This window comes from Adiantum capillus-veneris, chromosome 20 (assembly GCF_014529385.1).
Source record: "Adiantum capillus-veneris isolate H3 chromosome 20, ASM1452938v2, whole genome shotgun sequence".
Lineage (NCBI taxonomy): Eukaryota > Viridiplantae > Streptophyta > Polypodiopsida > Polypodiales > Pteridaceae > Adiantum > Adiantum capillus-veneris.
In genome coordinates this window covers 143612927-143757105 of record NC_140950.1, presented here as the reverse complement: position 1 = coordinate 143757105, position 144179 = coordinate 143612927, and the positions used below count along the sequence as shown (strand labels likewise).

The following is a 144179-nucleotide window of genomic DNA, read 5'->3' as shown; positions in this document are numbered from 1 at the left end:
GAGGATATCTACAATGGCCTAGTCATTAGAGGTATCACCACTTGGGAAGCAGTCACCACCAATGCGATCCAATTGGAGGATAATTTAATGATTCAAGGAGAAAGAGTGTCTGTTGAGCCTAAATACTAGCTCGCAAGCATCGGGGCATCAGCCAATGAACCTAAATCCTTTTGCTAAGGAGCCAAAGATACCTAAGATGACTTTAGAAGATCTCACCAAGGCCATTCAAGAGAGTCTTTGAGACAATCGTGCTCCGCAAAACACTCATATGTATCCAAGAAAGGAGCAACAATGGTGCTCAATATGCTATGATCCACATAGTATCAATGAATGCCCTACTTTTAGAGTAAAATTCAATGAGAATTGCAATGCCTATGGGAGGTATGTTCATCAAGCTAAGGATTTCATAGTATTTAAGCACGTGATGGACAATAGACCAACCTTAGCATGGACATACACATCTCAAGTGCTTGCATTGATGCCGGCCCCACCACTTGGACATACGTCACAACACATGGTCCCTAGGGCCCAAAATGTTGTTCAAACATCACCCTTACCACCTCCAATGCTAGGACTACAACCACCACATCCGAGAATCACTTCTGTGAATCAAGTGGGTTTTGAGTCATCTATTGCTTGTTTGGAAGGTTGTGAGGAAGATATAGACCCTAATATTGCCTATGGGGTTGATGCGCTTGAAGAAAGTCCACAATACTACATGGAGGACTGTTGGGGACAAGTCAAACATGTCTATCAAGTAGCTGCTCTTGCTGTAAGAGGCCAATATATCAATTACACTTCCAAGAGACCACCTCTTCAATGCTATGAGTGTGGAGGTTCACATCGTGTGGCCAAGTGTCCTATTAGGCTACAAAAGAATGCCGCACTAATGCAAACCAATCCAGTGAGCAGGTCTACAATTCCAATACTCATGTGTAATCGATATATAGATCATTTGATTGCACAATGTCCGAATAATCCAAATGCGCCGAAGATCACGCCATTAAACTTGATTGAGGTTACTGAGGAGCCATCACAAAGTACACCTATGGTACCAGTAAATGTACTCACACGATCGATGCTCCAAAAACAAAATTATATTCTTGAAGAAAGAGACACAGCATCAATTGCCCAATCTCAAAAGAAGAAGAAAACACGAAGAAAGAGATCGCAAAAAGCAACGAATTCAGATCCTAGTTCAAAGACCAACATAGGGACTGGTGACGACCCGTATATATATGAACGATTCTGAAGAGGATTCTGATTCAGGTGAAACCATGGAGACCAAAACGACCATTAAGAAAGAAACCAACAAGGAATATCGTCATGAGCCACAATGGCCAGGATCCAAGAAGAAGATAGAAACTTATCCAAACCCTACAGAGGAGATCGAGCGAGTTAAGCAACTAAGGAGTTTGATAGAAGATACCCAAAGGGATCTAGAACTAGCACCTACACAGATCCAGATTACAGACACGTTCTTTCCTACGCAACAACAACCTCGCAAACTCCATAGACCCCTAGCCATACCTAGTGTCATCCAAGAAGAAAGTGACTTAAAGTCATCAGAAAGTGAGCGTACTCACTTCTTGTTGGAAAGAATGTTTTACAGAGGGACTACTTGACCCTATCGAAGAAATGGAGATCCCATCTTCCCCACGTCAAGGGACTGAAGCCAAAAAGGTGCCTTCAAATATTGCCAACCTGATGGATTTTTGGCTTCAAAAATCAGAACCACCATCATGTCCAAACTATATGGAGACCCTGAGCTATTCTTAGCTCTTCGAGCTTTCCTCAATGGAGAATAGAAGGTTGGGATACCACAATTTGCACAGATGTATGGAGCTAGGGAGATGCCAATAGAGGAGGAACACTTAGATCCACAACCCAACCTAGATGAGAACACTCTTGTAGAAATACTTGTTAACAAGTTGGGACAATACTTTGAGGGCGATGAATCCAATGCAACCATACCAATCACTACCAAGAAGGGAATCCTTGATGGTGGCACTGGGGTTAGCATTGTGACTAAGAAATTCTGGGAAACTATGGGAAGACCTCACCTTGGGACCACAACCATATAGTAAAGATGGCCAATGGGTCTATTGTTAAACCTATTGGGATGTTAGAAGATCTCAAGATCAAGATCGCATTATTGGATACAAGAGCTCAACATAATTTGTTATCCTATGGAGTTTGGTGTCAGCTAAGAAAACCACCCCTGTCCACAAGCACCATCCAAGTCAAGGGTGTCAATAAGAAGAAGACCTTTGTTTGGAATCCTACACACTCCCATTATTTATGACAATGGAACCGTGGTTCAAAGCTTTTGGTCATGCCTAACACCTGAAATCTCACCTCTTCATAAAACAAAAAACAATAAAATATTGCCAATCCAAAAAGTCACAAAATCCTTGCTAATAGCACAACCCTCTAAAGCGTCAACTTTCATGGCTATGACAGACAGTGCTACATCAAAGGCTCCATGTGAACTGACCAAGGGTACATATCAATGGGTCTCCAAGATATTGTTATCGGACCCCCCTATGGTTCAAGTTAATTCACAAAGGAAACCTCGAAGGAAGGCATCCACTCAGGTTAAGAAGGTGAAAACCAAATCATGTTGGATTCTCAAACAACTATTAGAATCCCAAGGCTACTATGACGAAAATGATCGAATTTGGGTATTTCCTAAACGTAAATTGTGTCCTTCCCTATCCACTACAAAACCATGTGAGTCAAACCTTGTGATTCAAAATCCGATGGAAGACTATGGAAAGGGAAAGATCACAGAATGCTACACACCTATTCCAGAGCTAGTTTGGGTTCTAAGGAAAAACCAATCTATTCGGCTATTAGCTCATAAAAGGGGGAGTTCCATGAAGCTTCTAGCTCCTCATGTAATGCATCCATAGATGTAAAATCTTCTACACAACCTCCACCTACCATAGGCAGCCTCCATGAAGCTACAAAAGATTCGACACCTCCCATTGTTCAATTATTACATGATGCACTACTTCAAGTTCGTTCATGGGAGAGTACCTTACCACCCTTGCAACTCGATGAGGCACCCAGGATAATAGAGAACTATTGGCTAAAATCCTCACCTATTACCAATTGGAATAACTGTCCAAAAGGTGATAACATCCTTTTAAAGTATAATCTATCCAAGGAAGGGGGAGTCTTCATTCACGTCCGTCTATTGAATTATTTCCCTCTTACCCTTCTTTCCTGACCCTTGATCTTTCCAATTTTAGGGATTGTATATATATAGATATATAGTAACTAACCACCCTAGTTTTTTTTTTAAAAGTAAAGAGCAAGAGCAATTAGCAAACGAGTGTTGGATAGATGAGACACACGGCCTTACCGAAGAGGATTACACCTACCTTGATGAGGATGGTGGTTTACCCTTAGAGCTACCGATCGAGCTCTCCAACCTCCACTTACTTTGATCCTCATCACTCGAGTGATGGAGGGTAGGTAGGATTAGAATGATAGGAGTGTTCTGTTTTAGAGTTTAGTGATTAGCAAAGTTCTTTTTTCCCACTGATGTGCCTCTAGAAGGTGGATGTTTGGTGGTGGCTATTGTGCAGCTTGTGACTACATAAGGATGCCTTTGAAGGACAACGACAATGGATGTTTACATGTTACAATGGATGTTCTCCATTATATCAGGTATACTACTGTTGGGGTATAAAGCCCAATGTGGTCTCCCAGGTAAGTGGGGCGGGCCGCCAGGTATGTACACATATTCTTTTGTAAAAACCTAATAAGAACTCACTATGCTCTACACATTATAGTAGAGCGAGTTCACCATATCGTCGTGCTCTTCTTCCCGCACTCTCTCTTGCGTCCCACTTCCGCTCGTACTCCTTCAACTAGTATCAAAGCTCAGATCGAGGCTCGAGGCAGCATTTGCAGGTAGCCAGATTCACCTGCTCAGATTGGAGTGAGATTCGACAGGCAAAGACACGGCCCCAATTCCATTTCATTCTGAGGTCGTCTCGGCCGCCGTTCGGCTTCGACAAAGATCTGCGCAGGCCATTTTCGACTACGTTGTCTTAGCGGGTGCAGATCCGACTCTACAAATTTGGGGTTTCGGCCTACGACTGCAAGTGCTGAGGATATCTGCACTTCCAGAGTGCTGATTTGTGGCTATCTACACAATGAAGGACGGCTTACAGTTCTTGGAGGCGTGTCACATACGACACGGGCGCACCTACACACAGACTGTAGGCAACATCCACCAGTTCATCAGGTATCTTGTGTTTGATGCTTGATATTCCAGATTTCATCCTGACATTGGAGTTACTTCCACATGGGATGTATTGTCAGAGATGATGTATGTCTGTTGAGGGTTTGCTAGCAGTGAGTCACGCAGCAAACAACCGCCGCAGCGGTTACAACATACAGTGGGAAATTTGTGGATGTATGACTTTGTGGGAAGTCTATGTACTGTCAGATTTACTGCAGCCTTTGTTGAGGGTCAAGTGACGTTTTATTGAGCTGGGGGATTCTCGAATGTTGAGATCCTTTCGGTGATACAGGTCTTGGAGCGATCCCTCGAGCACCCTTAGATAGGCAGCTAGGATGTATTGACTGTGAGTTAGACAGTTGGGACTGCATCTTTGCTTTACTTCCGTTGAAGCATTGTCGCAGTCTATGCTTACAGGACAATGAGAGACAGTACAGGTGCAGGACAGGTTTACCCACAGCTTACAGTGTTAGAGAGACAATGGTTTTTTGAGCTGTTTTTGGTCTGTTTTTTAGTACACCAGAGCCATTTTACAAAGGAGACTCCGCCGAAATTTCTGCAGAATCTGAAGTTTTCTTGGTTCATTTGACAGGTTGATATTGGTTCAGAGGTCAGTTTACAGGGGAAACTATGCCGAATTTTTCCCAGGAAAGGTAACTACTGTGAAGCGTAGCTATGGCTGGATCACAGGAAACTGCTCTTTACAATATCAAGAAGCTGGATGGAACCAATTTCCCATTGTGGAAGAAGCCGATTTGGCACGTGTTGGTACAAAAGAAGTAGATAAAACCTATAAAGCTCAAGGGGATAAAACCAGAAGATATGGACGAAGATGAATGGAGCAAAATGGATGAATTGGCACTTTCTAGCATTATGCTGACTTTGGCAGAAAGCATTTACTTCAATGTAGCAGACGAGATGTCGGCCTATCAAGCATGGACAAAGCTGAGTGATCTTTATGAGAAACAAAGTGCAGCTTCACAGGTATACTAGCTTAAGAAGCTTGTTGACTTGAAGATGAAAGAAGGGATCCATATGTCCAATCATCTGAATGAATTCAACACCATCTACAGTCAGTTGTCAGCTCAAGGTGCAAGTTTGATGAACCTGTTAGAGCTATGTTCCTGTTGATCACATTGCCGGAAAGTTGGGACACTTTTCGCACAGCTTTGAGTAATTCTGCACCTCCAGATGGTTTGACCATAGAAGGTGTAGAAGGCAGTCTGCTTACTGAAGAAACCAACAGAAAGAAAATGGACAAAGGCAAAGGAACATCCTTAGTTGTCAGAGGAAGGACCAAAGAAAAGTACAAAGGTGTAAAGAGGGATCAGTCTCGTAGCAAGTCCCGCAGTGCTAAAGGCAAAAGTGACATAGAATGCTACCATTGTGGCAAGAAGGGTCACATGAAAAGAGACTGCAGAGAATGGAAAGTAGAAAAAGGCAAAGAGAAAGCTGAAGACCATGGTGAGAAGAACAAGTCCTCAGTACAGATTCAAGAAATAAATGTAACAAACATGTTGCAAAGGATGACAGTCTAGTGTCAGGAGACATCTACTTCTTGAAAAATACAATGGACTCAGCTCTTCTTACAGCATCTGATGGAAATGCACTGAGTGACTGGATTATAGACTCAGGGGCATCACTTCATGTGTCTCCAAACAAGGAGTGGTTTACCTCTTATGTGACCACTAAAGATCATATTCGGCTAGGCAATGGGCAGACATGTGAGATCTTAGGTGTTGGAGATGTTCAATTGAAGTTTCAGAATGGCTCTTCTTTCACGCTAAAGAATGTGAGACATGTTCCCGCAATTACAAAGAGCTTGATCAACACAGGTTTACTTGATGATGCTGGCTAGGTCACCACTTTTGGACAGAACATGTGGAAGATATCCAAGGGCTCTATGACAGTAGCACATGGAGTAAAGTCTGGAGGACTTTACATGATTTATGTATCAAATGTCTCTAAAAATGTAATCAATGTAACCGAGCAGCCGAACGTTTCTTTGTGGCATAGCCGGTTAGGACATATATCCAAGAAGGGAATGGAAATCTTGTCTCGTTCTGGTTATTTGCCTGGCTTGTCATTTAATGATTTTGAATTCTATGAAAATTGTCTGTATGGTAAGCAAACACAGCATCCACATAAGCATAGAAGTAGTAGAAGAGATACACAGTTGGCACTTGTTCATAGTGATTTGTGTGGACCTATGCCTAACCTATCTCTAGGGGGAGCTTCTTACTTTATGACATTTATAGATGATTACTCGAGGAAAGTATGGGTTTACTTTCTCAAGCACAAGGATAAAGCATTTAGTGTTTTCAAAACGTTTGTGACACTTGTGGAGAATCAAAGTGGCAAGAAGCTTAAATGCTTACGCACTGAATGGTGGAGAGTATGTTTCAAAGGCCTTTAATCAGGACTTTTGTGAGTCAAAAGGTATAAAACGTGAACTTACCGCTCCTTACAATCCTCCTCAAAATGGTGTTGCTGAGAGGATGAATAGGACCACACAAGAGAAGGTCATAAGTATGTTGTCTAATGCACAACTGCCAAATGGGTTTTGGGCTGAAGTTGTATCAACAGCTGTTCATCTTATAAATAGATCTCCTAGCAAGGTTTTGCAGAAGGATTCAATGGCAGAGATTGTATGGTCAGGCAAAATGCCCTCATACAAGCATCTTAGAGTCTTTGGCTGTGAGGCATATACTCATGTTCCGAAGGAATTTAGGAACAAACTTGAGCCAAAGAGTAGAAAGTGCATCTTTCTAGGCTATGGTAATTCTGGTGATATGGGGTACAGACTTTGGGATCCCGAATCCAGAAAGGTTATCCGCAGCAATGATGTTCACTTCAATGAATCCAAATATCATTCTACACCAGAGAGGGTTGAGGAGATTAGAAGAGTTGTCTTCCAAGAAAATGGACCTGCACGTGCAAGACAAAATGTCAGGGCTCAAGAGGAGCAAGGACAAGATAGAGTGGAACCACAGGTTGTGGCTGAGCCTGAGCCACCTATTGTGCGTAGATCTGGACGTATCACACGACCTCTTGATAGGTTTGTTCCATCTATGAACTATGTCATGTTGACTGATTGCAATGAGCAGTGCAAATGAAGGACTCCGGGAATTAGCAATTGGCCATGCAGTCAGAGACGACAGCTCTGCATAAAAACCAGACATGGAAGCTAGTTAAATTACCACAGGGCAAAAAGGCTCTACCTTGTAAATGGGTTTACAGGTATAAGATCACCGCTCATGATAGTCAGCCAAAGTACAAAGCAAGGCTTTTTGCCAAGGGCTTTAAGCAAGAACAAGGCATTGACTTTGATGAAGTCTTCTCTCCGGTGGTCAAGATGACTACATTGAGATGCTTTCTTGCATTGGTTGCCATATTACATTTGGTGTTGCACCAAATGGACATCAAGACAGCGTTCTTGCATGGTGATTTAGATGTGGAAATTTACATGCAGCAGCCAGAAGGGTTTGTTGAGAAAGGCAAGGAAGATTTGGTATGCCAGTTGTTAAAGAGTCTTTATGGCTTAAAACAATCACCGAGGGCATGGTACCATAAGTTCCACAAGTTTATGCTTTCTCAAGGCTACAAACGTAGCGAGTTCTATCACTGTCTATATACAAAGAAGGCTAAGGATGGCAGTTGGCTGATCCTTATTTTGTATGTGGATGACATGTTGATTGCTGGCAAGCACCTGGAAGAAATTTCAGCTTTGAAGTCAAAGATGGCAAAATCCTTTGACATGAAAGACATGGGTGAGGCAAGTCATATACTTGGTATGCGCATTGAGAGAGACAGATCAAAGAAGTTGATTTGGTTATCTCAAACAGAGTATATTGACAAGGTTTTGCAACGTTTCAATATGGAGAAGGGAAAGGCATTGAGTGTTCCATTGCCACCATATGTGAAACTTAGCAAACAAGATTGTCCTGTGTCTGAGGAAGAACAGGCTGAAATGGATAAGATTCCATATGCGTCTGCAGTGGGTAGTTTGATGTATGCAATGATTGCTACTCGCCCAGACATTGCATTTGCAGTGGGAGTAATAAGTCGATACATGTCAAACCCAGGCAAGAAACATTGGGAGGCAGTGAAAGGAATATTGAGATACCTGAAAGCTACAAAGAGTATGCGTATATGCTATGGGAGTCAGGAGCTAAGTGTAAAGGGTTTTACAGACTCAGATTATGCAGGTGACTTAGACAACCGAAGGTCTACATCAGGGTATGTCTTTACATTGGCTGGTGGAGCAGTATCATGGCGTTCCAAATTACAAGATTGTGTTACTCAGTCTACTACAGAGGCTGAATATGTTGCAGCATCAGAGGCATGCAAAGAATCAATTTGGTTGAATCGACTAGTAACAAATTTGGGAATCAAAGAAGAGATGCCTGTGTTATATTGTGATAGTCAAAGTGCTATACAATTGGCTCGCAATCCAGTTTATCACTCAAAGACAAAGCATGTGGATGTGAAGTATCATTTCATCAGGTAAATGCTCGAGGATAAGAAACTTCAGCTTGTCAAAGTTCACACCACAGAAAATCCTGCTGATCTACTTACAAAAGGACTTCCCTCAGAGAGCTTTGCGCATTTTTGCAAGCAGTTAGGTGTAGGGTAGTACATCACTTCTCTACATCTCTTGTATATTAGCTTCTCTCACACTTAAAGTACCACATTGGACTTTAAGTGGGAGGTTGTTGGGGTATAAATCCCAATGTGGTCGCCCAGCTAAGTGGGCGGGCCGCCAGGTATGTACACATATTCTTTTGTAAAAACCTAATAAGAACTCACTATGCTCTACACATTACAGTAGAGCGGGTTCACCATATCGTCGTGCTCTTCTTCCCGCAGTCTATCTTGTGTCCCACTTCCGCTCGTACTCCTTCAACTACTTCCTTTTATTTATGCTTTCCACAATTACGTGTTGTATCTTGTCATTTGAGTTTCTAACAATGCATAAAATTTATGAATTTGTGACATTGCCAATTTAGATGCTATAATTTTTTCAAACTTCTAGTACCTTGTTCTTGTCTTTGAGTTTGGTCTATTAGTTGGCTTTAAGTAGGTATCAGGACCTTAGTCTAAACTAAGCCACTTAATTGCTGACTTTAGTTTCTAAATATTCTATTAATTTCAGTAACTTTAGTCATGTTTTAGGCTATGAGGATATAATTCTCTCTAGCTTATTCCACCTAAGTGTGATTTCTGTTGTGGAAGTCCATGTGTTAAGCTGGTTTTTGAGACCTCGAGTCTCCAGGCTAGATTATGCTCAAACTGGTATTTGAGACCTCAAGTCTCCCAGCTCTACTGGTATTTGAGACCTCGAGTCCCCCAGCTACTTGTAGCAACTATGACAACAACAACAACAACAACAAAGCAAATAGCACAAACTTTCTTGTATTTTATGTTGATCACACTTAAGTGGTATAAAGTGACAGATCACTAGTTTTTAGACCCCGACGAGCATTCCTAGGGTTAACTACTCTTTAGTCGATATTTTTTAATTAACGTTGGTCAATCTAGTACTTACTTTAGCCCTAGCTCTTGTGTACTTATCTTAGAGTCAAGCTAATAGACCTTAACTCAATGGCATTTTATTCAGGTACTATGCTTATTCTAGTTGGCAATGTTACAATTCATGAGTTTATTTTGCATTTCTTAGAATATTGTGTATGCATCTCACTTATTGCACGCCTGCACATGCTACCTTTGAGCTTTCACAATGTTGTTTTTCTTCTGCCTAACAGGTACTCCTATCGTGGATCCCGATGTTGCACTGTTATATTTCAAGGGCGGAATCTACTTCAGGAAGGGGGGCATGTTAACCACCGGCATCCACTTCTAGTAGTCATGGGCCAGGCTTATCGGTCCAATAGAAAAAGGGTAAGAGTGATCGCCAATGGGAGGCGAACTCTAGCTGGAACATTCAAGGGTTAGTTAGCTAAGCATGGGCGCCCAAGTGTGAATGGGCGAGCTTATATAAAAGTCAAACCTAAAAATCACTTATTCTCTCATTTGTGCAATTGAAGAGTGCTCTTGCTCCATCTCCATCTTCTTCTTCATTTCCTTGCATGTGTGTGTGTGTGTGTACGTGAAAGAGAGAGAGAGTACGTGTGTGTGTCTGTGATCGAGCATTGCGACGGCACGACAGTGGCGAGGCGGTTGAGCACGGCACTGCGGTAGCTCCCTCTTCTTTGTGGCAAGGAATCCTCCACGAAGGTGAGCGTAGGGCGGTGAGTGACACACCCTTTCTCTTCGAGCTTGCTACATTAGTTCGGTTGTGTGTTTGTAGCCATTTGTGGCTCGCACACAGTGTACGGAAAGTCCCTTACTTTGACACGTGTGACAGACACGTACACAAAGGCTACATCAAACCCTACCAAAGCTGAAGGACTTGTTTCACAAAGTAATGTGAACATACGACAAGAAACTCAAGAGGAACCAAAATATGCCAACCTACTTGACAATATGGTGGCATCCAATGACCAACACAATGGAAGAGGCCTAAATTTCCAGAACTTATGGAATTGGGTTTCTGGCCTTGAACAAGTAACTCCAAGTCGCCATTAAAAATACATGGCATAAAAGTCAGAGTCGAGCAGCTAAGCCACTAAATGAGCGAGGCGTTAGTCCAAAACTTCATGTAATATCCTCTGTGGTCTAATTGTCTTAGTTATTCTAGGTACTACTCAAGCTGGAAGAGTTGAGCATAATTACGTTGTGTCTCTCATGCTGGTATAGGTGAGCATAAGAGTCAAAGTCATTGTAGTATAGTGGTAAGTGAAGGAGGAAATCCAAAAGACACTGACGCACTCATCAAAGTGAGGTATGAGTAGACAAGCTTCTACATCAAAAACCCTCTTGGAAACGTGGAAGTTATCGAGACGTCCTTTGATGTCACATGTGCTACATTTGTTCCTTGAAGCACCCATCAACTCCATCTCTTACACTACATGCTTTTATTTGACAAATTTCTCGTATGCATATAGAGTGTCCCATAATTGACATTTGCATTAGACACTCTTCCTTTGTTTCTCCCAAGCACTCACCTTGCATGACAGATACTTCAAGTCCAAATGCTCAACTCCAATAAAAGCGTATACCAAAGGCACTTTTTTCCCACCAAGTTTTTCCCTTTTGTCATCCAGGTTTTAGACCCTAATCAAGAATCACATCATCTTCTTATATATATTCCTTCTTCATCAACAATAAAGAAATGGCTACCCAAATCAATCATCAACGACTTGGAGCAAAAATTGCAGGTCTCCATCAAGAGAATCTTTTATCTCCAAGGTCGACAACAAAGCTCCATCAAACAATGGCAAGTCAAAGAATGACCTACAACGACAAGCAATGACAAATTCTGCAAGAGATTCATCAACAACAATCAAAAGTAGCTCACGTAATGCTTCAATGTTGGTGACCAACTCAAATTGAAGTGCACCTTAAAATAAAATCCATCATAAATTCCACGCCACAAAGAGGCTCAATTCTAAAAACTCAAAAACATGCTCTGCACAGTGGCCAAGACTAGCAACAAAGAGAAGACTGCACAATGAGAAGAAAAGTTTCCTTGATAATCAAAGATCAAGTCACATATCAACAACATGGCAAATATGAATCACTCTAGGAATGGGGGAGCATCATCAACGACAAAGCACTTCCTAATCTAGACCAACCTTGAAGACAAAGCTGAAGACAACCCTATGACAAGACTGCACATATGCAACGAAACTTTAGGAGGTCTAGGACACCTAGGGGCACTATCCTACCAAGTCTGGTCGCAATCCAACAAGGTATCAAAATCACGATCCATCATGAAAAAGGTCCTAAAAATTGCAATAGATCAGTCCAAAAATGTCTCCCTATGGTCTAGGAACACTCTCCTATGGTCAAAACTCAAATCTGAAGATTAAGCTCACAGACGTGTAGTCGCGAACCACAACAAAACTGACAATGCTTACACTTGAATGAAAGAGCAAAGAGAGAGGAACACAATGCACATTTTGGAATTGAAAATGGATTACCCAATCATTAGTTGTTGTGATGATTACAAATTGGAGCTGCTTCGTAGGTTGAGCATTCGTACAACAGAGCACTTTCTTCTCTATAGATAAGCCTCCTTTTACATTAAGGTTATTGACATTTATACCTAGGGCTTTCTAAATGGTCAGTGGCCGGTTCACATGGACCTTTACAATTGTCATGACATAATCACAACTCAGGGAATTGACCTGCTACTCTGGAGTCAAGATTTACACTGAGTATTACTACACTAGCTTGGCAAAATAATAGACTACAAATGTGGTGTCCGGCTATATGTCCAACCAGGTGGGTGTCCGTTTGATCACTCCTCAAACAATTGGGCAATGATAGTTGTAAGATCCTCAATTTTGGGTCTCTTTTAAAAATAAAAAAAATATATATTCCAATGTTCACTATGTGAAATTTTAACTTAGAATGCTTGTTTGGCAGTGTTGTAAGGTTTTAAAGTGAAAAGCAAGGTCATTTTCATATTTCGGTAGGTCAGACGAACGTTTGGTTTAACTTGGAAATTCTTTTTTTTAGCTTTTTGATGCTTTTTATGCTTTTTTGTAAAAAAATAGTTAATCTACTAGTTTCGGGGAAGCTATGGTTTAGTTTGTAAAAATATACTTTTCGAGCGCTTTTCACGCTATTTTTTAGCTTTTCATGATTTTTAGTGCTTTTTAGTGAAAATCGAGCCCGCATTCTTATTTCGGTGGACAAGGGGAACCCGTATTTCAATTTTAGAAATAAAATCTCTTTTTTTCTTTTTCACAAACAAATCAGTGGGCCTCATGGTTAGAAGGTCGATCGCATATTTGGGGGACAATTGTGTGGGTTCAACTCCTATTTCTAGGAGCAGCAATGCGAGCAGACATGAATCGGTGCTCAAATACACCTAAATGGAGTTACAAGTCCATTGGGCTTCATTCACATGGGCGGGATTTTGTTCGGCCACATCCAAATACCAAAGGCAATGCACTGCATCCTAAATCTCTTTTGGGTCCGCAAGGGACCATTCCACGGACAAGCAGACATGAATCGACGTGCCAGATTACCTTTGTCATCCACAAGGGAAACATTCTAGAGGTATTTGGAGCTTCATGCTCTTTGACAAAAACTGTTTCTCACATCTATCTTCTCTGGCTCACAAAAGTATTCATAAGAGCAGTTCCCACACGATATAGCCATCGAAATCCCTTCTTACCTCTCACACAAGAAATCATCACCAATTCTTGCAAATTTGAAAATGCTTGTAATATTTGTGTACAAAGGCACTCAGCACATAAGCACAAGGATTAGACACTGCCCGATTTTGGGCTCGTGAACATTATTTGCATGAGCTTCAAATCTCTACGTGGAATGTGTATTTTGCCTTTCAAGGCATTTTGCACAAAGCTACACATACACAACTACTTTGAGCTTGTTTACACTTCAAGAAAGGACATGCACCGTCAAAAAGCATCAACCAACATCACAACAAAAATACTTATAAAAGAAGATGACAAAAAAAAATCCTTTGGAAAACATGAAGACAACATTGACAAAATAACTTTACAAATTTGAAGATCGCATCAACAACACGTTCGGCCTTCTGACATCAAAGCCCCGTGCACAAAATCATTTGAAAGCACCACATTTGTTTTGAGCCTATACACCTTGACTAGCTTCTATCAAGGATAGGCACATTGTTTTGGTTTACTCTCCTACTATTAAATTCTCTAAGAGAGGCGTTCAATCATACACCCTACTGTTAAATCCTCTAGGGGAGAACACTTAGTATTTGGCTGCCACATATGACACTAATGGGGAGGCTTGTTAGTGTGTGTGGCATATTCCGCACCACTTATGGAGCCCTTCCCTAACAAGTTATGCATTCCTAAACATCCCAAATGATACCCGCATATGTATACATTGATTCAAGAGAGTCTAACATGCACTAGAGGAAAGAAGCAAGGTCAAAAGTGGCCATACAAAGGTGCATACAAGTTTTACACTTGATTCTCTCCTTTTGGGCTGATTTGAAGAGCCCCTCATAGCTCACAAATGATGTAAGAAAGATACCTCTTCCTTATCCTATATAAGGAGATCATTTGCAGTCATTTTATGATGATTTAAGAAGCTACATTTTGCCCTTTTCAATCATGAATGTCCCACTTGTGTTTTTGCCGTGAACTTTCAATGGCTTCATAATGTCTTAGTATAGCTACTTTGCCAATAGTTGTTGACTTTTGCACATCCTTGGCCTTTGAATGCGCTCTCTGAGACTTCACTACATCTTATTTATGGCTTGATGGTCTATTGCCCCTATGAGCCCCAAACTTAATATCTTGGTTCCCCATGGTCCACTGAACCTCTCCATAGGTTTTGGTAGGATGTGGTCAAGTGTTTCTCGCCTTGGTGCCAAATGACACTTTGTATCTATCCTACCAAATATGCGGATTGGCGGTCATTTTGAACCCACATTGGTGATCCACTTCAATTGTTTCCACAAGCATTTTGGAGCTCCTAGTGAAGACAGAATTTAAATATGCTGAGCAACGGTCACCACAAAAATATTTTTAACATAGCCATCATTGCACTTGGTTCAAACTAACTTTTTTCATCATGGATTTTTCTTAAACTAGGCCCTAAATCTATATTTTAAATATGGTACCAAACAAGGCCACGACGTGCACCGTATGGCCATTTTGTGAGCCCTGGGTTGGGGTTCACTATTGAGAACCCCCTACATAGTGTGCGTTTGAGACGCATTTAAAAAAACTCTTCTTTAATATGTTTGAATGAATAAAATGACCCCTTATTTTAGGATTTTTTTCCAAAATAGAATATAAAAACCATTTTTGTTAATGTATCTTCGTTAATTTGACTAAATTTGCATTAAAAACCCCCTTTTGTTGAAATTATGTGATACATTAACTTGATTACATAGTGCAACCCCCAAGTGTGGGCCTAATTTAATTGTTTTTTATATGTTGTTTTGCTATCTTGTGGCAACTGGCATGACCAAAGCATGAATAGGAATGTTCACTAATATAATACAAGTGTACCTTTCATGGCTTCTCTTAGTAAGAGTGACCATCAGTGGCATAGGAAAGCATGGAAGTATGCAATAAACAATCTCTCTCTCTCTCTCTCTCTCTCTCTCTCTCTCTCTCTCTCTCTCTCTCTCTCAAAACAAAGGAAGAAGTGGCGACCACCCTTACAAAGGCGGTCAAAAATCAAGTACAAGAATCCATCACCCACAAGGTTGATGACCATGTGGGATCCATGCTACGGAAACGACAACGGTGAGAGGAGATCACCCTCGATGTTCGCATTGGTGGTCTGCCAAGTGTCTGGAGGGAGACCTCAACCACGAATCCATTGCCCGCATCCAAACCACGACCCACATGATAGAGTGGGATCCAGCAACAATCGACTCCATTGCACATGAGCATCACACCAATCATGCGATCCTCACTTTCAAGACCAAAGTGGACCAAATTAAATTCCTTGAGCAATCAAGGCTTCTCAAGGGCACTAAAATCTGGTTTGCAAAAGATCTCACCCCCGACCAACTCAGGCAGAAGAAGGTAGAACTACAAAAGGTGCGAGCAGCACGCACGACAAGAAAATGGGCAGTTTATTGAGAAGGTAAAGCCATTATTAAGGATTTCCACACTCGCAAAATGGTTCCCCTCTCAGCCACCCCCCCTTAGGTTTTTAGAGTTTTGTCTTTTGTTCACCCCTCACTGGACCCTCAGTCCTTAACTGAGATGTATCTGACAATCCCCTCACTTAGAAGGAACCTTTTTGTAATGTGTTGTCTTCTGGTCCCCTAGGTCATATCTGACCTCCATGGACGATAATTCTATCTATCTATCTATCTCTCTCTCTCTCTCTCTCTCTCTCTCTCTCTCTCTCTCTCTCTCTCTCTCTCTCTCTCTCTCTCTCTCTCTCTCTCTCTCTCAGGAGAAAGACCTATTGTATGTACCATGGCTGATGAGGTAAAGAGAAAGATCATCCTTGACAATGGTTGGATCTACCTCAAAGGAACGGGTTGTAATGTATATGAGGATCGCACTCTTATGCAACAAAATGTACGTCGCAAAGCATACAAGGAAAGAAGCAAGAAGGTTAAGGTATCATCTCAAGAAGAAAAGGCACTTGAGGAGGATGCAAGTCCACCCAACAAATAGGGACACATGATCTATGAGACCAACTCACGCTTGCGAATAAGCTTTTGGAATTGTAACGGGTATCCATGGAATGCGGGAATTGGCATTGATGAGCTTACCAACGACTCCGATGTGATACTTCTTTTCAAAACATGGGAGCATGATGCGCAACGAATTCTTGGATTTGACAAATACGATGTACATTCTTTGATGTGGGCCAAAAATGCAAAGCAACGAAGAGGCCAAGGAGGCATAGCATGTATGACCAAAAAGGGTTTGAAAGATGTTTCCATTGTCAAAGAAGATAAGTATAAACGCTACTTATGGCTGAAAATCAGCCCACCAAATGGTCAAGTCATGTTTGTGGCCGGCTGCTACATTCCTCACTATGACTCCAACTTTTATGCTCGCTTGAATATGGATAGAGATCAGCCCTTTGTTGAACTAGAGGAAGACATTGCTTATTACAAGGATCAAGGTGAAGTCATTGTTTTTGGAGACATGAATGCTCGCACAAATATGTTACAACACGACACACAACAAGTCGACATGCCGCATGTATCAAGAAGAGTGGATGACTCATACATGTATAATCTAAGTTCTAATGATGCAAAAGAAGTGGATCACTATGGAAAGTCACTTCTACATATGTGCAATAGTACCGGAATGCTCATTGCAAATGGTGTATCTCTATGGCAAGGCACCAATGACTTTACATGTAGAAAGCACAATGGTGCTAGCGTGATTGACTATATGTTGTTCTCAGAAGCCACTCTAGAATGCATACAAAGCTTTACACTTGGTGAATGGAATCCGGAATCGGATCATAGGATGTTATGTATTGACCTCAAGTGTGGTAAACGGCCCGAGCATGTAGCCTCCAATCATGATGTGAATCATTTGTACTTACGTCTAGACTTCAAACGAGCACTTATATATGCTGATATGGTGGACCAAATGTTAAGCATGATAGAGCATCAAGGGAGCCCAACATTAGAATGCAAGTGGAAAGTTTTCAAAGAAGTAATTTTCTCTTGTGCGAAGGAATGCTTTTCGGCGAAACACATGTCTTGCAAAAGGTCTAAGAAGGGTAGCACCAAGAAGAAATGGTTTGACATGGAATGTAGTCAAGCCCGAAAACACTTGCTAAGATTGGATGCAATCAAAGACAAGGAAGTTTACTTGGAATGTTCACACACATACAAAGCACTTGTTCAAAAGAAGAGGAGAAGGTGGGAAGTCGAAAAACAACTTCTTTTAGCACAAGAGAAAGCACATGCATGTGGCAAGTTTTGGCAAAATCTAAAAGGCAAGCGCGTTGAGAGCTTTGGTGACTTGACTCTTGAGGATATGTATATGCATTGTAAGAACCTCTATGAGCAACCCAATGTTGATAAGATGGAGGGTTGTAGCTCCCTTCCATTTATGTCTCCCTTCTTTACCATTGAAGATGTATGCCGCGCGCTTGAGAAACTTGCTACTCGCAAGGCAGGTGACCTTCAAGGTGTCAAGGCTGAAATGATTAAATGGACAAGCAAGAAAACACGATATTGGATATGCGATATGTTTAACCTTGCACTTCAGTATGGCATGCCTCATGATTGGAGTGCAAATTGGATCAAACCTTTGCACAAAGGAGGAGATGTAAACAATGTGAACAACTATCGCACTATAATGGTTGGTTCTTTGATGGCAAAGTTATTTGGATGTATCATGGAGATGAAGATAAGTGAATGGGCTGAAAAGAATGGCAAACGTGCGCTTGGCCAAGCAGGTTTTCGAAAGCATCATAGCACTATTGATCACCTTGTCACTCTTCGAGTTCTTATGGAAGCGTCTCGATTGAAAGGAAAAAAGTTGTATTGTTGCTTTGTGGATTTCAAGAAAGCTTTTGACATGGTACCGCGAGGAAATCTTTGGAGACGTATGCAAAGCCTTCAAGTGCCGAGAGAATTTATGCATGCAGTCTTTCGCATCTACCAAAAAGTGATATGTCGATTACGTATGGGAGATGGAATTTCAGAATTTTTTGCAAGCACTATTGGTGTCAAACAAGGATGCCCACTTTCCCCAACCCTCTTTGGGCTACTCATTGATGAATTGGAATACATGGTTCTTGATTTTATGCAGCAAGAAGGCATAGAAGAGGTTAAGATTGGAAATGCGGTGATCATGCTTTTGCTTTATGCCGATGATGTAGTGCTCTTGGCACATACCTTAGAAGATGCACAAAAGCTTATGAGTGTCTTGGAACGCTTTTGCCTACATAGCGGGCTGATCGTGAATGGATCCAAAACCAAGGTTATGCTTGTAAAGACCCTCAATGACGAAAATCCATGCATTGTATACAACAATGAGAAACTTGAAGTGGTAGATCACTTCAAGTACCTTGGCCTTGAGGTTCCATCCAATCATAAATGGAAGGATTGTGCAATGCGTCGCTTGGAAGCCGGAAAGAGGGCTTATTATGCATTTGAGAACATGTGCAATGCAGGAGAGATCAAGTGTTGGGCTCTCAAAAAGTACCTCTTTGACACATTGGTGACACCGGTGCTTCTTTATGGAGTGGAGGTGTGGGGTGGAAGCATCGGGAAGTCTACTTGGAAAGAGTTTGAGAATGTCCAAAAGCGTTTTCTCACCAACTTTCTCCAAGTCAAGACACAAACACCCTACATGCTCTTACTTCTTGAGTCCGGATCGCTTCCCATTGAGGTCTTGGGCATGGAAAGGGTTGTGGAGTACATGCGTAAGACACAACGTAGCCCTTTGCATCGACTTCCTAGAATCGCATATGAAGCAAGTCAAAAGGTTCAAAAGACATGCAAGAGCAAAATACTAAGTTCGGGGTGGATGCTTGATATCAAGAAATGGTTTGGAAGATGGGATGCATGTCACTTGGTCAAGGATGCGTCGATCGACTCCCAAGTTAATGAGGCCTTCTTACAACGCCAATGTATCATGGCTTGGGAGAAATCTGGAGGTTCTCGCTTCAGCCATTACACCACACACGTTGCCCCAAACTACAAATCTCTCTTCTTCTCGGAACGAGGTAACCGAACCCATTCCTACATCCTTGAGCCCATCCCGTTGAGTGCGATCCGCACCATTGCCTCCATTCGTCTTAGCTCCCATTCTCTACGCTGCGAGACAGGACGTTGGGGCACTGGCGAGGAGTGGCATCGACTTTGCACCTTATGCCCTCGTCAAGTGCGAGAGAGTGAGTACCACACACTACTTGAGTGCTCAGCTTTTGACCACATTAGGTCCTCTTTTCCCCATATATTCAGCCATGAGCTCTCCCTACATACCTTCCTCTCCCAACCACGATGTGGACTCTCTATTGCGACGCTCATTTCAGCCATTTTTGAGCATCGAGAGTCACTTATGAACTCCACTCACACCACGTGACATGTTCATTTGGTCCCATAGGTCATATTTGACCTCCCAGGACGATAATAGAACTATCTATCTATCTATCTATCTATCTATCTATCTCTCTCTCTCTCTCTCTCTCTCTCTCTCTCTCTCCCCCCCCCCCCCCCCCCCCCTGGCTCAATGCACAAATGAGCTAGAATTTTGGTTTCTAGGATAGATGAGCTAGGCTTCCCCAAACACAATCTTCACAAGCCTATCCATTGGTCATATAAATTTGTGCTATATGTAATTGGCTCAAAAGTTGCTTCATTTGGACATCTCTAGACCTACTTACCTTACTTCTGACATTGTTCTTCTATGGCCAATTAGGCTTTCTGTTGACATGCTCCAAAAGCTTCTAGATTTTGATCTCATGTTCATCTCATTGGTGTGATTAGCTATTGATTTTGAATTCTCCATTGAGCATTCATGACTAATTATTATTATTTTGACTTGTTTACTCAAAAAAATTAAAAAAAATAGCAAACACATATCAAAAGTTCACAAACTAACCTAAAAACAATATGCAATCATGGTTATAGCGGATTGCTCCACTTTTTCCTACTATTTTGGCTAAAAAATAGCAACAAGCAAGTATACAATCACCATTATATACATATTTATACACACCAAAGGCTCACATTTGTTGTTTGTGTTGGAATTAGGGTTGCAGAGAAACACACACAACTTGGAGAAGACGAAGGAAGCTCAAGGCACACAATAGAGAGTGTATAACTTAGTGTGCAATGGAAAGATAGTTAGCCCTAGAGTGATGGGAGTATATACAATGCTCGGGGGAAAAAACCTCCTAAAGAGGGAAAAAATTCCCCGGCGGTCCTAGTGTGTTCACACACATCACTACCACATGTATATGGTAACAAATCCCCCCTGGAGTGATGCGGTGAACGAGAGCTGGCACATGAGTAAAGGGAGTGCCATGCCCTAAGGACATGATCAGTCCACAAAGGGGAGTAATCCCAAAGCTTTGAGGAAAGCTTCAAGCTTCTCACGAGACAATGCCTTTGTGAAAAGATCTGCAAGGTTGTCCTGTGTTGGCACATAAGCCAAGCTAATCTCTCCTGCTCATAACCTCTCCCTGACATAGTGGTAATGCACCTCAATGTGCTTTGTGCAAGCATGAAAAACTGGGTTCCTCGCAACTACCAATGCTCTCTGACTGTCAGTGTAGATAGTGTTGGCAGTGTTCTGTCGAACACCCAAATCAGCCATAAGGCGTCTGAGCCATACACACTCAACCGTAGCTGTGAAGACCGCCCTGTACTCAGCCTCACAACTCGAAGTGGCCACAGTAGGTTGCTTCTTGCTCAACCATGATATACATGAATTGCCAAGCATGAAACAAAAACCAATTGTGGACACTCTCGTGTCAAAACAACCAGCCCAATCAGAGTCCGAAAAAGCATGTAAGTCTGGCGGCAATGATCCCCCCTTGGGATAAAACAAGCCCAGATGTAAAGTGCCACTAAGGTAGCGGAAAATCCTCTTGACAGCCTGCCAATGCTTAGACCCTGGGCAATGCATAAATCTGCTGACCTGTGACACTGCAAACTGAATATCCGGCCTCGTGTTACATACATAAATGAGGTAGCCAACAACAGTGTGATAAAGAGTGACATCAACAGGATCGCCAGCATCATGTAGACTCAACTTCAAACCTGTTTCCATGGGAGTGGCAATAGGTTTGCAATCATCAAGTCCAAACTTACGTAGCAATGTCTCTATGTAACTTTTCTGACACAAGGAAATACCACCATCACACTGCTTAAACTGTATACCCAAGTAATGATGCAACATCCCCAAATCTTTCATCTTGAAAGTAGCATTCAAATCAGCCTTAAATTCAGCAACATGTCTCTCATTTGGTCCAGTGATCAGCAAATCATCAACATAAAGAACCACAGTGAGAAGTACATCACCCTCATGCTTTACATACAATGTGCTTTCCGTTGGACTGTTACGAAAGCCTTGTTTGACCAAATGAGTGTCAGCTTTCTCATACCAAGCACGAGGAGATTGCTTCAACCCATACAAAGTCTTGTTACATTTACACACTTTGTCCTCTTGTCCTTTTATGACAAAACCGCGAGGCTGCGTTACATAAACTTCCTCAAATATGTCACCATTCAAGAAAGCAGTAACAATGTCTGATTGATGTACATCCCAACCAAAATGAGCTGCCAATGCACATAGAAAACGCACAGTAGTCATACAAAAAGTGGGAGCAAAAGTCTCTTCATAATCTATGCCTTTTTGCTGTGCATAACCCTTTGCAACAAGTCGAGCCTTATGGCGATCGATCTCACCATCCGGCTTGCGTTTCAACTTGTAAACCCACTTTGTACCAATGGCCTTTTTGCCAGGAGGCAAATCACATAAAGTCCATGTGTCATTTTCTATGAGTGCATCGTATTCTGATTGCATGGCAGCCATCCAATTTTCTGAATTTTGTGCTTCATCAAAAGACAGAGGCTCCTCAACATCATGTAAGCTAGACACAGCCAAAGCATAACAATCTAATGCATAAGATGCATGGCGAGAGCCTGAATGAGTACGACTAGACAAAGGTGCATCCAATTTACTGTCACGCAAAGTGTGCACCAGCCATTTTGGCATACCTCTAGCCTGCTCATTTTCAGCCCTTTCCTCATCAAGTACATCATGTACATCTGGATCAGTAATAGGCTGATCTAGAATATTTTCAGAAACCCCCATAGGTTGTACATTTGCCTCGTTGGAACTTACATTCATATTTCCACCACTGAAAAGAGGCAACAAAGTGTCATAAATGTCATGTGAGCTTACATTATTGTCTCTAGTACATAACAGTAAGGGCTGAACAGAATCTTTCACAAACACTACATCCCGAGAAACCAGAATACGTTTTGTTTGTGGATGATACAACCTGTAACCTTTGCTTTCAGCACTATAACCAACAAAAATACATTTGACAGCCTTATCATCCAATTTTCTGCGTTGCACTTGTGGCACCAAAGCATATGCCAAACAGCCAAAAACACGCATATACTCAATAAAAGGCTTTCTATCATGCCATGCTTCATATAGAGTAATAGACTGCAAAGCTTTCGTAGGACACCTGTTAAGTACACAAGTGGCACACATGATGTCCTCAAGCCAAAAAGAATGCTCAAAGCTTGACTTTTGACCATACATCATGCCATTTCCGTAAGTGACCCGTTTTTCCTCTCAGCAACACCATTTTGCTGAGGTGTATAAAGCACTATACATTCTTGTTTTATCCCACGACTAGCCAGAAATGCATTAAATTCATGAGACATATACTCCCCCGCTCGATAGGAACGGAGGGTGTCCATAGTACATTTCGAGACATTTTCAGCCATATCCAGAAATTGTTTGAAGCACATAAAAACTTCGGACTTCGCTTTAAGCAGAAATACCCATGCATGCCTGGAGTAATCATCAATGAAAGTCACGAGGTACAGGTAATTGCCCAAAGACGGAGTTTGCATGGGCCCACAAACATCGCTATGCACAAGGTGCAACCTGCATGTGGCCCGAACTCAACCATCCTTTGGAAATTTAGAGTGCTGCATCTTACCCAAAATACAGCCTTCACAAACATTTTTGACAGGTGCTTCAAGAGGCGGAAAGAAGCAACCATATCAGATTTCTGCAAACGCAACAAACTAGCAAAATTCAGATGATCAAAACGTGCATGCCAAAGTTTTGCATCTGAAATAGCCCTTGAATCTGTCACAGCATTTGCAAAATTTTGTCCACACTTGTCATACAAAGTGAGCTTATACAGCCCACAGCACAAAAGGCCAGATGCAACAATTTCATCACCAAAACTAAGATCATGAACTATACATCTGTCATCCACAAATTTGACTACAAGTCCAGGTCTATCAAGTGCGGATACAGACAAGAGATTCTTCTTGATCCCAGGTACATAAAGTGCATCAACAAGTGTGAAAGAACTGCCATTTGTAGCAGTAAGCACAATCTTTCCAAATCCCTGAACTGGATAAGTGGCATTGTTGGCACAAGTGACTGAATTCCCATGAGGGACAGACTCCAGAGAGATAAACAATTCACGATGTGAGGTAATGTGCTTTGTAGCACCACTGTCGAAATACCACACATGTGAATCTGCAGCAACTGACAAGTGTGCATCATGGACAACAAGATTGTAAGTGCACTCTACGCTAAAAGCCCATTCTGCATCAACATCAGCATTACAGTCTCCTTTCACAGAAGACTCAACAATGGCTGCATTTGTAGTGGAACCAGCATTTGGAGTGGAACCACCCTCTTTCTTCTTAGCCTCTTTGGCGTTCAACTTTGGACACGACTTGATCAAGTGATCATTAGCTTTACAATAATGGCAACTCATCTTCTTTTTGCCCTTATCACCAGAATTTCCAGACGAATTTCTTCCAGCAAAAGCATTAGGAACAGAATTTTTGCCACTCGCAGCAGAACCATAAGAATTGCCTACATTGTTGTTACCACCCTTTCTTTGAGAAGCAATAAAAGCTTGTTCAACTGCACGCTACCTAGTCCTGTTTTTTCTGGAAAGTGACTCTTGCAACAGCAATGTGCATAATGCATCAAACTTGACAACTTCTGGATTTCCTTGAGCATCAGTCTCCAAGTACTAGCAAAAGTCTGGTAGGAATCTGGTAAGGCATCAAGAACAGTCTGCACAAGGGAACTGTCTGAAATGACTTCACCTGCAGAAATAAGTTGCTCATTGATATCCTTGACACTAGCAAGGAAAGTGTCCATATCATCTTCCTCATGCATAATCTTCCACTCCAGCTCTTTACGCAGCAAAGCAATTTTAGCCTCATTGCGGCTTGCATAAAGACCTGCTAGAATATCCCAAGCCTGTTTTGCAGATTGTGCTGAACGGATGTGAGGAACAATGGTGCGCTTCACAGACAACGTAATCAATGCATGAGCCTGCGTATCCTTAACATCCCAACGAGCTTGTTCTGCCGTAGGCAAAACAACTCTAACAGCAGCAATCCTTGCAGCAAGACCTGCAACATCCTCAACATCGCCTACATCCTCAGAACCAGGACGTACATCAATGCCCTGCACAATGTTCCAGACGCCCTTTGACACAAGAACATGTTGCATCATATAAGCCCACATAGGGTAGTTGTCCCCATCCAACCTGTCCTCAGCAGCAAACATCTTGAACACATCTGTGTTGTTGTTGTCAGCCATGGTAAATGCTGCACCTGATGTGAAAACTGCCCGAAAATAGGAGAAACGGAGCGGGAACAACACGTGCTATATAAGACAAATCGTAGAAGACTATAAGGAACCTGTTATGCAAAAAACGACAATGACAGAAATTCTGCACAAAATGACGAAATAGCCTGTGCAGTACTGCCTGTAGTGGAAACGGAGGCCGAAATGAGCCCAAATCAAAAATCTGAGCAGACCGAGCTTTATGAGCATCCCCGAAGTATTTGTTGACCTGCGAACGCTCGCCAAAGCTCACAGAAATCGGAGAAAGTGAGCAGGCGTGTACTGGAGCAGCTAACGACTAAGCCCGAGAGGACGCAACCTGCTCTGATACCAATTGTTCGAATTAGGGTTGCAGAGAAACACACACAGCTTGGTGAAGACAAAGGAAGCTCAAGGCACACAATAGAGAGTGTATAACTTAGTGTGCAATGGAAAGATAGATAGCCCTAGAGTGATGGGCGTATATACAATGCTCGGGGGAAAAAACCTCCTAAAGAGGGAAAAAATGCACCGGCGGTCCTAGTGTGTTCACAGTTTGTTGTCCCCATATTCTTGTATTCAAATTAATTTATGGGCACAAATGAAAGAATTGGAAAAATTTACAATCAAACATAAGAGTTTTACAACTTAATTAAAAAAACAATGCCCATATCTCTCTTTTCTTTACCTTACTTGGGTCTACATTTAGAATGCCTCCCCCCCTCCTAGTTGGAGTGCTTTTGGGTGAGAGTGAACCACCAGGGTCGTGTAGTGCATGGGCCAAAGCTTTGTGTTTATGCATGGCCGTGATTGGATTGACCATGCAACTAATGTCAACATAGTTCAAAGCACTATGTTGTGCAAGAGGAGGATCTTGAGCCGATTGCTCAAGGGTTTTTGAAGTCCAATTGTTCTTTTCAATTTTGAGTTTGTGTTGGTTTTCAAAAGAGCAAGTTTTGAAAAAGGATTCTAAAGTAGGTACTGTATTTCATGGCATTAGCCCATGCCTCAGTATCAACTAAGACATTTGATGATCTCACTACAATCTTGACATTAATATCATCTTGTGGCCCCTTAAACAGGTTGAATCTGATGCATACTTGCAAGTAGTAAAGCTTATTTTTGTTGCGTTCCTTGTGCTTCGAGATCCTTATGTGAGCTTCTTGTTGGGATTGTTTGATTACTTCTTGTTTCTTTAGTTTTTTCTCTTTTGCTACATGTAATCTGTGATGGTAAATGATACATAACCCACACCCAAAAATATGATTGACCATCATATTTTTCGTCCAATGTGGCTAGCTTTACAGCCCCACTCAATGAGAGATTCTCTTTAACAAATAGTCCATGATTTTTCTTCTTGAACTTCGGGATATACTACATTAAGGAGTACACTAGGACTAAGTCTTCTTTTTTGAACTCCTCTCTTAACAAGTGAGAGTCTCTTTTGCTTTCATTTTTTAGCATAGATATGAGAAATGGTTGCAAGTCTTTGCTCATCCAATTTTTCTAATTCCTCTAGCTTCTCAAATAGTTAATGCATTTTCCATTCAAGTTGCTTTGCCTCTCTCAAGGTAGGAAATAAAATTTCCATTGGCAAAATAGCATCTAATCCATAAACTGAATTGAACGGTGTCATGTTCAAAGAAATTTCGTAGGCTACTCATCGATAAGCCCACAATGTTGATTGCAACTACATCTCTTAGTTTGCCCTTTTTGAACCATCTATTTCTATTAGAACCGGGCTTAAAATTTTGTTGGTATGTCCAGCTTGGCCATTGAGTTATAGGTGATAAGATGCTGACTTATTGTGAATGATCATGAAACCATTTAATAAGTGTTCAATGATTTCATTCAGATTATGAGTAGTGTGATCACTTACTATCTCAATTGGTAATCCATATCTACTGAATACATGATTATACACAAAGCATCACATTGTTTAACGTAATTTTTTGTAGACCACCAAATTTCATCCATCATGATGGATCTAGTTGTAATCATTTAAAAATTGCCAAATTGCTAATCTAAATAACCTTACTCTATTGTAAGAATAAACTCGTTTTCATTAGCATGCTAAGCCTTGATATTGTTAATCTGGTATATTCGTTTTCACTAGCACACAAGAGAAGTTGTTGGTCTTTACCTCGTCTATACAATTGTTCTCCAATTATAGCATAATGATAATCCTCGATCTTAGTAGCGCTTTGTCTTTGTTTCCTCATCCTTTCAAGAAAGGTTGTGCTCGCAAGGTATTCAACCAAATATTATCGTTGATTCATGGCCAATACATGCCCGGTCATTTGAGCCTATTGATACATTTGTTGTCATTTTATGAGTTTGCATCAAGTAGAAGTTTTGTTTTTGAGTTTCTATTCATAATTGCAATATTCCATCATGATTATTTTTCTACAGTCTATCTGCTACCAAATTGTTTGATGATTCAAGTGTTTAATGGAATTGGAATAATGGTATCAAAATAAACTATGGTCATTAGAATCACTATGTTTTCTTATCATTTTGGTATCAGAATAAGTAAGCATCTAATAGATCATCATCTACTTCTTGAGCTGATTCACCCCATGTAATTTGTGGTTCATGGCCAGCTCTATCTAATATATGTTTTATCCTTCTTTACCACTATCGTGAAGTGAAATCCAATAATATTATAAACCATCAGACTATCCTTCTAGTATTAGATAATTTTTTTTACCAAGTGGAGTAAGGTTTGGGAATCCATCCACAAACAATTTTCCAATAGATAATACCAAAATATCTTTACATTGTATATCATACCTACCCACTTGGTTTTTTTAACCAAGTGGAGTAAGGTTTGGTGATCCATCCACAAAAAAAATTCCAATAGATAATACAAAAATATCTTTATAGCGTATATCAACCTACCCTCCTCTTTCAGTAGTTGTATAGTTTTTCTCTGTGATATTTAGCTTTCTACTAGCAGCATAGTAGATTAAAAAATCCATTGTACCTTTACAAGGTTGAGCCAATACACATCCACCACTGGTAAAGTTTGATGTATCTACATGCACATAAAAGATCTCGTACCAATCTAGCATCGTTAACATATATTATGATACCAATGTGTCTTTAGGTTTTGAAAAGGCTCTACACACTCATCAATCCATTTTAAGTTAGTAATTAAGCCATAAATATGCTTAGCTACAATAAAATACATGTAAATAAATCTACAACAACATCCACAATGTCCCATGAATTTTTGTACTTCATGAACTTTTGTTGGTCTAGCCAACTTCACAATGGCTTTTATCTTTTCTAGATCCATTGAAATTTCATTTCTGAACATTATATGTCCCTTATCTAACCATAAATACAAAGTTCTCAAAATTTGAACAAATAATATATAAGCGACATTTCTCAAAGAGATTTTGTAAATGATCTCTTTGAAAAGAAGAATGTACACAAAGGTCATCTATATGATCCTTAAGGAAATTATTAGCTATTTCTTAAAAGCATGACTCAAAAGTCTATGAAAGTATTTCGAACATTTGTTAACCCTAATGGCATCACTTTATGTAGTGAGAAAAGGATAGTTGTCTCTTATATGGTTGCTAGGTTCACCTTTTTGAGATTAACACAAACTCTTAAGTTTTCAATTTTTCTCAGGCATTACCACAATTTGTGAAACCCATTTTGTGTGTTTTATCTTCTAGATGAACTCTACATCTTTGACCTTTTCAATTTCTTCTTTTATCTATGGCTTTTGTCTTGACGGTTTTGCATTGTTTTGCATAGAAATTGTGTGATGACATATCTTTAGATCCACTTCCTTCAAGTTTTTGTAAGATTGTTCAAATACATCTCCATACTCTTTAAGGAGCTTGATCAAAATTTCTTCCTTCTTGGTTTCATTCTCTTGTTGTTTGGAATCCTCGTCTTTTGGATCTTCATCATCACCCCCCACTATGGACATCATCCTTTTTCGATGAAAATCTTGTAGGAGTTAACTTATTGACACATATGTCTAGCATTGCCAAGATCTAAATCAATGCAAATGGCCCAAAAAAATGCTTAACATATAGCTCTTGAATATATGCTTCATTTTCAACCTCTAAACTACAATTTTTTGAAGTTCCACACATCCGAAGATGTGTTCTTTTTTTCTGAGAAAAATATCTGGGGCTACAACCACCTCTGCTAGAGAGGGCTACAACAAGCAAAAGGGGGAGACTCTCCCAATAAAAACAACATATGTGCAATGAGGCTAAATCAAGAGATGGGAGGAGGGAAAAGCCACACAAGTGGGCGGTAGTGTCATCTCAGCACACCGTGGACCGTGGTGAAGAAAGGCCCAGGGCACCAGAGTCGAAGGAAAGCCTCTCTATGCTCACGCATGCGGTCAGATCTTCCCTGGAGTCTCTCAAACTGTCCTCTGAGACTATGGATCAGCTCTAGCCAAAGATCTCGAACAATCTCTGCAGGTGGTACAAGGCAAGCCTCAGATATGCGGAATTAGCGGGCCCGCCAGATAAACCAGAGTGTCAGGCCGCCGATGAGCTCCCAACACTCCTCTCTCTTACTGCACCAATCCTGTGGAGTAAGCTCTATAGCCGAATGGAGTGAAGGTCGACCCCCCTGCATCACTATCATCCTGCTGGTGGAGGATAGCTCAAACTAAAGTGCCGGGCCCGTGAGAGTGGACCAAGCAACTCCCCCCAAGTGTACTGTCATGCCGTCGAAAGAAGAGGCATCATCAGACACGAAGCCAGACCTGTTGTGTTAAAGGACAGTCCCAAAGAGAATGGTGTTGACTCTCCACAGGATGGTCACAAGCTGTGCATGCTACCGAGAGACCACTATGTACAAGCCAGCTCCCAAACAACTGATGTAGCTCGATGTGCAACCAACCCAATGGAACAAAGTGACTCGCTGTGGTTGTCTGAAGTCCCACAACCTCTCCCAAAAAATTGCCAAGAACTCACCTGTGAGACCCTCCTCTTGCCAATGAGGTGCTACAACAGGACGAGCCTCTCTCCGCGCTACCAGTATGTGACATCCCAGTCGAATAGTGTATTGAAAGAAAGGGACACCTGGATGGGCGATTGGGGAGAAAGGGTCCCTCCAGAACCACTCTCCAGGATCCCACTACACTCGTGCCAATGGACAGCACTCCCAAGTCCATAGCCTCCAAGTGGCCAATCTCAAGTGTTGTAGGGTCAGGATGGATGACGCAAGTCCTCCCACAGATGCCCACAACTCAGATCCTCTGAAAGCAGCACTCGGTCACCTATGGGTCCTCTACTAAAACTCGGTGTAAGCGGCCCTCACCCTATAGCTCGAAAAACAAGGAGGATATAGCAAGCCCGAACTACGATGATAACCTCCATTCGCGTGAAGACCCCCATCCATCTGGGCACTGCTGACTTGAGAGGTGTGAGCCACTCACCTGGTACTACCTCTTTGATGTCCTGACACATGCTCTGCACCCCTCTCATGCCCTGTAGTAGCTAGATGCTCTGAAAAACGTAGCCAATCACCAAAAGTGCGTGTTGGACCTCTTTGATGTCCTGACACATGCTCTGCACCCCTCTCATGCCCTATAGTAGCTAGATGCTTTGAAAAACGTAGCCAATCACCAAAAGTGCGTGTTGGACCCTCTGCCATGGGATCCCAAGAAACATGAGGCCTACTACCAACCAAGTGGCCTCTCTGAGTGCTAACCATTGGATTCCAAACAAGGGGCTGTCTCAGGCGCTCCTTCGTGCAAGTAGGTTGATGCTGCTCCAGGCCTCTTCGCAACTACTCCCAGGAACGAAGCAGAAGATGTGTTTTTGCGTTTAACCATGATAAAAATTTCAGTATATGTAGTAGATACATAGTCAAAATCCGCAAATGTATACATAGGCATGCGTATATACTAGACTAGTCAAGTACGTAATATGTATGCATATTGATTGTGTCCAGTGGACGTCAAAACATGTGTACAACATACGATGATCATTGAGTACCATGGCACTTCTTTTGTCATTGTGTTTGTGTGTGTGTGTGTGTGTGTGTGTGTGTGTGTGTGTGTGTGTGTGTGTGTGTGTGTGTGTGTGTGTGTGTGTGTAGCAGTTTTAAATCTATATATATATGCAAACGAACACTAACTGTTCACAGACCAACAATTCTAGAAAAGTACAATGGATTTGTACAATAATCTCTTTGCTGTTGAAATATATTATGTACAAGGTAATGAAGATAACAGAATATAGCTCAGGAATCCTCAAACCCAAAGTCTGGGAAATTTTGCTTCCCAATAAGAGATCCACCATTTGTTAAGAACAAAACGTTTTAATCAAGGAAGGTAGCCCTCACCTGCACCCATAGCCACAAGAAAACAATTCGTTAGCACGTGACTGTACGCAGGTGATGTTGGGCATCCCAGTTGTTATCCATGTCACCATTAAAAAAATATAGTTCTTAACTTGTTATTTGTGTTTTTTTTAGATTAAAAAGTTTCTTTTTGGAAAAAACAAAGTTTCATGGCTTTTCTGCCAATCTGAAACGGAAAGTGATCATCCTCATAGAGTAGCCATAAATCTGATTCTACTGTTTTTTATACATAGCTTTTTTTAATCAATTTTTAAGATTTAAGGAGTTAAGTAAAATATCCAAAAAAAAAATAGAACTTCGTTCCTAACCAGATAGGAGCGACCTTAAAATCTATTGATTTATATACAAGCAATCTTAAGCCAGACCTAATCTTACCACTTCTTTTGTAAATACAACTTTTTAGACCTGATCCTATATTTGGAACCAGATTTATAACCAATCTGGGATCACACCCAAAAAAACAACTCCGGATTTACCTCTTTACATTCCTGAGATACCCCTATCTTAGATAAATTCATAACTTTATTCAACAAATACCCTTGCTATTATGTTATGTCAAACATATTGCTGCCATATGTTAGCTAATCTAATGTATACCACAGTACACTGGCCGACTCAGTCATAAAAGAGCCAGCTCAAACATCGTCTGAGAAATGTCTCAAAAGTCTCCAGCCAGGCTCAGATAAATGGAAAATTTATGACAACCTCATCGAATCAAGCACCCCCCTTTTTTTATTTTTTATAAAAAACCAACCTACAAGCAACTTATTGTTTCATACACCACAAGCTGTTTAGAAAAAAGACCAGTTAATATCCATTTGAGAGAAAAAAACCAACAGTCAACGGCCAGGACCTATTATTGAATATTCAAGGTTCCAAATGGCTAGTAAAAATCAGTGTGTATGCTAACTAGGTGAACAGTAATAGGAAACTCTCATTAATAATCTCCGTTAGTGAAGAAAAAAATCCAGATACATTTGAAACCTTGAATATCATCCACTTTCCTGTATATGTTGCCATTCATTTACTTCCAAAATATCCGAAAATATGGCAATACACCAGCAGTATTCAGTAAATTCCGAAATTCAGTAGTTTCAACGTCTGTTCTAACAAATTTAGTCCAAGATCAGTACCATTATCTAGAGTACACTTTGTTTTTTAACTTACCAAGGTACCCGAACTTTCAGGCTCACTGTTTTTTGTTTATTTTTAAGTTTAACTTAATTTAAGAAATTCCAGCATTCAATCCGAGCCATGAAGTACACCCTACAACAGTGTTAACCTCCTTATAGAAATCCCAATTTCCATTTAGACATCATGCCCTAGTAGTTAGTACAGTCATCATGAGCATACCATCAAAACCTGGCAGTAATCCCAACTAAACAACGGTTTTCCAAACTCAACCATTATTCGCCACTCACCTTATTTTACGGAAATTTATAAGCGAATCACAACTTCCCTTTTGTTCTTTAAGTAAACCATCGTGAAATTCCCAATGCTTCATAGCAATGTGAGAAAACATATCATAAACAAGAACGAAACAGCTATACAGTGCCTGGTATTTTTTTTTCAAAAAAAACAATTTTTTAGCAAGTTTCAAGAATTCCATTTACCAAAAAAATACGCTACAGCCAAATCATCCGGATATACAACAGTTCAAAGAGCAGAACAGATTTAAGTTAACCTCTAGATTAGGAGCCGAGGGAACCTCCACGATCGTTTTTTTAGATTTTTTCGGCATGATGCGACCACAGCCTCAACAAATATTCTCTCACACAGTAATGAACTCACACACACACAGAGGTGAAACGAAAAAAATGCTGCTAAGTGAGTATGAGTACTCACCTTTATTTATACAAGTTGATGCCATCTGCAGAAGACGCGACCCACAGTAGTACCAGGCCCTCCAATCGAGGTCACATTATGCGGGAAAATCCTTAGGGATTACACCAAGCAAGAGATCCGGCAGAATCAGGCACCTTACGCGCTTATTCTGCTTACCCTAATCGTCTGCAGATACCCCCCCACAGTACAGGCGGTAGCGTGCAGGAGGAGGCACGCTCACTCAATGCAAGGAGTAAAAGCCACCCACACAGTATTTCTAAATTTATTCTAAAAAAGGTAAAGATAACATTAAGTTACATGCAAGGACAAGTATTGCCTGCCACCTTATGGCCCCCCAAAATAACTAAGCATTCCCATAGTCTACACCCAGTCGGAGTTATTGCAACCGGTCTCGAATCTATTATCATATAATTCCCCAAACCTTATGATAAGCTATTGGCATATTAAAAGGTGAGAGATTTACCACCATTTGGGTAGTTTTATTTAATTTTCCATTTTGGTCTCGGAGTCGTACAGTGTGTTTACAAAAGAGAAAGTGATATTATTTCAAAAAACCGAGTCCAGAGTCAATTTTCCGGAGCAACTCTAGCTACATTGCACACTTGGTGAAACAAACCATGCTACATAGCATTTTCTGAACAATGAACAGATAGTATAAAGTTAAATGCACGGACAGCTCATACTGTACACCACATACTTAATTTGTAATGGATAACAAACTATTCCATAGTCGATACCTGGTCTATAAATTAGTTAAGAATTTTATTGTATTAAGCCTCGGATGATCATACATAGTAGTTTTACACCTACTTCCCAACCCATAGTAAGCTTTATGTCATTCAGCTATCACTAGGGTAAAAAATCCACCAATCATAAAGGTGAGAGTATAACCAGTTTTGGGTTTAAAAAATTCTCTCTGGTCTAGGAGTCAAAAACCAGTGGGTCTATATAAGATGGGTGATATATTTACAAAAAACAAAGTCAAGAGTAACCTTTCCGGAGTTTAGCGTCTTCACCTAATCTCCTTACCAAGCGTATTTAATAAATTATGGCATACAATCAAGAACAGGTTTTTTCCATAGCAATTGCACATCTTTATCTGTCCAGTACATCTACTCGGAGAGCAACCTTACTCCGTTATGAACTTCATTTATTTCCGCAGTTAGGAACCTTAGTTTCTCAAACCAAGTGGTGGACCTATCAGGACCGAGTGACTCGAGTGACTCTTTGGGGTCGAGAGCATTTCAAAAACAATATCTGATTGGCGATGGTTGCTGAGGTACTGGGCCTAGGGCCAGAGTATTATTACATAGAATATTCAATAAAGCCAGGTTTTTCAGATCGGTTATACCTGCTAGCCCAGTTTCTACCTTCTCATAAGATTTTCTTGTACCGTAGTTATGGTCATCAATTAAGAGGATATTTTAACATTACTCTCCGCACTCGGGAGTATGGGATAGTCTTGGTGACTCGTATCCTACCTTTGGTCGATCGTCCAAACACGTGCTTCTACTGTGATAGTTGTTTGTGTGATCATGTAATGGGCGGTATAATAGAGATGTAGATAAAGGGCTCCTGAAATAATCATCAGCTAAGCTTTTTTGTTCAGTGAAAGATTGTGTGTGTGTGTGTGTGCGCGCGCGCGCACGCATGTGTGCGCGTGTATGTGTGTCGGGCGCTCGAGGGACTCCACATGGGCTATTATTGGGCCATCCCACTTTTACCCCTCCAAACAACTTTCCACTAGGATTACCCCCCTCCCTCTCAAATTGACAATAGCCACGCGCAAGCAAGTCAAAAATTTAAAACTTTAAAATATTTGGTTTGCATGTGTGTGTGTGTGTGTGTGTGTGTGTGTGTGTGTGTGTGTGTGTGTGTGTGTGAGTGAGAGAGAGAGAGAGAGAGAGAGAGAGAGAGAGAAATCCCTCTAGTAAATTTTACACATTCCTAAATGAACGGTCTTTCAAATTGATCCTCATTATTGATCCTACTTGCACAATTTATGTATAGTCATATCCCCATTCTTGAAGCATCTATAGTTGTGGCATAAAAGGTCTCCACAATATGATATCATAGTTTGATTTCTTTCCAAAATCCACTATGGAAAAGGTGTTGATAGTCAATATCATAAGAATTGATCACAACTCCCTTAAATGATCCCATAGGCTTTCCAGGCATTTTAACATGCTCATGTGCATGTAGAGGTTTCATTCCGATCTTCCTAATGATTGATTTTTTGCAAGATAACAATAGCTATGGGAATACCTACTCCTATGTATAGCCATGGATTTAACCTCCACATACTCTAAGTAAAGTGTTGTTTCCCTCTTCGCCTTGACAATATTTTCCACCCTTGTTCACTAAAACAATTTTTCCAAGAGTGTTATTGCCTCGGTTTATTTATTTATTGAGTTAAACACTTTATACCTATCTTTTCTAAACTCTTGTACAAGTCACTCCATAAGTTTGGTCCAAGTTGTTGGGGTATAAAGCCCAATGTGGTCACCCAGGTAAGTGGGCGGGCCGCCAGGTATGTACACATATTCTTTTGTAAAAACCTAATAAGAACTCACTATGCTCTACACATTACAGTAGAGCGACTTCACCATATCGACGTGCTCTTCTTCTCGCACTCTCTCTCGCATCGCGCTTCCGCTCCTACTCCTTCAACTGGTATCAAAGCTCAAATCGAGGATCGGGACAGCATTTGCAGGTAGCCAGAGTCAACTGCTCAGATTGGAGTGAGATTCGACAGGTGAAGACACGGCCCCAAATCTTGTGGGGAAGCTCGAAGGGCTTTGTGTTCTCAGAATTTCATTCTGGGGTCATCTCCGTCACCGTTCGGCTTCGACAAAGTTCTGCACAGGCCATTTTCGACTACGTGGTCTTAGCGAGTGCAAATCCGACTTTGCAAATTTGGGGTTTTGGCCTACGACTGCAGGTGCTGAGGATATCGGCACTCCCAGAGTGTTGATTTGTGGCTATCTACACATCGAAGGACGGCTCACAGTTCTTGGAGGCGTGTCACATACAACACGGGCGCATCTACACACAGACTGTAGGCGACATTCACTAGTTCATCAGGTAGCTTGTGTTTGTTGCTTGATATTCTAGATTTCATCATGACATTGCAGGTACTTCCACATGGGATGTATTGTCAGAGATGATGTATGTATGTTGAGGGTTTGCTAGTTGTGAGTCACGCAGCAAACAACCGCCGCAGCAGTTACATCATATAGTGGAAAATTTGTGGATGTATGACTTTGTGGAAAGTCTATGTACTGTCAGATTTACTGTAGCCTTTTTTGAGGGTCGAGTGAGGTTTTATTGAGCTAGGGGATTCTTGAATGTTGAGATCCTTTCGGTGATACAGGTCTTGGAGCGATCCCTCGAGCACCCTTAGATAGGCAGCTAGGATGTATTGACTGTGAGTTAGACAGTTGGGACTGCATCTTTGCTTTACTTCCGTTGAAGCATTGTCGCAGTCTATGCTTACAGGACAATGAGAGACAGTACAGGTGCAGGACAGGTTTACCCACAGCTTACAGTGTTAGAGAGACAATGGTTTTTTGAGCTGTTTTTGGTCTGTTTTTTGAGTACACCAGAGCCATTTTACAAAGAAGACTCTACCGAAATTTCTGCAGAATCTGAAGCTTTATTGGTTCATTTGACAGGTTGATATTGGTTCAGAGGACAGTTTACAGGGGAAACTCTGGCGAATTTTTCCCAGGAAAGTAAACTACTGTGAAGCGTAGTTATGGCTGGATCACAGAACACTGCTCTTTACAATATCAAAAAGCTGGATGGAACTAATTTCCCATTGTGGAATAAGCAGATTTGGCACGTGTTGGTACAAAAGAAGCAGATAAAACCCATAAAGCTCAAGGGGATAAAACCAGAAGATATGATGAAGATGAATGGAGCGAAATGGATGAATTGGCACTTTCTACCATTATGCTAACTTTGGCAAAAAGCGTTTACTTCAATGTAGCAGACGAGATGTCGGCTTATCAAGCATGGTTAAAGCTGAGTGATCTTTATGAGAAGCAGAGTGCAGCTTCACAGGTATACTGGCTTAAGAAGCTTGTTGACTTGAAGATGAAAGAAGGGACACCTATGTCCAATCATCTGAATGAATTCAACACAATCTACAGCCAATTGTCAGCTCAAGGTGTCAAGTTTGATGAACCTGTTAGAGCTATGTTCCTGTTGATCACATTGCCGGAAATTTGGGACACTTTTCGCACAGCTTTGAGTAATTCTGCACCTCCAGATGGTTTGAACATAGCAGGTGTAGAAGGAAGTCTGCTTACTGAAGAAACCAATAGAAAGACAATCGAAAAAGGCAAAGGAACAGCCTTAATTGTCAGAGGAAGGACCAAAGAAAAGTACAAAGGTGGAAAGAGGGATCAGTCTCATAGAAGGTCCCGCAGAGCTAAAGGCAAGAGTGACATCGAATGCTACCATTGTGGCAAGAAGGGTCACATGAAAAGAGACTGCAAAGAATGGAAAGCAGAAAAAGGTAAAGAGAAAGCAGAAGACCATGGTGAGAAGAACAAGTCCTCAGTGAAGATTCAAGAAATAAACGTGACAAACACTGTTGCAGAGGATGACAGTCTAGTGTCAGGAGACATCTACTTCTTGAAGAATACAATGGACTCAGCTCTTCTTACAGTATCTGATGAACATGCACTGAGTGCCTGGATTATAGACTCAGGGGCATCACTTCATGTGTCTCCAAACAAGGAGTGGTTTACCTCTTATGTGACCACTAAAGATTATGTTCGGCTAGGAAATGGGCAGACATGTGAGATCTTAGGTGTTGGAGATGTTCAATTGAAGTTTCAGAATGGCTCTCCTTTCACGCTGAAGAATGTGAGACATATTCCCGCAATTACAAAGAGCTTGATCAGCACAGGTTTACTTGATGATGCTGGCTACGTCACCACTTTTGGATAGAACATGTGGAAGATATCCAAGGGTTCTATGACAGTAGCACATGGAGTAAAGTCTGGAGGACTTTACGTGATTTATGTATCAATTGTCTCTAAAAATGTAATCAATGTAATCGAGCAGCCGAACGTTTCTTTGTGGCATAGCCGGTTAGGACATATGTCCAAGAAGGGAATGGAAATATTGTCTCGTTATGGTTATTTGCCTGGCTTTTCATTTAATGATTTTGAATTCTGTGAACATTGTCTGTATGGTAAGCAAACACAGCAGCCACATAAGCATAGAAGCAGTAGAAGAGATACGCAGTTGGCACTTGTTCATAGTGATTTGTGTGGACCTATGCCTAACCTATCTCTAGGGGGAGCTTCTTACTTTATGACATTTATAGATGATTACTCGAGGAAAGTATGGGTTTACTTTCTCAATCACAAGGATGAAGCGTTTAGTGTTTTCAAAACGTTTGTGACACTTGTGGAGAATCAGAGTGGCAAGAAGCTTAAATGCTTACGCACTGACAATGGTGGAGAGTATGTTTCAAAGGCCTTTCAGGACTTTTGTGAGTCAAAAGGTATAAAACGTGAACTTACTGCTCCTTACAATCCTCCTCAAAATGGTGTTGCTGAGAGGATGAATAGGACCATACAAGAGAAGGTCAGAAGTATGTTGCCTAACGCACAGCTGCCAAATGGCTTTTGGGCTGAAGCTGTATCAACAACTGTTCATCTTGTAAATAGATCTCCTAGCAAGGTTTTGCAGAAGGATTCAGTGCCACAGATGGTATGGTCAGGCAAAATGCCCTCATACAAGCATCTCAGAGTCTTTGGCTGTGAGGCATATACTCACGTTCCAAAGGAATTTAGGAACAAACTTGAGTCAAAGAGTAGAAAGTGCATCTTTCTAGGCTATGGTAATTCTGGTGAGATGGGGTACAGACTTTGGGATCCCGAATCCAGAAAGGTTGTCCGCAGCAATGATGTTCACTTTAATGAATCAAAATATCATTCTAAACCAGAGAGGGTTGAGGAGATTAGAAGAGTTGTCTTCCAAGAAGATGGACTTGCACCTGCAAGACAAAATGTCAGGGCTCAAGAGGAGCAATGACAAGATAGATTGGAACCACAGGTTGTGGTTGAGCCTTAGCCACCTATTGTGCGTAGATCTGGACGTATCATGCGACCTCCTGATAGGTTTGTTCCATCTATGAACTATGTCATGTTGACTGATTGCAATGAGCCTTCATGTTACAAGGAAGCAGTGCAAATGAAGGACTCCGGGAATTGGCAATTGGCCATGCAGTCAGAGATGACAGCTTTGCATAAAAACCAGACATGGAAGCTAGTTAAATTACCACAGGGCAAAAAGCCTCTACCTTGTAAATGGGTTTACAGGTATAAGATCACCGCTCATGATAGTCAGCCAAAGTACAAAGCAAGGCTTTTTGCCAAGGGCTTTAAGCAAGAACAAGGCATTGACTTTGATGAAGTCTTCTCTCCGGTGGTCAAGATGACTACATTGAGATGCTTTCTTGCATTATCTTGACTACATTGAAATGCTTTCTTGCATTGGTTGCCATATTAGATTTGGTGTTGCACCAAATGGACATCAAGACAGCATTCTTACATGGTGATTTAGATGTGGAAATTTACATGCAGCAGCCAGAAGGGTTTGTTGAGAAAGGCAAGGAAGATTTGGTATGCCAGTTGTTAAAGAGTCTTTATGGCTTAAAACAATCACCGAGGGCATGGTACCATAAGTTCCACAAGTTTATGCTTTCTCAAGGCTACAAACGTAGCGAGTTCGATCACTGTCTATACACAAAGAAGGCTAAGGATGGCAATTGGCTGATCCTTATTTTGTATGTGGATGACATGTTGATTGCTAGCAAGCACCTGGAAGAAATTTCAGCTTTGAAGTCAAAGATGGCAAAATCGTTTGACATGAAAGACATGGGTGAGGCAAGTCATATACTTGGTATGCGCATTGAGAGAGACAGATCAAAGAAGTTGATTTGGTTATCTCAAACAGAGTATATTGACAAGGTTTTGCAACGTTTCAATATGGAGAAGGGAAAGGCACTGAGTGTTCCATTGCCACCATATGTGAAACTTAGCAAACAAGATTGTCCTGTGTCTGAGGAAGAACAGGCTGAAATGGATAATATTCCATATGCGTCTGCAGTGGGTAGTTTAATGTATGCAATGATTGCTACTCGCCCAGACATTACATTTGCAATGGGAGTAGTAAGTCGATACATGTCAAACCGAGGCAAGAAACATTGGGAGGCAGTGAAAGGAATATTGAGATACCTGAAAGCTACAAAGAGTATGTGTATATGCTATGGGAGTCAGGAGCTAAGTGTAAAGGGTTTTACAGACTCAGATTATGCAGGTGACTTAGACAACCGAAGGTCTACGTCAGGGTATGTCTTTACATTGGCTGGTGGAGTAGTATCATGGCGTTCTAGATTACAAGATTGTGTTACTCAGTCTACTACAAAGGCTGAATATGTTGCAGCATCAGAGGCATGCAAAGAATCAATTTGGCTTAATCGACTAGTAACAGATTTGGGAATCAAAGAAGAGATGCATGTGTTATATTGTAATAGTCAAAGTGCTATACAATTGGCTCGCAATCCAGTTTATCACTCAAAGACAAAGCATGTGCATGTGAAGTATCATTTCATCAGGGAAATGCTTGAGGATACGCAACTTCAGCTTGTCAAAGTTCACACCATAGAAAATCCTGTTGATCTACTTACAAAAGGACTTCCCTCAGAGAGCTTTGCGCATTTTCGCAAGCAGTTAGGTGTAGGGTAGTACATCACTTCTCTACATCTCTTGTATATTAGCTTGTATAGTAGCTTCTCTCACACTTAAAGTACCACATTGGACTTTAAGTGGGAGGTTGTTGAGGTATAAAGCCCAATGTGGTCGCCCAGGTAAGTGGGCGGGCCGCCAGGTATGTACACATATTCTTTTATAAAAACCTAATAAGAACTCACTACGCTCTACACATTACAGGAGAGCGAGTTCACCATATCGTCGTGCTCTTCTTCTCGCACTCTCTCTCGCGTCGCACTTCCGCTCGTACTCCTTCACAAGTCTGAACACGGCATAGCATAGACTCCCATGCGCAAGTACAAGAGCTTGTAAACACTAGCTGGGTAAGAGCTATCCACATTGATTATTTAGAGGATTTGTTGCACAAGAATATAGTGGTTTTTCTATGAAAACTTAGAGCTTTCTCTTTTGGACCATAATCTATGCTATAGCCCTTAGTCTAAACAAGTTTTCTAGTTAATAATTACCATCGAGTCTTCTCTACCTCCCCTAGGCCACATGGTACGCAATTGCAAGGTTAATTTGCACTAGGCGCAACCAATTTTATATATTACCACTTCCTTCTCTTGTCTGTTGTTGACTGCTAGTGACAATGGCTCACAAAAATTCTAAACAAACGCAAAGGGACAATGTGTTGTTGAAAGAGGCTAGATAATGTGTGGCATCCTATCTCTGGTGGAAAATCTTGTATGTGGCACACTAGAACCCATTGGTTGTCTTTTGATAATATACTTGAGTCCTAGAACATGAACTTCAAGAGAGCCCATCCAAAAAGATGAGATCAATCAAAAATAAGCTTGTGAAACTTGTGGCATGTACTTGTCTTGGCCCACGTACTAGCATCATCTAGAGTAGAGGGATAAGTCCCATGCACACTTCTTGAAGACAGCTAGGACCGCTAAAAATTGCACCATAAAATCATACCTTGCAATCATAGCAACTCTAAGTCTTTAATGACCTAGGTGTGTGGTGTACTCAGTTTAAAACCTAACAATGTACCAATGCCTACAAGATTTAATCCTTGAAAGATAAATCACACACTTCAAACACATAATAATATTAACTATAACACAAAATCGCACAACAAGCATTCCGTGGAAGCTGCCACATGTGTCTTAGTCTTGCAAGTATCACTCCGTTCTTATAATATGGTGTGCTTTTTAATCTTGCATTCACACAGGAAAGAAAAAAGAAAAAATCCTCCTCTAAACACCTCCGTTGAAAGTTGCAAGTGTCACACACTCTGGTCATGTGGCATTTAAATGAACCACAAGTATTGAAACAATTATTACAGTGAAGGGAACCTTGTAGGCTTGGGAAAGTGGATTCCTCTTGTATCACATGCTTAAGCCAAAGTACTTATCACTTGTGGTAATCAAATTTTTTTAAAAAAAGAATAGCTACCTCAATACTCTGCTATCTCGATGCTTTCTAGCTGCACTGGTATTAACAAAAGCATGAAGAACACAAAAACTTGAACAGAGTTCTACTGCACATCCTATCCGTCATTGTGACTATCAATTATTTTGAAAAAAGGAGTACATGCTGCCCCAACCACACCCATTGTGTGTGTGTGTGTGTGTGTGTGTTTGTGTGTGTGTGCAGAGAGAGAGAGAGAGAGAGAGAGAGAGAGAGAGAGAGAGAGCTTACTTCGACAGTAAAAAACAGGCAGGGTAAATTTATTTTGAATCACACAAACAACGTTGGTTCGCATTGTAGCTTGTCTCCCCTGAGCAGGTGCCATACTCTCATTAAAGGACGCCTTTCAGTGCAATACATAATAGAGAGCTCGATAAACATGAGCTTTTCTTGCCTGTAGACCAAAATTACCTGTGAAGCCTCCATCAACGCCACTAAGCAAGCAAGCTAAATAGTACCTAGCAACAAGCCATTATCCTTGAGGAGTACCTTTTCTCCAAGTCCGCACACACCACAAGTAGAAATTAATGCCCAAATGTAACTAGTGCATCACATGGGTTGATATAATGGCACCCTCCAAACATACGAGCGGTGTGGAGAAAGCATAAAAGTACACGTTTTGTGCCATATCAACCGCCACAGCGGCTTTGCCTCCAAAGCAAATGCACAATTATTTTGTACCATTCAAGTATCTCATCATCCCTTTCACTGCCTCCCAATGGTTCTTACCAGGATTTTCCACAAACCTCATAACAACTCCCACTGCAAATGCAAAGCCTGCATGAGTCCCAATCATGGCGTACATCAAAGATTTAATAAGGACTTTGCCATCTCCTCATGAGATTTGCCACAATCCACTTGGCAATTTTCACTTATGGAGGCAATGCAGTAGAAATCAGATTTGAACCCTCCATATTGAATTGAATCAGTACACGACAAATGTACTCTTTTGTGCTATGAGCAAAGAACCTTCTTTAACCTGTCGCATGCCGAGAATGTGGTTTGCTTCTCCCAAAACATTCATGTCAAAGAGATTTTTCTACAAAAGAAATAAAGTCCCAGAGTAACAACATATAAGCAGACTTTTGAGAAACATAAACAAAAAAGGTAAGTTTGATACTGCACGTCAGAGCACCAACATAGAACTTGGAGAGCAAAGCCTTGAACATACAGCACTTTTCAAATTATACACTGTTTTTGAACATTTTCTTGGATTTCACAAGACCTGCAATCTGTTAAATCTTATACCTACTTCCAGGAAAACAACATTGATAATCTGAAAGCCTAAATAACTGTTCTGCAATGTACAAACTAATCTGACTGCGAGAGGCATACCTTCAGGGATTGATAAATTGACATCTTTAAATTAATACACAAGCATACACCCTATGGATGTTTCTCATTAAGGCCACTTTGAGCAGCCTTTCCTATTTTTTCGTTGTGCCAAAACCACCAAAGCCCATCAATGCTGCCACCTCAGCATCATCTGGTGTTTCCTCCTCCATGGCCTTCTCTCTCTGCCCATACAAAGATTAAAAGTCCAATTGAGCTGATTGAAAATCACACAAAGTCCAGAAGTAACAAAGTAGTAACTTCAGGCAAGTTCCTCCAGGTCACTCAGCCAGCCTAAGCCCCATAAAATTCAGACACTGTAAATCTAAACCCAATATTGAAAGTGAACTTCCTTCACATCAACCTCATCGAAGCGAGTCAAGAGCTGTTGACAGAACCACTTAAGGACACTCGTACTCAACTCGACCTATAAATCAATCTAGTTTCCTCCAACTCATAGACTTCAATACCAATTAGACAAAAACTCTTAGTGAGATAAAAATAAGCGCTAAGAAATTTTACCTTTTTTTCCTTTTTCCTTTCTTTTCGTTGCCTTTTTCTTTCTTCCTCCTCCTCTTGCTGCTTCAAAATCCGACTTTCAAAGTCTGTAAAATTTAAATGCATTCAATGATAGAGTACCATTGGAAGGTTAGATCTCTCTCTCCCTCTCTCAAACCATCGGACCTTATGTATTTGGTCTTACATGTGGAGAAACAACTAAGCATGAAAATCTCAACCAAAGTGAAGAATTTTTTTTTTTTAATTTCAAACCGGCACCAATGTATATTTAAATGGTTGAGCAAAATTTATGGATAACAAAGCTCCAATATGATACACCATTAGAAACTAAATGGGAAGCTTTCAAGAAAGTAATTTGTTCTTGTGCCAAAGAATGCTTTGCCATAAAGCATGTCTAAGGTATCAACAAAGGTAGATCACGCAAATAGTGGTTTGATAAAGAGTGTCAGAATGCCCGAAAGTCCTTGATAAAGTTAAATGAAACTATGGACAAAGATAACTATCAAAGTCATTTGCGTGCATACAAAGCATTGATTCAAAAGAAGAGAAGAACATGGGAAGTAAAGCGTCAATTTTTCTAAGTCCAAGAAAAAGTACGTGCATTGGAAGATTTTGGAGAAACTTGGACAAGCGAACTGAGAGTTTTGGTAACTCGAGTCTTATGGATGTGTACACGCATTGTAGGCAACTATATGAGCAACCAAATGTCGGAAAGGTACCATTCTATGGTTCACCTTCATGTATGCCCTCTTTTTTAGTATTGAGGATGTGTGTAGCGGGCTTGAAAAATTGGCCACTCGAAAAGCCGTATATTTTCAAGGTATCAAGCCGGAAATGATTAAATGGACGGGAGATTTATCACATGATTGGATGTGTGATATGGTCAACCTTGCACTTCCCCATGGTATGCCTTGTGATTGGAGCACTAATTTTTCTAAGTCCAAGAAAAAGTACGTGCATCATAACAACTAAAGTACGTGTATTTTTATTTAGAATACACGACGTCCCGTATTGAAACGTACAATACGTCTCATAACGTTTTCTATTCTAACGTTTTTTGGCTCAAAACATATGTCTTTTTCTAGTTGATCAATTGTGTTTTAGAGCTTCATGGTGCTTGTTTATGTATGCTATGGTTAAATATTGAAGAATCATTGAGGAGGTCCATGAACCACTTTATTTGTTCTTATTAAAGTATCATATCTAAAAAGGTTGACGTATTTTATTTTTTATTCTCAAAAATACGTTTAGTACGACACCGCGTATTAAACGTCCCGTACCGTACCATAGCTGCTATGACGTGCATGTGGAAGATTTTGGAGAAACTTGAGGACAAGCGAACTGAGAGTTTTGGTAACTCAAGTCACGCATTGTAGGCAACTATATGAGCAACCAAATGCCGGAAAGATGCCATTTTATGGTTCACTTTCATATATGCCCTAGTATTGAGGATGTGTGTAGCAGGCTTGAAAAGTTGGCCACTCGCAAAGCCGTATATTTTCAAGGTATCAAGCCGGAAATGATTGAATGGACAGGAGATTTATCACATGATTGGATGTGTGATATGGTCAACCTTGCACTTCCCCATCCTATGCCTTGTGATTGGGGCACTAATTGGGTCAAACCTTTGCATGGAGGGGATGTGAAGCATGTAAACAACTATCTGACTATAATGCTTGGATCTCTTATGGAAAAGTTGTTTGGGTGCATAATGGAGATAAAATTGAGTGATTGGGCTAAAAGAATGGTAAACGTGCAAAAGGACAAGCGAGCTTTTGTCAACATCATAGCACCATTGACCATCTTGTCACTCTTTGTGTTCTCATATAGGAAAGTCGGTTGAGAGACAAACAATCGTATTGTTGCTTTGTGGACTTCAAGAAAGCCTTTGATATGATTCCACTTAATAATTTGTAAACAAGGATGGAAGAATTTCAAATGCCAAGTGAGGCTATACTTGCGGTTTCTCAAATCTATGCGAAGGTGATATGTCAATTGCGCATTGGAAGAGAAATTTCAAAAAAATTTGTAAGCATTTTTTGCGCTAAACAAGGATGTCCATTGTCACTAACTCTCTTTGGTCTATGCATTGATCAATTGGAACAAATGGTACTTGACTTTATGCAACAAGAAGGCATTGAAGAGGTTACTATTTGCAATGTAGTAAACAAACTTTGTTGTATGCGGATGATTAAGTGCTTCTATCACACACTTAGAGGATGCACAAAAGCTTATGGTTGTCCTTGAGAACTTTTGCTTCCACAGTGGGCTGATTGTGAATGAATCCAAAACAAAGGTCATGCTTGTGAAAACCAACCATAAGGAGAAGCCATGCATTGCGTACAACAATGAGACACTTCAGTTGTTGAGAGCTTTAAGTACCCTAGCCTTGAGGTTCTGGCCAATCACAAGTGGCATGAATGACAAATGTGCTAGGCATCGTTTGGAAGCTGGGAAAAAGAGCATACTATGCATTTAAGGACATGTGCAATGTGGGAGATGTCAAATGTTGGGTTCTCAAGAAGTACCTCTTTTGACACATCGGTGACACCAGTTCTTCTTTATGGAGTTAAAGTGTGGAGCATGAGCATCTCAAAGTCCAAAAGCATTTTCTTACAAACTTTCTCTTAAGTTACTTCACAAACACCATATATGCTTCTTCTTCTTGAGTCCGGATCTCTTCCGATTGAGGTGATGGCCATGGAAAGGTTTGTGGAGTACAAGATAAGTGCCCTAAGAAGGCACAGAAAGAACAGAACGACAAAGACGAAGAAAGGCCTGAGAGTTCGAAAGCAGCCGAGGAACGTGGACGAAAAGGTAAGATGAAAATAGGACTGGTTCCAGATTGCGTGGGTACTGACCCAAGCACGATGGACGAGTACAGAACTTTGCCGAGCATGGGGCAAAGTGAAAGACCAAGAAGCCATGATCTTCTTTGATGGAGGAGCCAAGGCCAACTTTATTTCACCTGAATTGGTGGTGCAGCTCGAGATCACACCCGATCGGATGGGACCACTAGCAGAGGCAGTTCTAGCGGCACCCGGTAGGGACCTAGCCATTACACCTGTTATTGGCAAACTTCGGTTGCATTGTCTAGGGTATTTGGGGCATGAAGACTTCTACATAATGCCTTTGGAAGGTTGTGATGTCCTCTTAGGAATTCCCTGGTACCACAAGAACAACGCCATGGTCGACTATCGGCGAGAAAAGCGACTTTGACTATAGAGAAGGGCAAAACCATTGTACTTGATGTAAAACGTAAGGGCGAGTCTGTCCCTATTGTATCGGCTTCGGCCATTTCAAAATTAATGAAATCCAGTCTGTTTGTTTACTCGATCTTCTTGAAGAGATGAATGATGAGAATAGGACAAATATGTATGAACTTCATAAAGAACGCCAAGATTTTCTCCACACTCATGCTGATTGATTTTCAGAGGGCCTGCCAGGCGAGTTACCACCTGCTTGTCTTGAGGATCATACCATTGATCTGATACCTGGAAGCACAACACCAAACTATCCACCTTACTGTCTGAGCCGGGCCTAGAACGAAGATATTATGAACCAAGTGAAAGACCTCTTGGAAAAAGATCTTGTCCAACCTAGTACTTCACCGTACTGCTCTCCTGTGCTGTTGGTTTTGAAGAAAGACGGATCTTGGAGAATATGCATCGATTATAGAGCTCTCAACAAAATCATCATCAAGAACAGATTTTCGATTCCTAGGATCGATGATATACTTGACCGACTACAGGGATCCTTGTGCTTTAGCACGATCGACTTAAAAAGTGGATATCATCAGATCCGAATCGCGTCGGAAGACGTCTACAAGACAGCTTTTTGGACGACTTTTGGGTTATTTGAGTTTTTGATAAAGCCTTTTGGCCTAACCAATGCTTTTGCGACATTTAACCGGATGATGGACAGGATTTTTCGAGAGTACAGACTATTTGTTGGCACTTTCTTTGACGACATCATTGTTTTCTCCAAGAATGAGGCAGAACATAGAGAATATCTGCTTCACGTCTTTCAGGCATTACAAGATCACAAGTCGGTGATTAATGCGAAGACAAGAGAATTTTTCCTACCAGAGATGCACTTTTTGGGACACATTGTCTCAGCAGGAGTGCAGATGGACCCGGCCAAGATAAAGACTATCCGTGATTGGCCCGATTTGAAGAATGTCCATGGAGTTAGAAGCTTCTTGGGCTTGTGTTCGTACTATAGGCGGTTCATTAAAAAGTTTGCAGAGGTTGCTTCCCCTTTGCATATCTTGACACAGAAAGGAGTCCCTTTCTCGGGGGACCCACAGAGGTGACTGCATTTCAGACATTGAAAGAGAAATTGACTACAAGACCAGTTCTAACTTTGCCGGACTTGCAGAAGTCATTTGAAGTATATTGTGATGCTTGTGGTCGTAGTCTGGGTGCATTCTTAATGCAAGAAGGCCATGTCATTGCCTACGAGAGCCGATTGTTGTCAAGGCCGGAACTGACAGCACAGATTTATGAGAAAGAGCTTTTGGCGGTTATCCATGCTCTTACTCGGTGGCGGCATTACCTACTCGGAGCGGATTTTACTGTCTTCACAGACCATCCGAGTTTACGCTACTTCTTGTCACAGAAGCAGCTATCGGAAAAGCAGATGCCGTGGGTGAACATCTTGTTGCAGTTTCACTTCCAGATTGTCCATGTGCAAGGACATAACAATTTGGTGGCGGATGCTTTGTCTCTCGGAAGACGTTGGTTCTGGCTATTTCCACGATACATCATAGGAGCTTCGAGAACATCCGTATGCCACAGATACAGATTTTACAGTATTTTTGCCAAAATATGGAATGGGAAGATGGTAGCGGGATATTCCATTAGGGATGGCTACTTCATGAGGAAAACCATGTTATGCGTTACACAGCCGTTGAGGGAAAACGTTATGATCGAATGCCATTGTCCACCTTTACAGGTCACTGCGGCATTGCTACCACCTTGAAAGGGGTAGAGAGATACTTCTTTTGGCCGAGACTCAAGAAGGATATGGACGAGTTTGTGCGCAGCTGCTTGGTATGCCAGAAGGTCAAGTTTGACAGGCATAAAGCACAAGGATTGTTACAACCTTTGCCCACCCCTAAGAAAGTATTCCAATGGATTTTATTTTTGATCTCCCAAGAACACAGAGTGGTCACGATGTTATCTGGACTGTTATTGACAGATTTGGCAAGCAAGCTCATTTCATAAAGATCGTGTGGTACTTGAACTTCATAAAGGCCTGCAACGCTTGCTTCTTTGGGCCGCAACGAAAGCGACACAAAGTCTTTTGTGGCTCCTTCCTTGCTTCAACTTCTTCGAGAGTCGTGCTTCTTTCTTCTTCAAGAATCTCCATGGCTGAAAATTCCTGACACCATTTCCAACACAAAACCATGAACATACCCATGCCATGTAAAGTGAAGGAAAAAAATCTTGTCTTCTCTAAAGACTGTGTATGCAATGTAGATGAACATAAAGACGGAGTGACAACCCGTTCATCAAACACATGCAAACAATGAGATCGAATCGTCCTCTTATGATCTAGAGCAATCAATTGTGGCAAAAACACAATGGAAATGCCCACGCTTGGTGCTCATACTTTCATGTGCTCGTTCGGAGACGGTCATGCCAAGGAAGAGACAAGAAATGTGACTTCCTTGAATGCATACTTTTCAGCTTTTCATGAACAATCCGCATACATTCGTGCTCATCCATGAGAGAAACGTTCTCAACATACAATATGTCATGCCTAGGAAAAGGGATCACATAACGATGTTGACTAAAATACAAGAAACCGTTACGAATGAAACACTCGAACAATGCGTGCGTATCAATCATGCGAACACATAATACTTCCTGTGAGGGTTTTGTGATCCTAAGCTCGAGAGCCAAGATCAATCCTTCGTGATTGACCGAATCTGCAACGAGGTTAGCTTCGCTAGTAAAAGCATCCACTACACATCATCCTTGTGAACAATCACATCATCTTCATGCAACTCATCATGCTTGTGAGAAATCACATCTTGATCATGCAACTCGTCATGCTTGTCATTGTCATCCAAATCATCATGCAAATCATTATCCTTCAAATCATCATGCTTCTCATAATCATGCAAATCCTGTGTATCATGCTGTGCTGCAAATTTCATGAGAGCGTCATTATCACGAAACCATCGAATGCCCAAAATCATATCACATCCTGAGAGAGGAGAAACAACAAATCTTCTAGTGAAGGCAATCTGTTGAATTGCAAACAACACATCAAGACACTTCTCCGTGATCAGAGCGTCCATACAAGGACGAAAGCCAGAGACCTCGATAGGAGATCTCGGACTAACTTCGAGGCAAGCTCTGTCAACAAGAGAGGAACTGATCACATCATGCATACTACCTGGGTCAAACAATATGACAAAACGGTGCCCCGACGTACGACCATAACATTTAATGAGAGAATCATCAATGGGAGGGTCCTGAGAAACTTGGGGCACACTCGTGTTATCATTAATTGCATTGACAGAGGAAGTGGGTTCTGTGGATTCTTTAGATTCATTCGATTCAAGCTTAGGACATGTTCTTTTTATGTGACCCTTAATGTGACAATGAAAACAACGACCTTCCTTAGAATAAGTGCTTTGCTCTTCCGACGTGATATATCCTCCTACAATTCCTTGTGCTACCTTTTCATCTGGAGTAAGCACTCACTTAAAGGAAAACCTTTGGCTTATTTTAATAAACCACTTGGCTCTTGTATTCCAGCCTTGGCTTATTAATAGAGCAGCGTAAAAACTCTACGCAAAGGCACGCGCAAAGGGCAGCCAGCAAAAGGGTAACTTGAAGGGGCAGCGCTAGGAAAAACTGTAACATTCTGGCAACCGAAGAGGTGCGCACAGGGGTGAATAGAGGTACAGCGCTGGACTTTATACGCTGCTGGCTGAATTAAGCTGTCCACACAGTGGGTAAATTTGGGGCAGGCCAACCAAGTTTGACCGGTCACTGTTTTTTTTTTTTTTTTTTAAATTTAAATGCCTTTATTATGTCATGTTGTGCTGCTGGTTTTGCATGAGTTCGCAGTGCAGTCATTCAGCAAAGGGTGAGATTTCAGCATGCAGCGACTGGGAAAAAATGTGCACAAAGGGGATGTCCCTTGGGGGTAGAGGTGCGAACGCTGCAGCCCTTCCGGGTTGGTGCCCTTCCGCGTTTGGTGCCCTTTCACGTGAAGGGATGCGAACTTATGCACAAAAGGGCACAATCCGATGAAGAGGCACACAAAGGGTCACCAGCAGAGGGTTTCCAGAAATTCACCGGGTACTCCACACAAATCTGTGTTTGTTTGTGTGTGTGTACCACCTTTCTGCTTCCATGCAACTCCGGGAAAGGGAGTAGGGTGTAGCGGCGAGGGTGAGAGGTTCACAACCTCCGGGTCCCGGGAAAAAAATTTCTATGATACCACTGTAAGGATTCTAGGTGCTAATCCTTAATTAAGTACTTAAACTCATGATTAAGACTTAAGAAACTTAAACTAAACTCAGAAACAAGACTTAGAAGACTCTGCTCTGTGTTGATTGATTGAATGCTTGTTAGAAACTGAGTACGATAGGCTCCTTATATAGGAGACGAAGAGACATAAATGAAAAGACACGTCTCTTGGTGAAGAGACATGACTTTAGATGTAAAGACACATCCTTTCGGCGAAGAGCTGCAACCGTTGGGCGAAGAGTCGCACCCGTAGAGCGAAGGGGTGTGACTAGTCGTCGGAGGAGTGTGTCTTTTGGCGAAGAGGCACGTCTGTTGAGCGAAGGGGTGTGACCATCCAAGCACAGGGGTCCTCCTTGGAATGGCACTTCAGGTAGATGTATTGCTGTTAACATAGTCACAATCGTGACAAGTAGCTTCTGTGACCTTCAACATTTGTGTTGGTTGAGGTGGCCTATTATGTTTAGTTACTGTGGAAACATTGGAAGAGGGTGTACCTCCAAGCAAAGAGTGAATAGAGACTCCATAACAAGGCATAGATTTGGTAGCGTCCAACCACTCTAGCAGATCTTCGTCTGACCCTTCAGGTGTAGTAGGTTGTTCTTGTTCAGGGTTGGTTTCCATTGACAAAGAAACATGCTACACAACGGGATCCATACCTCCTTCTCAAGGGAAATCCGCCCTCAACCTGGGGAAGACGAACCACAACAAAATCCAAGCTAAAAGTAAAGTCTTGTACCTGCACAGACACATTGTCTACTATGCCCACTGGGTAGACTGTCTGTTGGTCGGCCAATGTAACTGTGAAGGGAGCAGGGCAAGTAGGTTGTAGACCTAGAGCTAACATAGTGAACTCGGGCATCGGGTTGATACCAGATCCACCATCCACTATCACTCCTGAGAATTGTCGACCCAAAACGGACACTATCAGGCGAGGGCTTCTATAATCAATGAAGGGAACGGGATTGGATATCATATAGGACTCTGATGGTCGCACAAGTGAGGTGCCCGCCACTAGGACCTGCTTCGGGGTAAAGAGATTGGATAACTGCAAGGGTGTTACTTCTGAAATTCGCATCTAGCCGCAGCATGTCATAGAGGGACACTTGTTGGAAGGTGTTCTTCAAGACTGTCTCTGCTGTAAGCTTTTCTTTGTTCTACCAGTGGTTTCTCTGGTACCTGATCTTCTGTAGATCGGAAAATGCTTCCAAGAAAGCTTCATCGATATTGGAGAGCAAAGATTTGGATTCTTTCTTGGCACTGGGGATTGCTTGAACTTGCTGGAATGCTAAGACCAAGAGCGGCTCTCTGGGCCCAAGTGAGGACACCCGATAGCTCCTCTACCAACTGCAGCTTATTTTGAGGGGTAACCACGTGGGTAGAAGGGGGCGGCTGAAGAACGGTGCTAACTGCTATCAGATTGAGCTTGGGAAAGGTAAACTCATCCTGGCTTTTGACTTGGGTTCAAAGCCGTGGATGCACGAATTTTAGGGCAATCCTTACTGTAGTGATCCTTCATTTCAGAGCAATAACGACAGGGAGGGGACCCTTCGGGCAGAGGGCATTTGCTTTGGTAATGACCATATTCCCCGCATCTGTAGCACAAAATGGGCCGATTCAATGGGTGAGTCGAAGGGCGAGGCGATCCTTGCTCCTAGTGCACGGGATTGGAGGTGGAGGCATAGAAGCTTTGAGGTGATGAGGGAGCATGGGTATGATAAAAGCTCTGAGAGGGAAAAGTGCTCTGCATACCTTGCATAGGAAGGGCTGTCAGCAAAGGTGGCATATGGTGTGGATGGCCACAGGGAGAAACCATGTTGGATGCAGGTGCTAGCCCTTGTTGAAGAGTAGACTTTGTTGTATTTGTCGCAATCCCTTGAAGTAGTAGCAGTCCTTGTCCTCATGTCCAGACTTTTCACAAAAGTGGCAGTAAACCCGCAGGGGGCAGTCCTAAGAAAGATGCCCTGGCGAGCGACAGGAGGAACACCACACCATCGGCGGCTTAGTGTCTTGCTGTGCCCGGAGCTCTTCTAGCTCGTGCTTGATTTGTTCTAAAGCCTCTTGCTGTGGAGATTTTTCCAGTCTAAGAGAGAAGGACCTCTCCTCTTGAAGTGCTCTTTGTCACTTCAGTGCTTCTAACTCCTTGCATAAAGACAGCAAGGGGTATGAGGGATTTTCCGTGAGTGTTGAGGCAGTCTCCACCTACAGGGGGTCCTTGAATAGCCTCCTTGCTCCTTCTATCCCGGTAGCGGCCGCTATAAACTCCTCCAGAGATGCATTAGGTCGAAGACTTTTCCGTAGTTTCTACTGAGACGTCTTTGGAAGAGCTTTCTCTACCCACTTCTTGACCATAAATTCCCATGGTTGTTGAGGAAGCTTGGCAACCAGAGACTTGGTTTTAGTCATGAGTTCTGCAAAAGTCTCCACTGGCTGGAGCACCATGTTGGCCAACTCATCCAAAACCTTTGCATGGAAGTCATCTGGCCTGAATGTTGCACAGAACTGTTGTCTTAAAGCTGCCCAAGTTGCAAAATGGTTCTCTGCAAACTGACTGTACCACTTGTCTGCTAAGCCATCCAAGGTAGATGGCAAGAGTACCAAATAAGCATCTTCTCTATTAAGACCACGACCTCTACAAAGAGATTCAAACCTCCTTGCATGGTCGTCTGCATCTTCCGAGGAGAGTCCCTTGAAAGTAGGAAACTTGATGTTTACCTTGGCCAAAACACTGGTCAACGCCTCTATGGCCTCTTGATCAGGAGCCCGTTGCTGAATAGCTTGCTTTTAACAAAATTGGAGAGAGCTTTACTAGGAAAGGTGACCTGGAAGATGTAGAACCGGATGGAGGTATGGGTGATGAGGTTGGTGGACTTCTACTAGGTACCAAGGGTTGACGTCTTCTATTGTAGTACTTCAGAGGACTCAGTAGTGCGCTTTGACGCTCTAATGACTGCCTTGTATGTGTCATGCACTAACCACAAACCCAACCAAGCTTTGGGCAAGAAGACTAGTAGCTGGTTGAACATAGGTCTAGACTCTACTAGACCAGGCAAGTGACTAGACCACCTGGCTGGACCAGGGACGAGGAAGGACTAGACAAGGACGAGAGCTTGGTTGGACCCGGGCGAGAGAGGACCAGACCAACAGGGCGAGAGACTAGGTCAGCTAGAGTAAGCTGTCTAGGGTGAAACTGGACCAGACCAGCAGGCTGCACTCAGCAAGGCGAAGTACGCACGCTAGGTAAAACCCAGCTAGCTCCTCGATTTGCACCTCAACAGAGAGTGAGACTTCAGTTGAGGTCCCACCGGGCGTGCCAAAAATGAGAGCACCTGTAGCGCGGATAGTGTGTCGTGCTCTCTACAGTGGGTGCTCCTCAATGCAATGTGCGTGACATCTCACTCAAAAAAGAATGAAAACAAAGGAAACAATAGATAACAGCTGATCAACAGAGAGACACAACAGCAGCCAGAACATATGGACTCGACTATCTCAAAGAATTGATACAGACTCTGGTGTGGCAGCACACTCAGCTCCAGCCCAGAACTCACTGATACAATGGGGGTGTCGAGGCTCAGATGTGTAGAGATGGTGCAGACGTGCTGTGTGTATAGACTCGCTCTCTAGACGACAACGCTATCTTCAAACTGAGTAGTGATGGTGACCTGGCCACGATGTCCACTAGACCACCATCCATATCCCTGCCACGTGTCACTGCCCAGCCCAGAGAGTCCGTCCAATGTGAAGACCAACTGTACTAATTGTGTGTCCTGTGAAAGTGACATTGTAGCCTGCTACACTTTGTTGGACGTTCTTAAGAAGGCTCCTCAAGTGCCTGGGGGAACTCTTCAGAAAAAACCAACAAAAGAGACTTGCAACTTGATGGTTCTTTAAATCTACTGGAAACAATTTTCTTTTTTTAGGGTTTACGTCCATTTTCTCGCAATACTGTGACCCTACCTTAGGGGGTAGCCCTCTAAGACATCCTAAAAATTAGGTCCCTTCCATTGAATATTTTCATAAAACATAGATGTTCTGTGTTTTAAAAGTTCTCACAGGTAGCAGTGTAGTAAATTGACTCGACAGGTGCACCAACCTTGTTCTGTGAAATCTGTCTTTCTTCTCTTGAGACTATCAAACCGTTCTTGTACCTATTTGCAGAATTTAAAATGGTTGAGAGAGAAAACCCTGCAGCTTAAATGTCTTTCTGCAATGAGACAGGATTGACCACTCAACTTACTTGCTTCAGAGTGGCTCGTTCAACCCGCATAGACATTCCAAGTGCTCGCTGATCTGCACTAAACAAAGAAAATCCATTACAACAATGTTGCTAGATTACAGGCCAGCTCTCAAACGTTCCAGGTTTCTTACGCTTTTTGCCATTAATATGATCCAAATAATTGGCTGAATCTTTAACAACGCATTCGCAAACACTGCAATAGTATCCTGCCTACAACACGATATAGGGAGACCTTCCTTTAGCCACAGCACTTGTAAAGACATTTATTATGACCTGAACAAGCAGCACTGACCTGTTGACTCAAGGGAGCAACTTGTGTAACGACCTAAAAACAAACATCAGCAGTTAGCAAGTCATGCCCTCTATAAGAAATAATAAAATTCCTCCTTACGCTTTAAATGTATGAACTATGTGTGTGTATATATGTGGAGAGAGAGAAATAAAAAGAAATGAAATGTTATATTTATGTCTTCTAAAGGGCCAAAACGATCTAAGAAACCAGAGAGTTACATCATGGTGAATTTGAAAAGAAAGAGAGAGAGAGAGAGAGAGAGAGAGAGAGAGAGAGAGATGAAATGAAATGTTATATTAACTGTTGGGGTATAAAGCCCAATGTGGTCGCTCAGGTAAGTGGGCGGGCCGCCAGGTATGTACACATATTCTTTTGTAAAAACCTAATAAGAACTCACTATGCTCTACACATTACAGTAGAGCGAGTTCACCATATCGTCGTGCTCTTCTTCTCGCACTCTCTCTCGCGTCGCACTTCCGCTCGTACTCCTTCAACTGGTATCAGAGCTCAGATCGAGGCTCGGAGCAGCATTTGCAGATAGCCAGAGTCACCTGCTTAGATTGGAGTGTGATTCGACAGGCGAAGACACGGCCCCAAATCTTGTGGGAGAACCCGAAGGGCTTGGTGTTCTCAGAATTTCATTCTGAGGTCATCTAAGCAGGCCATTTTCGACTACGTGGTCTCGGCGGGTGCAGATCCGACTCTGCAAATTTGGGGTTTCGGCCTACGACTGCAAGTGCTGAGGATATCTACACTTCCAGAGTGCTGATTTGTGGCTGTCTACACAACAAAGGACTGCTCAAAGTTCTTGGAGGCGTGTCACATACGACACGGGCGCACCTACACACAGACTGTAGGCGACATCCACTAGTTCATCAGGTACCTTGTGTTTGCTGCTTGATATTCCAAATTTCATCCTGACATTGCAGGTACTTCCACATGGGATGTATTGTCAGAGATGATGTATGTCTGTTGAGGGTTTGCTGGCTGTGAGTCACGCAGCAAACAACCGCCGCAGCGGTTATAGCATACAGTGGGAAATTTGTGGATGTATGACTTTGTGGGAAGTCTATGAACTGTCAAATTTACTGTAGCCTTTGTTGAGGGTCGAGTGAGGTTTTATTGAGCTGGGGGATTCTCGAATGTTGAGATCCTTTCGGTGATACAGGTCTTGGAGCGATCCCTCGAGCACCCTTAGATAGGCAGCTAGGATGTATTGACTGTGAGTTAGACATTTGGGATTGCATCTTTGCTTTACTGCCGTTGAGGCATTGTCGCAGTCTATGCTTACAGGACAATGCAGGACAGTGAGAGACAGTACAGGTGCAGAACACGTTTACCCACAACTTATAGTGTTAGAGAGAGAGTGGTTTTTTGAGCTGTTTTTGGTCTGTTTTTGAGTACACCAGAGCCATTTTACAAAGGAGACTCTGCCAAAATTTCTGCAGAATCTGAAGTTTTCTTGGTTCATTTAACAGGTTGATATTGGTTCAGAGGTCAGTTTACAGGGGAAACTATGCCGAATTTTTCCCAGGAAAGTAAACTACTGTGAAGCATAGCTATGGCTGGATCACAGGACACTGCTCTTTACAATATCAAGAAGCTGGATGGAACCAATTTCCCATTGTAGAAGAAGCAGATTTGGCATGTGTTGGTACAAAAGAAGCAGATAAAACCTATAAAGCTCAAGGGGATAAAACCAGAAGATATGGACGAAGATGAATGGAGCAAAATGGATGAATTCGCACTTTCTACCATTATGTTGACTTTGGCAGAAAACGTTTACTTCAATGTAGCACACGAGATGTCGGCTTATCAAGCATGGTTAAAGCTGAGTGATCTTTATGAGAAGCAGAGTGCAGCTTCACAGGTATACTGGCTTAAGAAGCTTGTTGACTTGAAGATGAAAGAAGGGACACCTATGTCCAATCATCTGAATGAATTCAACACAATCTACAGTCAATTGTCAGCTCAAGGTGTCAAGTTTGATGAACCTGTTAGAGCTATGTTCCTGTTGATCACATTGCCGGAAATTTGGGACACTTTTCGCACAGCTTTGAGTAATTCTGCACCTCCAGATGGTTTGAACATAGCAGGTGTAGAAGGAAGTCTGCTTACTGAAGAAACCAACAGAAAGACAATCGAAAAAGGCAAAGGAACAGCCTTAGTTGTCAGAGGAAGGACCAAAGAAAAGTACAAAGGTGGAAAGAGGGATCAGTCTCATAGAAGGTCCCGCAGAGCTAAAGGCAAGAGTGACATCGAATGCTACCATTGTGGCAAGAAGGGTCACATGAAAAGAGACTGCAAAGAATGGAAAGCAGAAAAAGGTAAAGAGAAAGCAGAAGACCATGGTGAGAAGAACAAGTCCTCAGTGAAGATTCAAGAAATAAATGTGACAAACACTGTTGTAGAGGATGACAGTCTAGTGTCAGGAGACATCTACTTCTTGAAGAATACAATGGACTCAGCTCTTCTTACAGTATCTGATGGACATGCACTGAGTGCCTGGATTATAGACTCAGGGGCATCACTTCATGTGTCTCCAAACAAGGAGTGGTTTACCTGTTATGTGACCACTAAAGATCATGTTCAGCTAGGCAATGGGCAGACATGTGAGATCTTAGGTGTTGGAGATGTTCAATTGAAGTTTCAGAATGGCTCTTCTTTCACGCTGAAGAATGTGAGACATGTTCCCGCAATTACAAAGAGCTTGATCAGCAAAGGTTTACTTGATGATGCTGGCTATGTCACCACTTTTGGACAGAACATGTGGAAGATATCCAAGGGTTCTATGACAGTAGCACATGGAGTAAAGTCTGGAGGACTTTACATGATTTATGTATCAAATGTCTCTAAAAATGTAATCAATGTAACCGACCAGCCGAACGTTTCTTTGTGGCATAGCCGGTTAGGACATATATCCAAGAAGGGAATGGAAATCTTGTCTCGTTCTGGTTATTTGCCTGGCTTTTCATTTAATGATTTTGAATTCTGTGAACATTGTCTGTATGGTAAGCAAACACAGCAGCCACATAAGCATAGAAGCAGTAGAAGAGATACGCAGTTGGCACTTGTTCATAGTGATTTGTGTGGACCTATGCCTAACCTATCTCTAGGGGGAGCTTCTTACTTTATGACATTTATAGATGATTACTCGAGGAAAGTATGGGTTTACTTTCTCAAGCACAAGGATGAAGCGTTGATTGTTTTCAAAACGTTTGTGACACTTGTGGAGAATCAGAGTGGCAAAAAGCTTAAATGCTTACGCACTGACAATGGTGGAGAGTATGTTTCAAAGGCCTTTCAGGACTTTTGTGAGTCAAAAGGTATAAAACGTGAACTTACTGCTCCTTACAATCCTCCTCAAAATGGTGTTGCTGAGAGGATGAATAGGACCATACAAGAGAAGGTCAGAAGTATGTTGTCTAATGCACAGCTGCCAAATGGGTTTTGGGTTGAAGCTGTATCAACAGTTGTTCATCTTATAAATAGATCTCCTAGCAAGGTTTTGCAGAAGGATTCAGTGCCACAGATGGTATGGTCAGGCAAAATGCCCTCATACAAGCATCTCAGAGTCTTTGGCTGTGAGGCATATACTCACGTTCCAAAGGAATTTAGGAACAAACTTGAGCCAAAGAGTAGAAAGTGCATCTTTCTAGGCTATGGTAATTCTGGTGAGATGGGGTACAGACTTTGGGATCCCGAATCCAGAAAGGTTATCCGTAGCAATGATGTTCACTTTAATGAATCCAAATATCATTCTAAACCAGAGAGGGTTGAGGAGATTAGAAGAGTTGTCTTCCAAGAAAATGGACCTACACGTGCAAGACAAAATGTCAGGGCTCAAGAGGAGCAAGGACAGGATAGAGTGGATGAGCCTGAGCCACCTATTGTGCGTAGATCTGGACATGTCACGCGACCTCCTGATAGGCTTGTTCCATCTATGAACTATGTCATGTTGACTGATTGCAATGAGCCTTCATGTTACAAGGAAGCAGTGCAAATGAAGGACTACGGGAATTGGCAATTGGCCATGCAGTCAAAGATGACAGCTCTGCATAAAAACCAGACATGGAAGCTAGTTAAATTACCACAGGGCAAAAAGGCTCTACCTTGTAAATGGGTTTACAGGTATAAGATCACCGCTTATGATAGTCAGCCAAAGTACAAAGCAAGGCTTGTTGCCAAGGGCTTTAGGCAAGAACAAGGCATTGACTTTGATGAAGTCTTCTCTCCGGTGGTCAAGATGACTACATTGAGATGCTTTCTTGCATTGGTTGCCATATTAGATTTGGTGTTGCACCAAATGGATGTCAAGACAGCGTTCTTGCATGGTGATTTAGATGTGGAAATTTACATGCAGCAGCCAGAAGGGTTTGTTGAGAAAGGCAAGGAAGATTTGGTATGCGAGTTGTTATAGAGTCTTTATGGCTTAAAACAATCACCTAGAGCATGGTACCATAAGTTCCACAAGTTTATGCTTTCTCAAGGCTACAAACGTAGTGAGTTCGATCACTGTCTATATACAAAGAAGGCTAAGGATGGCAGTTGGCTGATCCTTATTTTGTATGTGGATGACATGTTGATTGCTGGCAAGCACTTGCAAGAAATTTCAGCTTTGAAGTCAAAGATGGCAAAATCGTTTGACATGAAAGACATGGGTGAGGCAAGTCATATACTTGGTATGCGCATTGAGAGAGACAGATCAAAGAAGTTGATTTGGTTATCTCAAACAGAGTATATTGACAAGGTTTTGCAACGTTTCAATATGGAGAAGGGAAAGGCATTGAGTGTTCCATTGCCACCATATGTGAAACTTAGCAAACAAGATTGTCCTGTGTCTGAGGAAGAACAGGCTGAAATGGATAAGATTCCATAAGCGTCTGCAGTGGGAAGTTTAAGGTGTGCAATGATTGCTACTCGCCTAGACATTGCATTTGCAGCGGGAGTAGTAAGTCGATACATGTCAAACCCACGCAAGAAACATTGGGAGGCAATGAAAGGAATATTGAGATACCTGAAAGCTACAAAGAGTATGCGCATATGCTATGGGAGTCAGGAGCTAAGTGTAAAGGGTTTTACAGACTCAGATTATGCAGGTGACTTAGACAACCGAAGGTCTACGTCACGGTATGTCTTTACATTGGCTGGTGGAGCAGTATCGTGGCGTTCTAGATTACAAGATTGTGTTACTCAGTCTACTACAGAGGCTGAATATGTTGCAGCATCAGAGGCATGCAAAGAATCAATTTGGCTTAATCGACTAGTAATAGATTTGGGAATCAAAGAAGAGATGTCTGTGTTATATTGTGATAGTCAAAGTGCTATACAATTGACTCGCAATCCAGTTTATCACTCAAAGACAAAGCATGTGGATGTGAAGTATCATTTCATCAGGGAAATGCTCGAGGATAAGCAACTTCATCTTGTCAAAGTTCACACCACAGAAAATCCTGCTGATCTACTTATAAAAGGACTTCCCTCAGAGAGCTTTGCGCATTTTCGCAAGCAGTTAGGTGTAGGGTAGTACATCACTTCTCTACATCTCTTGTATATTAGCTTGTATAGTAGCTTCTCTCACACTTAAAGTACCACATTGGACTTTAAGTGGGAGGTTGTTGGGGTATAAAGCCCAATGTGGTCGCCCAGGTAAGTGGGCGGGCCGCCAGGTATATACACATATTCTTTTGTAAAAACCTAATAAGAACTCACTATGCTCTACACATTACAGTAGAGCGAGTTCACCATATCGTCGTGCTCTTCTTCTCGCACTCTCTCTTGCATCGCACTTCCGCTCGTACTCCTTCATTAACGTCATCAAAAGGCCAAAGTGACCTATGAGACCAGGAAGTTACAATGCGGTGTATCTGATATCAAGTAAGATTAACAAAATAAATTAAATAAAATTAAACTAAACTAGGGATAACAAGATATAAATACTGCGGATTCCTAAACTAAGCAGATAGGTGTGAAAGGCGAAAGGTGTGAAACGTGTGAACTGAGCTATACAATGTGTAGAAAATTTGGGAGGGAAGTAGAGATCTATCTGCATAGAGATCCATCTTCATCTGCCCTCTGGACGACAAAAAAGTATGGCTCAAATCCTTTGTTGTAGCCTCCTTCGAAACCGTGTAGCTCCTCTTCTCCATCGGGGTCGTCTAGATCTCCCTAGCTCCAATGCACGGTCTATGAGAATGCCAGTAGTGCGGGTAGACCTCTCCATTGTTGGTTGCTCCTCTGTCTGTTCTTCTGGGTGTTCAGTATCTAGTGTAAAGAAATTTGTGATCTGTCTCTGGGGTTGTCTCTCTTCAGCTCTCCTCAGTAAAGTTTCTCTATGCCTGTGTAGCTCAAGTAGATATAGCCCAAGACATCTCTGATCCTCATAACTCATGACCCTAGATAGTGGCCCGAAACCTTCTCTGAATAGACAATGAAAACGGCCTCATATCTCATAGTACACTGTGCAATGACAGATGTAATGTACCTCTGTCTCTGGCTCTAGATGGCATAAGCGGCATATCCTGCTATCTGCTGGTGTCCCTCTGAATCTGTCAGTCTCAATCTCGAGCTGATGTGAGGACGTGCGTATCTGGCAATGGCACATCGGACACCATGAGAAAGATGCCTGTCCATATAGCTAGGTCGAATCACAAACCCATCCCCTGTGAGGTGGAGAAAATGCTCTCTATAGAAAGCCGTCTTTGTGCCCAACTCCTGTATCGGCTCTATCCATGTCCTCCTTGTGTCCAGCTGAATATAGAAAGTCGTCTTTGTGCCCAACTCCTGTATCGGCTCTATCCATGTCCTCCTTGTGTCCAGCTGAATCAGATCCTGACGAATGAGTCTATTAATCTCTACCCGCGTCAAAGACTTCAAGGGTGCCTGTAGAGAGTATTGAAAAGGAGGCAACCTGTCCTTGGTGAAACCATGTGTCTGAAACCATGATGCCATCTGTGCATACCAGCATGATGTATCCCCATTAAGAGCTAATTGTCTGGAGGACTCTAGAGCCACCCTGGCATATCTGTCTCTGGTAGTATCCCACAGATTGTGTACAAAAGAGACTGATCTAGTAAGTGCCTTAATCACCATAGGGGGGGCAGCTAATTCCGCTCGAATCATATCATGCGGTACGGAAGCCTTGGCTCTAATCAGCCGAGAGATCATAGATACCAGGGGCTTCTCCATACGTCTCCAACCCTCCTGGCCTACAGAAGGTCCCCAAACCTGCACCCCATATAACATAGTAGAGGCAACCAGAGTATCAAAGAGCCATAACTTTGTCCTAGGTTCCTGGAACTGAACCTGCGAACACATCCTCTCCATTCCTCCCTGAGCCGCACCAGCACTGGTTAGTCTAGTCTCTGCCGCTCTTCTCAAGGAAAATCTCGGCCCAGTAAAGACTACCCCCAGGTAAGTGTATGCATCTGTATACTCCACAATCTCCTGACCATATTTGAAAGTAGGTATTGATCTCCTGACCCATTGCGGTGTGGTGTTAAACACCATAACCTTGGTTTTACCTAGGTTTACACACAATCCACTATCCTTTGCAAAACTGCGTAGTGCATCCAACTGTCGTTGCATACCTTCTGGTGAGTCGGATATCAACACAATATCATCAGCATGTAGCAACAATGGGATCCACGTCCCTGCCAGCTGTGCACCTCTGTCACCCTCTCTGTCGATGTAATCAGACACCTCATCAACATACATACCAAAATAGAGTAGGAGACAATGGGCAGCCCTCTTTCACTCCAATAGTAGAGTGAACTAAAACAGATACCCCTTCCGGAGTGCGTACCTGTCCCATCACTGATCTGTACAAAGCCATAATCCCTCAAATCACCTCTATGGACACCCCCATCTCCTGTAATCTGCGCATCAATCGAGCTCTTGGTACCATGTCAAATGCTTTACGAAAATCCACAAAGCTATAATAGATCCGTCTCCCATGTGCTCTGCCCTCCTCAATGATGGCCCTGAGTGTCAGAATATGATCAAGAGTGGAGAAACCCCTCTTGAAGCCGGCTTGACCCTTCGCTCGTACACCCTCGCCCTCTGCCCAATTACTCAAGTGTTGCTCCAGGATAGATGCATACAACCGTGCCAATGTGTGTCCAACCATAATAGTGCGGTGGTTCCCGGGCTCTGTAGGGTCACCAGCCTTGAAGAAGGGGTTCCTGTCCAGGAACCGTATATAATGATGTCGCATATTGGCCCCACACCTCAGGTGAAGTAATCACTGGGGGAGGGGAGTGTTCATGGAAGAGTCGCCATGCCTCTCCTGAGTCCCTACTCAAGAACATCTGATACAAGTCTCGCTCCATCTGAGCTAGGTAAGCTCGCTTCTTCCGTCGCATAAGGCATCGGAAAGCAATCCGAGACTTTTTGTAAGTGATGACTCCTAAAAGAAGATCCCTCTGAAGCTGGGCTCTCATCTCTCTGCACTCCTCATCATACCAACTATTATGGGGCATGCTCCCAGAATGTCGTCTCTTGCCCGGCTGAGTGTGTGGGTATGCCACTAATCCAGCCCCATGCAGTGTCTCAGTCAGTAGAGTGGTGCACTCCTCCACTGAGAGGCATGTACCATTTGTGCCAGTTGTGCCTTCCAATAGACGGTCCCAGATCTCCTCTGAATAAACGAAATCAGTCTCTGGTGTAAATGTATAGCAAGTGTGTGACCTGCCTCCTGATGTCTGGGTTGTACTATACTGAAATTTAACGGATAGTGTCAAGAGAGCATGATCTACTGTTATGCCCACTGGCCTGGCTCCCACTGTGAAATCCTGAATGCAGGGGACGAAGCTCGGTTGTGTCATAACATAATCCACTGTACTGGCCCCATGTCTATGTGGAAAGCATGTGAAACCGGCTGCTCCAGGAAATCGCTGTAAGCCATTAAGTATGGCTAATCCATGTGTAGTCGTCATTTCCATGAGGTATCTCCCATACTCCGTTTGCTCTCTGTCATCTGAGCATCTGTCAAGTCCCAACTCACCCACATCCAGCTCTCTAAGCATCTCATCTGAAGTGTCGTAGAAGACTGTCTGCGAGTTGCCCGTTCGGGCATTGAAGTCCCCTAGGAGAATGATATCACCATCCCTAGAGAACTCCCAAATGTCATCATCTAGGATAGAGAAAAGCGACTGCCCTCTGGATGCGGCATACATTGATGTACTGGGAGGAAAGTAACATATGGCAATATATAGAAATGGACATGTGTCAGCTCTCAGTCTCACCCACATATATCTAGCATGATGATCTCTTCGTACAATATGCAGTAATGGTTGTAGTTCCTCTCTGAATAGCACTGCTACTCCTCCTGAGCCTCTACTCCCATGCTCAGATCTCGCATTTGTCCTGTGAGCTGTTTCCCATCTGTATCCCACCACATGTGGCATTACCTGTCCAGGGGCCTGATGAGTCTCTGAGAAGAACACAATATCCTTGTCTTTGAAACTCTCCTCAAATGCATCCACGTCCAATCTCATAGACCCATTACAATTCCAGGTAGCCATCTTCAGTGTGGTCCCATATGTCTCGCACCGTCATGCAGTACGCCGCTCTAAAATCACCACCCGTCCATCTCTGTAGAAGGCTATCTTTCCCTTCTCCCTTGCCACTGTAATCTCTGGCATTACCTCTCTCATATGTGCGAGCTGTGAGAGAGTCAGGTCATCACCGAGGAAAATACATGTCTTTTTGAGAGTAGGCCTCTTCCTCAAGAATTCCTTCTTCTCTTCCAACCAGGGGAAGCGTAGTATGAGAGCTCTCCCCTTTGAAGACTCTCCCGTGCAATCACTTTTCTTACCTACCCTCCATGCCTTTGTGTGCAAAGGCTTCTCCATCCCCATCATGGATGTAAGGCTTGTGACCTCTTTCTCCACATTGTTTATGTCCTTGAGACCGGTGACTCTCACATGCAATGCTCACATCCGCTTTCTTTGTTCCTCTTCGAGAGTCATGTTGATAATCGTCGGTGTACAAGGAGTTTCTTGACCTTTCCCTTTCTTGGCGACCTCAATCCATTTTTCAGCCTCATGCGCCTTTTTCTGTGTCCTTGTTATCATCTCTGCCCATGAAGATGTCTTTGCCACACTCAGTTTCTCTTCCTCTGTGATCATCCTTACTTGTTCCTTAATTTCCTTGATTTCATCTATTACCGAGGGTTGAAATTCTCCTTCCTCTAGTCCATTGCTTACTCTATCAGCAAACTCCTGTTTAAGGGCTTAGACTTCTTTTTTGAGTGCCCGTATCTCGCCGTTTGGGTTCTCCTCTTTGAGGGCTAAGACTTCTTCTTTGAGTGTCCGTATTTCTACGTTAAGGCTCTCTTTCTCCTTCTTCCACTGTGCGCCTTCATTGAAGACCATCTGAAGGAGGTTGGCCTTCTCCTTCCACCATCCTTCCATCTCTGTTTTCCACTCCTTCATTTCCCTCTCCATCAGCGCCATCCGCTTATTCGTGAGCATGAAGGTTGCCTTTGCTCTTGGCTTGCAAACAGGTGAGACATTGGCGGCTTCCGTGTCCTGTGCAGGGTCTTCTTCAAGTGTGACAGTTTGTGCAACATCCATCAAGCATTCATGGCCTTGACGTTGATCCATTACGGTGTGGCTCAAAGAATCATTTTCCATTATAAAATTCAAGTTGGACGTGCAAGGCTGCAAGGAACCCTCAGGAAGGAACGCGCAGGGCTGCTGTGAGAGAGAGAGAGAGAGAGAGAGAGAGAGAGAGAGAGAGAGAGAGACCTACCTGACCTGCTAGGGCTGCGCGCTCTGTACGTCCTCAGTCATTGCAGTCCGCCATGTGTTCAAAGATGGGCGCGCTGCTGCACAGAGAGAGGGATTAAATTCCTGTCGATGCTCCTGCTGAGTGCCACGCGAACAGAGGGAGGCTAGGCTGCTACTACAGTCCCGCGAGGGAGGCTGGGCTTCCTGCTACAGTCCCGCGAGAGAGAGAGAGAGAGAGAGAGAGAGAGAGAGAGAGAGAGAGAGAGAGAGAGAGAGAGAGAGAGAGAGAGAGAGAGAGAGAGAGAGAGAGAGAGAGAGAGAGAAGCAGCCCGAGAGAGAGAGAGAGAGAGAGAGAGAGAGAGAAGCAGCGGGGGAGGGGGGGGGGGGGGGGGGGGGGGGGGGAGATGGGGGGGGGGGGGGGGGGCGATAGACTAAAACTAAAACAATGAACGAACGATAAATAAAAAGCTTAAAGGCCAAAAATAAAAAAATAAAAAAATATCAGCGATAGACAAAAAGGGGGGGACGCGCGATAGACAGGAGGGGGGATTAACCCGCGATAGACAAAGAGGAGGGGGGGGGGGGGGGGGGGGGGGGGGGGGCGATGGGGAGAGATGGAGCAGGAGTGCAGGGCAGGCGCAGGGGGGCAGCGCGATGGAGAGAAGGGCAGGCAACGCGAGAGACAGGAGGGAGGGGGGGGGGGGGGGGGGGGGGATGGAGAGAGAGAGAGAGAGAGAGAGAGAGAGAGAGAGAGAGAGAGAGAGAGAGAGAGAGAGAGAGAGAGAGAGAGAGAGAGAGAAATGAAGTGAAATGAAATGTTATATTAACGTCTTCAAAAGTCCAAAATGGCAAAATGACCTATGAGACCAAAAAGTTACAATGCGGTGATTCTGATACAATGTCCGAGTACCAAAAATATAAAGGAAAGATGCTGAAATGGAACTTTGTTATATTTATGTCTTCTAAAGGGCCAAAATGATCTAAGAGACCAGAGAGTTACACCATGGTGAATTTGATGAGAGAGAGAGAGAGAGAGAGAGAGAGAGAGAGAGAGAGATGAAATGAAATGCTATATTAATGTCTTCAAAAGTCCAAAATGACCTATGAGACCAAGAAGTTACAATGCGGTGAATCTGATACAATGTCCGAGTACCAGGTGCTGAGGTGGAATTGTGTAGGATATGAGTTGGGGGGGGGGGGGGGGAGGGGGGAGGGGGGAGGTGAGAGTAGTGAATGAGGGCTAATATAACACACTGTGGGTATGTGTGTAGGGCGTACAATCCTCAAAAGAGCTAAATCACAAGAGAGCCATCATCAGTCGTTGGCAGATCTCATCAATCTCCTCCATGGTCAGTAGTCTGACCGGGTGGGGGTGTGGTAGTAGGCATTCCACCTTTTCCTTTCTTTGCAGTCTCAATCCACTTCTCTGCTTCATCCGCCTTCTTCTGCGTTTGGAAGAGCCTATCTGCCCGCGAGGAAGCTTCCCGTGTTTTTTGTTGCTCCTCCTCTTTAAGAGTTTTTACCTGCTCTTTGATATTGTTCAATTGCTTGATCACTTTGGGCTGGTCATCTTTTGCTTTTTCCGATTTACCTCTACACTCTGCAAATTCTCTCTTGAGTTCTTCAATCAGTGCATCCTTTTCATTCATACGCTTCTCCATCTCTGATTTCCAAACCGCAAAGGTGGTGGTTGTTGCATCCAATTCTTTTCTCCAAAGGACTTGTGCTACCTCTATTTCTGCCCTCGTCCTTTTCTACATTTATGCTATCAGTTCGTTATACCACTGGACTTTGCATGCCTCCTTGGCTTTGACAAGTTCTTTTTCCATGTCTACTCTCATGAGATTAAGTTCAACCCGAACCATCATCTGAACCTTTCCATACATGGTTTCACCCTTGATCTTGTTGAGCTTGCCTGCTCTCGTGGAGTCCGGTGACAGCACACTATCCCACATCTTCCGCCAGAAGGTGGCCGTCGCCTTGAGTGGGGTCCGGTAGTCATCACCCTCTTCGTTCATAAGTGGATCCATCTTAGCACACTCCACTAGAAAGGGAGATTTTTGTCCCCACGGCGCGCGTCGATGCGTTTACAAAATTACGATTGCCTTGTGTGCGCCGTAGAGCATAGTAAAGGGAGAGAGAAAAAAGCTTTTGTCTCACGGCGTGCAGGGATGCATTTACTCCCTTTAAGTTGCCGTACGAGTGCCGTAGGGCAAACTCCTGCTGCTCCTCCCTGCGCCCCTCCTCACGCCCTTTGGCTTCCCCTTGTGCACCTGAGAGAGAGAGAGAGAGAGAGAGAGAGAGAGAGAGAGAGAGAGAGAGAGAGAGAGAGAGAGACGAGATTGTTGACCTGAAGAAAACTCTGAAGCCCGGATTAGGATTTCATGTAGCAGTCTGCGGCACATTCAGGGGTTTGTTGAGCTCTACGCACTGCCTTTATACCTCCGTGCTACCTTGCGAGAGAGAGAAGGGAAGAGAGACATGTCGAAGAGAGAGAAACTGTCGAGGCTTGTCTTACGAGCAAACCCTAAAGTTGCTGCTGTCGCAACCCTAACTGAGCTGCTGTCACAACCATCTCGACCTCGTCTGCTGTTGGCGTCTTACGAGCAAACCCTTATCTCTACCTTGCGAGAGAGAGAAATGAAATGAAATGAAATGTTATATTAACGTCTTCAAAAGGCCAAAGTGACCTATGAGAGAGAGAGAGAGAGAGAGAGAGAGAGAGAGAGAGAGATTAACGTCAACTGGAGGCCGAAACCAACCTATGGGACAGATCAAAGTCCACCTTTTACATTGTCTTCCAGTTCAGCAAAAAAGAAACTAGAATAAAACAACCTCAGTAGCTCACTTTTTGGGTGACGACTACCATGGATTGTTAGGCTATTACCAAAGGCTTTACACTTTGTAGTCAAATTCAAACAAAACTAGACATGCTACAAGTTGCAAGCTTATCTAAAAAAGAAAAAACTCACGGAATCAACCTTGACTGCAAAGGAGCAATTCATGGTGCAAATAGCGGAATTAAGGAACCAACTTGTAGATCAAAAGGTGAATCTTGACAAGAATCAAGAAAGCATTGATCGGGTTGCATGCGTCTTCGGCATTCCACTCAAACTCTTAGATGTCACAATGATCACTTTACTCACCTTCCTATGGGATTCAAAAAGAGACAACAAAAGCACAGGGCTATGGGGATCCTTGTTAAACTTGGAGGTTCTCATAAGAGACGTGTGCAAGAGGGTGACAGATAAAGTGCTCTAGTCTCTTGTGCCAGCCTACAAAGCATACTTGCTGCCTTGGATCACGAAGAATGTGACGCAACCCGTTGTGGTTCATCGCACCTAGGGTGTGCACTCTACGTCACATATAGTATCTTGATTGAAGGTTCTACGGATGTTGCAGCAGGAAACCAAGGAGAGTCCCATTGATGTTGCAACATTAGAGCAACCGCATACACAATCAGTAGATGTAGTTAGAGCGCTAAGATTTTTCTTTTCTATTTTTGCAAGAAATTCAATTAGGAGTATGTACTATGCTTCCCTTTTTTGTGGCAAATTTTATGAAGAGAGTGCAGCTCGTTGAAACACCGAGCCCGCACACAAGAGATGCACAGTTATTGCAGCACCAACTTTTTGAATGGGTTATGTGGTAGTGCAGGAGCCATGTACAATTAGACTCTTTGTTACAGAAAGGGTGATGGGCTCATAGGATATTCTCAGAATGCCAAGAAGTGTATGAAGCGTGTAGCTCTTGCTGGGCATCCGAGAGCCCAATTTGAGCATGGCTTAGCTTTGCCTTCTGTGAGGTGCACTTGCACACATTTTTTGTACTCCTCGACTAAAAAGTTAAGTTTGTCTGGGTATAATCACAGCGAACGTGCATTTGCGTCTCTCTCTTTTTCTCTCTTTTTTTTTTTTTTGCAGGGCGGGCAGGCGCGTGGGGGTGGGGTGGGGTGGGGGGGGGGGGGGGGGGGCAATAGTCACAAGGACGCGTCAGGGGATGGGGGACGGGGCTCAAATGGATTTTTAGTGTAAAAAAGAGGGCGGGACAGTAAGTGGGGACGCGAAGCCCAAAAATGGACGTCCCCTGTCACTATTGGGGGGGGGGGACTGCACATACACAAGTATTTTTCCCTCTCTCTTGTATGCATACGCGTGTCTGTGCTTTGTAGGACAGTGGAAAAGATAAATAACTAGAAAATCACACAATAAATGAAAAGCAGAACATACCTGTGTCTTCCCAAGGCGTGAGGTGAGATCAACTTCGTAATCTCTATGCTTCAATGGTTTCCTTTGGATGTGTGGAACTCTACCTAGAGGAAAGTTTAACAACAACAGTAAACATGAGTCACCAGTTTTGCATCACAACAAGATGCTAGAAAACTCAAAGCTTTGAGATCATTCAAAAGCATCTACAAGCAGTCTCAAGATTATTGAACCTAAACTCCAGCTGATTTCAATCATTTATTTACTCGAAATCTTTCTATGGCCTTAGTAGTAACTTTCATGCTATGGTCAACATGCCATAGCATGAACATTTTGTTGAAAGTCTGTCTCCACATATGCTAAAATGATGGTTGAGTAACTTAACCCTCACCTTTTATTCACATAATGAATGTACATAAGATGACATGTCGTTCCATTTGAGGCATTCATAAAATGCTTAAATTTGTAGGTAATTTCATGCATGTTCTGCCACTAGTTATAACTCCAACATCATAGCCAGTACATAGTGAAAGCCTATTTGTTTCCTGTGAGTTATCAAAACGACTGTCAATACATAACCTTGTTGAAATTAGGTAATTCCAAACCATATTGATTACGACAAATATCCAGTAGGACCCATGCCTTAAAAGTTTGCGTTTAGGGTGCTTGGGCCATTGAGACATGCTGTCAAGGCAAGCTCACAAGATTCCCAGCCAACTCAGCTGTTACTCCTGATATTCCACAAAAGTTTTCTGATGCACATGACCATGTAGTCCAACCAACCTCAGAGAGCAACATTGACCATAAAACTAAGTGTCAAATACTGTGGGTTTCAAACGTGAAAAATACAGCTAACCAACATCTACTTTCTGATTCAAATCGAGAATCTGACAAGCTAACATTGGAACAGTTTGGACAAAAAAGCAATAAGCCAGAAAACTTTTGGAGTAGGCAAAAAGTTACCTTTAGACCGATGCCTTTCTCCATCTTGGTCCTGCAAAATATCCAAAAAATGAGCATGATGCATTTTTGTTCTGTAACATACCACCTTTAGACTAATATAAAATAGAGACTATCACAAATACGTCTTATGCTTGTGGCAAAGTAGACAAACACCAAAAAAAAAACCCAAATTCATTTATAAAGAAAGCCGCAAGTTTAAGACTCGTGGTAGTGATTCACAAGGAAATAAAACCATCAGCTCCTCCATCATGCTTGGTAGTGACTGGATACTATCACATCACCACCAATGTCATCCTAGCCAAATATTGGACCTAGAACAACGTTCGGCGACTGTTGAAAGCAATTACTGCATGTGTATAGCAATTCTATTGCACATGTTAAAAAAGGAGTGTCAAGTGACAATGAAAAGGGGTGTCAAGGACATTGTCACCGTCTGATGACATGGCAGGACATTCAGACTTCGTGACGTGGCAGAACAGTAAGGTTGATGGAGCGGCCGAGGGGTTTGGATGTGCTGATGCGGCTGCATGGAAGGCTCCTCTCCAGGCAGCATATCAAAGTGCAAGTTACTCACATAGTGCAACAACCATTGCCTTTTGGACCTCCACCTTCGACTCACCGCCACCACCTCCTCATCCTCCGTCTTCTTCCTCAAACAGAAAATATCTTCACTATTAAGAGGCTTTATCTAAAGCTAAGTATGCGATACTACGAGCCCTTGCAGATTTCATAAAAGATCAACGATATATCCTTCAAACTGAAGTTGCCAGATACTTGGAAGATTCACAATGCATTTCATGTGAGTCTATTGAGACCTTAATACTAGAGGCTTTTGATTTAGCCAACTATTCCAAAAGTGCATGTCGAATCGGTGGTTGAATTTAATGCAGTGTGTGTGTGCTACAAAAGAAGGGAGACACTCCACTCCCTTGTCACAGATTGCATCTTAGACATTTTGGGGTGCTAACAAGCTAGCAATACTCTGCATAGTGACTTTATATGATATGTACATAGATTGACTTCCATGATGTAAGAATGTTATAGTTGGAATTCTTTTAAAACAAATTCATTCATGTACTCTTGCAATGTGTGTTTGTTTGAGACATGTGTAAGATGAAATGTCTGCACCGTTTTATAATGATTTCCAGTGAGGTGATATGAATCTTGAGTGACGAGATTTAGTGCATCAAGACATCCACTACGGATAAGCGCGATATAGATGTTGGCTAAATAAGTTATAATAATCACGATTCATGTCAATGATCTCGACGAGGATAGTGATGTGAAGGTGATTGAGATTGTTCAATGACTAGTGTTCTTTGTGCTAGTGCATGGTTACATAGAATCAGTGCCTACTGAGCTTATGAACTGTTTATTGTGTGTTTGGTAGATGTTATCGAGGACGATTACTCTTCTCCTAAGGGGGAAATAAGTCACAAAGTAATGACGTGGCAACCAAGAACCCAACAGCAAAGAGAGGGAGAATCGGCCGAACTAATGACTTGGCATTTCAATACAACACTGACGTGGCAGTCCGCCAAGTCAGCAACAAATCGCACCACGATTTATAGGTGTAGGCTGTCAAAGTCAACGATGCGGAATCGTTGAGCAATGGGGAGAATGCGAGAGAGAGAGAGAGAGAGAGAGAGAGAGAGAGAGAGAGAGAGAGAGAGAGAGAGAGCTAAACCTACCAACCTTGGCCATGAATTGATTATAATACAGTGGGGGCTAAGTGTGCTTATATACTAGCTTAGGCAAATTGCCCTACCCAAGATTTGACAAATAAGTAAAATAAATACATAAATTGTTGGGTTAAAGGCCTAAATAACCCCTTTTTGTACATTTTTATACTTTGTGAACCTGGACACATTTTTTTTAAATCACTTATAATAAAAGTGGGAAAACCCAAAACTCACTTATTGAGTTTTCCCCAAAAACGTGAGCTCTCTCTCTCTCCCTGCTTCGATCTCTAGCGCTAGCTCTCTGTTGCTCTATGTCTCCTGCTTCTTGCTCCAATCTTGCACTACATCACGACGCGCACCCACCGGTACCTTTTGCTTCGCGCTTTCAACTGGTATCAGAGCCCTAGGGTTTCAAAACAGCCCTGTGCAGTCTGCTCGACAGCAAGTTAAAATTGCTCTCACACGATCAATTTCGCTTCCATCGCAAAGCACCTTGCTTCCGGGGTCGAAAAGGTCACCAAAACTACCCAAAAGTTCCAAAATAGGCTGTTTTTAGGTCAAAACAGGTGATTTACAACGTATTATAGGTCAAAACAGCAATACGCAGGTGCACCCAAGTTGTGGGATCACATGTATTGATGTTTGTCGCGACAAATTAAGTGAAAAAAATCTGAATACAGGTGCTTGAGATTGGAATTAAATCAAATGGATGTAAAGACAGCGTTTTTGCATGGTGACATTGAAGAGGACATATACATGAAACAACCTAAAGGTTTTGTAGTTCCTACACGCGAGGAACTTGTATGCAAACTGAAAAGGGCTATGTATGGTTTGAGACAATCATCACGGCAGTGGTGTTTGACACTTTTATGCTGTCTCGAGGCTTTAAACGCAACCATGCAGATCATTGTTTGTATACAAAAAGGGATGAAGATGGTAGTCCCATCATTTGTTCTCTATGTTGATGGCATGCTGCTTGCCAGGAAACATAAGACTAGTCTTGATGCTCTGAAACGTAAGCTATATTCAGCATTTGCTATGAAGGATTTGGGTGATGCAGAGCATATTTTGGGCATGCGTATTAAAGAGATAGAAAGCTAAAATTGTTGTTTTTATCTCAAGAAAGATACATTGCAAAAGTACTTGACAGATTTAATATGGCTAATGCTAAGTCTCTTGGGGTACCTTTACCTCCATACACTAAGCTTAGCAAAGCAGATTGCCCAGAGGATGAGGTGGCATTGAAAGCGATGAAGGGAATCCCTCATGCATCAGCTTGTGGTTCTCTTATGTATACTATGGTTGCCACTCGTCCCGACATTGCTTATGCAGTGGGAGTTGTTAGTCGATACATGTCGAATCCTGCAAAGCGCATTGGGAAGCTGTCAAATGCATTCTGAGATATTTGAAAGGTACACAATCAAAGTGACTTACAGTTGCAGGGATATTGTATGCAAGTGGATATGTATTTGTCATTGCTAGTGGTGCAGTCTCTTGGTGTTCTAGGTTGCAGAAAATTTTGGCATTGAGTACTACTGAGGCTGAATATATTTCAGCCACAGAGGCTTCAAAGGAGGCCATTTGGTTGGACAGACTTGCAAAAGAACTTGGCATGCCTGCTCATACATCCGTGTTGGGTTGTGATAGCCAGAGTGCTGTCTATTTAGCCAAAAATGCCATGTTTCATGCGCGTACCAAACACATAGATGTGCGGTACTGTCGCGTGACACATCCAACCCTATGTGTCCGTGGACAAGCTACAACATGATCAAGGTTCAGTTCAGTCAAGTCAATCTAGAATAGGAAGTGATCTGACACTTTTGTGAGTCTGTTCGCAGACCGTGCATGTCCAGACACTTAGATTAGATGCATATGCTCTGGTTGCACACAGCATGATCATCAGATTTCCATCAAAACCCATCAAGAGCAGTTTTACAGTGCATAGACCTATTTTTCCTATTTTTGACATTTTTCACTTATTATTTTTAAGTGACTTTTGCTGGAAACTAGGTAGGGCAAATTTACTAAGTTTGTATATAAGAAAACCTAGCGCTAGCACTTTTTGGCAGAAGAGGCAGCAGGAGCACCTTGCTCAACAGGCAACTTCTCAGCAAGACCAACCCCGGCGACAACTCTAGCGTTTTCAGCATTGCAAAAGGCCTAGCCTTTTTGCATCAGATCAGCCAGCATTTTTGCACTTGCACATTCACGGCGACAGTAAACAGCAAATCAGCCCTAGCGTTAGCAGATTTCCCCCACAACAACAGATCAGCCCTAGCGTTAGCAGTTTTCCTCAGCAAGGACAGATTTCAGCCCCTATAGTTTTTGGTTTGCAGTCCAACCTCAGTTTTTTTGCAAACCTTCGCGACAAGACCAACAAGAAGACCAGCGTTTTCAGTTTTCAGCAGTCAAGCATCGCAGTAGAACCCCCGAACCTCGCAAATCTCACCTTCCCACAGGAGATCCTCGCCGCACGGTAAAATCCATCAAGGTTTATAGTTTCAACCCGGAAAACGCAGATTTCAGCATCTGCGTTTTCAACGCGTCGTCGTCGCATCGTCGTCATCAACATAGAGTCAGAATTCAGCAGATAAAGATTTGCAGATTTTAGCCATTAGCATTTTCAGATTTCAGTCGTCTCGTCGTCATCCTCATCGTCGTCCACATCGTCGGCAAGTCCAAGCATTGTAGACATTTGTGCAATCATAGGTAGACCACTCTCGCCATAGAGAGTGTGGCCTTCGGAGGAGGGTTTGACAACATTCTGGTATCGTATTTTCTTCTCTCTCTATCTCTCAGTCTCATGTACCTTCATTCACAGTGTTCACCGCTTTGTTTGTGTCCATTGCACACTCACTAAAGGTACGGAAGGCTCTCCCTTCCGTAAGTAAAAGGAACCCTTAAGCACAGTTCGGAGCACTCATCTTGAGGAGAGTTCAACATTCACTTCCGCTGCACCTTACTGGTACCACTTCATACGACAGGTATTGGAGGATGGTCTAGTCACCTTGACTAAGATCCATACACAGGATAACCCTGCAGATGTTCTCACCAAGAGTCTTGCTAAGGCTCAACATGAGCATTGCATACAGCTGGTGGGAGTTGGTTAACTTAAAGGCGTCATTTATGCCTTTAAGTGGGAGGTTGTTGGGTTAAAGGCCTAAATAACCCCTTTTTGTACATTTTTATACTTTGTGAACCTGGAAACATTTTTTTAAAGTCACTTATAATAAAAATGGGAAAACCCAAAACTCACTTATTGAGTTTTCCCCAAAAACGTGAGCTCTCTCTCTCTCTCCCTGCTTCGATCTCTAGCGCTAGCTCTCTGCTGCTCTATGCCTCCTGCTTCTTGCTCCAATCTTGCACCACATCGTGACGGGCACCTACCGGTACCTTCTGCTTCGCACTTTCATAAATCACATTGGGACATTCACTTGAGATGCTAGCTCTCTCTTTCTCTCTCATGTATTCTCCCCATTGCTCTACGCAAGATTTGACAAATAAGTAAAATAAATACCTAAAGCCCAAAAAAAAAAATGGGATCACATTGGGCCATTCACTTGAGATGCTACAACTTCAACACCCTCTCGAGTCTCTCCAACTCATAGTGGACATATGTAGGAAGACCAAGTCGATGAAGAAGCTACCATGGATACCGTAGCAAAAGGCCTTGGATTACTGGATACACCTCGGTTATGCTATCCCCAACTTGTCATCTTGAGCACCAGTTGCCTCATAGAAAATTGAATTGTGGAACACACTACGTCCAAGAATCCCCATTCATGAACTCTGAACACATCACGTCCAAACTTTCCTAGACAATGAACTTTGAAACACATGTTGTCAATAATCCGGCTAACAACAATGGATTGGTACACTCATCCATAGTGTTTTAGATATGTGGTCGTATTGGTTCCTTGCAGATGCATGTCATTGAACTCCGACCCACGAGTTCAAACATCGATAACTTGAACTCCCAACACATGGATCCAAATCATTTGTAGGAAGCATTGTTTGCCCCTCTCTACCACTCACAAGAATCTCCCTGACTGAAGCTAGTGGCAGCAATGGCCGCCTGTCTAGAAATTTGTCAAATCTTTATCACCGTTATCTCTATCCAGCTTGCCTTTGCCTTTGTCCTTTTATGAGTTCCCGCTTTTGCCTTTGACTTTGCATTCCCGAGCCAAACAAAGTGTCTTCTCGCATTTATAACAACGGCTCTCAGACCTCGTGGATACTGAGACAGCTAATTGAGCACTAGTATTGTCATCCTTGTCAAGCTTGCCTTTGCCTCTTTCCTCTAGCAAACTCGTACATTTGCTTTTGGTTTCACAATCCCGAGCCAAACAAATGGACGGCTTCCTTGAGAACTTCGTCCATACATAGGCCGCTAACTAGGTACTGGTAGATGCACTTTCCATAGCCATTGGTTGATCGTTGTCGTTAGCACTTTACCAAGGGGGAGTCATCTCATAGACACAAGGTTTGGAAAAAAACTGATCTTCCACCTCGCCCTTCAAAAAGCTTCACAAAATATCCCCGAGCCACACCAAGAACTCCTCGTTGCCTGTCCAATCTCCTCTTCACACTCCAACTGTGCCAATAGAAAAGAACATACTGAACAGACTTGTAGCACTTCAATAACAACTGAAACTGAAAGAGAGAGAGCACACGCGACACGCAATGGTGGAATTCGACCCCAGAGAGTATTGGCCCCAAACCTTGGCGCCCCTTTCGGTATTTCTTTATATTACTTGAACTCAGTACAATGCCGGTACTCGCGCTCTACACCTTCTCATTGAAGCATGTCAGAGAATGAGCCCTCTGCACATATTTAAAGGCCCTTGGCCTTGAAAAGCACTTTACATGAAAAGCTTGAAACTCAAAAGGAACTGGACCAAAAGCTGGCGCTGAAAATCAGCCAGTGTAAATCACGGAAATTCGTACAGGCTTCCACGTCAGCACACTCAACGTGAAACGCGAAAATCCGTACAAGCTACCACGTCAGCAAGTCAACTCAAAGTCAGAGCGTCCGTACAGCCTGCTGCCATCATCAACTGAATACGCAAGTCCTTCTATGTGTAAGAGTTACAACACCGTTGCTTCGCCATTTTGTACGGCTAGTGATTGTCCCGGGTTGGCCACCCATCGCACATCATGTAGATTGCATAAGCAGACTTTAGCACGTGTCCGAAAACGGTCATATTCTGAGCCTGGCTGGGTGCACACATTTTTAGTCAGTTCTGGGCTTTTATGTTTTTTGCACAAGTTACACATTTTTGCTCTACCTCAACCTAAGATTCTATAAATAGAATGCTTAGGGTCTTTAGTCATTCAAATTGTGTATTGAGAGCATCATTTGCAGAGCACTTATGTTTTCTCTCTCTCTCTCTCTCTCCCTCCAGCGTTTTCGGCACACGTGGCTCACACTCTTTCCGCTGCTCACTCTCACATGGTATCAATCGCCAAGACGTGGAGAATCTGCATCGATCCCTCCTCCTAAGGCTAGCGCTAGCACTTCTGCCGATTTTCGATGTGGCAAAACTCAAAAACGTTGATCAGTGTTTTTTCAACCCTAGCGTTTTTTGCAAGAACAGCAGCGTTTTTGCATCCGTAGCCTTGATCTACATTCCTTTGGCGCTTCCCTCTTACAACAGAATCGCACCAAACCGGCACCGAACATCTGCTAGCGTTTTTTGGACAAATCTGCATTTTGCAAATCTTGCTGCATTTTTCCATCTTTGCTGGCATTTTTTGGTGACTTGCGACGTTTTCCACAAAACGCTGATCTTGTGCACCTAAGGGAGCGGCCAAGGAATACCCAGGAGTCTTCTACACTGCCTGGAACTTACAGATCTACACCTTGGGCAGGTATCTACACCCAATCGGCACCATTTTCGGTACTTATTACTTGTTGTTTCTTCTCTGTTTTCAGCCCCTCGACGGCTGAAAAGTGCAAGAACCCTCTCCTCTTAACACTCTGCGACGTCCCCGCACCGACCGGTGGCGTACAAGCACACTGAAATCTCTATTACAGTAGCGTTTTAGCGTTTTCAGCACCCTTTGCAGCGTTTTTTGGGCGGACAACACGCTAAATTTTTACTTCTTGTGCAGTTGAACCATCCCTTGCTCGTCAGGATACCATCCGGTGGTTGTCCGTGCGGTTATCTTGGACTGCTATAGCCTTGGGAATGGTACCTTCATCGACGACTTGCGATCTTATCGATTTACCTTTGGGACTTCTCTCTGAGCACGCGACATGTCGAATCAGAAGCAGAAGGGACAACAACAGTCCCAGAAGGGGGCCACTACCTCTTCTGTGACTACGGCCACTTCCACTTTTGCGGCAACGTCCGCATCTGCCAACGCTACATCCAACAATTATGCCCTCACCCAGTTTGCTGAGGAGAAGAAGTTTGATTTACACAACTATTCTGTGTGGAGGACACGAGTACGCACAATTATTGCCTACCATCGACTCTGGGAATGGTTGAATGATTTCACCCACTCGGCTACTCAACCTTCCCTTCCCACCTCCACTTAGGCCCAGATCGACAAGTGGGTGGATCAAGACATACGAGTCTTCACCTTTATTATGATGAACCTCTCGGACCGCATCACGAAGGAAGTTTCCAAAGAGGAGCATGTACATCCATTGTGGAGACACATTCTTGACCAGTTTGAGGAGACCTCATTTGCCAGACAAATCACACTTGAATGGGAGTTGAGCAACCTCCAGTTCAAGGATTTCAATTCACTTGATGGGTTGACCCGCCGCATGCAAGAAGTCTGGGACGACCTTGTCTCTGCCGGAGGCAACATCACCTCGGCACGCATGGCTAGCCTCTTACTATTCAAGCTTCCCCCACGCTTTGATCCCTATTTTCAAAGTTTGCTGACATCTAGACGTACCTCTTTTCCCACCTAGGACGAGATTCTCCCTTCCCTTGGACAGATTGAGGGGCACTCCGCATTCCGAGCCGGAGGTGCTGTTGATGCAAAAGGAGCTTTGATAGCTCAAGGAGGTAACAAGAAATGTAAAGGTAAGAAGAAGAAGAAGAACAAGAACAAGGACATCGCATGGTACCATTGCCACAAGAAAGGGCACAGAGAATCAGAATGCAGAAAGAAGAAGCAAGACGAGGCCAACAACGAGAAACAGACAGCCTCGACTGCAGTTTGTAGCCTCACGAGACGGCGGGGACCGCTCTTGTGGCGACGACGGCCCACGCTCTTGCTACATCGCAGTCAGGTACTTGGGTTGTTGACAGTGGAGCCATCACTCACATGACTCCCCAACAGTCATGGTTTAGCTCTCTCAGGGAGACTCACCGGCAAACCGTCACTATGGGTGACAACCATGAGATTCCAGTGTCTAGCACACGCCAGATTACCCTCTTTCGTTCTACCTCAGACCCGAAGTTCAGTTCAGTGGAGACGCTTTACGTTCCGGACATGGCCTTCAACCTCCTCTCTGTATACACTTTAGGAGTGGCACAGTCACCATTTTTGATTCTACGACCGGTATCAGGCGTATGCGAGGCTTGCCAGATGGGCAAGCAACACAAGGTTGCCTTTCTGAAGCAGGCATCCAACAGAGCTTCAGCACCACTTGCACTGGTTCACATTGATCTATGTGGCCCGATAAGAACTCCTTCATTTTCTGGCTCACAGTTTTTGCTTGTGCTTGTGGATGATTTCAGCAGGTACACTTGGGCTTGGTTCCTAAAGCTCAAGTCGGAGGCTTTCAATTTTCGTTCGAAATTGGAAGACAATGGTTGAAAAGGAGAAGGACATGCACGTCAAATGTATTCGCTCAGACAGAGGGGGTGAGTTCACCTCGAAGGACTTTGCAGAGTGGTGCAAGTCAAAGGGCATCCAGCGCAAACTAACTACTCCTTAGACTCCTTCCCAAAACCGAGTTGTTGAGCGGAAGAATCAGACTATCATGGAGATGGCTCGTGCGATGCTTGCGCATGCTTCTTTGCCCTGGGTTTACTCGGCAAAGGCGTGCAGCACGGCGGTTTTCATCCATAACCGTTCTCCTACCCATGCTTTGTAGGACATGACTCCTTATCAGGCTTACAACAGGCGCAAGCCCTAGATCTCACACTTTCGAGTTTTTGGGTGTCCGGCCTTTGTCCATGTGCCAAAGGAGAAGCGACATAAGTTAGACTTTAAGGCGAAGAAGCTCATCTTCCTGTGCTATTCACGGGAGTCTGATGGATACCAGCTTTATGATCATGACACCAAGACCACCACAGTTAGCCATGATGTGACTTTCATGGAGATTTTTAGCACACCTGCAGAGGGGCAGCATCCAAGCCTATACCTTCCCTACCTCCTCCTCGTCCACCTCCTACACCTGATCCTACCTCTATCCCTATTCATGTACCCTCTACACCCCAACCAGCTACTTCACCCGATCATGCCATGTTATATTCCGATTCTGATATGGATGATGGTTCTCCTCCGGTGGAGGCGGTCCCACCGCACAAGGAGAAGTTAGTACCTGGTTGGCTCTACTCTACAGTTTCTTTCTCTATGTTTGCTCTCGCAGAAAATTTGGTTGGTCTATCTTCCAGATGGATGTCAAAAGTGCGTTTCTGAATGGAGATTTGGATAAAGAAGTTTATGTGGAGCAACCTCCTAGGTTTCGTATACCAGGCAAGGAGGATTGGGTCTATCAGTTGTGGAAAGCATTGTATGGACTGAAGCAGGCTGGACGACAGTGGCACCTCACACTTGACCAATTTCTCGTGAAGCTGGGGTTACGGCATACCTCATCAGATTCCAACTGTTATGTTGTCTCTGATGGCTCTTTGGTTGCGATAGTGATTGTCTATGTGGACGATCTCATTTTCACAGTTTCTTAGACCAACAGGATCAAGTTGATCATGAAAGCTACGGAGACGCGTTTCAAGATAACTGAACTTGGGCTTCTTCACTATTTTCTTGGATTCCAGATTTTTCAAACACCAAACGGCATCTTCTTTTCTCAGCGGAAGTATGCGAATGCTATCCTGGAAAGATTCCAGATGACATGCTGCAGACCAATTGGCACTCATCTTGAGCCTGGAGAGAACGTATAGCTTCACTATCCTCCCCACGGATTGACATGGAGCAGTACAGGAATGTTGTTGGTTGCCTCGTATGGCTGACTTAGACATCTGTTACACAATTTCTGTCCTCAGTTCCTTCAACACCCAACCTCGTCAGCGACATTTGCAGTGTGCCCAGCGTACTTTGCGGTACATCAGCGGCACCTTGGACCATGGTGTGTTCTATGGTCGCTCACACCTTACTTGGTTGGTGCGATTCAAATTGGGCAGGAAATCCAGATACTCGGCGCTCTACTATAGGAGTAGTTTTCACACTCAGCAAGCGGCAACCCACCATTGCGCTATCTTCTACAAAGGTGGAGTACAGGGCAGCTTGTTATGCTGCTTGTGAGGCCATATGCCTACGGAGATTATTGGGAGAGTTGTGTTTTCCCCATACTGCTACGACTTGTCTTTTGTGCGACAATCAGAGTTGCATCGCTATTGCCAAGAACCCTATCTTTCACGCTCAGACAAAGCACATTGAGGTGCAATACCACTATGTTCGGGAGCAGGTTTTGACTGGAGATCTTCATTTGGAGTATGTTCCTACAACGGACAATGCAGCAAACATCTTCACGAAGGCTGTACCTCAGCGGACTTTGGCTTCTCACCTTTGACTCCTCTGTGTTGTCTCAGCATACGATGCTGAGAGGGACCGTTGCTTCGCCATTTTCTACGGCTAGTGATTGTCCCGCGTTGGCCACCCATCGCACATCATGTAGATTGCATGGGCGGACACTTTTAGCACATGTCCGGCAGGTCATTTTCTGAGCTAGCTGGGTGCACACATTTTTAGCCATTTTTGGGCTTTTATACTTTTTGCACCAGTTACACCTTTTTGCCCTACCTCAACCTAAAATTCTATAAATAAAATGCTTAGGGTTTTGTAGTCATTCAGATTGTGTATTGAGAGCATCATTTGCAGAGCACTTGTGTTTTCTCTCTCTCTCTCCCTCCAACGTTTTCAACGCTCGTGGCTCACACTCTTTCTGCTCCTTACTCTCACACTATGTGTGTGTGTGTGTGTGTGTGTGTGTGTGTGTGTGTGTGTGTGTGTGTGTGTGTGTGTGTGTGTGTGTGTGTGTGTGTGTGTGTCCTGCTTTATGTATTTTCTTTAGGTCACTTGGACCCCATCGGACGGGTCCCAAGTTGGTGGTAACTCTTCTTAAAAATAGGCCACTCAGCAAGACTTTGCAAGTTGGTAAAACTTCTTATGCTGCTATTGCTGCTTCACTTACGGTTTAGGCCCCTCGGCCGGGATCTGTAGGTTGGCTCCGCTCTTCAATGGCTTGACACGTCAACAGTTTGTGACATCCCCCCCTCTTGAAAGAAAGTAATCGTCTGCGATTACAGCATATCTGCAAAACAACTCAAATTAGCTTTAAAAAAATTCCGAGGGAAATTTCGAGGTAGAATCTGTTTTCTCTTTTTTGTTAAGGAGTTGGCTTCTCCTTTCGGCTCTTTTGATAAGGAGTTGGCTTCTCCTATCGTCCAGATCGAAACTCTTGATATTCCGGCGTAGTAAAATTAGCCATCACACCCAGTGTCACGTGACATATCCAACCCTGTGTGTCCGTGGACAAGCTACAACATGACCACGGTTCAGTTCAGTCAAGTCAGTCTAGAATAGGAAGTGATCTGGCACTTTTGTGAGTCTGTTCACAGACCGTGCATGTCCAGACAGTGGCAGACACTTAGATTAGATGCATATCCTCAGGTTGAACACAGCATGACCATCAGATTCCAGTCAACTCCCATTAGTAGCATTTTTACAATGCATAGGCCTATTTTTCCTATTTTTGACATTTTTCACTTATTATTTTTAAGTGACTTTTGTTGGAAAGTAGGTAGGGCAAATTGAGTAAGTTTGTATATAAGCAAACCTAGAGTAGCACTAATTGGCAGAAGAAGCAGCAGGAGCACCTTGCTCAACAGGCAACTCTTAGCAAGACCAACCCCCGCGACAACTCTGGCGTTTTCTCTCAACAGAAGGCCTAGCATTTTTGCACCAGATCAACCAGTGTTTTTGCACTTGCAGATTCCCGGCGACAGTAGACAACAGATCAGCCCTAGCGTTAGCAGATTCCCACAGCAAGACAGCAGATTTTCCCTCAAGGTCAATTCTCAGCCCTAGCATTTTTGGGTTTGCAGATCAACCTCAGCGGTTTTGCAGATCATCGCGACAGAATCAGCCATAGGACCAGCGTTTTCAGTTTTCAACCTTTAGCACTCGCAGAAGAAGTCCCGAACCTTGCAGATCTCACCTTCATGCAGCAGTTCCTCGCCGCACTGGAGATCCATCGAAGTTTGCAGTTTCAGCCCGGAAAACGCAGATTTCAGCATCTGCGTTTTCAGCGCGTCGTCGTCACATCGTCGCCGACATAGAGTCAGAATTCAGCAGATAAAGATTTGCAGATTTCAGCCCTTAGTATTTTCAGATTTCAGCCAGTCTCGTCGTCGTCCTCATCGTCGTCGACATCGTCGGCAATGTGAGGATTCTAGGTGCTAATCCTTAATTAAGTACTTAAACTCACGATTAAGATTTAAGAAACTTGAACTGTACTCGAGACAAGACTTAGAAGACTCTGTGTTTGATTGATTGAATGTGTGATACAAGGGCTCCTTATATAAGAGACGAAGGGACATAAATGAAAAGACAGGTCTCATGGTGAAGAGACGCGACTTTAGTATTGATGGAGCTACCATTAAGTGTTCCAACAAGGCTCAAAACTTGCTTTGAGAGAGGCTCCAAAACTGAAGAATTGCACTGGGCATCCTTCATAAGAATAGTCGTATCCTCTGAGACACGAATCGTATTGACCACAGATTTTCCTTTATCCTTAGCAGAATCTGGTTGTTCAACATTCGATGATGTTTCCGCGTTGGAATTTCTTTTCAAATTAGACGGATTTGGTCTCTTTGGACATTGATACCATCTATGGTCACCACTGCAAATTGTACATAATCCTTCCTTCTTTGAAATCGAAGATGCATTTGACGAAGAGACTTGCTTAGGATTGGAATGCCGATCTTGAGAAAAATCACATTCTTTACCACGATCAAGTGGAGGAACATGTGAAGAAGATCTGCTTTCAGATTGTCGATCTTGAGAATAGAACCTTAAAGTTGAATAAGGTTGCGTTGCTTGCTGTCTGAACTGAGACTGATGTTGCTGACTTTGGCTATAGTTGTCTCTCCGATCGCGCTGTGAAAAGCGAGCGCTATTTGAAGGTCTGTTACAAGGGAGAAAATTCCGTGTAGGGTGCCGAGTATCGCCAAGACGCTCCACATAGGCAATTGCAGCATCCAAGGTGGTAGGGTTGTATTTGTGCACATCATCCTTCAGGTTGGGTTCGAGTCCGTCGATAAAGCTGTGAAGTTTATCAGAGGGACTAAGGGTCTCTATCTCCAGAGTTAGCCTTTGGAACTCTGTGATGTACGCGGCCAAGGAACCTGTCTGGTTCAGGTGGCGAAGAGAGGACCGGGTATGAAAATCCGCATTGGCAAGCTCAAACGCCTTGCGAATAGCACACCGGAATTTATCCCAAGAAGGTGTGTTTTTACCATCAGCAACCCGTCGTTGCCACCAAAGAAATGTTGTGTCCTTGAGTAGAGAACTAGCGAGTGCAACTTTTTTACTCTCGACTAAGTCCGTGTTCGATAAGTAAACCTCCATTTTGAACAGCCATTGGTCCAACACGCGCTTGTCGCGGTGACCATTATACGGTTCCGGCAGTTTAACATCAAGCTGCTTCTTCTGTGCAGCATTAAAAATTTTATGAAGTAATTGAAGTTCGCGATTGTCTACCTCTTCAGTGGGTCTGGTTCGTTTGGTTCGTTTGGTTCGTTTGGTTCGTCCAATGAAGGTTCGGAAGAATGTGTTGAAGATGCTACATTAGTAGTTCGAGAAACAACATGTCGACTTCGAGAAGTGTTTTCCATGTGCATCTCATCCAAGCGAGTGTGAAGTGATGCGAGGCTTATGGAAAGTGTGGCCATATGCTCCTTAATAAGAGTAAGGGCATCGTCAGATTGACCACCTCCATCCTGAGAATTCGGCATGGTTACGCCTCAAAAGGAACTCTTGAACAGATGTAGATTCTGTTTCGGGAACAGGTTCTGGGACGGGTGCTCCGTGAGCGGAAAATCTCTCTGGAACAAGTTCGCGCTCTCGAGTCGGGAGATCGGGAATAATTATCACTTCCGGCTCTGAGCATAAGAATCCGGAATCACGAACACTTCATGTGTAGTGGAATTCTCGGGCAAGATTTCATCGGGGAATTTTGTCTGATAGGTTATCCAACTGCTCTCATCGGCGAAAGGTACTGCGCGCAGAGTGTGCACAAGGCCAACGCGGGTGGGTTTTCTCTTTGTTCTTTTAAGTTAGTTTATTTGGGTTTTTTTTTTATCAAGTGAGTGAGTTCACATGGTTTTAAAAAAAATTGGGTCTTTGGGCGGCCAACTTAAATCAAGTGACTTAAGGTCACTTGAATAATCTAAAAATTACCCAGCGTAAAAACAGAAAGACCCAGCCAGCGTAGAAATAAGTCCAGCGAAAGTCTATTGGCAGCGTAAAACAGCCAGCGCTTGCAAATTAGAAGGCAGCGTTTCAGCATGAGGTGACGTTTCAGCCAGCGATAAAGTGTTAAATCTGCCAGCGCTTCAGAAATTCAGCCTTGCGAGCAGAATTCAGCCAGCTTTTCAGATTTGCAGCCAACGTTTGCAGAAATTCAGCCCATCTGCGCTTCTCATGGCGCCAACTGATTTGAGAACCGTTCGCGTGAAAGTGTTAAATCTGCCAGCGCTTCAGAAATTCAGCCTTGCGAGCAGAATTCAGCCAGCTTTTCAGATTTGCAGCCAACGTTTGCAGAAATTCAGCCCATCTGCGCTTCTCATGGCGCCAACTGATTTGAGAACCGTTCGCGTGAAGGGGTGCAATCCTTGGGAAGGAGTGCGAACTCTTCAAACTAAAGGGGCACTTCCAAGGGGTGCGAGCATTGGGAAGAGGTGGCACCTGCCGGCATGGTACCCTTTCGCATGAAGGGGTGCGACCATGGGATTGAAGGGGTACTATCCGAGGAAAGGGCGCTCGAAGAGGCTCCAGCAGAAGTTGTCCTGAAAGTCACCGGGTACGCCACACAAACTCTGGGTATGCCACACACTCGCACACACTGCTGCCCCATTCTGTTTATACTACTTTTTAATGTATAGAATTAAATCAGTTACCTCATACCATCAGGGGAGAAGTTGAATTCCATCTTTCTTTTGCTTCCATGCAACTCCGGGAAAAAGGGGGGGGGGGGGGGGGGGGGGGGGAAGGGGGTAGCGGTGAGGGTGAGAGGCTCACAACCTTCGGGTCCCGGAAAAAATTTGCTCTGATACCACTGTGAGGATTCTAGGTGCTAATCCTTAATTAAGTACTTAAACTCATGATTAAGACTTAAGAAACTTTAACTGTACTCTTGTGTGTTTGATTGATTGAATGTGTGATACAAGGGCTCCTTATATAGGAGACGAAGAGACATAAATGAAAAGACACGTCTCATGGTGAAGAGATGCGGCTGTAGACGTAAAGACACATCCTTTCGGCGAAGAGCTGCAACCATTGGGCGAAGAGTCACCCGTAGAGCGAAGGGGTGTGACCAGTCGTCGAAGGAGTGTGGCTTTTGGCGAAGAGACACGTCCTTTGGGCGAAGGGGTGTGACCATCCAAGCGCAGGGGTCCTCCTTGGCATGGCACTTCGCGTATCTGCAACTAGGAGTAGATGTATTGCTGTTAACATAGTTACAATCGTGACAGGCAAGTCCAAGCATTGTAGAGATTTGTGCAATCAATAGTAGACCGCTCTCGCCATAGAGAGTGGGGCCCTTCGAGGAGGGTTGACAACATCTCTGGTGTCGTATTCTCTTCTCTCTCTATCTCTCATCATGCACTTCACGCACAGTGTCCATTCACTTTGTTCGTATCCATTGCACTCTCCCATTAAGAATGAAAGGCTCTCCCTTCCATAAGAACAAAAGGAACCTTAAGCACGGTTCGGAGCACTCATCTCGAGCAAAGTTCAAACATTCATTCCGTTGCACCTTACATTGGTATCAGAGCTTTGGTAGTGTTATGTATCACTCAAGGAAAGAACCAAAAGAACCACATATTTTTTTTTTCTTGTTGAGGTCGCACGAACCCAAGTTCACTTGGGCGTGTCGATTCCTAATCGTGTTTTTGAAGAGTGACAGGAATCCCGGGAAAGAAGGGCTTGTCCAGCCTCCCCTTGTGCCTCTTTTCACTCATTGAGAGCGGACCGTGCACTTAGCGGCCGGCCAATCGACGTGAGGTGGGAAAAAGCAACCTTGGTGTGAGCACAAGGCCGCCAAGGGGTGCGCCCGCGGAAAAGAGCAGAACTCGAGTGAAGAGAAGATCCTTCTATAGCACAGATGCAAGCGAAAGAAGAACCTCAAGACCCGCAAGAACCTCAAGAACTCAAGAACCCCAAGAACCAAGACCCCCAAGAACCCAAGTTCCTCGTGAACTTAAGAACCCAAGACCACAAGAACCCACGACTTCAGTGGATGGTCATCACTCGAAGCGGAATGAATACTTCGCTTGGAGGTGATGAGCATGAGAGAGGCGAAGAAGAATTTTCCCCACCAGGAGGTTTTCTCGACCCTCCCCTTCCCCATCTACGTCAAGGATTGCACTAACTCCTATGGAGGCTTTCGACAAGATGGTGATGGACATGAAGTTAGACCACGAAGCACGAAAAGCAGAAAGAGAAGCAAACAGAAAGGCCTACGAAGAAGAAATGGCAACCATAGAGCGTAAGTACGACTTGGAAGAAAAAGAAAGTCAAGCTAAATTTGATTGCGAGAACTAAGCAAGAAAAGAAAAGAGCGACCAACACATGAAAGAGTTATTGCGACTCTTTTCTCAAGTGCAGCCACAGATGCAAGAGATTCAGAAGACGGAGACTCTCTCAGTCTCTTCTTCTCCCAAGCATGGCACACAAGATTTGCATGATTATGAGAAGCATGATGAATTGAATGATAATGATGAGCATGATGATTTGAATGACAATTCTATGCATGATGATTTGGATGACAATGACAAGCATGATGATTTGCATGATCAAGATGTGATTTCTCACAAGCATGATGATTTGCATGAAGATGACGTGATTGTTCAAAAGGATGATGCGTTAGTGGATGCTTTTTCTAGTGAAGCTAACCTCATTGCAGATTCGATCGATCACAAAGAACCGATCTTGGCTTTCAAGGTCCACACATCCCCCACAAGAAGATTCGATAGATCCCGAAGAATCGATCTTGGCTCTCGAACCTAGGTCCAAAGAACCCTCAAAGGAAGTATTATGTGTTCGCATGATTCATAGCACGCATTGATCAAGTGTTTCATTCGTGATCGTTCCCTGTATTTTAGTCGGCGTCTTTCTGTAATCCCTTTTCCTAGGCATGACATATTGTACGTTGAGCACGATTCACTCATGAATGAGCACGGATGTATGCGGATTTCTCATGAAAAGCTGAAACGTATGCATTCAAGGAAGTCACATTCCATGTCTCTTTCTTGGCTTGACACATTTTCCAAAAGAACACAAGAAAGATTGAGCACCAAGCATGGGCATTTCCGTTGTGAATTGCCACAGTTGATTGATTTAGATCAGAAAGACAAGAGTCGATCTCATTGTTTGCATGTGTGTGGTGAACGGTTTAGCACTCCATCTCTTTGTTCATCTACATTGCATGCACAGTCTTTAAGGAAGACAAGATTTTTTCCACTCACTTTACATAGAATGGGTATGTTCATGTTTTTGTGTTGGAAGTGGCTTTAGGAATTTTCAACCGTGGAGATTCTTGAAGACGGAAGAAGCGTGACTCTAGACGAAGTTGAAGCATCGAAGGAGCCACAGGAGACTTTGTGTCGCTCTCGGCGCGGCCCAAAGAAGCAAGCGTTGCAGACCTTTATGCAATTCAAGTGCCGCACGACCCACACATCAGAGTGAGCCGGCGACGAGTCCCTTCCAGGATTTCAGATGCTATTAGCGATCTCCCTCGACGCCATACAGTTTGGTACCAGTACCTCACTTTGAAAAGGAGGGGATGTCACGTGACACATCCAACCTTGTGTGTACTGTGGACAAGCTACAGCATGACCAGGGTTTAGTTCAGTCAAGTCAGTCTAGAATAGGAAGTGATCTGGCACTTTTGTGAGTCTGTTCGCAGACCGTGCATGTACAGACACTTAGATTAGATGCATATCCTCTCGTTGCACACAGCATGATCATCAGATTCTAGTCAGATCCCATCAATAGCATTTTTAAAGTGCATAGGCCTATTTTCCCTATTTTTGACATTTTTCACTTATTATTTTTAAGTGACTTTTGTTGGAAAGTAGATAGGGCAAATTGAGTAAGTTTGTATTCAAGCAAACCTAGAGTAGCACTAATTGGCAAAAGAGGCAGCAAGAGCACCTTGCTCAACAGGCAACTTCTCAGCAAGACCAACCCCCGCGACAACTCTGGCATTTTCTCTCAACAGAAGGCCTAGCGTTTTTGCACCAGATCAGCCAACGTTTTTGCACTTGCAGATTCTCGGCGACAGTAGACAGCAGATCAGCCCTAGCATTAGCAGATTCCCACAGCAACACAGCAGATTTCCTAGCCTGAGCAGATTTTCCCGCAAGGTCAGTTTTCAGCCCTGGCGTTTTTGGTTTTCAGATCAACCTCAGCATTTTTGCAGATCATCGCGACAGAATCAGCCATAGTTTTTTCATACGTCAACCATGCGTCTCACTCGGGCGGGTATGGAAGCTCGATATAAGCCCGATTCAGACCCCCCAAAGATTTCATACGTGGAATACCTCACTATCATTGAATTGCCCTCTTCCTCGCCATATAGGATGCAACAAGTATCCCACAGCATGCAATGGTGTGTGCATCATATTCCATCTATAAATGCATAGGTCCTTGATCTCTTGCATCCTTGCCGCATCAATACCTTGCATGTTTTGAATTTGCTCAACCATGCAATCCGTAAGCTCATACACAAGCCCCATGGTGGCTCCTCCCCTATCAGCCAAACGAAGTATCTTCAAGATGGGAGCACAAATCTTCAAAATCAACTTGAGGCGGATGCATTAAACACAATGTCCGAGACCACTATGGCCTTTGCAGTCCTGGATGCCTTCATTTTCACAAATTTTGCATCAATCATAAGCCTACGCACACCTTGCATACATCTCTCATCCACAAGACTAGCCAACATGATGAAGTAGTAGGCAAATCGAGCGGCCGATGGCTTCAACAATTCCTTCTTGCTAAGCATTCGAAACAATGCCAAGACAGTGGACTTCCTTGTGACAAATGTGACAACCTTTGTTGCATCTTCAAGAATTTTTGCAATCCAAGGGAGCTTCCCAATATCCTCAAACAAGAGGTCCAAGCAATGGCATGCACATCTGTAAGGTGCAGCGGAATGAATGTTGTATTTTCTCAAGATTAGAGATCTTTATTGCTCAAGGTTCCTTTTAGTTCTTAGGGAAAGAGAGCTTTTCGTCTTATGGAGAATGCTATGATCACGAACAAAGTGAGTGGATATTGTGCGTGCAAGTGAGTGAGACTGAGAGTAGGACAGAGAAGAGATACAACACCGAGAGGTTGTAAAACCCTCCTCCGAAGGCCCCACTCTCGTCGGCGAGAGTGGTCTACTTTGATTGCACAAAGGTGTACAATGCATATGCAATGGACTGATGCAATGGGACTATGCCGATGACGACGACGGTGATGACGACGACGACTTGATGGCTGAAATCTGGGATCTTTTATCTGCTGATTTTCATGGTCTTCTTGGTGGCTGAAATGACTGTTTTGGCTGCGTTTTGATGGCTGAAAATGGGGGAGCATCTACAACGTTCTTGGGGGGAATCTGCTACTGTGTCATGGCTGAAAACCTGTGTTTTCTTCAAGGCTGAACTGCAGATTTCCTAGCGTTAGTGGTAATCGCTGGACAAGCTGAGATTGGCTGGCGTTTTTGCTATGGAAAACGCTGATGAAGGGGTAGCGCTTTTGCAATGAAAAACGCTGGGCTGAGAGTGCTGTGGGTCGATCATGCAAGGGAACTGTCGCCAGAAGGGGGAAGCTTCAAGGCGAGGTGATGCTGTGAAAAAACACAGAAGGGGGAAGCTTCAAGGCGAGGTGATGCTGTGAAAAAACGCCAAGGGGATGGGAGGTATGGCGAGGGATCTTGATGTTGAGGGGGGTACTGCTGAGAAGTTGCCTGTTGAGCAGGAAGCTCCTGCTGCCTCTTCTGCCAGAAAGTGCTAACTTGGGTTTGCTTATATATTAACTTAGCAAAATTGCCCTACCTACTTTTGTTGGAAAGTCACTTAAAAATAATAAGTGAAAATAACCAATAAATAGGAAAATAGGCTAAATGCACTGGAAAATTCCCCTAACTGATGCTAATGGATTCTGATGGGAATTCCGATGATCATGTTGTGTGCAACCGGAGGATATGCATCTATGCTAAGTGACAGGGCATGCACGGTCTACGAAAAGACTCACAAAAGTGCCAGATCACTACTAATCTAGACTTGATTGAACTGACTGAACCCTGCTGTTGTGTAGCTTGTCCACGCACACATAGGGTTGGTATGTGTCACGTGACATCCCCTCCTTTTCAAAGTGAGGTACTGGTACCGAACTGTATGGCGTCAAGGGAGATCGCCAACAGCATCCGGAATCCTGGAAGGGACTCTTCGCCGGCCCACTCTGTTGTGTGGGTCGAGCGGTACTTGAACTTCATAAAGGTCTGCAACGCTTGCTTCTTTGGGCCGCGCGGAAAGCGACTCAAAGTCTTCTGTGGCTCCTTTGATGCGTCAACTTCGTCTAGAGTCCTGCTTCTTTCGTCTTCAAGAATCTCCATGGCTGAAAATTCATGAAACCATCTCCAACACAAAACCATTGTTACCATATACATGTGGTAGTGATGTGTGTGAACACACTAGGACCGCCGGGGCATTTTTTCCCTCTTTAGGAGGTTTTTTCCCCGTGCATTGTATATACGCCCATCACTCTAGGGCTATCTATCTTTCCATTGCACACCAAGTAATACACTCTCTATTGTGTGCCTTGAGCTTCCTTCGTCTTCTCCAAGCTGTGTGTGTTTCTCTGCAACCCTAATTCCAACAATTGGTATCAGAGCCAGGTTACGTCCTCCCGAGCTTAGTCGCCAGCTGCTCGAGTACACGCCTGCTTACTTTCTCTAATTTCAGTGAGCTTTGGCGAGCGTTTGCAGGTCGACAAATACTTTGGGAGAGCTCTGCTCAAATTTTCGATTTAGGCTCATTTTGGCCTCCGTTTCCACTACAAACAGAATTGCACATGCTACTTCGTCATTTTGTGCAGCATTTCTGTCAGTGCCGTTTTTTGCATAACAGGTGCCTTATAGTCTTCTACGGTTTGTGCTATATAGCTCCGTTTCTCCTATTTTCAGGCAGTTTTCACATCAGGTGCAGCATTTACCATGGCTGACAACAACAACACAGATGTGTTCAAGATGTTTGCTGCTGAGGACAGGTTGGATGGGGACAACTATCCTATGTGGGCTTATATGATGCAACATGTTCTTGTGTCAAAGGGCGTCTCGAACATTGTGCAGGGCATTGATGTACGTCCTAGTTCTGAGGATGTAGGCGATGTTGAGGATGTTGCAAGTCTTGCTGCAAGGATTGCTGTTGTTAGAGTTGTTTTGCCTACGGCAGAACAAGCTCGTTGGGATGTAAAGGATACGCAGCTCATGCATTGATTGCGTTGTCTGCGAAGCGCACCATTGTTCCTCACATCCGTTCAGCGAAATCTGCAAAACAGGCTTGGGATATTTTGGGTGGTCTTTATGCAAGTCGCAATGAGGCTAAAATTGCTTTGCTGCGTAAAGAGCTGGAGTCGAAGATTATGCATGAGGAAGATGATATGGACACTTTCCTTGCTAGTGTCAAGGATATCAATGAGCAACTTATTTCTGCAGGAGAAGTCATTTCAGACAGTTCCCTTGTGCAGACTGTTCTTGATGCCTTACCAGATTCCTACCAGACTTTTGCTAGTACTTGGAGACTGATGCTCAAGGAAATCCAGAAGTTGTCAAGTTTGATGCATTATGCACATTGCTGTTGCAAGAGTCACTTTCCAGAAAAAACAGGACTAGCCAGCGTGCAGTTGAATAGGCTTTTATTGCTTCTCAAAGAAAGGGTGGTAGCAATAATGCAGCCACTTCTTATGGTTCTGCTGCGAGTGGCAAAAATTCTGTTTCTAATGCTTCTGTTGGCAGCAATTCGTCTGGAATTTCTGGTGATAAGGGCAAAAAGAAGATGTGTTGCCATTATTGTAAAGCTAATGATCACTTGATCAAGTTGTGTCCTAAGTTGAAGGCCAAAGAGGCTAAGAAGAAAGAGGGTGGTTCCATTGCAAATGCTGGTTCCACTACAAATGCAACCATTGTTGACTCTTCTGTGAAAGGAGATTGTGATGTTGATGCTGATGCAGAATGTGCTTTTAGCGCAGAGTGCACTTACAATCCTGCTGTCCATGATGCATGCTTGTCAGTTGCTGCAGATTCACATGTGTGGTATTTCGACAGTGGTGCTACAAAGCGCATTACCTCACATCGTGAATTGTTTATCTCTCTGGAGTCTGTCCCTCATGGGAATTCAGTCACTTGTGCCAACAATGCCTCTTATCCAGTTCAGGGAGTTGAAAAGATTGTGCTTACTGTTGCTAATGGCAGTTCTTTCACACTTGCTGATGCACGTTATGTACCTGGGATCAAGAAGAATCTCTTGTCTGTATCCGCACTTGCTAGACTTGGACTTGTAGTCAAATTTGTGGATGACACATGTACAGTTCATGATCTCATTTGCATCTGGCCTTTTGTGTCATGGGCTGTATAAGCTCACTTTGTATGACAAGTGTGGACAAAATTTTGCAAATGCTGTTGCAGATTCAAGGGCTATTTCAGATGCAAAACTTTGGCATGCACGTTTTGGTCATCTGAATTTTGTCAGTTTGCTGCGTTTGCAGAAATCTGATATGGTTGCTTCTTTGCCAACTCTTGAAGCAGCTGTCAAACATGTTTGTGAAGGCTGTATTTTGGGTAAGATGCAGCGTTCTAAGTTTCCAAAGGATGGTTCAGTTCGGGCCACATGCAGGTTGCAGCTTGTACATAGTGATGTTTGTGGGCCCATGCAAACTCCGTCCTTGGGCAATTACCTGCACTTCGTGACTTTCATTGATGATTACTCCAGGCATCCATGGGTATTTCCGCTTAAAGCGAAGTCCGAAGTTTTTATGTGCTTCAAACAATTTTTGGCTATGGCTGAAAATGTCTCGAAATGTACTATGGGCACCCTCCGTTCCTATCGAGGGGGGGAGTATATGTCTCATGAATTTAATTTATTTCTGGCTAGTCGTGGGATAAAACACCAATGTACAGTGCCTTATACACCTCAGCAAAATGGTGTTGCTGGAGGAAAAACAGGTCACTTGCGGAAATGGCACGATGTATGGTCAAAAGTCAAGCTTTGCCGCATTCTTTTTGGCTTGAGGCCATCATGTGTGCCACTTTTGTACTAAACAGATGTCCTACGAAAGCTTTGCAGTCTATTACTCATATGAAGCATGGCATGATAGAAAGCCTTCTATTGAGCACATGCGTGTTTTTGGTTGTTTGGCATATGCTTTGGTGCCACAAGTGCAGCACAGAAAATTGGATGATAAGGCTGTCAAATGCATTTTTGTTGGTTATAGTGCTGAAAGCAAAGGTTACAGGTTGTATCATCCGCAAACAAAACGTATTCTGGTTTCACGGGATGTAGTGTTTGTGGAAGATTCTATTCAGCCCTTGTTGTCATGTACTAGAGACAGTAATGTAAGCTTACAGGACATTTATGACACTTTGTTGCCTATTTTCAATGGTGGAAATACGAATGTAAGTTCCAATGAGGCAAATGTACAGCCTATGGGGGTTTCTGAAAATGTTTTAGATCAGCCTATTACTGATGCAGATGTACATGATGTACTTGATGAGGAAAGGGCTGAAAATGAGCAGGCTAGAGGTATGCCAAAATGGCTGGTGCACACTTTGCGTGACAATAAATTGGATGCACCTTTGTCTAGTCGTACTCGTTCAGGCTCTCGCCATGCATCTTATGCATCAGATTGTTATGTTTTGGCTGTGTCTAGTTTACATGATGTCGAGGAGCCTCTGTCTTTTGATGAAGCACAGAATTCAGAAAATTGGATGACTGCCATGCAATCAGAATATGATGCACTTATAGAAAATGACACATGGACTTTATGTGATTTGCCTCGTGGCAAAAAGGCCATTGGTACAAAGTGGGTTTACAAGTTGAAACGCAAGTCGGATGGTGAGATTGATCGCCATAAGGCACGACTTGTTGCAAAGGGTTATGGACAGCAAAAGGGCATTGATTATGAAGAGACTTTTGCTCCCACTTGTCGTATGACTACTGTGCGTTTTCTATGGGCATTGGCAGCTCATTTTGGTTGGGATGTACATCAATCAGACATTGTTACTGCTTTCTTGAATGGTAACATATTTGAGGAAGTTTATGTAACGCAGCCTCGCGATTTTGTCATAAAAGGACAAGAGGGCAAAGTGTGCAGATGTAAGAAGGCTTTGTATGGGTTGAAGCAATCTCCTCGTGCTTGGTATGAGAAAGCTGACACTCATTTGGTTAAACGAGGCTTTCGTAACAATCCAACAGAAAGCACATTGTATGTAAAGCATGAGGGTGATGTACTTCTCATTGTGGTTCTTTATGTTGATGATTTGCTGATCACTAGACCAAATGAAAGACATATTGCTGAATTTAAGGCTGATTTGAATGCTACTTTCAAGATGAAAGATTTGGGGCTGTTGCATCATTATTTGGGTAACAGTTTAAGCAGTGTGATGGTGGTATTGCCTTGTGTCAGAAAAGTTACATAGAGACATTGCTATGTAAGTTTGGACTTGAGGATCGCAAACCTATTGCCACTCCCATGGAAACAGGTTTAAAGTTGAGTCTACGTGATGCTGGTGATCCTGCTGATGTCACTCTTCACCAAACTGCTGTTGGCTGCCTCATTTATGTATGCAACAAGAGGCTGGATATTCAGTTTGCAGTCTCATAGGTCAGCAGATTTATGCATAGCCCAGGGTCTAAGCATTGGCAGGCTGTCAAGAGGATTTTCCGCTACCTTAGTGGCACTTTACATTTTGGCTTGTTTTATCCCAAGGGGGGATCGTTTCCGCCAGACTTACATGCGAACACATAATACTTCCTGTGATGGTTCTGTGGACCAAGGCTCGAGAGCCAAGATCGGTTTGTTGGGATCTATCGGATCGTCTTGTGGGAGATCTGTGGACCTCGACTCGAAAGCCAGGATCGATTCTTGGTGATTGATCGAATCTACAACGAGGTTAGTTTCGCTAGGAAAAGCATCCACTAACACATCATCCTTGTGAACAATCACATCAACTTCATGCAATTCATCATGCTTGTATTTTTAATCCAAATTATCTTGTAAATCATTATCATTCAAATCATCATGCTTCTCATAATCATGCAAATCCTGTGTGTCATGCTGTGGAGAAAAAGAGACTAAGAGAGCCTCCTTATCTCGAATCCTTTCAACCTTGTCCTGCATATTAGCAATAAGAGATGGAGAAGAAGCAGTGTCCACTCCATGAAAGACAGTAGGAGAATCACTTTTGGCATTGAGAGTGAAAGTGCCAGCCTCCCAATCAACGAGAGGGTTTATTTCACGAAACCATTTCATGCCTAAAATCATATCACATCCTGAGAGAGGAGAAAAACCAAATCTTCTAGTGAAGGCAGTCTATTGAATTGCAAACAACACATCAAGGCACTCCTTCGTGATGAGAACGTCCATACCAGGACGAAAGCCAGAGACCTCGATAGGAGATCTCGGATTAACTTCGAGGCGGGCTCTCTCAACAAGAGAGGGACTGATCACATCATGCATACTACCTGGGTCAAACAATATGACAAAACGGTGCCCCGACATACGACCATAACATTTAATGAGAGAATCATCAATTGGAGGGTCCTGAGAAACTTTGGGCACAATCGTGTTATCATTCATTGCATTGACAGATGTAGTGGGTGATGTGGGTTCTTTAGATTCATTCGATTCAAGCTTAGAACATGTTCTTTTTATGTGACCCTTAATGTGACAATGAAAACAACGACCTTCCTTAGAATAAGTGCTTTGTTCTTCCGACGTGATGTAACCTCCTACAATTCCTTGTGCTACCTTTTCATCTGGAGTAAGCTAAGGTTTAGCAGTTGTGTTAGCCTTACCCTTAGATTCATTGGAAGAATTCTTTATTGAGATACTGTTGGAAGATTGGTTAGAAGAGTTATCATTCTTACCGTTCTTACCGTTATGAGGAGTCTGCGAGGTACTTGTGGAAGTCTTGTTCTCCTTAGGCTTTCCCTTCTTGTGCTTCATCTCCTGTGCGAGAGCAATCGCTACTACCTTGTTGAGATCGATTGGATCGAGTACCTCGACATCGTACGATATACTCGTCTAATCCAAAGAGAAAAGCCTCTTGCGCTCTTCATCCGACATGCGTAATTGGGTACCGAGCTACAAAACACGATTAGAAAAAGACATAACCGGCATACCATTTTGCTTGAGAGCGCGCCAATCGTCCTTCAATCGTGCGAGGTACTTAGGTGGCATAAACCGCGCCTTGAGCTTGTCTTGGAAATTAGTCCAACTAAAAGAGGGAGGCGTGAAATCGTCGGCTGCCTCTAGGTGCGTGGCTAGCTGTGCCTCTTGCCATGGGTGGTACCAATTAATGGCATCATCGGCAAGGTACATAGCTGCCGTCAAAACTTTGCTATTGCTTGTCTTCTTAGTTGTCGCAAAATAAGCATTAAATTGATGCAACCAAGAATGAATAACTGTAGCATCCATCTTACCGTCATACTTACTGAAAATCAACTTTTTTGTAACTGGATGGTTGGAATCCGCATCGTGGCTTGCGCCACTTTACGAACTTCCACGATATTTGAGTGGTTCGGTCTTCGAGGCTAGGACTTGGGCAATAAATTCTTGAGTGCGTAGCTCTCTTCGAGCTTCACGCTCCGTCTCCAAAGCCAATCTATGAGCAGCACGATCGGCCTCCAATGTTGTGTTTCGTGCTGCCGCTTCTTCCTTCCTTAGTTCTTTTCGTTCTTTTCTTGCGTCGCGCTCGCGTTCTAAAGCAAGGCGCTTGTCTTCATGTCTATCCATCATGGCCATCATCTGCTTCATCATTGCCTCCATAGGGTCTGGCGTAGATGGCGAAGGGGGAAGGTTGAAGAAATCATCTCCGGGTGGGGGACGAGTCTCCGTCGCCTCTCTCATGCTCATCACCTGTATGCGAAGTATCCATTCCGCTTCGGGTGACGACCATGCACTATGATCTTGGGGTCTTAAGCTTGCGAGGAACCTGGGTTCTTGAGGTTCTTGAGTCTTGAGGGTCTTGGGTTCTTGGGATCCTTGATTCATGAGAATCTTGGGTTCTTGAGGTTCTTGAGTCTTGAGGGTCTTGGGTTCTTGGGGTTCTTGAGGTTTTCTTTCGCTTGCAAATCGCGTTGGAGAAGGATCTTCTCTTCACCCGAGTTCTACTCCTTTCTACGGGCGCACCCCTTGGCGGCCTTGCGCTCACACCAAGGTTGCTTTTCCCCACCTCACGTCGATTGGCCGGCCGCTAAGTGCACGGTCCGCTCTCAATCAGTGAAAAGAGACACAAGGGGAGACTGGACAAGCCCTTCTTTCTTGGGATTCCCGTCACTCTTCAACAAAACACGATTAGTAATTGCCACGCCCAAGTAAACTTGGGTTCGTGCGATCGCAACAGCAAAAAAAATTCTTGTGGTTCTTTCCTTGAGTAATGCAGAACACTTCCAAAGCTCTGATACCAATGTAAGGTGCAGCGGAATGAATGTTGTATTTTCTCAAGATTAGTGATCTTTATTGCTCAAGGTTCCTTTTAGTTCTTAGGGAAAGAGAGAGCTTTTCGTCTTATGGAGAATGCTATGATCACGAACAAAGTGAGTGGATATTGTGCGTGCAAGTGAGTGAGACTGAGAGAAGGAGAGAGAAGAGATACGACACCAAGAGGTTGTAAAACCCTCCTCCGAAGGCCCCACTCTCGTCGGCGAGAGTGGTTTACCTTGATTGCACAAAGGTGCACAATGCGTATGCAATGGACTGATGCAATGGGACTATGCCGATGACGACGACGGTGATGACGACAACGACTTGATGGCTGAAATCTGGGATCTTTTATCTGCTGATTTTCATGGTCTTCTTGGTGGCTGAAAATGACTGTTTTGGCTGCGTTTTGATGGCTGAAAATGGGGGAGCATCTGCAACCTTCTTGGGGGGAATCTGCTACTGTGTCATGGCTGAAAACCTGCGTTTTCTTCAAGGCTGAACTGCAGATTTCCTAGCGTTAGTGGTTGGGGCTGAAATCGCTGGACAAGCTGAGATTGGCTGGCGTTTTTGCTATGGAAAATGCTGATGAAGGGGTAGCGTTTTTGCAATGAAAAACGCTGGGCTGAAGGTGCTGCGGGTCGATCATGCAAGGGAACTGTCACCAGAAGGGGGAAGCTTCAAGGCGAGGCTGATGCTGTGAAAAAACGCCAAGGGGATGGGAGGTATGGCGAGGGATCTTGATGTTGAGGGGGGTACTGCTGAGAAGTTGTCTGTTGAGCGGGAAGCTCCTGCTGCCTCTTCTACCAGAAAGTGCTAACTTGGCTTTGCTTATATATTAACTTAGCAAAATTGCCCTACCTACTTTTGTTGGAAAGTCACTTGAAAATAATAAGTGAAAATAACCAATCAATAGGAAAATAGACTAAATGCATTGGAAAATTCCCCTAGCTGATGCTAATGGATTCTGATGGGAATTCCGATGATCATACTGTGTGCAACCGGAGGATATGCATCTATGCTAAGTGACTGGGCATGCACGGTCTACGAATAGACTCACAAAAGTGCCAGATCACTACTAATCTAGACTTGACTGAACTGATTGAACCTTGCTGTGGTGTACCTTGTCCACGGACACATAGGGTTGGGATGTGTCACGTGACAACATCTCGTGAAAAAATGTGTTTCCATTCCTCTTCCACCATTTGCCCGGCCCCAACACAATTAGTTGCATTGTCCATGCATACCTGCACAACATTGGAGGGTCCTACCCCAATAATCACATCCTTAAGTTGCTTGAAAATAAATTATGATGTCTTTGTCTCCTTATATGTGTCCACAGATTTCAAAAACACAGAACCATGTATAGAGCATGCAAGAAAGTTAATGATAGACCTGCGTCTAGTGTCAAACCATCCATCACATACAATTGTGCATCCATGTTTCTTCCATTTCTCACACACACCCATGATCTCATGACCAATGCATTTGACCTCATCATTTAACTATGTGGTGCGCAAAGCATTGTATGTGGGAGGCACATAAGATGGACCAACTTGTCCAATTGCCTTGACCATTTCCAAAAAGAAAAGACTCCGCACTTTCCATTCACGAATGTCCTCTGCATAAAAAAACCTGCGCGAGGCTTCATCTGCTTGCTTGCGTGCTTGCAAGCTAAATGCACTTGCCAAAGGCCCTTGTGCAACCTTCCTCTTCTTGCTCGAGGACCCCACATTTGATTTGGAAGCCGAAGTCCCAATGGCACTTACATGAGCACTCCCTGATGCATGTGTACTCATTGAGCCTGAGTCACCTCCTTGAGATAGAGGCATTACCTCCCAAATCATCCACCAAGGCATCTACATATGCATTTGGGTCCTTCCCATCATTCTGTACATCTACATGCAATCTTGTGACCACCTCTTTGACGTCCTTTGGCACACTGTCACATGGGCCTACACCATAGCCAGAGAGGGACAATAAATGTGCACGAATACGAGCCCAAGTATGCCCACAATACTTGCATTTACATGTAAATTGCCCTTTCTTTTGAGGCTTCAATTGTTCTACATACTGCCATTCGGGACGCTTCACTCGGCCCATCTGGATTCTGCAAACTTGCAAGGTGCACACTGCAAACCTTGACAAAGTGGAGGCCTCACGAGTTAGGACTCAGGAGCAGCCCACGGCCCACGGGTAACGGAGAGCGTAGGTGAAGATGATGAACCGCGCCGTGCGCAGGAGAGTGTGTGGGTAGGGTTCCCGGCTCAAGGTCTCAAGCCTCAATCGAGTCACGGTGTGCAGAAACGGCAGGGCTGCAGTCTTTAGAAAACTCGCGCACAGACGTTTTGGGGCAAATTTGACATTTTGGGGGAAAAAACACCAGATCGTAAAAACTGCCCTGCTCACGTCCGGAATCTCCAACCATGCGCCAATCGGACGAGGACGCGTCCGGAAGTATGATTGCCCAACCGGACGCGTATGAAAAAAACTACGGAATCAGCCATAGGACCAGCGTTTTCAGTTTTCAACCTTTAGCACTCGCAGAAGAAGTCTCGAACCTCGCAGATCTCACCTTCCTGCAGCAGTTCCTCGCCGCACGGTGGGATCCATCGAAGTTTGCAGTTTCAGCCCGGAAAACGCAGATTTCAGCATCTGCGTTTTAAGCACGTCGTCGTCGCATCGTCGCCATCGACATCGTCACCGACATAGAGTCAAAATTCAGCAGATAAAGATTTGCAGATTTCAGCCCTTAGCATTTTCAGATTTCAACCCGTCTCGTCGTCGTCCTTATCGTCGTCGACATCGTCGGCAAGTCCAAGCATTGTAGAGATTTGTGCAATCAATAGTAGACCGCTCTCGCCATAGAGAGTGGGGCCCTTGGAGGATGGTTTGACAACATCTCTAGCGTCGTATTCTCTTCTCTCTCTATCTCTCAATCTCATGCACTTCACGCACAGTGTCCATTCACTTTGTTCGTATCCATTGCACTCTCTCATTAAGAACGAAAGGCTCTACCTTCCATAAGAACAAAAGGAACCTTGAGCACAGTTCGGAGCACTCATCTTGAGCAAAGTTCAAACATTCATTCCACTGCACCTTACACCGAGACCGCACTGACCTTCCTGTGAGAGTGAGCAGTGGAGAGGGTGAGAGCCATGCGCGCCGAAAACGCTAGAGAGAGAGAGAGAGAGAGAGAGAGAGAGAGAGAGAGAGAACACAAGTGCTCTGCAAATGATGCTCTCAATACACAGTGTATGACTACAAGACCCTAACCATTCTATTTATAGAATGTTAGGTTAAGGTAGGGCAAAATGGCTAAAAATGTACGCACCGAGCCAGGCTCAGAAAATGCCCAGCCGAACACGTGCTAAAAGTGTCTGCCCATGCAATCTACATGATGTGCGATGGGTGCCAACCCAAGACAATCACTAGCCGTACAAAATGGCGAAGCAACGATGAAGTAACTCTAACACACCCTCTTAGCGCCGGATGCTGAGACAACACGGATGAGTCGAGGTGAGAATCCAAAGTCCGCTGAGGTACAGCCTTCGTGACGATCTTTGCTGAATTGTCCGCTGTAGGGCCATACTCCAAATGAAGATCTCCAACCAAAACCCACTCCCGAACATAGTGGTACTGCACCTCAATGTGCTTTGTCCGAGCGTGAAAGATAGGGTTCTTGGCAATAGCAATGCAACTTTGATTGTCGCCCAAAAGACAAGTCGTAGCAATCTGGGGAAAACACAACTCTCCCAGTAATCTCCGTAGCCATATGGCCTCACAAGCAGCATAGCAACCCGTTTGGATGAGTGTCAGTTGTACATTGCAGCTAAGAAATCTGAGTTTTTTCTCACAGAAGTCACTTATCTAGGTTATATCATTTCTGCAGAAGGCGTCAAGCTAGACCCCGCGAAGGTGGAACAGGTACATACTTGGGATTTGCCCAAAACTGCATATGATGTGTGTTCTTTTCTTGGTTTATGTCAAGCATATAGTTCGCACAGAGAATTTTGCACGCATTGCCGCACCTATGATTGATGTTTTGAAAGGGGTAAAGACTCACCGTCAGTGCGTAGACTTGCCCAAAGCAGCCAATGAGACTTTCGCAGCTCTCAAGGTTGCGGTGACAGAAGCACCGTGTCTTATCCTTGCCTCTTGGGATGATCCCTTTGAGGTATGGACGGATGCGAGCAATGTCGTCATAGGCGCTGTGCTTCAGCAGCATGGTCATCCCGTAGTTTTCCTTAGCCGGAAGCTCAATAGTGCAGAAAAGAACTATTCAGTTTATGATAAAGAACTTTTGTCTGTAGTTCACTCTCTGAAGCATTGGAAGCATTTTCTGTATGGTAGAGAGTTTACAATTCGCACACATCATCAAGCCCTCAAATGGCTCCAGTCTATGCCTAGTGCACATTGGAGTGGTCGCCAGGCACGGTGGTCACAATTTTTTGAGCAATTTGGAGGTTTGATTGAGTATGTGCCTCGAAAAGCTAACCCTGTTGCAGATGCGTTGAGTCGCAAAGGACAAATTTTAGCTCGAGTCAAGATCCACAGTTTCTATTCAAGGGGTGTCTTTCGACAACATGAAGAACCAGTATGCGGATTCCGAGTTTGGTAACCAATGTTTGCAGGCTCTTGCTTCCCAAAAACCAAGCAACTATCTCATTCGTGATGGTTTGTTGTAGTTTCGTCAACGTCTATATGTGTTGCCCTCTCTCAGGCCAACCATATTGCATGATGCACGTGATTCTCTCATGGGTGGGCACAGGGGAATAAACACCACTATGGAAAAAATAGAAAGATTCTTTTATTGGCCTAAAATGTCACGTGACACATCCAACCCTATGTGTCCGTGGACAAGCTACAGCATGATCAGGGTTCAGTCAGTCCAGTCAGTCTAGATTAGAAGTGATCTCGCACTTTTGTGAGTCTATTCGTAGACCGTGCATGCCTATGTAAAGTGTGAGCTTTGTCCTAAGGTGTGAGTCAAGGAGAGGAGAGTGGATTTATCCCACATACTGTGGAGCAAGGCTGTAGAGCTACTTAAAGCTCATTTCTTGAATCAATAAACAACAACTCATTTTGCACTACATGCTTGTCTATGGTGAGCTTGTGCTAAGCTAAGTCAATACTCAAGATTGTGTTTATGAGTCCAAGCTAATCCTATCTTGGAACATAATTCACTTGAGTGATAAGCTTGCTTACACACACTCACACACTTGCACCATGTTTCTCTTTCATCCATCATAGCTAGCACGATCCAAATCCTAACATTTGGTATCAGAGCCATGGTGTGCTAGCTCAGGTTGTCATTATGCATTAGTGTGTGTTAATCATTAACATCTCCATTAGATCAATTAGCATTGAATAATTGTTGTCACGGCCCATTAACAGTTTCATAGTTAAGGTGCATATCTCACTAATTAAGCACTAATCTAGCTATGTGTGGGCATGTCCTTGGCACACCCAAGAGGCCACTACCCCGCATGGCTAGGTAGACTTGATTAGGGAGAGGATTAGCATCATTTGAATTGCATTTTAGATTGCCTTTTTTGTATCAATTTTTGCATCATTTGCCTCTTCAAATAAATTCATTAAACTCGTTTTCCTTTTGCATTGTTCACCTCATCTCTAAGCTCTCCTCGCAAGCTTTCCATAGAACTTGCAAGCACTCAAATCCGAGCTCGAGAACCCCCTAAAACACCATCCCCAATCTTGCCTAAAATAGGTGTGTGTGTGTGAGTTTGTGTGCCTGCCGACTTTAGCTTAACACTTTGTTTTCGGGAGCCTTTCCACAACCAAACACTTTGGCTTGGTGGCTAGCTCAAGTTGGAAAGGCTATTCTTGGCAAGGAGGTTGCGTGGTCAATTACCCGTGCCTAAATCGGGAAGACTGGGCAGACCCGAATTCGCCTTAAGAAGCGATTTTTTATGAAGCGGGCGGGTCCGCTGGGAAGGAGTCCCACGCAGAGTTACCCGGAACGCGGAACGGGAACGGCGACGGGCCTCCCTGCGGAACGGGGGAACGGGAATGGGCCCGGAACGGGAACGGCGCGGAACGGCAGGCTAAAAAAACACCCAAATATTATTTTTTTTAGCGTTATGTGTTTGAATACAAGTAGTATTAGAGTCCTTTGACTCTAATACCCACAAAAAACACGATTCGAAGACCATTTAACCTTATTATGACTTGATTGGGATGTGAGGCGCCCAGAGTACATAGCCAGATGAACAACATAGTCAGATGAACAACAATGAGCAAACACAATGCCCATAGTACATACACAATGCTCTCAAATAATTGCAAGAGTAGTAGTCAGAGATAACACTTTGGAATTAATTATGGCTAACATAGTAACAAGCCTCAAGGGCCGCCAGCGGCCAAGGTGCTACAAAAAAACCAAAGGGGGGCAAAGTTCAAACCAGACTTCAGTGACCACAATACCAAAAGACTGAAGGTGACAAATACCATAAAGATGCTAGTAGCTACAAATGGCAAAGAGGGCAAGGCTCAAGCAGCCATACAAAAAGGTGGATAAATGGCAAAGACTCAAGACTCAAGAGCCACTAGCCTGAGAGGCCTCCCAATCCGTAGTAGCCGGCTGTAAATCATGCACATCCTCCCATTCCTCATCATCGAGGTCTAGGTCCGGCTCGATCTCAGCCACAGATGAAGTACCTGGTGTTGGTGGATGTGCATCTCCACCCGCCTGAGAAGCCTCTTGCTCCATCTCCCACTGTGTAAAAGGATCTGTCTGTTTGTCTGTACTCTTGCAAAGCATTTTCAAATTTGCGCTGACGAAGACAAGATCATTAGCCTTCTCCACTCCAAGCCGATTCCTCTTCTTGGAAGCAATGTGGCTAAAGGTACTCCACAATTGCTCCAAGCATGAGGTACTGACTGACTGGCTGAGAATACCTCGCTGCGACAAATGGGATATGGTCGTGATAGAAGAATCGGGCCACGGCCGCATCCACCTCTTCTTTCTTCTTTGGGTCCCAAGAGGTGGTAAGGGTCTTTTGGCGACGAATTGGACCTTTTGAAGATGCACCAGCACCTACACCGGGTAGAGAGGAAGAAGGGAAAATGAGGGTCTTTGGATCAATACCTTTGCGTGCCGGCTTGGCTTTATGGTTGAATTGCCGATCCTTTTCCTCGAGCTCCTTTCTCTTCTCGATGGTTACGTTGGCACAAAATTTCACCTCATGTCCCGACACTCGAAGAAAGTGTGCCCTCACTTTGTCATGCCCCCCTTTCCGCGTGTAAGAGCATAGCTTGCATCCCCATGCACGAGAACCTCCTGCCGCCGACAAGGTGCCCTCCGAGGTCACTTCATCCCACCACGACCATTCCTTCGCCTTTTGAGTGTTGCCCGCATGAATGGAGGGGGTTGAACGAGAAGAAGAGGCCATGGATGATGGATTATCCGTGAAAGAGAGAGCTTGATCTTGAACTTTGAGAGAGAGAGAGAGGGATTGAGAGAGAGAGGCTTGCCGCTTGATTCCGTGAGAGCTTGAGCCTTGAGCCTTGAAAGTTGAGGGTTAGAACTTAGAAGTTAGCCCAAGAGAGAGAGAGGTTGAGAGCTTGAGCCTTGAGGCATGCCGCGGCGCCACACTATGGCTTGAGAGTTGAGAGCGAGCTAGGGAGAATGAGCTTGGCTTGAGAGTTGAGAGCAAGGCTCAAGCAAGGGAGAATGGGCCTTGAGGCTTGATGAGTGTGTGAAGAATGGGGGAGGAGGGGGGCATTATATACTTTTTTGACTGCTGAAAATGGCCGTTGGCTGCCTAACACTCATTTTTTTCAATTTCAAAAACTGCCGTTTATGGCCGTTGGGGCCGTTCCGGTCCGTTCCGTCCCGTTCCAGCCCGTTCCGGTCGTCCCGTTCCGGTGACAGTCTCCAGCCGGAACGCCGTTCCGTTCCGACGCGTTCCAGAAAATCCCAAAAGACCGGAACGCCGTTCCGGCATTCCAAGGCCCGAAATGTCCGTTCCCTGGTAACTATGGTCCCACGGCCACACACAACCGGCAGCGGATTTCAAATGTGCGGTAAACTGCAACATAATCCACAAGCGGGTCAACTGGGGTAAGTTCCCACAGGCGCCGCCGCGCGTTTAACTTTTTTGCCCGCTGCCCGGAGTCCAACCGCCCGCTGCCCGGCGCTCCTGCCCACCTGCCCGCCCTTGCCCGGTAGGTGCCCGGCCGCTGCCCCTGCCTGCCCTACTTGCCCGACGAGCTGCCCGAAGTGCCCAACCCTGTAAGAGCTCCATCCTGCACTGCCTCAAAGGACTTCAAACCCGCCGTGCCCACTGGCAATAGCAAGGGATCCCGCGTCCGAGAAGCCAAGGTCGCCAAGCTACCACAAGGGGGTGCTCCCACCCTATGCACCGGCTCCAAGGAAAGCCTCCAAGGCCACTAGAGTCTGTTCTCACTGCAGCACCGAATGCTCGTCCAGGCATAAAGTCGAAGAATTCAAACTATTAAGGCTTCATCAATATTCTCCAAGGCGCTCAAAAGAGCTTGAACACCCACTTCAACAGCTTCAAAGAGGGAGTTCTTTCAAGCATCAAAAGCAAAAACAAAGGTTATCTTCCCTATCTGTGAAGAGGGGCTTCACCGACAGTGAAGAGGAGCTTCACATTGAAGGGAAAAATCCAAAGTACAAATTGAAATCTTGCAACCAAGCACAACACTTTCTTGCAATGTTTGTAATTATATTTGTCTACATGGATGACATTATGTGCTTTTGTGATGGGATAGAAATTGGCATTGGAGAGTCTCCAAATCGCTAAAATCTCTCCATGTGTGAAGAATTTGTGACAAATTGTATGAGAAATTCCGCATGCTTGGGCTCTCGGAGTATAACCAAGATGGAAGAGAGCATTAATTTTTGCATCAACCTTTTCATAGGATATTTTAGCATATTGTTGCATGTCATTATGACTCATGGAATAAAGCCTGATTGTACCACAAAAAGGGGGACAGAAGTACTTGTTCGAGGGGAGCATACGAAGTCAGACCATGAAGCAGTTGAAAACAAAGCAGAAGCAACTAAAGTCGTCATCGTCATCACTATCGTCGTCGTCCGCATAGTCCCAGGTTGCATCAATCCATTGCATCGTCATTGTACCACTTTGTGCAATCAATAAGTAGACCACTCTCGCCGACGAGAGTGGGGCCTTTGGAGGAGGGTTTTACAACGTCTCTGGTGTCGTATCTCTCTTCTCTATCTCTATCTCTCAGTCTCATACACTTGCACGCACAGTGTCCATTCACTTTGTTTGCCATCATAGCACTTTCCATTAAGAATGGAAGGCTCTACCTTCCATAAGAACTAAAAGGAACCTTGAGCACAGTTCGGAGCACTCATCTTGAGCAAAGCGCAAACAATCATTCCGCTGCACCTAACATAAAATGCGAAAGGATGTGTTTCGTTATGTCACACAATGCACTATATGTCAAAAGGTAAAAGCTCCTCGGAGTAAGCAGCAAGGCCTCTTGCTTCTGCTGCCTATTCTCGATGGACCTTTTCAAGATATTTCCATGGATTTTGTGACTAACCTTCCACCTAGTTTGCATTCAAGAAACACTCAATGTTTGACAATTGTTGATCGTTTCAACAAGTTTTGCATGTTAATTCCTTGTAAGGTCACAGCACAAGATGTAGCACGGTTGTTCATAAAGCATTGGTACCCCCTCTGTGGTTTGCCAAAGTCGATTGTTTCAGATAGGGATGTTAAGTTCACGTCCAATTTTTGGCGCGCACTCCTTGAAAATTTTGGCACTAAGTTTAATTTTCCATCCGCTTTTCATCCACAGTCAGATGGTCAAACAGAGATTAACAATCAGTTGGCTTCTGATGTTTTAAAGTAATATGTGCATGATCAGCAGTCTCAATGGAACCATTGGTTCAGGCTATTTTCAATGACTCTTTTTCCTCTGCCATTGGTCGAAGTCCGTATGAGGCAGCTTTTGGCCGCCGTTCCAGTCAACTTTTGACTCGCTCGGTCAGTCAAATGCCTGATGCCAATGCTGAAATTCAGTCATTGGATGAGATTTCTAAGGGTGAAAAGCTTCGGCTAAGCAAGACTCAAGAATCTTATTCTCAACAAGCTAATAAGCATCGTCAGGATGTTTCGATCAAGGAAGGGGATTGGGTGTATTTAAGAATCATGAAGCAACATCTTAAGCAAGTTGGAAAGAAGTGTCCCAAGTTGTCTTTTCGAAATGTATGGTCCATTTCCTGTCATTAAAAAGATAGATGAAGTTTCAATGAAATTGCAATTGCCTAACTCATGGTAATTGCACAACGTTTGCCATGTTTCTTGGTTGAAAGTGTTTCAGGAAACGCCTCCAAAGGACATTTTGGAAGAAGAAGAACCGGAGATCATCGATGAAGCTGAAGTCATGGAGCCGGAGCAAGTGTTGTTGCATCGGTTTCGACATGGTTCAAAGAAGCAAGTGAGACAATACTTTTTGAAGTTCAAAGATCGCGGAACCCACGAAGCCGTGTGGGTAGATGAAGAGTTTTTCAAAGATAACTTAGAGTTGTTGGCGTCTACATGGAAGCCATGCAGCTCAATACCAGTACCTCACTTTAAAAAGGAGGGGATGTCACGTGACACATCCAACCCTTTGTGTCCGTGGACAAGCTATAGCATGACAAGGGTTCAGTTCAGTCCAATCAGTCTAGCTTAGGAAGTGTTAGGCACTTTTGTGAGTCTGTTTGCAGACTGTGCATGCCCAGGCACTTAGAGTAGCTACATATCCTCTGGTTGCACACAGCATGATCATCAGCATTACCATCAGAATCCATCAGGAGCATTTTTGTCACGTGGCACATCCAACCCTATGTGTCCGTGGACAAGCTACAACATGACAAGGGTTCAGTTCAGTCAAGTTAGTCTAGAAAATGGAAGTGATCTGGCACTTTTGTGAGTGTTCGCAGACCGTGCATGTCCAGACACTTAGAGTAGATGTATATCCTCTAGTTGCACACAGCATGATCATCAGCATTACCATCAGAATCCATCAGGGGAATTTACAGTGCATTAAACCTATTTTCCCTATTTTTGACATTTTTCACTTATTATTTTTAAGTGACTTTTGTTGGGAACTAGGTAGAGCAATTTTGCTAAGATAATATATAAGCAAATCAAAGCTAGCACTTTCTGGTTGTAACTAAGTCAGACTTTGTAAATAATTAATTTATTTACGAGAAAAGAATTATCTAATTAGTTATGTGCACATCAAAATAGATTTAGCAGTTCTGGGGCCTCAAGTGCGCCCAAGTTTGGGCCAGTGCACCTCAGGGAGACCCTAGCAGAAAATACCCTGAAGCCCTAGCGATTGGGAAATCGGGTCTTCAATGAAGGGGTAGATAGTAGCCTCAGTTTTAGGCTCAGAAAATTACGCGCGCTAGTGCAAGCACAGGAATGAGATGGGGTCCTTAGAATAATAACCCTAAGGCCTGATTATTTTACGGCCTTAGGATAAGTTAGTTAAAGTATTCTTAAATGATTTGCGCTGGACCAAATGGCCGGACAAGTACGAACAGGTAATGCCAGAGCAGTGTCGGTACGGCATTGCGCTGGGGAGCAACTAACAATTTAATTGGTTGCATCTATGTGTGCAGTTGTGCACTTAATTGCACATTTCATTAACTAGCATAGGATTTTTAAAGTCAAAAGTTGAATGGTTTTTAAATTTTAAAGTAAGTGTGCCACTTGGCACACTTTCCCATGCAATCTCTCTCTCTCTCTCTCTCTCTCTCTCTCTCTCTTCATGCTAGCGCCCCCTCTTCTGGGAGGCTATCAGAGAGCAACCCCTCCCCCTCTTGCCAGGTTGGTAGTGCACTATCCCTCCTAAGTTGAACGTCCTCTATGCAGTGAAGCTCTCCATTGAAGCTTGAGAGCAGCACCTTGTGGTGTATGTGGAGCATCTGTGCACCCATCACCTAGAACAAGGCCTCTCATGGTCATAGGCAACTGTGGGAGAAGTTTCATCGCGTAAAGTAGTAGAAAACTCTTTTTCTCTCTCTACTAGCTGTTGCAAATTCTCTGTTTTCAGCCCCTAATCACCTGTATTAGGGTGAATTTCAGCAAAGCTTTAGTAGGAAACTATTCCTCTCTACCTACTATACACACACACTAAGTTTGGAACAAATTAGGGTGAATTTCAGCAAAGCTTTAGTAGGAAACTATTCCTCTCTACCTACTATACACACACACAAAGTTTGGAGCATTTCCGTCGCGAAAAGGACCTCCGTTTCGGCATTGGAACGCGCTCAGGTAACAATTTCTGGTTATGTGCAGAAAATTACAGCAAGCGTGTGTGCGTGTGTTTTGCATGTTTCCTTCGTGGGTTGACTGCAGGAATGATTATGTCCGAAGAGACATAGTTAGCGGAAGATAGACTCTCGGTTTTTAGAGCTTCCGATGAGTTTTGTGGAAGATAGACTCTCATCTACGAGAGCTTCCCAAAATCTCACAGAAGAGGAAAGATCCTCTTAGTAGTCAGGAGAGCAGTTCTTCTACTCTCTCAGTCAGAAGAAGAAGAAGGACAAGAAAGAATAGAGGACAGGCTTTCGCCCCGTTCCCGTGCTTGTAAAGAATTCTCCCTTAGTAATAAAGATATTCTCTTTATGGGGGGGGACCCAATGATGTGTCAAGCTTTCTCTCTTTCTCTCCAAAGTCTCTTGAGTATATAAATTGCATTTAACAGTCAATTTTCGCTTCCGTATTTTTGTGACAGTGGTAGAAGAGGCAGCAGGAGCACTCACTCAACAGGCAACTTCTCAACAAAACCCCCAACAAGCCCTAGCGTTTTTGCATCACAGCAGAAGGCTAGCGTTTTTGGACCAGATCAGCCAACGTTTTTGCTCTTGCACATGCCTGGCGACAGCAGACTAAGCGGAAGCCCCAGCGTTAGCAGATTCTCCACAGCAAGACCATTTTCAGCCCTAGCGTTTTTGCATCAGCATCTCACTTCACCGTTTTGCAGATTCACCGCGATGGAACATCAAGAAGCACTAGCATTTTCAGTTTTCAACAGTCAGATACCACAATAAAGTCCCCGAACCTCGCAGATCTCACCTTCCCGCAGTAGATCCTCGCCACACGGTCAGATCCCGCGAAGTTTGCAGTTTCAGCGTGGAAAACGCAGATTTCAGCATCTGCATTTTCAGTGCGTCGTCGTCGCAACGTCGCCATCGACATTGTCACCGACATAGAATCAGAATTCATTTGCAGACTTCAGCCATTAGCGTTTTCAGATTTCAGCCAGTCTCGTCGTCGGCATCGTCGGCAAGTCCAAGCATTGTAGAAATTTGTGCAATCAATAGTAGACCGCTCTCGCCATAGAGAGTGGGGCCTTCGGAGGAGGGTTTGACAGCTTCCTGGTGTCGTATTCTCTTCTCTCTATATCTCTCAATCTCAGCACCTTCATTCACAGTGTTCACCACTTTGTCCATTGCACTCTCTCACTAAAGGAACGGAAGGCTCTCCCTTCCGTAAGTAAAAGGAACCTTGAGCACAGTTCGGAGCACTCATCTTGAGCAAAGTTCAACATTCACTTTTGTTGCACCTTACATTGGTATCAGAGCTTTGGCAGTGTTCTGTATCACTCAAGGAAAGAACCACAAGAACCACAAAAAAAAAATTTGCTTGTTGAGGTCGCACGAACCCAAGTTCACTTGGGCGTGTCGATTCCTAATCGCGTTTTTGAAGAGTGACAGGAAACCCAAGAAAGAAGGGCTTGTCCAGCCTCCCCTTGTGCCTCTTTTCACTCATTGAGAGCGGACCGTGCACTTAGCGGCCGGCCAATCGACGTGAGGTGGGAAAAAGCAACCTTGGTGTGAGCACAAGGCCGCCAAGGGGTGCACCAGCAGGAAAGAGAAGAACTCGGGTGAAGAGAAGATCCTTCTCTAACACAGTTTGCAAGCGAAAAAAGAACCTCAAGACCCTCAAGAACCCAAGAACCCGAGACCCACAAGAACCCAAGTTCCTCGTGAACTTAAGAACCCAAGACTTCAGTGGATGGTCATCACCCGTAGCGGTATGGCTACTTTGCATAAAGGTGGTGAGCATGGGAGTAGCGAAGAAGAATTTTCCCCACCAGGAGGTTTTTGAATTTTCTGACCCTCCCCCTTCCCCATCTACGCCAAGGATTGCACCAGATCCTATGGAGGCTTGGTGCAAGACGATGATGGACATGATGACAACGTGGCACAAAGCAAGAACGGCAGCCATGGAGCGTGAGCACAAGCAATTACGCTTGGAGGCCAAAGAATTTGATCGCAAGTACGCAGAAAGAAAAACGGATTTGGATCGCAAGAACATTGTTCATTCTTCCTCTCTCATTTCTAATGTGCAGGCGAAGATTGAAGAGATTCAAGAAAAGGAGACTCACTTAGTCTCTTCTTCTTCCAAGCATGACACACAGGATTTGCATGATGATTTGAATGACAAGCATGATGATTTGCATGATGATCAAGATGTGATTTCTCACAAGCATGATAATTTGCATGATGATCAAGATGTGATTTCTCACGGGCATGATGATTTGCATGAAGATGATGTGATTGTTCATAAGGATGATGTGTTAGTAGATACTTTTTCTAGCGACGCTAACCTCGTTGCAGATTCGATCAATCACGAAGAATCGATCTTGGCTTTCGAGTCGAGGTCCATAGCACCCCCCCCCCCCCCCCCCCCCCCCCCCCCCCAGGCAGATTCGATCAAACACGAAGAAAGGATCTTGGCTCTCGAGCCTAGGTCCAATGAGCCCTTCCAGGAAGTACTATGTGTTCGACTGATTCATCAGCACGCATTGTTCGAGTGTTTCATTCGTGATCGTTTCCTGTATTTTAGTTAGCGTCTTTATGTGATCCCTTTTCCTAAGCATGCCAACTTGTACGTTGAGCACGATTCACTCATGGATGAGCACGGATGTATGCAGATTCTTCATGAAAAGCTAAAAAGTATGCATTCAAGGAAGTCACATTCCATGTCTCTTCCTTGGCACGACTCAGTCGTAGAAAGAGCACAAGAAAGTATGAGCACCAAGCATGGGCATTTCCGTCGTGAATTGCCACAGTTGATTGATTTAGATCAGAAAGACAAGATTCGATCTCTTTGTTTGCGTGTGTCGGTTGAATAGTTTGGCACTCCGTCTATTTGTTCATCTACATTGCATGCACAGTCTTTGAGGAAGACGAGATTTTTTCCAGTCACTTTACATGGAATAGGTATGTTCATGTCTTTGTGTTGGGAGTGGTTTCAGGAGTTTTCAACCTTGGAGATCTTGGAAGAAGATGGATCTACGTCCATAGACAAAGTTGAAGCATTGAAGGAGCTACAAAAGACTTTGTGTCGCTTTCGGCGCGGCCCAAAGAACAAAACTTTGCAGACCTTTATGAAGTTCAAGTATCGCATGACCCACACATCACAGTGGGCCGGCGAAGAGTCCTTTCCAGGATTCCGGCGTTGTTGGTGATCTCCCTCGACGCCATACAGTTCGCTACCAGTACCTCACTTTGAAAAGGAGGGGATGTCATGTGACACATCCAACCCTATGTGTCCGTGGACAAGCTACAGCATGACAAGGATTCAGTTCAATCAAGTTAGTCTAGAATAGGAAGTGATCTGGCACTTTTGTGAGTCTGTTCGCAAACCGTGCATGTCAAGACACTTAAAGAGTAGATGCATATCCTCTGGTTGCACACAGCATGATCAATAGCATTACCATCAGAATCCATCAGGGAAATTTTACAGTGCATTAAACCTATTTTCCCTGTTTTTGAGATTTTCCACTTATTATTTTTAAGTGACTTTTGTTGGGAACTAGGTAGGGCAATTTTGCTAAGATAATATATAAGCAAACCAAAGCTAGCACTTTCTGGCAGAAGAGGCAGCAAGAGCACTCGCTCAACAGGCAACTTCTCAGCAAAACCCCCAACAAGCCCTAACGTTTTTGCATCACAACAGAAGGCTAGCGTTTTTGGACCAGATCAACCAGCGTTTTTGCTCTTGCAGATTCCTGGCGACATCAGACTAAGCAGAAGCCCCAGCGTTAGCAGATTATCCATAGCAAGACCATTTTCAGCCCTAGCGTTTTTGCATCGGCATCACACTTCAGCGTTTTGCAGATTCACCGCGACGGAACATCAAGAAGCACCAACGTTTTCAATTTTTAGCAGTCACATACCGCAGTAAAGTCCCCAAACCTCGCAGATTTCACCTTCTCGCAGCAGATCCTCACCACACTGTCAGATCCCGCGAAGTTTGCAGTTTCAGCGCGGAAAACGCACATTTCAGCATTTGCGTTTTCAGTGCGTCGTCGTCACATCGTCGCCATCGACATTGTCACCTTCAAAGAGTCAGAATTCAGCAGATAAAGATTTGCAGATTTCAGCCATTAGCGTTTTCAGATTTCAGCCCGTCTCGTCGTTGTCCTCATAATCGTCGACAAGTCCAAGCATTGTAGAGATTTGTGCAATCAATAGTAGACTGCTCTGGCCATAGAGAGTGGGGCCTTCGGGGAGGGTTTGACAGCTTCCTGGTGTCGTATTCTCTCCTCTCTCTATCTCTCAGTCTCAACACCTTCATTCACAGTGTTCACCACTTTGTTTGTGTCCATTGCACTCTCTCACTAAAGGAATGGAAGGCTCTCCCTTCCGTAAGTAAAAGGAACCTTGAGCACAGTTCGGAGCACTCATCTTGAGCAAAGTTCAACATTCACTTCCGCTGCGCCTTACAATTTTTCAGTGCATAAAACCTATTTTCCCTATTTTTGACATTTTTCACTTATTATTTTTAAGTGACTTTTGTTGAGAACTGGGTAGGGCAATTTTGCAAAGGTAATATATAAGCAAACCTAGTGCTAGGCTTATCTGATAGAAGAGCAAGAAAGTGCATAGGCAATTGCAATTGCAGCAGGCGTCTCCCTCTCTCTCTCAAGCAAGGACTCCCTATACCCTTGCTTTTTCAGCTCTGGCGTTTTCAACACTAAGCATCAACGATTACAGCCCCTGCAGACCAGTGTTTTCAGCCCCTACAGATCAGCGTTTACAACCCCTGAAGATCAGCGTTTTCAGCCTTTCAAAGCAGCGTTTTCTTCAGCAACAAAATAGCAGCAAACCAGCGATTAAAAGGGCAGCAGATCCAGCATTTTATTAGCAGCAACTTCAGCGTTTTATTAGCAGCATACCCGCAGCAGACAGCAGATTCTGTTGTCGTCGTCGTCTCCGCATTTTGCATCATAGCTTCATGAGTTTGCATCAGCATCTTGTACCAAATTGTGCAATCAATATCATAGACTTCTCTCGCCATCGAGAGAAGGGCCTTCGGAGGAGGGTTTGATAACTTGTATGGTGTCGTATTCTTCTCCCTCTATCTCTCAGTCTCAGCACCTTCATTCACAGTGTTTATCCACTTTGTTTGTGTTCACTTGCACTCTCTCATTAAAGGCACGGAAGGCTCTTCCTTCCGTAAGTACAAAAAAGGAAGAGCACAATTTGGAGCACTCATCTTTGTTGGGGTATAGGCATCTGTGCCTTGCCCGGCCGCCCAGAGTCTGGGCGCCCACTGACTTCTATACCTTATACATAGCATAAGTGTATAGGGGGCTGCTCACTCTTTTGAGTCTCCCCACCCATATCTGTGTGTCGTGTGTCTCCTTCTCTCTCTCTCACTCTCCGTCTGTGGTGCTCCCCGATCCCCTTCAATTGGTATCAGAGCTATGGTGACCGCCGAGAGCACGACGGCTTTGAGAGCTTCGAGGCGATAGCTCGCTCGCTCTCGACGGTGGAGTTCGATCGCGGAGTTTCATGGAGAGCGATTTTAGCTTGAGGAGCATTGGCTTTGGAGCTTAGGAGCTTGGTGTGGTCAAGCTTGGTCGAGGAGGCGGTTGCGGCTTCCTTGGTGAGAGGAGCTTTTGAGCTCAGTGGAGCTCGTTAGAGAAGTGCTCGGCGGAGGAGAGCTTGACATTCGAGTGCTTGGATGTTGTTGTGGCAGAGCTCTTGCGTTGGAGCTTGCATTGAGAGGACATTGCATCACGCAGAGTGGAGCAGGAGCAGGTTCAAGACTGTGTGCAACTCGTTTTTTGCCATTTTCGGGCTCTAAAACGCAGTTTTTTGCGTAGCTCCGTCATACAGAGTCAGATCTACATGATCCAGGAGTCTAGGTCAAGGTTTTGGCACGCTCCGGACGCAATGGTGATGTCTATTTGCTGAAATTCTGCTTTGAATTACAGCAGGTACAGCAGCAGGTTTATTTGTGCACTTTCGGGTCCCAAAAACACTGTTTTTGGTATATCTCACACACACGGAGTATTTTCTGCAGCAACCAGCAAATTCATAGGTGTACACAGGTTTTTGGATATGCATTTGTCCAGAGAGCCACTCATGCGAGAGTGAGCTATGTTGCCATGGTCTTGGCGGTTTATGTATGCCATATATGGATTTTTGTATTTGTTTATGGCTGAGATTATTTGAGTGGTACTCCGGCAAGAGCGGGTATGCTCATATGTATGACTTTGTGAGGTGATTCCGGTCGAGTTTATTCCCGGATTGGCCATCGTGGCATATATTATTGTCTCTTTGAGGTTTACTGTTGAGATTTTGCTCCAGTTACAAAGGAGACTGCCAAAATTTTGTCAGATATTTATGAGCGATTAAGTCATATTGACTTGTGATTTTGTGCAAGGTTTTGCACGGTTATTGGTGCAACTTTTCATCAGGTTTTGAGTCATATTTGTAGACTTTTGTTGATGCGATTCGAGCCAATTTAGGGCTGATTTGGTTGACATTTGCTACTCATTGTTGGTTGCTCTTTTGCGAGCATTATGGCTGATTTTTCATTTGACTTTCAGCGTTATGGTCTGACAGTTTGATGGTGTAGATTTTGTTGCTTGGAAGGAACATATGCTTGTTGCATTGGCGGATTTGGGGCAGGATAAACCCTTGCGTAGTTTATTGGCGAAGCCCAATTCTATGCGTGATGATGATTGGCAGGATCTTGATGAGTTAGCAATGTCTACGATTCGTTTGCATCTGGTTGAGTCTGTTGACTGGCAGGTCTCGAGGGAGACTACAACTCATGCTTTATGGCAGAGTTTACATGCTATGTACGCGACATCCATGTCTACAAGGGAGTCTAGTCCCACTTCTATGTCCATGGGAGAGATTGATCCCACACGCAAGTCTCGACGGCATAGAGACTTGACATGTTGGCATTGTGGACATAGAGGGCACATTAGGTGTCGATGTTTCAGGCGTTTGAGACAACGGAGGCGACAGATGCGTGATGCAGATTTGGGCATGACAGATGCTAGTGAGATCAGTACGGTGGTTACTGAGTATGCTTGTGACGACGATGTCACATTTACATCTAGCTTGTCTTCAGACGATCTTATGTCTACGGATTGCATATCGGATTGCACATTGTCTTCACATTGGTTATTAGATTCAGATGCTACTTTCCATGTCACGTCGCATCGTGAGTGGTTTAGCACGTTTTCTAGTGGGAGACTTGGTTGTGTGCACATGGCTGATGGTGCTGTGTATGACATTGAGGGTACAAGAGACGTATGTTTGTCCTTGCCCAATGGTATGAGATTTACCCTGCGTCATGTGCGTTATGTGCCAAATCTGAGACGGGATTTGATCTCAGTCAGACAATTACGCTATAGTGGATGTCGAGTATCGCTGCTTGAGCGATCTTTTGCAATGCGTTTGGGTTCGCTAGTGATTGCGAGAGGTGCCAGGAGTGGTACAGGTTACCCATTGCATGTGGATCACGAGAGAGACGGTGTTGTTTCTGTGATCACGCAGCCAGGTAGAGAGCGAGAGAGCAGGCGAGTCTCTTTTGCTCATGGGTTGCAGGGTAGTGAACTCGTTGTGCACACAGTTGGGGCACGACTTGAGCAGTCACACAAAGAGGTGACAAAGTCAGACATGCATGCTTTGCTAGTGACTGAGCAAAGCAGAGAGTCAGTTGTGCGAGATACTTCTATGTAGGATAGACAGGTAGAGCCGTCTTGCTCTAGTGAGTCACGACAGGAGGACGTTGTGCAAGAGTCTATGCATACGGAGTTAGAGCATGAGAGCTCTAGTGAGTCACAGCAGATTGAGTGGTCATGTTTGCAGTGGATGATTGCAGAGGAGACTGAGATGTCAGCGATTATGCAGTCATTCCTTTCTATGCTCGACAGTGAGCATGGGGATATAGTTGTGCAGGATATGTCTTCCAACAGACACCTAGAGCAGCTGGTGTGCTCTGAGGTTACACATCAGGTTGATGCGTCTTTTGTGGACAGTCAGGAGATGCATGTGGCTGACACGCCTTGTCAGTCAGAGATGACTATTGCCAGGGATATATATGTTGATGCATGCTCCGTAGAGCTAGCAGGGCCCGCTAGCATTGCATCGGCATTCAGTGGTCTCATGTATGAGATGCTGATCTTGAGACCGGATATCGCAGCTGTAGTGGGAGCATTTGCAGTTGGGGTTGTCAGTCGTTTGTTGACTGATGATGGCATAGTGCACGAGGGAGATATGCAGGTATTGCGTACATACTTGCAGTACGTGTGCGGTACGTCTGGTGGTGTATGGACTTACACGGGAGCAGGACAGCCGGATGCACACGATCACAGCCAACCAGTGGGCATCGGTTGAGAGCGGTTTTCTCTCACCTTTTGTAGTCTTTAGACCATAGTAATAGGGAATGGCCATTTTCAGGTCTCCGTTCCCCGTTCCCATTCCAAGTTCCCGTTCCGAATCCCCGTTCCGTGTTTCAAACGTGAGTACCCGTAACAGGGAATGACATTTTGTTCCGCGTTCCCGTTCCCCGTTCCCATTCCGGTTTCCCGTTCCTCGTAACTATGCTTTAGACTAGGTTCCCTTGCTTAAAGGCACAGTCGCCTTTAAGTGGGAGGTTGTTGGGGTATAGGCGTCTATGCCTTGCCCAGCCGCCCAGAGTCTGGGCGCCCACTGACTTCTATACCTTATACATAGCATAAGTGTATAGGGGGCTGCTCACTCTTTTGAGTCTCCCCACCCATATCTGTGTGTCGTGTGTCTCCTTCTCTCTCTCTAACTCTCCGTCTGTGGTGCTCCCCGATCCCCTTCAATCTTGAGCAAAGTTCAACATTCACTTCCGCCACACCTTACAGTCCTGGTGGGGAAAATTCTTCTTCGCCACCTCCATGCTCATTACCTCCATGCAAAGTATCCATTCCGCTTCGGGTGATGACCATACACTGAAGTCTTGAATTCTTAAGTTCACGAGGAACTTGGGTTCTTGTGGTTCGTGGGTTCTTGAGTTCTTGAGGTTCTTGAGTCCTTGAGGGTCTTCAGTTCTTGAGGTTCTTGAGGTTCTTCTTTAGCTTACAATCTATCTTAGAGAAGGATCTTCTCTTACCCGAGCTCTACTCTTCCCTGGGAGCACCCCTTGGCGGCCTTGCGCTCACACCAAGGTTGCTTTTTCCCACCTCACATCGATTGGCCGGCCGCTGAGTGCACGGTCCGCTCTCCATGACTGAAAAGAGGAACAAGGGGAGGCTGGACAAGCCCTTCTTTCTTTGGGTTTCCTAACACTCTTCAAAAACACGATTAGGAATCGACACGCCCAAGTGGACTTGGGTTACGTGGGACCGCAACAAGCAAAAAAAAATATGTGGTTCTTTCCTTGAGTGATACAGAAACACTGCCAAAGCTCTGATACCAATGTAAGGTGCAACGGAAGTGAATGTTGAACTTTGCTCAAGATGAGTGCTCCAAACTGTGCTCAAGGGTTCCTTTTACTTACAAAAGGGAGAACCTTCCGTTCCTTTAATGAGAGAGTGCAAATGATCACAAACAAAGTGGATAAGCACTGTGAATGAAGGTGTTGAGACTGAGAGAGAGAGAGAGAGAGAGACAGAGAGAGAGAGAGAGAGAAGAACACGACACCAAAAAGTTGTCCAACCCTCCTCCAAGGGCCCCACTCTCTATGGCGAGAGCGGTCTATGCTATTGATTGCACAATCCTCGTACAATGGTCTAAATGCAATGGTCATGCCGAAGATGTCAACGACGATGATGACGACGACGAGACAGGCTGAAATCTGAAAACGCTAGGGACTGAAATCTGCAAATCTTGTATCTGTTGAATTTTGACTCTATGTCGGTGACGACGGCGATGACGATGGCATGACGACGATGCACTTAAAACGCAGATGCTGAAATCTGTAAAAGCGGGCTGTATCTACAAACGCTGGCTGATATGACCGTGCCGCGAGGATCTGCTGCGGGAAGGTGAGATCTGCAAGGTTTGGGGGCTGCGGTGCGGAGTCTGACTGCTAAAAACTGAAAACGCTGCTGCTAGGGATGGTTCTGTCGCCGGGAATCTGCAAAACACTGATGTAGATCTGCAATTGCAAAAACGCTAGGCTGATTTGTGGTCTGCAGAAATGCCAAGGCTGATCTGCTATCTGCAACATTCCAAGGCTGATCTGATGAAAAACGCTAGGCTGGTCCTGAGCCAAAACGCTGGTCTTGCTGGGAAGGTGCACTTTGAGTTGGACTCTTGCTACCTCTTCTGTCAGAAAGTGCTAGCGCTAGGTTTTTTAAATAGTCCCTTGCAAAATTGCCCTACCCAGTTTCCCAACAAAGTCACTTATTAATAATAAGTGAAAAATGGCTAGAAAAGGGAAATTGGGTTCTATGTACTGTAAAATGTTCATGACGGCTCCTGACTGTAATCTAATGATCATGTTGTGTGCAACCAAAGGATATGCAACTACTCTTAAGTGTTTGGACATGCACGGCCTGCACACAGGCTCACAAAGGTGCCAGAACACTTCCTAAGCTGACCTGAACGCTAGACATGAAGTAGCTTGTCCACATGCACATAGGGTTAGATGTGCACGTGACATTTTCACCGCATGAACTCATTTTTCCCAAACTGCACGTGAACCATCTCTTGCAGTCAATTTATTAATTAAGTGACCTTTCAAGTTTCAACTACCCAAATCGTGGGGCTTCCTGGAGGGCTGCTCAACCCAAGCTCTGGCAGCTATATAAGTGACCCAATGGGCGCTTGAAGAAGGCAGAAGACCCAAGAGCACGAAAGCACCAAGCAATGCCCGCAGTACCAACCAGCCCCATGGCGTTTTTCTCAGTAGCATCAGCATTTTTGGCTCAACATTTTCAGCCAGCAGCATTGTTTTTGCTTTCCTCGGCATCCCGCTGCAGCACCGCAGCGGATCAGCACATTCCTTGTTGTGGTCGCCTTTTCCATCGCGGCCAAGACAATGAATCAGTTTTCAGCCAGCAAATCAGTTAGCGTTTTTTCAATTTTCAGTTGTCATCATCGCCGACGACGGCAGGTTAGCCCCGGAGCCTCGCCGCATGTGCAAGATTCCATCAATATCCCTAGCATTTTCAGATTTCAGTCGTTACCCTTGCCATCGTCGTCGTCATCATGCCGTCTAAGTGTTGCTGACCTAGTGTCTCAAAACGCTAGTGACAAGGGGGTGGAGCGAGAGTTGCAGGCTCCAAACCGGTGCTGCCGACCTAGCTTCTCAAGACGCAGGGAAGAGAGCGTTTTCGGCAACCCCGGGGTGCAACGTTTTAGAACGCAAGAAGCAGCATTGGGCAGCGACTAGGGAGTGGGGATGGAGCGTCGTTGACAAGGTTCTTCTTCTCCGCTAAGCGACAGGAAGCTCCACCAAGGGCTCTGATACCATGTCAAAGTCGACAATGCGGAAACGTAGAGACCAAGGGGAGAGAGAGAGAGAGAGAGAGAGAGAGAGAGAGAGAGAGAGAGAGAAAGAAAGAAAGAAAGAAAGAAAGATTTTTAACGTCTATGTCAGGCCGAAATCGGCCTATGAGACAAATCAAATGTACATTGTGTGTATGTCATCCGTCTATCGGAAAGACAAATGAAACAAAATTGATACAAAACTGAATTGAATGTAGGTAGTGGAGTATCTGAGGAGGGATGGAGCTCTATCTCTAGGGGTATATGCATGTCTGTATGCTCAAGGTAGTACAATCATGAGAATGCATCAAGCTATCTAGCTTGATGAGAGAGAGAGAGAGAGAGAGAGTATCTTCTGAAACCAACCAACCTTGGCAATGAATAACTGAATGTGTATACAATGGAGGCAGAGGGTTGCTTATAAAGCAACCTCAGTAAATTGCCCTAACCAGACTGTGACAAATAAGTAAACTAAATGCCTAAAGACCAAACTAAATAACGGGATCACATTGGGTAGTTCACTTGAGATGCCAAAACTCTAACAACTATGTGTATGAATACGGCAAGATTCTATTTTCTCCCATGAAAACTACTTTATATAGCTTATTAAGCCCATGCTTTAATAGCAAGAGAAAGGATTTCCACGAGGTATCCATATGAATACTGCATGCATGAGAGGGCAACAATATATATCTGTTATGGTGGTTGTTAGCAACACCACATGAAAAATCTGCCAACATCTGTCAACACTCTAAGCAACAAAAATTGTGTAGACCATATTTAATGGTCAACCTCGAATCAAGTTGCCGATACCAATGTCAAATTTTGTGTTGTTGAAATTTTCAAATCCTAACTGTTGAGACAAATCCTGATGGCAAAACTGAAACGTCCGTAGGTGTAAAAGAAGAGTTCTCTCTCTCTCTCTCTCTCTCTCTCTCTCTCTCTCTCTCTGGCAACAAAAGTGAGGAAAACGATGTTTGCACTAGACAGCAAGATGTTATACGACCATGAGGCGTGCATTCTCTGAGGAGAGAGAAGGACTAATGTGGCACGATGCAGAATGCAAGAAAATACCTTATCGTCTCGTTCACGTGCTCGTTCAAGAAACTCGTCCTTGTTCCATTTACGCCTGTATGTATTGTCTACACCGCTGATCTGCATACAACGAAACGTCAGTAAACTCGGAATAGAGGTATGGTACGATGGATTGAAGAGGGGATGTGCGAGCGTTTTACCTGCATCGACCCTCGCTTCGATAGCTTGCAGGTTGCTTCGATCAAACCAGCTCGCAAACTAGAAACGACTTTACGAGCAAGGACCCGCCGGCAAGAAGTGAGATGTCATAATACAAGCCTGGCGAGAGGATCAAAGCACGAGAGCATGGAAGCCGTCCCTCGTCACTATATGGCAGGGCTCTCGGTCATAGGGGATCTAGGGCCCAAATTTGGGGGCAAGGCGGCTTTAATCTCCATCGTCGGATCACACAGTGAACTGTGGGTGAACTAAAGGTGGGTGAACTGAGGGTGAACTAGGGGCGGGTAAGCTAGGGGTGGGTGAACTGGAGGTGAACTAGGGGTGCCTAAACTAAGATATGATCATGTGCCATGCCAACATGGACAGTGACGTGCGCTAGCGTGGTGGTAGGGCATTCGTGTGGCAATCGAGACGTCCCAAGTTCGACCCACACCCCGCAAGGCGGATGAACTAGGAGTGAGCTTGGGGCACCATTTTTGCCCCGAGTTCACCCCCAGTTCACTACATGATCCGATGGTCGAGATTAAAGCCGCCTCGCGCCGCCAAATTTGGGCCTTAGATCCCCCCTGGCTAGAGCCGTGCCATATAGTGACGAGGGAAGCCGTCCGATGTTCAGATGACAATTGTAAATTTGGCGTGGGAGGTGAATTCGGTCAACCCACGACACCGGGGGACTTGAACCTGGGACATCACCCTTGAGAGCCTTGTGCCCTAAGTTCTAACCACTTTGAAATATATGGGGGGCGACTTGATGTTGTTAATCAAGAATTTGTAGTTTGAAAAAAATAGATCCGAGGTGGCATTCACAAACTCATGTAAAATTTGTAAATGCAGGTGGGAGGTGAATTCAATGAAGCGCCCCCCCCCTGTTCCCTGGAGACTCACTGCATACAAAGAGCTTTGGGGACCATCACAGAGAGAGACTTCAAAAGAGATACGGGGAGACTCATGGCAGACTTTTGCAAAGACATAGGAGTTGGAGATGTACCACTTCTTCCTAAGCAGAGATAGCTCCATCTCATGGCACAACTTCCAGGAGTGACGAACCCCCAACACCCATCACTGACCCGCGAATTGGCATACATATGCTTGTACCACGTTGTGAGCAACCACCCATACTAGAGCCATAGGAGCCTTGGCTCATCGCCCCGCCACGGGCTTCTTTACCATTCAATAGTCCTCATCATCTCGGTATTATCCTCTCCAAACCCTCATGCACCCATCAACAATCTCTCATGGGCCAACACCATTGTTGGAATCTCTTTGCATGCTCCCTTTGGTACATATCAGGCATGCTTTACTTTAGGCTGTGAAGTCCTATTAGCTTCCAGCATACCAGTTGGCTGGATAGCCAGTCTCCGTACCTCATAAGTCTCTGTACCTCATAGTGATTGCACAGGGTATGGCTCCGAGAAGTTCATTGCTCTTATTTGGAGTCTATCCAAGCTACTCATAAATGCACCTTGCTCCTGGCAAATATTTAGCACTATGGTACCCCCTACCCTACTGTTCTCTCTAGCCTTTTTGGAAAGTCTCCAACTTGAGCATTGGTAAGGTAAAGGTGAACTATCCTCCTTGTATTGGATAACATCCTTGTTTGGCATTCTCAAACCTTTTTGGCTTTGGGTAAGAGCACATCCAAGCCCACCCAATGGCCTCATTTGAGCCACCATAACCATAGAGATGAACTTAAGAGATCAAAAGTGAGTTGTGATTGTGGAAGTGCAGTTGGTGCTTCTCAGTGAGCACTTGTTTATACACTTCAGGAATGGTGGAAGACTTTGTCTTTTACAGTTCTAATGGCACATATTCTGCAGGTTTGAGCACCACTAAAGGACAATCTTTTCCTCTTCTTCGAGCTCCATTTGTCCAAATGCAGAAGCTCACCTCTGAAGCCTCTGTCATAATAATCAATATCTAATTCTCCTCAATGATTTTCTCATATTAAACTGATCATTTAATGTGGGGAAGTGCCAGGGGAGAAAAAGCTAGAATATTGGTTAAGCTAGCAGACCGGCCACTGTAGGGATCCAAAGAAGGGAAAATAGGTATCCAAAGGGGGGGGCATCTGCAAAAGAGCCATGTGCAACAATGGGATAAAAAGACCCTAAGGTTCAGCCCATTAAGACTTCCAAAATGCTAAGGTTCCAAAATTCAAAGGTTGTGTCCAAAGGTCAACCCTAGGGGAAATTGGATGCTTTGTGTGTAACTAAAAAGTCTTTGCATATCCCTACATGGGAGGGGGCGAGCTCTTCTTCTAGGGGATGAGAGAGAGTCACACACACACACAGAGGCTCCCTTTACACAAAGGGAATTAGGGACACATGTCAGCTCCCTAGGCCAGATGCCCATAAGGTGTACCCAATTCCTATTGGATGACCCTTGAAGTGGACCAATGAGAATTAGGCTATAGTAAATTTAGCTTAATTAATTTTAAAACACTTAATAAAAAGAACCAATGAAAATTAAGTCTCCTGGATGATTATTGGACAGCCTGTGAAGGGGTCCAATAGGAATTGAGCAGCCCAATGGGCTACTTAATTCCTATTGGTCAGAATGGGGAAAGTTCCAATGGGGATTTAATTCATTTAAATCAATTAAGTTTAATTTGATTAAGCTCTCACAAAAGGGGAAAGGGGGACACATGTCAGAAGGCTATCACTTATGCTGCTTAATAGCCATTGGCTTGACTTGGGGAGGTCCAATGGGGAGCCTGCAAGAGCAAATAGCAAGAGGTCTCGCCCAAGGGAGAGAGGAGGCTAATTTTTGGAAGGCATTATCACACACACACTCACACAATCTCATTTGTGAAGAAAGAGAAGACTATCTCTTCCCAAGCTTTAATGGAGAACTCATCACCTACTCCAAGCTTGTGAGATAGAAGCCTACATCGACACACTCTTGGCTTGTGGATGCAAATCCAACCAAGATCCAAGCTTCAATGCATGCTCATCTCCTCTAACAAGCTAATTACTAAGCTAAAGCTATGCTAATATGAGTGATTATGTGAGGAGATGTACATCTTTCTCGTAAGATACTCCTTCTTTCTCTCAATCTACTCTCATACCCTGTTAGCTCTCACCATCTTCAAAGGTGTGTGAGGTCTTGGGTCTGAGAACGGGGATAATTAAAGTTGTGTTTACTAAGTGTTTTGCTTAGTGCATGAAGCTTTCATCTTCATTGCACTAGCTAGTCTTGAAGGAACACAAAGAATTGTATTGTACAATGTATCTCTTGATGGGAGAAACCATAATACAAAGCCTTTTGGAGGGGGGACTGGCTCCATGCAAATCCGGTCCTCAATTGTTGTCAATAGCTTAATTTCTCTCTCTTTTGAAGTATTGTTGATGCTATCTAACTAGGTGTTATGATTTTTGTTGCTCTCTCCACCCAAGCACTCTTGTAATTCTCATTAGGAATCTATTCTAATGAAACGCCCACTATGTTCATGCTAATTTCCGCGACACATAAGTTTTTAGACCATTAAATGTTACATTGGTATCAAAGCACAAGGTTTCTCTTTTCTTGCTCAAGAAGGGAGGTCCTCAAGCTAGCTATAAATGGTTGGTATTATTAATTGCCTGTGAGTAAGTAGAATAGGGATTTTTAAGAAATGCAATGCGCCTGCCTTCGTGCAGTTAACGGGGCATCACCGTCGAGAGCTATGGTCTTAATAGTGGAGTCCTACGGGGCTTGTCTACGGCTTAACCACTATTGAGCTATTAGAAGCTTGACAGGAGCCGGTGTTGTTTTGGTGTCGAAAGACCCTCTCTTCTATTCCTTGCAATTAATGGTATTCGAGCCACGGGTACAATATCTTGAGTGCTTTTTCTAAAGGGGTAAAGAGGAGTAGCAACTAGGGCTTGAAGTGCCAAAGTACACCTAAAAAGTTTACGCCTAAAAGTTGTTCGAATGGCTGATAATAGTAAAGAGAGTGAAATTAATGTTGATAACTTTGATTTTGCTCATGATCAAGCTACTAATGATGCTTCAATGCTTGTTAACTATCTTGTTTCTAGGCTTCAACAAGCCATGGGCAATCCATCTCTCCAAAGTGAAGTGCAACGGCAGCTCCGTACTCATGGGATTCTCCAAGCTCATCACCATGATGAGAGAACACCTAGGAAGCCTCCTTGTGAGACTCCCAAAAGAGGTCTCTCTCCGATTCGGGAAGAAGACGAGAATCCATACGAAGGGCTCAAGAATTTACTTCTTGATGATGCATCTCCTTCCCAAAGGACAACTCAAGAGCCTCCATCGAAGGAACGAGAAAGAAGTGAGTCTCCCGCCACCTCGGCGGAGATGGCTCCACGAAGACGGCGGGCTAAACGCTCTCGATCACCACCAAAGCGGAGAAGACCATCACACTCTTCTCCACGCCATAATTCAAAGAGCGATGATAAAAATCAAGAGAAGAAAAAGGCGAGAAAGAGGACACCCTCTTCTCCATCTTCTTCATCCTCTTCCTCTTATGAAAGTGATGGTAAAGACGACGAAGATCAAGACAAGAAAAAGGCGAGAAAGAGGCCACCCTCTTCTCCACCTTCTTCAAATTCTTCACCTTCTGAAGAAAGTGATGGTGCAACCTTTGAACCATCAAAAAGAAGAGATCATAGGAAATCCTATGCCGCATGGAAGAGGTCATCCAAGCTGAAGAAATTCAAAGAGGGAGGGAAGAGCAACTCTTTCCTTACCTATGATGGTACCTTTGGTGCTACGGACAAAGTCTTGGCCTTTATCCAGCAATTTAATGTGGCGTTTGGAGATGAGGGCTTCACGGAGTCCTCTAAGCTACGCCATGTAGCTATGCACTTTCAAAAGTCCGCCAGGCAATGGTGGTCTAGCCTACGAGCCAACGGTGAAGCTCCACGAACATGGAAAGCTTTAAGAGCTTCCATTATGAAGCAGTTTTTGGCCACCGATGCCAAAGACAAAGTACTCACCGAATGGCGAAGCTTAAAGCTCTCTCCCAATGAATCCATCCACAAATATGTAGACAAGTTTTGGGACCTACAACTCAAAGCCACTGTCTTCAAAAATTTGGATTTTGGAGAGCAAAAGCAACAATTTTGTGCGGGCTTAACCGAAGAAATGGCGGAGTATGTCAACTCCCAAAGGCCACGTACCATATCGGCGGTAATATACCATACTATGGTGGCCTCACGAATCAATTTCCAAACGAGGGCTAAAAGAAATAATAAGCCCCCGGAAAACAAGGGTTCAAATGAGCCTAAGGGGAAGGACAATGTCCAAAAGTCTCCTAAGGGCAACTCCAACAAAGCTAAAGAGAAGGGAGTTTACAAAGGTAAGAACAAACTCTCTCCTGAAGAGCTTGAGTGTTATCGCAAGGATAACCGGTGTTTCAAGTGCGGCGAACAAGGGCATGCGTACCGCGCTTGTCCCCAAAAGAACAACCGTCAAGATCCTCCTAGAGCTTCCTTGGTTGAAATCCAAGAGGAGGAGACTCACCAAACTCATCACAAAGGATCTCCTCTATGCCATGCTTGGGGAAAGGTAAGAGAACATGATGCTTTTATTCTCTTTGACCTTGGTTCTACTCACAATTTTATATCTATAGAGTTGTCCACCAAGCTAGGCATACAATCCTACGAGATGGGAGATGTCCTACCCGCAAACAGTGCCTTCAAGGGGCAAGAAGCTTCAGTCACTCCCCTAATCGGGAAATTGAGGCTTCATGTCCAAGGCTATGTGGACAAAGAGGACTTCTTTATCTCTCCTCTCAAGCATGAGGATGTAATCCTAGGGGCACCATGGTTTGACCGCCTGGCTGCCGATGTTAAATTTCCTGAAAGGAGAATCTCCTTTAAGTTAAGGGAAAAAGACATGTATATAGATGTTAAGGAAATGGGTAACACTATCCCCATTGTACATACACCAGCTTTCAACAAATCAATAAAGAGCTCTATTTCTGTGTACATGATTTTTGTTAAAGACTCTCAAAATGAACCTAATGCTTTAACAAAAGAAAATACAAGCAACCAAAAGGAATTAGAGTTATCCAATTTTCTCAAGGGGTTTCAAGATGTTTTTATTGACGACATCCCTTGTGAGCTACCTCCTAAACGAGGTAATGATGACCATGCAATTGAACTTCTTCCAGGAAGCCTAACAAACCTCCTTATAGAGTTTCTCAAGCTCAACAAGAGGAGATTATGCGGAAGGTGCATGAGTTAGTTGAGAAGGGCATGGTTAGGCCTAGCTCATCTCCATTTTGCTCACCGGTGCTATTAGTGCAAAAGAAAGACGGCACATATCGTATGTGTGTCGACTATAGAGCACTAAATAGGATCACTATCAAGAATAGGTTTCCCGTTCCACGGGTAGAAGACCTATTTGATAAGCTACAAGGATCGACCTACTTCAGTAGGATTGACCTAAAAAGTGGCTATCATCAAATAAGGATAGTTGATCAAGACATTGTAAAGATTGCATTTCATACCACATTTGGTCTTTACGAATACATTGTCATGCCTTTTGGCTTGACCAATGCACCAGCCACATTCAACCGCTTGATGGAGAAGCTGTTCAGGCCTCATCGAACCTTGACTGGAGTGTTCTTTGATGATATTATCATCTACTCTAATTCATTAGACGAACACAAGCAACATCTCTAGGTAATATTTCAAGTTTTAAGAGAGAATAAACTTTATGTTAATCGAAAGAAAAGTGAATTTTTCTTGCAAGAGATTCAGTATTTAGGTCACATTATCTCTCAAGATGGCATCCAAATGGATCCATCAAAGTTAGAGGTAATAAAAGGATGGCCTAAACCAAGGAATCTTCATGAACTAAGAAGCTTTATAGGTATGTGTGCATACTATAGACGCTTCATAGAAAAGTTCTCACAAATTGTGGGACCATTACATGACCTAACAAAGAAAAGCATTAGGTACACATGGTCTGCTAAGGAGAACAATGCTTTCGAAAAGCTTATCTCTCAACCTGTGCTTACACTACCGAATCTCTCAAAACCATTTGAGGTCCAATGTGATGCTTGTGGTGATTGCCTTGGAGCTGTTTTACTCCAAGAAGGGCAAGCCATAGGTTATGAGAGTCGAAGGCTCGACCCTGTTGAGCAAGCTCTAGGCATATATGAAAAGGAACTCCTTGCAGTTCTACATGCCTTAGACTCATGGAAGCACTATTTATTGGAGACTCCTTTCATTCTGCGAACGGATCACCAAAGTCTTAAGTACTTCATGACGCAGACCAAGCTCTCCGACAAACAAATGAGGTGGGAAAATTTCCTTTCGCAATTTCATTTTCATATTGCTCACATTGCTGGCAAGCATAATCAAGTAGCTGATGCACTCTCAAGACAGCCAAGAGTGAATGCGGTTTCCATAGCAACTCACAATGATCTATCTTCAATGATAGATGAGTACGCTATTGATCCCGATTTTAGAGATGTGATTTCAGCCCTTGCATTAGGGAAGAAAGAAGAACAATTTACTTTACAAGATGGTTATCTTCTCTATGGAAATAGACTATGCGTTACTAACTCACTACGTGAGAAAGTATGTATGAATCTCATGCTCCACCGTATGCGGGGCATAGAGGGATTCAGTCTACCTTAAAAGGGAATTGAAACATATTTCTATTGGCCTACCATGAAAGTGAACATACAAGAGTATGTTTCTAAATGTGTGGTATGCCAAAAGACAAAATTTGATAGAGGGAAGCAACTTGGATTGCTTCAACCCTTGCCAATCCCTAATTCACCATGGGAGATCATATCCATGGATTTTATCTTTGGATTGCCTAAGTCTATCCCTGGGAATACGGGAATATGGACGATAGTAGACAGGTTCAGTAAACAAGCTCATTTTATACCTGTAAAAAAGACTATCAAAGCCCATCAAATGGAAACCCTCTTCATTTCACAAATTTTCAAGTACCATGGCTTGCCAATGTCTATAGTGTCGGATAGAGATCCTAGAATGACCAGTAATTTCTGGAAGGGTCTCTTTGAGAATTTAGGGACAAGGCTAAACTTCTCTTCGGCCTATCATCCACAAACGGATGGCCAAAGTGAAATAGCTAACCTAACAATTCTCGATCTACTAGAAGCCTATGTAACAGAAGTAGATCAAAGATCCCAATGGGAGAAGTACTTACCCTTAGTGGAGTATGCTTACAATAACACTGTACATACTTCCACGGGAAAAGCACCTTTCGAGGTAATTGAGGGAAGATCAAAAAGTCCCTTCTACTTAAAGTACATGGGAAGATCTTGTTGAGATGTCGAGCTCTACATCTTGAGCTGGCATCCACTACGGGTCTTGGCCGCTTATGGCATTTACTCACTGGCGCGTTAGGTGACCGACATGGAAGATCTCTGCCAGTGATTCTACATCTGGACTACACTCATAGTGCTAGCCTAGTATGCTTCTAGCGAGTTCACACTTAGTGACCGCATGTACATCTGTGCTACTTTTCAGTTTTAGCACTTAGTCATTTTGTACTCTCTTTTCTGTGAGAAGAAGAAGAAGCTTTCCATCTCTGTGTGCTTTGTGCTTGTCTTGTGTAGCTCTCTTGCATCCTCTTTCTTTATAGATCTTCGCTGCTACAGATGAGTATAGCCGAGACCTACAAGAATCTTTTCAAAAGATTAAGGATGCTATCTCTATCTCATAGCAAAGGCAAAAGGTTGTTGCTGACAAGCACAGAAGAGCCCAAGCCTTTAAAGAAAACGATTGGGTCTTGTTAAAGTTTCCCAAGGCTCGATTAAGGCACACGACGGGCAAGAATCCTACGGGCCACCAAAAGTACTATGCTAAACTAGCAAAAAGGTACTATGGTCCCTTCCAGATTCTTAGGCCAATCAATGAGATGGCCTATCAACTCAAGCTGCCCAATCATTGGCTCATACACAATGCTTTCCATGTGAGCCTATTAAAGCCTTACAAAGGAGAGCCACCTCAAGAACCAACTATTGAAGACCCACCGGAGATCGAGGACCATGAGGAGGTGCTGTAGCCCGAGTCCATTCTCCAACATGAAGACAAGGTATTAAGAGGCGGTAACATTATCCGATGATATCTTATTAAGTTTAAGAATTATCCTTTTGAAGATGCTAGATGGATGCAAGGCATACAATTAAAGGATAACCTAAACCTTGTCAATGCTTACAATGCTTCCCAAGAGTAAGAAAATGTATAAAATTTTAAAAATGAACAAAGTTTTTGTCTTATAAGACTCTCTTTTTCTTTATTGTGCACAAAAATTAAGTAGTATGCATGCTTAGATCAAGTTTGCGGAGACGACGTCTCCCAAACACCAAGTAGAGCTTGTCACTCTACTATGGAAGACTGATAGGACGATATGCTTGCGTCAGCCTCAGGCTCTCAAGCGCCAAATGGACTAGTCATCCATTGTGGAATGATGTCATAGGGTAACATAGGGATCCTCTACCCGCTAAGAAAAGGACTCATGAATATGCTTTATCTTCTCTACACCATAGTCGAGGACGACTATGATTTCAAGAGAGAGGTAATGTCATAATAATCAATATCTAATTCTCCTAAATGATTTTCTCATATTAAAGTGATCATTTAATGTGGGGAAGTGCCAAGGGAGAAAAAGCTAGAAGATTGGTTAAGCTAGCAGACCGGCCACAGTAGGGATCCAAAGAAGGGAAAATAGGGATCCAAAGGGGGGGGCCATCTGCAAAAGAGCCATGTGCAACAATGGGCTAAAAAGACCCTAAGGTTCAGCCCATTAAGACTTCCAAAATGCTAAGGTTCCAAAATTCAAAGGTTGTGTCCAAAGGTCAACCCTAGGGGAAATTGGATGCTTTGTGTGTAACTAAAAAGTCTTTGCATATCCCTACATGGGAGGGGGCGAGCCCTTCTTCTAGGGGATGAGAGTGAAAGTCACACAGACACACACACACACACACACACACACACACACACACACACACACACACACACACACACACACACACACACACACACACACACGGGCTCCCTTTACACAAAGGGAATTAGGGACACATGTCAGCTCCTTTGGCCAAATGCCCACAAGGTGTACCCAATTCCTATTGGATGACCCTTGAAGTGGACCAATGAGAATTAGGCTAGAGTAAATTTAGCCTAATTAATTGTAAAACACTTAATAAAAAGAACCAATGAAAATTAAGTCTCCTGGATGATTATTGGACAGCCTGTGAAGGGGTCCAATAGGAATTGAGCAGCCCAATGGGCTACTTAATTCCTATTGGTCAGAATGGGGAAAGGTCCAATGGGGATTTAATTCATTTAAATCAATTAAGTTTAATTTGATTAAGCTCTCACAAAAGGGGAAAGGGGGACACATGTCAGAAGGCTATCACTTATGCTGCTTAATAGCCATTGGCTTGACTTGGGGAGGTCCAATGGGGAGCCTGCAAGAGAAAATAGCAAGGGGGCTCACCCAAGGGAGAGAGGGGGATTGATTTTTGGAAGGCATTATCACACACACACTCACACAATCTCATGTGTGAAGAAAGAGAAGACTATATCTTCCCAAGCTTTAATGGAGAACTCATCACCTACTCCAAGCTTGTGAGATAGAAGCCTACATCGACACACTCTTGGCTTGTGGATGCAAATCCAACCAAGATCCAAGCTTCAATGCATGCTCATCTCCTCTACCAAGCTAATTAATAAGCTAAAGCTATGCTAATATGAGTGATTATGTGAGGAGATGTACATCTTTCTCGTAAGATACTCCTTCTTCCTCTCAATCTACTCTCATACCCTGCTAGCTCTCACCATCTTCGAAGGTGTGTGAGGTCTTGGGTCTGAGAACGGGGATAATTAAAGTTGTGTTTACTAAGTGTTTTGCTTAGTGCATGAAGCTTTCATCTTCATTGCACTAGCTAGTCTTGAAGGAACACAAAGAATTGTATTGTACAATGTATCTCTTGATGGGAGAAACCATAATACAAAGCCTTTTGGAGGGGGGACTGGCTCCATGCAAATCCGGTCCTCAATTGTTGTCAATAGCTTAATTTCTCTCTCTTTTGAAGTATTGTTGATGCTATCTAACTAGGTGTTATGATTTTTGTTGCTCTCTCCACCCAAGTACTCTTGTAATTCTCATTAGGAATCTATTCTAATGAAATGCCCACTATGTTCATGCTAATTTCCGCGACACATAAGTTTTTTGACCATTAAATGTTACAGCCTCACTTGTGAATAAGTTGTTTTGTCTATTTGTGGAGCACTACAATTGGTGGTCGTCTCGGCGTGCATTAGTTTGTGCAAGTCAATTTGGATCATCTGCTGACCTTAATGTTACTTTTCTTGATTGTGAAGGTCCACCTTTGAAGCACCACAACTGGTGCTCGTTGGCAAGCACCAATTTATGTAAGTCAATTTGAATAAGTTGTTGACTTTGATGTCAAAGCAAAACTACAAACAATGAAATTTGTGGGGGATTTGATTAAGTTATTTTGAAATTGAATAGATGTTTTGCACAACAAGTTGGGGTTCGTCGATGGGTACCAGTTTATATAGTAGAATTAGCATGAGTGAGTGCAACAAATGAGTTGGTAAAGTGATGATGATGAAAATTTTAAAGGGTTTCAACTGGTGCTCATTGGCAAGCATCAATTTATGTAAGTCAATTTGAATAAGTTGTTGACTTTGATGTCAAGGCAAAACTACAGACGATGCAATTGTGGGGGATTTGATTAAGTTTATTTTGAAATTGAATAGATTTTTTGCACAACAAATTGGGGCTCGTCGATGGGTACCAGTTTATATAGTATAATTAGCATGAGTGAGTGCAGCAAATGGGTTGGTAAAGTGATGATGATGAACTGTTTTAAGGGTTTCTTTAAGATTTATGTTTGTTGTCACCTTGATCACAAGAATGAAGTGAGGTAGGTGTTGTCACCTGGTTCGTTTACAATCGAATGTTGTCACCTTGTTCGTTGCAATTAAATGTTGTTCATTAGATTGTGGTGATTTCAAGTAGAGTTATAATCCCTTTAATGATGCCATTAACTATAAGGCAAATGATCTAAACTATAAGCCATAACCCATTAATGATGTTCTCTAATTTAACTTTTACTATGACTTTCAGTCCATCCCTACGGGGTCGAGGAAATAAAATGCATGAATCATCATAACCAATTGAACATGACCAAGTGAGCATAGTGTCAGACACTAGGTTGATCAATGAAGTGGAGATACTTGACTGAGAGGAAAACACAGAGAATATGGAAGAGGTCACGATCACTAATGAGCCTTGTTATGATATTGTTCCTTCTGTTGTGCGATAGGAATTTGTTCAAGATCCATGCCCTGACCAAGAGCACAAGCTTTTTATGCATAGAGGAGAAAATATTTTGGAAAGCATTCGAATATTTACATGTTTTGATTGTCTATCGGTGCCTTTGTGTCGCTTGATTCCATATGCCAGGTAAGAGGGCTACGTGATGACATTAGTGGTTTGAAATCTTCTTTTGCTAAGGAGGGATATTTGCAAGAAAAAGGTGCGCTCATTGTTTCATTGTGGACTTGTCAAAGAGAACAAATTGTGGTCACATGTGAGATCATATATTTACTATCAAGGTAGTTTTCTCTCTTGTGTTTTTTTAAACAATTTCTTGATTTCTTATGTATGTAGATGATATCATGCAAACGTGGATCCCCTTTGGCAAGATATCAACAGAGAATATGAGTTGGAACTTGTAAGGAATAATGCTTTGAAATAATTGTCTAACATGATGTATTATGTATGGGAAGGTAATCATCAGATAGTTTCATGGATAGCATCAATCAAAGAGAGATTTTCAAAGGTGAGAGAAAAGCATTGCAGTTTTGTGCACGATTATCGACCCTACAAAGGTCTCGGAGATTTCCCTTTTGAGTGGATTGCAAAGAATGAATTTGTAAGTGTGACTTTGCTCCCTCATTGCAACATATTCTAGTTATTTTTGTTGATAGACAGTTGTCTCTCTTTTAAAGCATGAATACACACTCCTTGGTTGCGACTCGTCTTTGAGATGAGCTTGTCAATGTTTTATGCGGATCATGATATGTATCTCAAAGGATTACCTGAGAATAATATTTCTATGTCGACTGAGTACTCAAATGGAGAAGCTCCTTGTTATCCTTTGACAAGACGTTACCTCATGTACGATGTAAGTTTATTGTTGAAGGCATTCTATTTGATGCATCAATTGTTTCCATAGTTTTGTCTTAAAAAGTTTTAGAAGTGAAGGTTATGAACGATGTAATTCACAAATTTAATGAAAGCATTGGGAAGGTAAGAGGGGTTTTTAACTATATTCTTCTGATTTATGAGGGTTTCTCTGGTCTAAAAGTAATTTGTGTTGGGTTTCCAAGCCCATGGGAACATCTCCTAGAGTATGTAGATGAACTCGGTCTCTTTTTTAATTTGCATGGTAACCTTTTACTTTATATGTAAGGCTTTACAAGCAATAATATAGTGTTGCTTTTAATCATGTGTCGAACTCCTATCTCTCTCTCTCTGCTCTCATTCATCCCCCTCATATTGCTGCTCTTCTTCTCGCCATGGTTTCTCCCCGGTATCACCCACCATAGCTGCTCCGCAACCTGACACTGGTATCAAATCCTAGGCAGGCCAAAGCAAGGAGGCGCTCACAGGTTAGCGTTCTAAAACGCAGTTGAAGTACTACAGGCGAGGAGCTTCTCAAGGCGCTGTTGAGTGCGTGTTGCAGGCGAATTTGCAACAGCATCTTGAAACGCCCTCATTTCGACAAGGCAAACCAAGTGGTGTTGCATGCAGGAGCTCAACCTGTAGGGCATCGCAAAACTTTGTTTACACAAGCGCTTCTCAAAACACAACCTAACACTAGCATAGACAGGCAATGCAGGGAGCGTTTTAAAATGCTATTGGTCAGCGGGCAAAGCTAGCCAACAAGAGCATTTCAAAACGCGCATAGAAGTCAAGGTTCCATAGTAGCAAGGTGCAGATGTTGAAGATGATGAAACAGGAAACAGAAGGAAGACAACAACTCAGAGTAGGAAGAAGATGGAGAAGGAGAAGACACAGAGCTTGTGTACGAGATCTCTGTAGTCTCTCTCTCTGTATTGGAATAATTAATTGTGTTGTACAAACTCAGAGCTACAAAGCTTATATGAAACCCTAAGAGATAAGGTGTCCTTTCACACCGGATGTCCAGGGGGAAAAACCCAGTGGGAGAAAAGTGCCCCTGGTGAAGCGCGTATACACACTAACACTACTACATGTCTACAAATCCCCCCTGTAGTGATAGTGTGAATCCGTACAAGGTAGCAGATCATCATGTGTATGAGAGTAAGCCCAAAGCTTTTCGGAAAGCTTCAAACTTTTCTCGTGATAACGCCTTCGTAAATAGATCTGCAATGTTATCCTGTGTAGGACAGTAAGTTAGTGTGATCTCCCCTGCATGTAGCCTTTCCCTGACATAGTGGTAGTGAACCTCTATGTGCTTTGTTCTTGCATGAAATACTGGATTCCTTGCAACTGCAATAGCACTCTGACTGTCAGTGAAAATGGTAGTGGGTGCCTGTTGACACTCACAAAGATCTTCCAATAACCTGCGTATCCATACACAATCAACTGTTGCCGTGAAAGCTGCCCTGTACTCAGCTTCACAAGTTGATGTAGCCACTGTGGGTTGCTTCTTGCTTAGCCAAGATATACATGCATTTCCCAAGAAAAAACAATTGCCACTTGTGGAATGTCGTGTGTCAAAATCACCAGCCCAATCTGAATCGCTGTAACCAAGAAGCTGCATAGAACTGTGCTTTCCATACATATCCCCCCTTGGAAAGAACATGGCAAGATTAGGGGTACCTGAAAGGTAACGAAGTATGCGCTTCACAGCCTGCCAATGATGCATACCTGGGCTGTGCATAAATCTGCTTGCTTGTGAAACCCCAAATTGAATGTCTGGACGAGTGTTGCCTGCCAAATATATCAAGCAACCAACCGCTGCTGCATAAGTATGTACATCAAAAGGTTCTCCAGCATCGTGCATGCTCAACTTTGATCCAGTTTCTACGGGTGTAGAGATTGGCTTACAATTTTGCATACCAAACTTGTCCAAAATTTTATGCAAATATTTTTCCTGCAACATGTATATGCCATCCTCTGATTGCACAAACTGAATACCCAAGTAATAATGTAGCAAACCAAGATCAGACATCTCAAAGGTTTTTCTCAAAGCATCTTTAAACGCTTCAATTTCATCTGCAGTATTGCCTGTAAGAAGCATATCATCCACATAAAGTGTTAGCATAATGAGAACTCCATCTCTCTTTTTGACATACAAAGTACTTTCTGCTGGACTATTCTGAAATCCCTGGCCAATCAAATAAGTATGTATCTTCTCATACCATGCTCTTGGAGCCTGTTTGAGACCATACAAAGCTTTACGCAATCTACATACCTTTTGCTCTTGACCTTTTACAACAAAACCACTTGGTTGACTTACATAAACTTCTTCCTGCAAATCACCATTCAAAAAAGCAGTTTTGATATCCAACTGATGCACTTTCCAACCATGATGAGCAGCAATTGCAACTAGTGATCTAACTGTGGACGCACGAGAAGTAGGAGCAAAGGTTTCGTCATAATCTATGCCTTTCTGTTGCGCATAGCCTTTTGCCACAAGCCTTGCTTTGTACCTGTCAACAGTACCATCTTGTTTCCTTTTTACCTTAAAAACCCACTTTGTACCAATAGGCTTTTTACCTGTAGGCAAGTCCACTAGATCCCATGTATGATTCTTATGAATAGAATCAATTTCTTGCTGCATAGCATCTTTCCACTGAACACACTCTAAAGCTTGTTCAAATGAATCAGGCTCATCTGCATCACAAAGAGTGCTAAAGCAAGCCAAATCTACTTGCTCTCTGCCAAAAGTAGTACCAGCACGTTTTTTTCGTGGCAACGGTGCATCCAACTTGCTATCCTGCAAAGTTTTCTGAACCCATTTAGGCAAGGTTCTTTCTTCCCTGAGAACTTCTTGCTCTTCACGCACAATTTCCTCTACATCATGAGGTGTCACATGCTGATCAAAAGATTGATCAAGATTATCAACCTGTTGTGAATCTTGATTTTCCACAAAAGAAGGAAGCAAACCTTCAAATACATCATGTGTCTGCATATGAGGTACATCAAAAGCAACCATAGGTTGAGCAGTAGTTTCTGCAAAAATTACATCACGACTTTCAAAAATCTTGTTTGTAGCAGGATTGTAAAGTCTATAACCTTTACTTCCACTACTGTATCCCACAAATATACATTTGATTGCCTTATCATCAAGCTTCCCACGTAACTGCTGAGGGATGTGAGCATAAGCAAGACAACCAAAAACACGAAGATAACTGACTGAAGGTTTTTTGTCATACCAAGCTTCATATGCAGTAATGGTCTTCAAGGCACGAGTAGGACACCTGTTCAAAACATGTGCTGCACAAGCAACTGCCTCCATCCATAGCTTATGAGGCAAACTCTTAGCCTTGAGCATACATCTAGCCGTCTCCATTAAAGACCTGTTCTTCCTTTCTGCAACACCATTCTGTTGTGGTGTGTATGGCATAGTGCATTGGTGTTTAATGCCTTTCTTTCCCAAAAAATCCTTAAATGCACCTGACATGTATTCACCTCCTCGATCGGTACGAAGAGTCTGTACTTTGCAACCTGTTTCATTTTCAACCATGGCGACATAATGTTGAAAAACTGCAAACACATCTGACTTTGCTTTGAGTGGATACACCCAACAAAACCTGGAAAAGTCATCAATGAAGGTCACAAAATAAAGGCTGTTTCCTATAGATGGCGTCCTCATAGGACCACATACATCACTGTGTACAAGCTGCAACTTTCGTGTCACTCTAACTGAACCATCCTGCGAAAATGCAAATCTGTGCATCTTTCCAAGAACGCAACCTTCACATACATGTCTTGGTGGCATCTCCAATAAAGACAAATCATGCACCATATTATGACGTTGTAAAGTCATCAAACTGCCATAACTAACATGCCCAAATCTAGCATGCCACAACTCAGCATCCTGCATGGCCTGAGTCTTTGTTTCTGCAATACATACTTGAATCTGCTTTTCATAACGATCTAGCACAAATAGTCCATTGTCCAGCGTACCTGTAGTGATAAGAGAATAACCATTCTCTCGATCTCGTACAACACATCTGTCATCCTCAAAAATGACCCGAAGACCATTTTTTGCAAGAGAGGATACAGACAACAAATTCTTCTTGATCCCTGGAACATATAAGACATCTGGCAAGCATAAATCTGAACCATCTGAAATGGTAATCAAAATCTTACCAACGCCTTTGATTGGATAAGAAGCATTATTTGCACATGTCACCTTCTTTCCTGCTGGAGCTGCATCCAATGAACAAAACAAATTCTTCCTTGAAGTAATATGCCTGGATGCACCACTATCAAAGTACCAAATCATTTGTGTCTTGTCAACACTGTAAGCAGAAAAATTTGAACATACTACAAAAGCATAAGAATCCTGCACAAAGTTTGCAGACTCTTCTTTAGCTGTAGAAGAATCACCAGAAGTTGAAACAACCAAACTTGACTCTTTCTTCTTTTCTTTAGCAATTCGCTTTTTACACTCACTAATGTAGTGACCAGGTTTCTTGCAGTAGTGACATTTACCTTTCTTCTTGGACTTGTCTGAATCACCTTTAGACTTCTCTGAAGATTGTCCTGCACTAGACTTGGAGTAATGAGCACTCTCTTTACCCCTGTTTTTGTTCTGTACAACAAGAGCATGATCCATACCATCCACCTGTAAAGACTTGTTCTTACGTGATTGATCCTCCTGCAATAGCAAAGCCACTAACTCTTCAAAATGAAGAGGGTCAGGATTAGCTCGCAAAGACAGAGTCAAAGAAGTCTGAAAAGTCAAATAAGATGGTGGTAGTGAATTGAGTGTTTTGGAAACCAAGTCCTTCTCTGGAATCACTTCATCAATGCTAAGCAATTGCTCTTTAAGATCCCTGATTTTTGTAAGATGCTCGACAATATCGTCACCTTCGTCCATCTGTATTTT

The 144179-nt window shown here is 43.6% G+C and overlaps 1 protein-coding gene across 2 annotated transcripts; it reads right to left on the bottom strand.

Moving 5' to 3' along the window:
- Nucleotides 1-43653: 43653 nt before the first annotated feature.
- On the bottom strand, nt 43654-126244 carry LOC147433346 (C2H2 and C2HC zinc fingers superfamily protein). 2 transcript variants are annotated; one of them, XM_086492942.1, is made up of 10 exons: nt 126079-126244; nt 125918-125998; nt 72299-72329; nt 71360-71442; nt 56398-56430; nt 56237-56315; nt 56106-56158; nt 55962-56016; nt 44382-44464; nt 43654-44044 (listed from the first exon to the last, which is right to left on the bottom strand). In XM_086492942.1, the coding sequence occupies exons 1-10, from the start codon at nt 126082-126084 to the stop codon at nt 43955-43957; spliced, it is 594 nt and encodes a 197-aa protein (XP_086349068.1). In that variant the 5' UTR covers nt 126085-126244; the 3' UTR covers nt 43654-43954. The 2 variants fall into 2 exon arrangements, with proteins under 2 accessions (XP_086349068.1, XP_086349069.1); XM_086492943.1 differs by lacking the exon at nt 126079-126244 and having other exon boundaries at nt 125918-126004.
- Nucleotides 126245-144179: the final 17935 nt, after the last annotated feature.

What these genes read in the sequence shown, in the direction of transcription:
- LOC147433346 (XM_086492942.1), bottom strand. An exon ending in CACGCCTTGGGAAGACACAG is followed by an intron (nt 56,431 to 71,359) that starts GTATGTTCTGCT and finishes GTTTGTTTTTAG; the next exon opens with GTCGTTACACAAGTTGCTCC. An exon ending in TCATATTAATGGCAAAAAGC is followed by an intron (nt 56,159 to 56,236) that starts GTAAGAAACCTG and finishes TGTTTAGTGCAG; the next exon opens with ATCAGCGAGCACTTGGAATG.